This window comes from Mytilus edulis, chromosome 1, assembly GCF_963676685.1.
Source record: "Mytilus edulis chromosome 1, xbMytEdul2.2, whole genome shotgun sequence".
NCBI lineage: Eukaryota > Metazoa > Mollusca > Bivalvia > Mytilida > Mytilidae > Mytilus > Mytilus edulis.
In genome coordinates this window covers 75,214,726-75,358,904 of record NC_092344.1, presented here as the reverse complement: position 1 = coordinate 75,358,904, position 144,179 = coordinate 75,214,726, and the positions used below count along the sequence as shown (strand labels likewise).

The following is a 144,179-nucleotide window of genomic DNA, read 5'->3' as shown; positions in this document are numbered from 1 at the left end:
TAGTGAAGTTTTTTGCAGATCTACAACTTTTAAACAACGATGCTAATTGAGCTTAAAAATGTGTTAGATACACATTTGCATTCAATGGTATTTTATGGCTGAAAATGCATGAGTTTTTCTTCGGTAAAAACATCAATACGAGACGTACAGCTAGAGTGACATCCTGTATTGAGTCTAAGAAATCAATTTCTTTCTCGTTTTTTATATAAACTAAATCAAATTATTTGACATTAAATATTAAATCATTTACCGGCTTTATTTCCAATTTCAGATGTTTTTCAAAAGGGTAACAACAACTCGATCAAAGACGAACTGTCAGACTTATCACATCAATATTAATAGGGTCTCATTGGGGTTTAAGCGTGACGCGGGATTGCCGATTTTTTGTAAGCGTGACACGTGAAAGTCAAATTATTGTGTCGTGAAAACGGGAAATGAGGTCTTGCGGGACCCGGGAAATGACAAAAAAATGAGAATTGCTTACATACATAGTGTAAGTGGGATACGGGAATTTGACAAAACAGTAAGCGGGATCCGGGATCGGGACCCCCCAATGAGACCCCCTATTAAAGCATGGAGCCTTGTGAAGGATTAGTCTGACAATTATTTTTACTTCGTATGTGCATCACGCAAAAAACAAATGAGACATCTTACGAACGGATAAGTATGCTTCTTGCATACGATATGCAATGACAGGAACACAACCTCTTACAAACTACAAAGTGTGCTCTCAGCATACAGTATGCCTTGGCAGGGAAACAGTCTCTTACGAACGACAGAGCGAGATCCCTGCATACAGTATGCATTGACAGAGAAACAGTATCTTTAGAACGACAAAGTATTTCCCTATATGCAGTATGCATTGACTGGGAAATACTCTCGTACAAACGATAAAGTGGGATCCCTGCATACAGTATGTATTGACAGAGAAACAGTCTCTTACAAACGACAAAGTGATATGTCTGTATACAGTATGCATTGACAGAGAAACAGTCTCTTACAAACGACAAAGTGAGATGTCTGTATACAGTATGCATTGACAGAGAAACAGTCTCCTACAAACGACAAAGTGAGAGGTCTGTATTCAGTATACATTCACAGAGAAACACTCTCTTACAATCGACAAAGTATGCGTTCTGCATTGAAAGGGAAACAGTCTCTTAAGAACGACGAATTTTTCCCTATATGCAGTATGCATTGACAGAGAAACAGTCTCTTACAAACGACAAAGTGAGATGTCTGTATTCAGTATACATTGACAGAGAAACACTCTCTTACAATTGACAAAGTATTCTCTCTGCATTAAAATGGAAACAGTCTCTTAAGAACGACAAAGTATTTCCCTATATGCAGTATGCATTGACAGAGAAACAGTCTCTTACAAACGACGAAGTGAGATGTCTGTATTCAGTATACATTGACAGAGAAACAGTCTCTTATAAAAGACAACGTGAGCTCCCTGTATACAATATGTATTCCTAGGTAAACAGTATTTACTGTTCAAAATACGATATGCAATGACAGGAACACAACCTCTTACAAACTACAAAGTGTGCTCTCAGCATACAGTATGCCTTGGCAGGGAAACAGTCTCTTACGAACGACAGAGCGAGATCCCTGCATACAGTATGCATTGACAGAGAAACAGTATCTTTAGAACGACAAAGTATTTCCCTATATGCAGTATGCATTGACTGGGAAATACTCTCGTACAAACGATAAAGTGGGATCCCTGCATACAGTATGTATTGACAGAGAAACAGTCTCTTACAAACGACAAAGTGATATGTCTGTATACAGTATGCATTGACAGAGAAACAGTCTCTTACAAACGACAAAGTGAGATGTCTGTATACAGTATGCATTGACAGAGAAACAGTCTCCTACAAACGACAAAGTGAGAGGTCTGTATTCAGTATACATTCACAGAGAAACACTCTCTTACAATCGACAAAGTATGCGTTCTGCATTGAAAGGGAAACAGTCTCTTAAGAACGACGAATTTTTCCCTATATGCAGTATGCATTGACAGAGAAACAGTCTCTTACAAACGACAAAGTGAGATGTCTGTATTCAGTATACATTGACAGAGAAACACTCTCTTACAATTGACAAAGTATTCTCTCTGCATTAAAATGGAAACAGTCTCTTAAGAACGACAAAGTATTTCCCTATATGCAGTATGCATTGACAGAGAAACAGTCTCTTACAAACGACGAAGTGAGATGTCTGTATTCAGTATACATTGACAGAGAAACACTCTCTTACAAACGACAAAGTGAGATGTCTGTATTCAGTATACATTGACAGAGAAACACTCTCTTACAATTGACAAAGTATTCTCTCTGCATTAAAATGGAAACAGTCTCTTAAGAACGACAAAGTATTTCCCTATATGCAGTATGCATTGACAGAGAAACAGTCTCTTACAAACGACGAAGTGAGATGTCTGTATTCAGTATACATTGACAGAGAAACAGTCTCTTATAAAAGACAACGTGAGCTCCCTGTATACAATATGTATTCCTAGGTAAACAGTATTTACTGTTCAAAATTTAAGTGATTTGAAAAAAAAACTATCGGAAAATGAAGGTAAAAAAAGATTTTTGTTTTTATTTTAAATTTTTGAGAGAGAGAAAAAGGTTCCATCGAACACTAAGAAAAAACAAACGTTTTATATTTAATAATTGTGTGAAGAAGATGCATTTACAAAACTTCTACCTCTGATGGTTCTTTCTAATTAAAACGTCAAACGATAGACCCGATGTAATGTTACTTCTGAGGAATGGTAAGTTGAGAATTGCAAAGTTGTTATCGTCACGTGTGTCAGAAATCCGTATGCTAGTTTGACGTAGTCCATCTATGTCTGTATTAAGATAAAGATCCAAATATGAAGCAAGCCTTCTAGTTTTGTTAATTATTTGAATGTTTACTTTTAGCTACCTATAAAACCATTTTTATTCCACCCATTTCTTTAAAACGCCTGTACAAAGTTATGATTATGACAATTGTTTCGTTCTACTGGTTGATACAATAGAGTGTTGGATTCGATCAGGTTTTATGGATTTTCCTCTTTTTTTTAATCTAATTTGGAGTTCGGTTTTTTTGTTAATTCTTTTTAAAAAAAAAATTTTTACTATTAGTAATGCTAGATTTTATAAGCGTTTGGTATTACCATAAATTATCACTTCTGTTATCGTACTATGAACGACAAATTTATTTTCATTTACCTGTGTACATTACTCTCTTTGGCGGCATTTTGTTCAAGGTTATGGGTGTTGTTCCTGAAATTAGTAAGCATCTTACCCCTTAAATGATTGCATATGTTTTGTATTTACATTGTGTCATATATCAAATGTATTCGTTCAGTGTATGTTCTCTTGTGTTAATATGTCTTTTGATTGATAATCTATAATGTGACTTTCTCTGTTGTGATGTTACGCTATTGTTTCGGATAAGGGTGAAGATTGGTAACCATTTCACCTCAGAAACAACAACCCGGCCAAAGAGCAGAAAACAGCTGAAGCCATCAACGGGTTGTCAACAAAGCGGTTAAATCCTGCGCACGAAAGCGTGCTTCAGCTGCTGACTCTTAAGCAAAAGTGTTAAAGTCAAGTAAGAGCATATAGCGTCTGAAAAATGGTAGATTGACTATGATAGAGCCGAAATTGTAACGTTTGTCAGAGATCTTAAGTTTGTTTGACGTCTTCAATAGTTTAAAACATTTTATTTCCTAAACATGTAAAATTGATGACTTACAAGTGATCAAACTTGTGTTTAGAGGTAATTAACTAAATATGAAGAGTACATAATACAGAACTCACTTTAGTACTTCATAATGACAATTAAATATCAATATTATTTAAGGAAATTTTGTTATCTTACGTCATATTGTTCTTTTGAGTCTGCATTTCAAACTGAAAAAAGTTAAATATACTCATCATAGATACAAGGATTGACATTTTTTTGCGCCAGAAAAGCGTTTTGTCTGCAAAAGAATACCTTTGGGAATAAAAACTCCACAAGCACTGGCATCAACCTAGTGGTTGTAAATAATTTCATCATAGATACAAGGGTTGACATTTTATTTTTGCGCCAGACAAGCGTTTCGTCTGCAAAAGAATACCTTTGGGGAATAAAAACTCCACAAGCACTGGCATCAACCTAGTGGTTGTAAATAACTTCATCATAGAACCAAGGATTGACATTTTTTGTTTGCACCAGACAAGCGTTTCGTCTGCAAAAAAATACCTTTGGGGAATAAAAACTCCACATGCAGTGGCATCAACCTAGTGGTTGTAAATAACTTCATCATAGATACCAGGATTGACATATTTTATTTTCGCCAGATGCGTGTTGTAAACAGTAGATTTTTAATTATGACCGTATCAATGATAATTCATACTAATATTCCCTAAACGAATAAATGACAAGAAGACAAAACTGAAATTGAATTCATTAGAAAATATCACAATAATGTAAACTAAGAGGATTATCTTATATAGAATATAAATAACGAAGTAAGAAATGCTAAACTTACAAATACATTAGAATAGACTAGAACTTTTCTTATATGTGTTTTGTGACAATTTGCCTAATAGTGAATTTATTTTCGATTTTCTTTCTGACTCGTTTTATGATGACCTTCCCATTTTTAAGTGTTCTTATGCTCGTTTTATATGTATATGTTATTGTGTTTATTTTTGGTTTTTACATTGCAATCTGATGTCAGCTTTGATAGAATGATTTTCGAGTGATAAGTAGCTATGTAAAGAAAGATTGTTATTTTGTTGTGGGAAAATAATTAGTAACTACTGAATTAGTAGCTGCAGCATTTATAACAAAAGAGCGTAAACACGTGTAGCTCAGATGCAGTTTGAAAAAATCATGCGGTAATCTCGAGCAATCAGTTAACTAAAACGATACAGAAAGTACATGAAAGTGTTTACTGTCAGTATTTGTTTTAAAACGACCATCACTAGCTATGATTTATAGGTTTTGGACTATTAACCGGTCTTTGTACGAGAAAATGTTTGCCTCAAAAAAATAAATAATACATATCAATTTAATGGTTTTTGAACTATTTACCTGAGAGTAGTCTTTTTCAACTAATTCCGTATAATTAATAAATTCATTCGTATATATTTCTTTTGAAAAAAAAACGTACTGAGCCAAAATAAGTTTAGTTTTTTAATTAGATTACGCAAAAAACAGTTGTAAATATTTTATTTTATTGATATCAATTAAAGAATAAATTTAATTTGTTGGATAGTTTGTAAAGAAAAATAATTTAGTCAAAAACCTTTCGCATAATGAAATTATACACGCTTACCATTACACATCATTTAATTTGGTGGCTGGAGCTGGGATCCAAAATATTCATGTCAAAGTTTTTATCCACATTGATTATCTCAAGACTAATATCAAAATTGTCTCAAAGTGACAATTTATTTGCCCATTGGCGAATTGTTTGATTTTGCTCAAATCGTAATTGTAAAATTTAAGGAACGATTTCAAACAAACAGCGAATCACTTACGGAATCAGGTCATCGCCAAACTCGACATTTAATATGGCCGCGTTGGACATAGGCGAATAGGTTCGAAAGGACGAGGTTATTTACGACAGATTATGAATGATCGCGAGTCAGATAGAAAAGAAAACATTAATTATGATGACTTTAAAACGAAAGAGATTTCATTATGGATACAAAAATTGATGAAACTGAAAACCTTTTTGAAACAGTAATAATACATTATTTTCTAGGAAGGATCTATTGTATGTCCCTCTCTGGAATGCTGCGAAAACTTAAGTGTTACGTTTTCCCTTATTGAAACCGTCATTGAGTCTGGGGACCTCGGTGGCTGAGTGGTCTAAGTAGTTACTACTTTAACTACTAGCCAGTCAACACTGAAGTTTTGAGTTCGAACCCCGCTCGTGCGGGTGTACTTGACTCCAATCTTAATTGACTAGGCTTGTCAGTTTTACTATTAAAGGTCCAGCTTCTTCCAACAATAAAGCCTGTCCGTCACGAAATAGCCGAAGAGCGATTCTTAAAAGTGGCGTTAAAACACCAAAAATCAAAATCAAATCATTAAGTCTATTTATACTTAATAATTTCTCTTAAAATAATCAGCTGAAAAATGCTTTTTAATATAGTGACTGACGTGAGTGAAATATATTGACTGGATTATTTGGGTTATGAAGCACCTATGCATTGTATATTGGACAAAATGTCACAAAATGGCAGCATCCTATATCACCAAAGTCATTTGACGTCTTACTTAAATGTATATAAATGGTGGTAAAATATATTTTTATTTGACTGTTGTATAGTTTTTCTTGACATTTTTTCTCTTGAATTGAAGTATGTAAGTACATATTCCCATGTGCAAAAACAAAATATCTCCATGATAAAAAAATGATTAGTCCCCTATTTCATTGGTATCGATTTTTAGAATTAAGTTAATTTGTTAGATAATTTGTAAAGAGTATATAATAAAATCAAAGCCACTTACCATTACATGTAATGTATAATTTGGTGGCTAGCGCTAGGATCCTTGCATTGAGGAAGTTTGTGTCTACTTGATCATCTAACGACATGATATTCAAACTGTCTCAACGTGACAATTTGTCTGCCTATTGGCAAATTGTTTAATTTTGCCCTAATGGTACATGTAAAATTTAAATCAAACCTGTCGTGTCTACATTTAGAAATAAATAAGTTTTTGGCAAAAAGTATTAACATTAGCAGAAGAGATCAACAATCGATAGCACATGTAATACCTTGCTTGATTGAAATTTATAATATTGTCCATGCATGCATAAGCCAAAAACTTTAACGCCATTATGCCTTTCGACGATGAAACAAAAACAAATATGCAAGGTGTTGAAGGGACAATGTGCAGACAAAACCAAGTCGTGTGAACTTAATTATAACAAGAACTTATGGAACAGTCATTATTTATCAGCTGAGGTGTCGGTGTATTTTATTGGTGGTGGGAGTGGGGTCATTACCACTAATATCACACAGCTGCGGGTGCAATCAGAAACTTTATTTTACTGGGGGAGAGGAGGTCATAAAATGAAAGTTTGTATGTCTATCAAGTATATGAATTGTTAACGATATTGGCGTAAGCGTGCAATTTCTGTCATTGTTTAACCTTTGGTATTGCAGCACCAGCTGGATGCCCAATCTCACAAGGATAGTGAATCTGATCACTCATCTCTTATGGTTCATTATCTATAGGATGTGAAAATTTACAACCCGACTTAAAGTGACAAAATCATGATATTTCTGGGGATAGATGTAGGACTATAAAAGCTGTGTATATTCCAAAATCATTTGTAAACAGGTAAAATTCATTTATTAAATTATTACAAAGATATATAGAAAAATAATATTTAATGTTTCAATTAAGGGTTTTCAATTTTGCTGGACAGCATGGCATTCGCACACACAAAACAATACATGGAAGTTTTAATAAAAAAAAAAAAGTTTTGAAACTCAACCCTAGCCTTCCCTTTGTGATATGTAACTTTGTGATTCAATTTCAAAGATATCCATACACTTACACATAAGTTATTGTCCGGAAACTACAAAAATGCTTCTTTTTGGCCCCTTTTTAACAACTAATTATTTAACTGATGGTATCATGACCCCAAAAATTAGTCTTTGTTAGATCTTTAAATATATATTTCTGAAATATTCCTCAAAAAAAAATACAGGTCAAGTTCTACAAAAAAAAACTACACGTCCTCAAATTTCTTATCATTCCAAGATTTGCTAGTCCAACTTAAACACAATATCGTGGTTTTATAACACAAACATGTAAGTTGTAATAATAAAGAATGGTATTGAGATCAACAAGTTAATGATATGTTTCGTGTAATTATCGTATACATGTATATTTCATGTTTCTTCCCATTCGATTTTTATAATCTTTAACGTGAAAAAAACACATTGTTTTATTATTGAATAATAAGTCAAGGCAAACAATGAATAAGACAGCGATCTCATGAAAAGACACGCGGTAAAGAAGTCACGTTTAAATACAAAATGTAATACCTGCTCACACGTCCATTCGTTGTCACGAAAATATATGTCTATAGAAGTTAAATCAAGTCACTTAATTTTTATTGTTTTTATTTTTTTGTGTTTTAACGTTTTATTTTTATAAAAGTCCTGTTTACAAAACTTTGAATTTTTCGAAAAACTAAGGATTTTCTTGTCTCAGGAATAGATTACCTTAGCCGTATTTGGAACAACTTATTGGAGTTTTGGATCCTCAATGCTCTTCATCTTTGTACTTGTTTGGCTTTAAAACTATTTTGATATGAGCGTCACTGATGAGTCTTATGTAGACGAAACGCACGTCTGGCGTACTAAAAAGTAAAATCACAAAAATACTGAACTTAGAGGAAAATCAATTCGGAAAGTCCATAATCACATGGCAAAATCAAATAACAAAACGCATCAAAAACGAATGGAACTGTCATATTCCTGACTTGGTACAGACATACTAAATTATAATTCTGGTACTTTTGATAACTATTAACGCCATTTTGGTTTATTTTCATGCATGTGCTCATAACATAAATTCAAAGATGTTATTTCCTAACTTGTAATTGCTCCCATTTAGATAAAAAAAATATTGGTCAACCTGTTGGTAAATAAATGTCTTGAGTGTGACGTGTGTTTATGTAAAAATGATATAAACCTACATTTAGAGTGAGAGTATTAAATACCATTTCTAGGACAATGCCGTGTTAGTTGCTGTTTTTCAAGTATAACTAGATTTACAGTATCCTTCTAGCCGGTTGAAGTATGTTGTTATGTCAAATACTTGTGATTGTTCCTATAATGTTTTTTTTTTTATTTCCCTAATTCGTTGACAATTTATACCTATCTGCACTCATTGTATAAATAAATTTAATCAACATATGGTAGTCGTCGATCTCAGAACATGATTGGATGAATTTCAGGTTCATAACCTTTATCAGCTAACGGAATGAATCAAATATGATAACGGGTGTTACTGAAATTGACAACTTTGTGAAATATGGAAGGCACTCGAAGGGGATTTTCGTTAAATTAACATTTATTTTTTAATTATTAGAGAAACAGATTCTTGCATAGTTAACGTTAAACTGTGGATTCATTTATTTTCGTTGGTACAAATTTTCGTGGGTTACGAAAAACTTGCCTGTTCGTGGATATCTAATTTCGTGGTTTTGTCGAAGTCTATAAGCCTATAGAACATTTGTTATTCGTTGAACATTTAATTTCGTGGTTCACGTCTAACCACGAAAGCCACGAAAATTGGTATCCAACGAATAATAATGAATCCACAATAACTTGTTTGTTAAATATAGTGAGAGATATTATGGACATGATAGTGCAAATCGTGATACAAGCATGAAATTAAGAAAATAGATTCACTAATTGATAATTAAAAAAATTCAGCTGCTGGTCATAAAAAAAAAATCATTTTTTTCAAAATGGCCACCGCTTATTTGGATATGGCGTCATATCCAATTGGCTACATTTCGTAAATCCTTTTAAAGCTGTTTTATAGGTATAATCCAATGCAAATTATGTTTAAACTTCAATTAAACATGTTAAAGTTCCTAAAGTACGATAAAACATTACATACATGAAGAAAAAAGTGACTTCCGGTTCCAAAATAGCGGCAACAACGTGGAAAATGTCAATTTTAACATTTCTATCAACTTAACATGAGATATCCAAGATATTTGTTCAGTTCAAATGCATATATATTTATACTGATTGCCTGTCTTATAATTATCTGAAAGTTACCAATTCACACACACCTGTACAAAGAAGACCAGAACGGTAGCATTTACAATTACCCACACATCTTTATTTCTTGCAATCGGATTTCAAAAATACGGACACGAGGATGCAACGGCAGCCAATAAAACTGTCATTGTTTTATTTTCTTTCATCCAACTCGAATGTTCATGGTTTGGTATATTGACCTGTCGAATGCATAAATCTTGATAAGCCCAAACATATTAGCTGCTGTACAGGACTTCCTCCAGATCTGACCTATTAAAGATACCGGCATCGTTGTTGGAACCATCAGAGCCGACATCAATTCAAAATAAAATTGTAGTCTGCGTCGATCAGGGTTATAAGAAGACCCAGAACTCCATAGACAGGTGACCGCAATACGCTTGCCTTCAATCATTGAAACACACTATAGAATTTTTATTCAATGACCGCACAATAAATCATATTTAAAATATACAACAAAACACAGACGAAGACAAGAAATGTATACGATGCATGCATGTCAGTTAAAACTGATACTAGTAGTACCATGAAAATTGGACCCAGTTATAGTTCTGATTAATGAAAAATGATCCAGTGACAATTCTGATTAATAAATTTAGCCCCACTTTCTGATAAAGAATCATAGAAATTGGTCCAAGTGACCATGTTGATAGTATAATAGAAATTGACATAGTGACAATCAGTATGACAGCTTCGTTGAAACACCAATAGTACGTGCTAGGAAGCGTGCGCTGTCTGGCCGACAGAACCAAGTTGATTATCTAATCAAGAAAACGAAACGGAATTTATATGAAATTGCTGAAGGCGATTATTTCATTATACCAAGTCATCAGTATGGTCGTGTTTCAACTGATCTTTGAAATATTTCAATTCTTATAATTCAATCTTGAGAAATTTGGTACCGCATTGGAACAGCTATAGGAATTTTGTTAAAGAATATTTGTCTATAAATCAAATTGAACCTCTTTGAATCACATATGTAATCACATTTATAGTTCATGAGTTTCGACTTTTACTATGTGAAGCAGTTAGATAAAGACAGCAGTCAGTTAAAAAGTTTTCAAAAACTGGTGGTCTTTGTCTTTCATGTAAATACGAAAATAACAAAGTATAAAGGCAAACGATGTTGTGCAATTCCCGCAGACATAATTCACTCAAATGCTCAAACAAATGATATAGAACTGTTTTTGTATTGTGTAAATAAGGTTTATTGTATTGTCATTGAAAAACAATAAATATAGAGTGTTGTGTTGTTGTCCATGCGTTTGATGTGTTTTGTCATTTGATTTTGCCATGTAATTAGGGACTTTTCGATTTAAGTTTCCTCGGAGTTCAGTATTTTTGTGATTTTACCTTTTTTTAATGCTTTTTTTTATAAAAAAAAATAATGTACAAATTATGAGTGAATTAAAGTCAAATTTTGAACAAATTTTTATTTGCACAAGTATTTTGTGTACAAATGTCAATTTGTACAGAGAAGAAATACAAATTGCTATTTGTTTAATATTTTTGTACAAGTTTTAATTTGTACAAAATGATAACTTATACACAACATATTTCAAACAATTTCGTATCAAATTAATAAATTTATTCGTATATAATGTTTTAAAAGATACATTTTGTAATACATACTGAGACAAAATAAGTTAAGTTTATTTTTTAATACTTAAAGCAGTTGTACATACTTTATTTCATTGGTATCAATTTGAGAATAAAGATAATTTTGTAAAGAGAACACTTAAATTAGACATGCACAAATTATTATTGTACATAAGAAAATTAAATCCGCTTACCATTACGTGTTATATAATTTGATGGGATCCAAATTGTTAATTTTACACATTCCTTGAGAAAATTTGTTTCCAAGTTGATCATTTCATTACATAATATCCAAACTGTCGCAACGTGACAATTAATCTGCCTATTGGCAAATTGTTTAATTTTGCCCTAATCGTACATGTAGATGCTATATCAATCTTGTTGTGTCATTCAACTTGTTGAGATCAACGATCGATAGCGTTACTTGCAATAACTTGTTTAATTGAAATTTATAATATTGTGCATGCATTAATCAAGAACTAAAATGCAATAAAGCCTTTTGACGATGAAACCAACAGAAATATACAAGGTATTGACAGAATAATGTACAGAAAAAGTATTGAAGGAATAATGTGCCGAAAAAACTTATGTGTGACCAAAAGATCAAGGTACACGTCGGAAAGATATTTTATAACAATAACTGATTCGGGTTTGGGATCAACAGGGCCCTTATTTCCACATATAGAGATAATAAAAAGGTGATTTGCAAACATACTCACCAAAGTGTCAACATTGATTGAGAGAAAGGGTTCAGTTACCTTCAATCGGCATAAATATTTATTTCTATAACGATATGAACACTTATTGTCCTACAATCTGTTGATGTTTATATTTCAACATTGAAGAAGGCCATATTTTATTTTCAAACTGTGTTTCAAATCTTCTCACTAAATCTGTAGGAATAGTTATCAAAGGTACCAGGATTATAATTTTATACGCCAGCCGCGCGTTTCCTCTACATGAGACTCACCAGTGACGCTCAAATAAAAATAGTTATAAAGCAAAACAAGTAAAGTTGAAGAGCATTTATGACCGAAAACTCCCATAAGTTGTGCAAAATACGGCTAATGAAGTGTTATGATAGATATTTTAACTTTGGAAGCCGTGGTTGATTTATTAGTTGAACTAGTTTTCATTAACTAAGAGTATTCTAAGACCGGTACCCCGTGGGTTTGTTATTTGAGATTGTTGTCCGTCACATATTTTCTTCTTCTGTTTATTGTTTATAGCATAACGGTGTCAGATCACTAATTCAAAATCCAAATCTATTCATCAAAATTTTGCAATCTTCACAGCTGTGAAGTTACTATAAGTTTAACTTCATGGAAACTATAACTATGTTTAATCATACATGTATCATCTTTCTACACCTTTTCAACCTATGTTTAGAGTCTTGTAACGCAGTACCACCGTTCGGAAGTTAAGAACTACTAAAGAGACTCTGGTTTTTTGGAAAATTAGTAGACCATGGAGTGTATTAGATCTCATTTTACAATACAAATCCGTATACAAGTTTTAGACAAGGTTCATTTATGGCACAACTTCATCATTTAACACCAAAAGGTCACAATTTGGTTCGTAAATGGGTCTTTTTCAAATACCTTTAGGCCAAATAAATCAGTTCTTTTCATAAAAGTACAAAATATTTTCCAAAGTGTGGACAGTTTGTCAAAATAAGATGATTTTGTGCAATTTTCAGACTTAAAAGCTTAAGGAAAGCCTTGGCCGCCACCTACGAACCAAAGAGTTTTGTTATCAAAAGATTCAAATTTCGATATAGAATTCATTAATATAAAAAAAAAAAATTTTGATCGTAGATGGCAGCCAAGGTTAATTATGCCAAAAACGATTAAAATTTTGGGAAAAAAATATCAAAATTGACCATATAATCCAAAAAAGTTTATTTAAGAGTTATAGCTTCATAAACTTTAAAGGAAGGTGCAAATCAAATATATTTTTGTCTTAATAATATTATAAGTATTTCTATGTGAAATTTGAATTTAAAAAAAAAATATTAACCATCAAATATTTAGGGCCAAATCTAACCCTTCGTGAACCCTCTCCTGTTAAGCCCTGGTCACAACGAACCAACGACACATCTATGCATCGCCACGACACGAAATTTGGTCTAATCGCAGGTCATCTGTGGTCGTCAAACGACAATCGCACGACAGTCGTATGATATTTTGAGCATCATGACGCTGTCGTGTGTCGTGGGACGAAATTTGGACATGCACCTTTTTTGCTCTACGATTTTTTTTTTGTCGTGTCACTGTCTTGTGGCTGTCGTGAAAGTGTCTTACGACCGTCGTGCGACTGTCGTGCGATAAACACATTGTTGTGAGTATCAACATAAACCATTTTAATCAAACAATCGTCGCACGACTGTCGCAAGACACTCGTGATATAGTCGCAAGATTGTCTACCGAATACCAAATTTCGTACGATGCTCGCACCACAACATTGATTGTCTATCGTACGACAGTGGTACGTTCGTCGGCCAACATATTTTCGTTATATTTATGATAATAAAATTCAGCTGGAATGAATGTTTGGAAAAACTTACCGTCTACCGTTAAAGAGAATGGCTGTTCCATCAGAACGATTATGCTTGGTTCTGCTGAATAGGCGCCTTCCCAGATTCCAACAAGAGCAAAATATGGTTCTGTAAGCGTTGATAAGCCATGGATCAATCGGCGCATGATGTTTTGGCAGTATAGTACACTGATGCAAGAGTTGGAGCGGGAATCTGCCGGCGATTTCGTTGGATTTATACAGATGGAGCCTGGTCGTTTAAAGATATTTCTCTGAGAGTCGCATCACAGTTGCACAACAGTCGTACGACAGTGGCAGGACATTCACACGACAGTAACACGACAATAACACGCGCATCCCATAACATGAAAACCTGAACAATAGCCCCAAACAACTCACGATCGTCGTACGATTATCGCACGACTGTCACACGACCGACTTGTGACATACCCACGACAGTACAATTTCAATTCTTTTTTTTCTGTCTTGTACCCATCGTTGAACCATCGTGGACATGTCTTAGCTGATGTGACCACTCGAAATATTTTTTTTACCATTTTGCACGACAGTGCCATGACAACTTTTGGATTATAGCTCTTCATCTTTTATTTAAGCTTTGGATTTTACATATTTTGGCCACGAGCATCACTGAAGAGACATGTATTGTCCAAATGCGCATCTGGTGCAGAAAAATTGGTACCGTTAATGTTATTATAGATCTTCCACGACAAAATATCGTACGATCTGTTGTGACCGGGGCTTTAGTACCAAATGGTATACATATATTTCTCTTTCATCAACAGTTTAATATCTTCAAATATGTGGGTGAATTTGGGTAAACAATGACACCAAAAACACTATTTTTGTTCGAAGGAGGGCTTCTTTTATATATGTTCTCAAATATGAGTGGTTTAATTGGTAGTCTGATCCCTAAAGAAGGCCAATAGTTGCATCTGTTGAATTCTTTCAATAGGGTTTTTTTGGGGCATTTATTTACTATACGAAATGTGTTTTGTCTATTTTTGAACCCCATACGATGACACGCATCGTATGGAAATATAACGGAATTTGATGATACTGTTGTAAAAGTGAGAGCTCTAGCGCTATAAAACCAGGTTCAATCCACCATTTTCTACATTTGAAAATGCCTGCACCAAGTCAGGAATATGACAGTTGTTGTCCATTCGTTTGATGTGTTTTGTCATTTGATTTTGCGATGTGATTAGGGACTTTCCGATTGAATTTTCCTCGGAGTTCATTGTTTTTGTGATTATACTTTTTAAAGTAGTTATATCAACGTCCTTTGGTCTCTGTAGGACAGTTGTATCATTTCGGCAATTTTACCACCTCTCCTTATGTTTATCTCGTTTTATCATCGGTTTTTATTTGTTTTGAAACTTGAAAATATATTGTCTTTGAAGTGAGCACGTCAATCAATCGTATAAATCAAATAATGTGCATTCATTTATTGTCAAGGGTATCAATTTTTCTTGGATTTAGGAATACTTACATTTCCGTGGATATTCGTCATTTAGCCATAGTCTGCTTACAAGCATTTAAAAAATTCGCTTTGTTTAACAATCAAATTCATTGCTCATCTATTTACACGAAAATTGGTATCCCAATAATAATGAATCCACAGTATAATATGATGGATAACTCCAATTCTGATGTACTTTACAACATTAGTAAAATAAGCACAATGTTGTGTTTAATGTAGTAAAACATAAGCTGAAACATTTAATGTTGATCGAAAATGAAATCAAAATCATCTTATGCAGTATGAGTCTCGAAATTGAAAATATATTGAATCAACTACAATATAAATAAAAATATATGAGTGTCGATGAGACAACTCTCCATCAAAGTCACTATATAAAACAATAAACAATTAATGGTCAAAGTACGACCTTCAACACGAACCCTTGCTCACACCGTATAGCAAACTTCTAGGGACCCCGAAATGACTAGTATAAAGCAATTCAAACAGGAAAACAAACTTTTTCAAGCTATATAAAATATGATGACAACTATGAACCACACCAACTAACGACAACCACTGAACAAAAGGCTCGCGACTCAGTAAGAAGAAAAATCTATAATTATCCAGGGTTTTTTTCAATTTAGTTACAAAAGCATAGAAATTTGAGCAAGTATTTTAAGTATGAATTTCATTCTTACAAACAAACGTGAAGCCTGTAGTGATTTCCTCTTGTTGTTGAATTGATTTTAACATTTTTATATTGTCTCTTTTCGTCCCCGAGGGTATCACCAGCCCAATAGTCAACACTTCGGTGTTGACATGAATATTAATAATGTGGTCATTTTTATAAATTTCCTGTTTACAAAACTTTGAATTGTTCGAAAAACTAAGGATTTTCTTATCCCAGGCAAAGATTACCTTAGCCGTATTTGGCACAACTTTTTTGTAATTTTGGATCCTCAATGCTCTTCAACTTTTTACTTGTTCGGCTTTATAAATATTTTGGTATGAGCGTCACTGTTGAGTCTTATGATGACGAAACGCGTCTGGCGTACTAAATTATAATCCTGGTACCTTTGATAACTATATTCAATATTAATTTAAACAATGTTTGTTTTTTACTTTCAGCTCTCAAATCATCAAGAAATTAAAGATTTAATTTATTTAAGATTATGTGCTATGTGTGCCAATAGGACAACTCTCCATCCAAGTCACAATTTGTAAAGGTAAACCATTATGGGCCAAAGTACGGTTTTCAACACGGAGCCTCGAGTCATAGAACAGCAAGATATAAAGGGCGCCAAAAATAGCTAGTGTAAAACCATTCAGACAGAAAAACTTTATCAATTTCAGGGGAGACAATTCTCACAGTAAAATTGTTTATACTAAAATGAATGTGATATTTTCATTTTGTAAGTCAAACGATCGTAATTGAAATTGTTGTTTTTAACTGGAGATTAAAGCAGGATTCCAAAAATATCAAATTGGTATGGTTTAGTTAAGCGATTAGCATGTTTCAATTAAGTGTCTAGTAATTCGTCATGGTTTTGATTAAATTTGTCATGGTTTAGATCCAAATTAATACATATTTGTTTCAGCTTTATATTTAAAGTTTATTTAAAGGCGCGTGTGATAAATATAGATTATAACATGGCATTTTTCGTATCCAACCCCTTATCAGCCCTAGGTCATGATTTCAGCCAGAGAGCCGACAGGCTTGAGGGATGATTTTGACCATGTATCCAATTTTTTGTTTTACACAAAGAAACGTACCAGTGAGGTATATTTTCCGGAATTAGCCGAATGACGTCGATGTCATCCGATAACGTTACAGCAAAGCATGCGATATTTACCGGAGGCAGTTGATATCAAACGGACACATTTGATACAAAACGGAGTCAGTTGATAACAAAAGTCATATCACACAGCTACGGCTACGGCAATTCTTCAAATTTAGTGAATAAATATAATGTTCAAATAAGTTTTATCAAGGGTTACAATTATACCATTATTTATATAAGTATGTGATAAAACGAAGTTACACAATTCACCAATGACAATAATGTATGTGAAGTTAGAAGCCGGTTCCTTATTCGTTATTCGATACTCAATATCGAACCGGCTGCTAGCAGTCGATTGGATATTGAATATCGAATATGTACCGATTATCAGGTTATCTGCATGTTGATATCGTAAAATATCAGCTGCGAGACATAATATGAAGCTTTTTGTCGAGTGAGCGTAGCGAACGAGATCAAAAAGCCTTCATATAATGTCAAGCAGCTGATATTTTACAATATCAATATGCAGATAATCTGATAATCGATTTATCGGGCTATATTTGCGTGTTTCAGAAGTGTTTTTTTTTTTTGTTTCACCAGCACACAAAAGATGACTTGATAAGTTCGGGTCAAAGTTATTAACGTCGGTTCAAACATTATGACGTCGCTGATATGTCCGGGTCAAAGTTATTAAGGCCGGGTCAACGTATTTGACGTCACAAAGACATGATACGGAATAATATTAAGAGCTGAACAGAGTGATATAGACAGTGGGACGACCGATAAAGAATAACGAACCGGCTGCTAACTTCACACACATATGACAATATATGAATATTTTGATTCTTCTTATTTTTTATAATAAGAGAATTTAAACGGAAAACTCAGCATTTTTATGCTTAAAAGGAGCATACTCATGAACGATATAAGTGACATCACCAAATTTTGAATTGATCTGTGTTTTGTGGTAATGCCTTGTGTATAAGTTATAACATTTGGTGTAGGCAGAAAGTAACAGAACGGAAACCAATTTTGGGGACGTACCTATAGACGGGACTGACTTTTTAGACGTACGTACCTGACGGACAAGGGTATCACTTAATGAACCCTCCAACAAAACGGTGGAGGCATAAAAATTAACATTTGTCTTTATAAGATTCGTGATTTTTTAAGTAATTAGTTGGCTTAGAACTTCAAGTAAATGCAAATACTCACCGTTCCGTTCTTTGTGTCTTTATTATATGACTTGGTTATTTTGTTTTGTATCGATCTGATGAATCAAATTCTTTTCAACTGAATTTGTATAGTTCTTTTTGTTTCTGTATATCACATTTTGGGTTTTGGTTATTGTATTGAACATAAATCAGGCCGTTTCATTTTCTCATTCAGATTGTTATACATTCAATTTTGTCGGAGCCTTTTATTACTTACTAATAGTTGAAGGACGTACGGCGACCTAATATGTACGTCATTTGAAATGCATAAATATATTATCTTAGATGTTTCTTTATACATGCGTGTGCCAGAATGATAACTGTTTGTGTTTGTATCGAATTATGTCTGTGTTCGTGTCATTTATAACATTGCATTACCCGACTTCCATTCACTTTATTAAAATGCCATACATGAATATGATAACTGTTTAATCTAAATCGACAGTTTCAACATCTTTGTTCATGTTTCTCTATAACCGATATAATATCAAAACGCTGTTTTTTCACTGCAACGTCACGTGGTGTTTTGTTACTCATACTACATAGTCTTGTGTCAGCGCCATATTTCAGCAATAAATGGACCAAATCTTCATGGCCATTCTCGCAAGCACAGTGAAGCTGAGTGTAAAGCGCCTTTGACTGAATGTTAACGTCTGCTTTGGCAGATAAAAGAGCACGTGCAACATGCAGGTATCCATCGTAGCATACTCTGTGTATACATGCAACACCAAAGTGATCTTTCATGTTCACAAAAGCTCCCTTTTTAATAAGAATAGTTACAATATGATGAAGGCCTTTCTTTGTAGCACAAAATAATGGTGTCCAACCTTGAGTTGTATACTGATTTATATTGGCGCCATATTGTATTAAAAGATTAACTATTTCAATGTTATTTTTTCCACATGCAAGATGCAAAGGCGACCAATTTGTGTTTGATGTCAAACGAAGAGTTTTCTCTCGTTTGATTAGCATTCTTATTATATCATTTCCATTGCCATCAAAAACAACATTTGGCCAGCCAGCAGTGGTGACAACATTGGATTTAGCACCCTTTTGTAAGAGAATAGTTACTAAATCAAGGTCCATGTTCCAACAGGCGTAATGTAAGACAGTACCAAAGTCAGCATCTTCTTTATTAACATCAGCTCCGTGAGAAAGAAGTAAACGTGTAATATCCCTATTTTTCGTAACACATGAGATTAACAAAGGCGTAAACCCCCTGTTATCAGTTGCATTTGTGTTAACCTTTTGATTTTAAACCATATGCACACAATCAATAGATTCACTGTAGCACGCACCATGTAAAACATCATTTGTAGGGTCTTGTTTATCTAACAGGAATTTGAGGAGAATTTTGTTGCCTGTTCTAGCTGCCCAATATTGTACTGACAATCCTTTATCATCAATGCACCTGGTGAACTTTAAATACCTTGATCTAGTTACTGATGAAAGATATGTACACCAAAATGTAGTGAATCCAATATTATGTAAGGATTGGCTTTGAAATGTAGTGTCCAAATGACCCCTAAGAACATCATCAGTTAGTCTTTTCGCAAGCGTTTGAAAGTATGGTTCCCTTACTACAACCATAGTTTCATCATTTCGGACGCCATCGGCCTTGCATGTGGGATAGACAGTAACTCTTTGCTGGATAAAACAGGGAGTTGCATTTTTTTAGCACGAATTCAATATCTTCACCTGCCAAAACAACACCAATCGTTTCAGAAATTGACTCATGTACGAATCTATATAGACCATTGTCATAAACGACATAAATTCCTAGCATATGTTCAATGCCATTTCTAAAATCTTCTATTCGTGTTACTTTTGGTAACTTTCTTATTTGTTTAATGCTTTCGGTAGCTTCATGTATCCTAGTATTGTCTGTTTTATTGCAACAAAGGTATTTCATCCATGGAAGAAATGATGAAATTGCCTTAGACTTCTCATAATAATCACTATGCATTAGATGACAGTTCAAACATCCGTCAAAAAGCATTAACAAAACAAGACCAGCGAAAGCAATGTTGTTTGTCTTTGAAAGAATAATTATTTCGTCTTTCAGTTGATTAATTGGATTTTCAAAAAATGCAGCACCTTGATTCCGAAATTGCTGATCTGAAGCAAACAATCGGCATGATATCGGAAATCGTGGTGTGGAAGTCGTTGATATTAAGGACTCGATATTTATATCAATTTCATAATTTAAATGACTCTTCAAAATCTTGACTCTTTCACTTGGAGTGAAACATCGGCATTGGTATCAACAGAAGGTCCTAACAAAACAAGTTTTGTAATAAGCTCTACGGAGTCCCGATAGATTGGGCGTCGAGTAGTTGCTATAATATGCGTATGCGTTTTGTCGATACAGCCACGTAACAGATCTTGCAATTTTAGCCAGGCTTCAACTTTCTCAGGGACCAATTGCGATTTTCCAAAGCAGTCATCAACGAAAAATATCTGTTTAGATGTTGGGGTACATTTTGATTGCCATTCATGGGATGAATCTCTTAAATGAAACTGGAGCCTATGATTAACGATTTGAGGATAATGTGCCATGCACTGAAGGTTTTTCTTTCTCCTGGATCTCAAACAATTAACACAGATCCGTTACGTAATAGTTGGTTTTCAATATCCAGAAAAGCACGTGTTTCAACAAAACAACGGTCCTCCTTGGCCCTGAACTCAATGATCAGTTTGAGTTGATCTGAAAAGAGAAAACATTTTTTGCTAAAGATATTGAATTAGACTTTTTCCAAACTGTATAACAAGGAAAAGGCTCTATAGTAGTGCTTGATTATTTAAAACAAAAATATAAAGGATGCATGCGTATTCACAATGGATATGTATGTGTTACAGAGGGTAATACGTGACGAACATGTTTACATTCGTAGAGACAAATTAATAAGGAATCAAAGGATGCATCAATTTTCTACTTAAAATGAATTTAATGATATTTTTAGACATAAAATGCTGCTTAAAGTCTCAGTCGACAATTTCCATGAGCCCTCTAGTGTACCTCGATTCAACAATTCATCAATTTAATAGAACAGTAAGACGTAAGAGCCATCGCGGACTAATATTGCTTTATCAGTGACAACAAGAGTGTTTCTTATGTTTAATCTGCGGCGTTAGAATATCATGTGTAATAAAGTAATATACATAATAACGAATTAGAGGACATGTCTTTAGTCTTACATTAGATAATTTACATATTCATAAACAATTGGTATATTTAAATTTTCTCACCCTACTACAAGAACAAGTATTAAAATTTAAACAGCGGTTAGTTGATAGGAAACTAGCAAGGTATGATATAAAGACTTCAGTAACGCCAACCCTATAATCAAGGTTCTACGGAAAGGTATGAAATCATCCCTTGAAATTTTTACGTACACCATCACAAGTTGGATGGTCATTATTGAATATCTGTTACACAGATGACGACGGATACATGTACGTTCTTATTGTCCTTTTTTCTACGACTGTGACCTACCGAATTAGACTTATCATCGGCTTCGTACTTTTATCACCAACAACATTGGTGCAACATGTTGAACAGAATCTGCTTATTCTGAAACCTCAGTCCCACTAGACCATGATCGCACCACGCTCACCGCGATCTAAATTAAATTTATATCGAGGTGAGGTCGCGGTATGAGTGGCGTGAAAATGTAAATTTTCGTTGCTTTCACGATGCTACTACGTCCTCGTTACACTTCAACAACGATCCCGCCACAATTATACCAAGTTATCACCGCGCTTATTTTGCGACCTCACTACGCTTATCAAGATCTTTCTACGCTTTTCACGTTCTTCACACGATTATAGTGACGTTCTTACCAAGATTATACTACGTTCATACTTCAATCTTACTACGTTCTCAGCAATTAATTAGTCAACATCGTGTTCCATATCAATACAGTTCCATTCCTTCTATTTCTGATTAATACGTAGATTTCTCGGAAACAATACAGTCATGCCACCAAAATCTACAAGAACACGTGGGCGTGGTGGTAGGGATAGATGTAGAGGCAGAGGGGTCAAAGTAACGAATCTTAATCAAGCAGAGATGTCGGACCGACCAATCTAACCTAAATTACATGTAGGATAGCAGAGATGACACAGATGTGTCAATAGATCAAGGAAGATGTGGTATGAGTGCCAATGAGACAAATCTCCATTCAAGTAACAATTTATAAAAGTACTCCATTATAGGCCAAGGTACGGGCTGCAACACGGAGTATTGGCTCACAGCACGCTTTAAAGGGCCCAAAATAGTACTAGTGGAAAAACATTTAAACGGGGAAACCAACGGTCTAATCTATATAAAACGAGAAGCATGGTTGAGTCGTTAGAGCAAATGGATAATTACATGCAGACAAACAAAATCTAGGTAGCTTTTTATATATTTTATGTGAAAATTACAATGAGAATGATGGTCGTAGTGTGAACGTAGTCAGGTCGTAAGAAGAGCGTGATGAGGACGGCAAGGGCGTGCTAGAATCGTACTATGGTCGTGAACAGCGTGGTATAGTCGTAGTGGAAGCATAGTTCGGTCGCGGTGTGAACGTGATGGTCGCAGTGAGGTCGTTATAACGTCGCTGTGAGATCAAAGCGCAGTCTCTCCGAATAGAATCACACTTTCGCTACGCTCTCACTACGACGGTACAGCGACCTTCGCGATCTTACCACGACCTTAGTGCGCTCTCACTACTCTTCTACTACGATCTGATTTCGCCACGACCACACCACGATTGTTTTGAGCATGTTCAAAGTTGGCCACGCTCATCACGATCTTGAAGACCTCATCACGACCTTGCTGCAACCTTACTGCAATTAACACGATCGAACTACGACCATCAAAATTAATATTTTTTTCACAGATCGTATTGCGATCGTGGCCTCGTGGGACTACGGTATTATGGGGAATCTGAGATCACTCCCGGTTAATTGTGTGTGTTGTTTCTGTTGCTCAGTCGTTTGTCTTTTATCTTGCGTTGTGTGTTTTGTGGTTTTTCGTTTCGTCGTTGTTTGGTTTTTTTTTGCAATGGCATTGTGAATTTGTATTCGAGGTATGAGTTTGAATATCCCTTTGTAATATTTCATCTCTCTTTTTGCACTTTCCGCCTGAATAATGACACCCGGTTTTTTTATAAAAATATTAAGGTATACACTTACCGGAAACTAGACTAATGTTATATTAGATTCATTCTCTTACAGTTTAATCTTGATACTAATTTTTTTTTACAAAGAAACGCCTTGAAAATGTTTATTATTGGGACAAGAGTTAATCATAATACCATAACTGTATCGAATTTTATATTTTTATATTATACTCCCATGTTTTGTTTTATACCTGATATAGAACATCGGTCTTTTACCTGTATATTTGATTTACCTTCAATAAGTTACGTAACCCAATAAAGTTTTTATACAAATATGAATTCAAAAATTTTGCTGACCACCTTTATTTTCATTATAGAACTGAGACAAATACAAGTATCAACAGCTAACAGGCATGAATAAACAATTTACAAACAAAAGGAACCATTATAATTTGCACTGGACTTATTATTGGCAAAACAGATTGTTTATATATATTTAAATGGCTTAATTGTTATTTTAAAACCAATATTATTTGTTCCATCTATATACAGGGCATATTTTTTTGTTTGTTCTTATTTGCCGTTTCGTATTTCTTGGGAATTACTGTATTTCGAAATGATGAAAAATGTTTAACATGCATCAATGACGTATTTTAATGCGTCCTTGCATGTCAGAACTGACATAGACAAGCTTCCTTGTTCGAGTCTACAAGGACGCTCCTGTTTTACATATCAATTGAGAGGTTACAGAATACATTTTTGTAGACTCGAACAAGGAAGCTTGTCTATGTCAGTTCTTACATGCAAGGACGTATATTTGTTAGAAATACGTCCTTGATGCATGTTAAACATTTTGCCTTTTATACTGCACTCGTTCTATTTGAGCAGTCAAATTACGTTGACTGTATATTTCTATGCCATATACAGTCACTGACCTGATATCACTTTTCCTCATGAATATTTAAATAGAAATTGTCGAAATTATATTTAATTATTCATACGACCTCTTCAACCTGTTCTTGTTTCCAATGTAAACAACGATGCGTTTAACGACTCAAACTTGTTTCTTTTGCAATTTTTGGGAAAACATATTTCACTTATTAATATTTTTTTGTTTGCAACCTATAAATCATTATGTTTTATGCTTATTGTTGATATTTTAGTCTGCAACGAATTCGTTCATCATTGATTGCGGTAATGATGTACATTTCATCGGTAATGATGTACATTTCATCGTGTTTTATATTTCTCCGTCTGTGTGATATGAGGCCTTTTTAAAGGGAGATTTTTCCCAATATTTAAATCAAATAAATAACATTAACACAATAAACAACAATTGAAAATGGTTTTTTTTAGATTGCAGTATAAAGACAATAATAGTGCATTGACTTGACACAGCCTCGCATTTCCCCGTTTCTAAGCCTCATCCTTATATCGTTGATATGTCAAGTCAATGCACTATTATTGTCTATGTATAAATCGCACAGTAGCCAAAAGTTAATCGAATGAACTTTTTATATCCCATAACAATAACTTTCAGTACACAAAAATGTATCAACAGTTAGACAAACAAATATACTTACCTCCTATACATTTCTAGGAACATGATTGATTAAAAGCAATCGCGTGGAAACCGTGTAAATTCCATATTAGGTTAGTAGGTGTTTATATAATTAGTTATGTTTAAACAATGAATTAGATAGTAATCTTATGAAAACACATTTATTTGGCCGGCTTGTTATAATAACATGTGGTAGAATCTTAATAAATCATACGTTGTTTTTTCTATATGTTTAATCGTCGTGATGGCTAATGCATATACAATAACGTCACATGGTAAAGCGGTATGGTAACAACGTTACCATAGCGTAATGTTTGTACTTCGCGTATTTTCCGACATTTTGGGGGCCGACAAAAGTGAAATATGTAACGAAATTTAAAAATATAAATTCACAATATAGATAAATTAATGTCTATCTCAAATAAAATAATCAAATTCCTTAAACTTGACTGAACACAATTACAGTTTATATTTTAGTCCATTCGTGGATGTTTCTTCTGGCACACACGGTTACTTCACTCAGCGGTAATTTTCTTAAGCGTTATAAGTTCCTGTCCTGTATCTATGTGGCTTGTTGACTCCAACAGTTGAGAGAGTGTGTTTGTTCAGGTGGTCTAGGTAGCAAGTTACTTCCTTGGAGAGTTTCCTCAAATTGGTTGATGTACGATCAACTTTGTACGAGCCATTGCGATAGGTTTTCTGGTCTTCTTTTGGCAACGGTCATACCTGAAGTAATATTATCTGGATGGTCATGTTTCCAAGGCAACCTTTCTGAGGAATAGCCTTTCTCGCAGTTTTCAATAGCTGTGTTCTTGTCTGTAATGACGTTTACAAGAACTGTTGACGGCTGGTTGATGTTTCTATTGATCGGTCCTGATAATAGATATCCGATCTTTGACTGAACAGCGGTGGGTCCGTTTCCTCTAATTACTTTGTCCTCGATAATGTCCCAATAGTGGTCGGCGCCTATGAGTAAGTCGATTTCAAAACGTTCTGTACTTTGCACGGAATGTGCAAGTTTAAGTTCTCTTAAGTGTGGCCACCTCCTTGTAGTCTGGCAAATTTTGTTTTTAATTGGGAAGGCAATTTCCGGAACAATGGAGTGTGTTAATACGCACCTTCTCTCCTGTGTCGGTCTGTAGTTGTAGTGTTGCAGTGTCTAAGTTACGAACTGTCTGAGATAAATCTCCGAACGCAGACAGTTGAATGCTGACTATTTCTGTTGGTTTAATTTCTAGTTTATCAGCCAAATTCTGAGTTATGAAAGAACGCTGTGCTCCCTCGTCAAATAATATGTTACATTATATTTTTACGTCGTTATATATAATTGGTGCAGTTGCTGTTTTAGAAGAATGTCGGGACTTACTTGTGATGCATGCAATACACAGTTGTGTCTGTTGTTTTAACCACGTTGATAGCTGTCTGCTGTATTTTCGGCTCCTGCTTCGAACCTGTATTGGCCTCTTTCCCTTTACATATGCTTGTATGATGCATTCCGTTACAATTTTTACACCGTTTGGTAGACTAACATGCGGGCATCCGGTGTGACCCTAAACAGTTAAATCATAACTGTTTCTGTTTTAAGATTTGATTCCTAGCGTTTGCGTCTGTTACTTCAGAGCACTCCGTCAAACTGAACAAAAAAATACATGTATGCGTATTTACCTTCTTCCGTCTTGCCTCAAGTATTTCAATCTGTTTAGTTATTGATTTTCGTAGATTTTGCAATATCAAATTATCTCTCCCGTGTTCTCTTGCAATAGATTTTCTTATGTCAATCGGTAACTTGTCCAAAACTACAGGTACCAAAAGCGAACTATTCATCTCTGGTGTTAGACCAAGTGACTCTAATCCTCGTACGTATGATTCTTATCCGTCTCCGTAAGACCTCAAACTGAAAGCATCATTTGTCGGTGCGGGTAAATTCATGAGTGCTTTCATGTAAGCATGTATCAGTTTGCAAGGTTGTCCGAACCGATCTCTGAGAAGGTTGACTGCGGTTTCGTAGTTACCATTAGTCAAAGCGAATCCCTCTACTGTTTGCGCGGCGCTTCCCTCAAGCTGGGCTTTAAGATAGTTAAACTTTTGGATTGGGGTTAATGTATCGTTGTAGTGTATAGATGACTCGAAACAATCCTAAAATGTTTGCCACTTGAGAATATCTCCATTAAAATAGGGTAAGTCTAACTTTGGAAGCCTATGGTAATTAGTTTTTGAAGATCTCGGTTCTGACGGGACTTGAAACATGACATTCTCTGACGGACGGGTATGCACTGCAGGGGCGTGAATTGAATACTGCTGGTTCATAGAATCTATTGCACATGTGTTCATACCAACTCTAGCGTCGGGTGTGAAATTAAATGCGTCTGGGTTAAGTCTGCGCGTTGAAGACCAACAGTATCATGCGAAATTATAGTATTTGATTCAAAGGATTTAATAAATTTCCGAATTTGTCTAATTTTGCAATCAAGTTCGTACATATACTCATCTGAGTCGGTGATTTTCTGCTCCAGATTTTACTCCGATGTCTGTTCCAAAAGTCTGTTATTCAGGTCAATCAATGTTTTCTGTTTTTGCGTGACGGCATCATCAAGGGCTTTTACTTCGTCAACGTCTGTGTCTGTTTTTTACTTTAACTCGTCGAATTTCACAGTAGCTTCGTGATGACTCCGTTTTGTCTAGCACGAACTGACAAGCTTTGAATCCATATATATTCAAAGGTTACGGCACGCATAAATGTGGTAGAATCTTAATAAATCATACGTTGTGTTTTCTATACGTTTAATCGTCGTGATGGCTAATGCATGTACAAAAACGTCACACAGTAAAGCGTTATGGTGACAACGTTACCATAGCGTAATGTTTGTACTTCGCGTATTTTCCGACATAACATGCGGTAATAGAGTCCCGTTTAAAGAAAACAAACAAACAAAAACTACCTTGCTCATCAGGTATGGCCATAGATGTCACAATGTTAGGGATGTTTGCAACTGATTCTAGAAAGAAAACATAACTTATATTTGTATTCACTCGTTATGTTTTTATACAAAAACATGATGCATTTATCTATCCTGAAAATGTTTTCTATAGAAATGACTTAAGCATCGTTTTATATATATATATATACATATAATGACTGAATAAATAGTCAACGATCAATCTTACAGGGCGGGCGATGGATCATGTCAAATGAATCTGTACACTACAAAATATAATATATAACAATTACAAGTCAAATAGGGTACAACATCACCATTAAATATCTATAAAATGAACAAATATTAGATATTTCGGATAACAGATATCCTTCTTCAATAATAGCACGATGTCAAATGAATCATGTCAAAATATTCAAACTGAGAAACTTTTTCTAAATCTCGAAATTTATACAATTTCAACGAACACCGCAGACGCTGATACAATTTTAAAATTTCCAAACACGGCGCAAAGATTACAAAGATATGCCAAATGAAAATAGTTATTTTCGATGTGAACTGGCACAACTCTAAATTTCCAAAGGTTGTGACAATTTAGATGTTATAACTGCATTGAGGTCAGTCCTCAAACAAAAAAATCAAAAATGTCCTAGCCGATCCAAGTTTGTATAATATTTCAAATTGACAACGGTAGGACAATTGCAACAGAAACTACATATTTAAGCCTCTCAAACAAATAGCAGTTTAATAATGATTAGAACAATAAGTTTGATCTAATGAGGTAAAATAATTGAACGTGGCTACGTACTTATACATCCATCCCGAATGAATGAAGCCCTGTAATTTAAACTGGTATTTTAAAAAGAATTTCTAACTGTAAAGCCAGTACTAAAGCCGGAGTTACTGGAAACAAGTGATGACAGGAAAATGAGGGACTCATTCTATGTTTTTTTCATTTATGCCCTCTGGGGAAACTGTCCGTAACTTTCTTATCCAAAATCTTTCCCGAGCGACTCTGTCGACCTTCGACCAACCCTCGTTGTGGTCTATGATTGTGATGATAAGGTTTTTGAGATCAGCTTGTGTGTGCCCAGGTGATCTCAAATGACGACTTACGGGTAGGTCGGGCTTGCAAGTGCAGTCACTTCGATGACCATTCATGCGTTTGTTGAATGGCTTCTGTCTCACCAACCTACTGCATGCCACATCGACACTGAAGCAGGTATACAACATTCTGGGTTTTGCAAGTAACATTGCAAAATATAGTGTACACAGACCCAGTCGAGTGGCAAGTAAATGTTTGAGTATTTAGTATTTGTTGACAAGTCAGACAACGTCTGTTACCACATGACTTGCACCATCCTGCAATAGAACAGCTTTTATTTGAGGAGACGTCAGCTCTAACAAATAAGTCTTTGAGACTTGCTGGTCTCCGAAAAACTAAGACAGGAGGATTGGGAAAGATCTTGGAAATTTAGGGTGTTTGGCAATAGTTGCCAATTGTCACGGATCAAACGTGAAAGGTTAGTAAAGGCTGGATTATATGTTAGAACAAACGGGACTATTTTGCTGCGCCTCTTCCGTTTGTACTGTAAGAGGTCATTGCAGTTGTTATTGTTAGCACGCGCAAAACCCTTATCTTTGTCCAATTTCTTATAACCTCGTTTTGTCAAAAATCCGCAAAGTTCCTGTAACCGTTTCGTGACAGCCTCCTCAGAGGAGCAAATCCGCTTGACTCTGAGAGCTTGACTGTACGGGATAATTTTTGTACAGTGTTTGGGGTGACAGCTTTGGGGAGAAAGGTACTGATGTTTATCTGTGGGTTTACAGTAGAGGTCTGTTGATATGACACCGTCCTTTATAGATGTGGTTGTGTCTAAGAATATCTTACAGTCGGAAATTTCATACGTAAATTTAATTGAATGGTGGGCGTTGTTAGCATGTCTGATGAAATCATCCAGTTTTTGTTGGGATTCAATCCATTTCATGTCAACTTCATCAATGAAACGGAACAAAGACAAAGGTTTGGATAAAGATGCTGCAATAATTTTTTTTTCTAATTTGCCCATGAAAATATTGGCGTAAGATGATGCCATTTTCGTCCCCATCGCTGTCCCGTTTATTTGAAGGTAATAATCACCATTAAAGGTAAAATTGTTGCATTTCAGGACCAGAGTAAGCAGCTGGACTAAACATTCAGTAGGTGGTTCTAAAATGTTGCACGAGTCCCATATTTCCCTACAAGATTGTATGCCGTCATTGTGAGGTATGTTGGTATACAATGAGGTGACATCTAAAGTGACAAAGAGGGTTTCCGGAGGAAGAGGGTTCGTGGATTCCATTTTACGAAGATAATCTGTAGTGTCTTGAATGTGGGAATGAAGATTTTTTCTACATGAGATCTTAAATGAAAATCGACGAATTCCGAGATTTTCTCAGTCGGATGGCCGTTTGCGGATACAAGGGGTCTACCAGGGTTGTTAACCTTGTGTATTTTGGGAAGAAGATACAATCCACCAGGCTTGGCTTTGTCTGGTTTTAAATAACCAATTGTATCCTCATCCATGTGACCGTCATTGTACATGGTTTGTAACGCAGTGATAATTTTGGAGCTAAACTCGAAAGTAGGGAGATAGTCTAGTTTCTTATAAAATCTCCCATCAGAGAGCTGACGCACTGCTTCCGCGATGTAGTTAGCTTTGTCCTTTATCACAACGGTACTGCCCTTGTCTGCTGGTTTTATCACAATATCATCTCGGTTTTCTCAGCGATTGTATGGATTTTTTCTCGTCAGGAGAGGTGTTATAAAATGACGAGTACTTGTTGCTAGCTAGATGAACAACATCCGATTTGATTTTGTCGAAAACATCTTCAAGTGTAGCAGATTTACTAGGTTTTGGAATCCATGAACTCTTCTTTTTTAAATGCGGAATTATGATTTCTTCCTCCGAGTCAGACGTGTCTGAGTCTTCCTCATTATCAACCTCTTTATCCTTGTTACCAAAATATTCTTTGATTCTGAGGGTTCTGGCAAAGTTATCAAGGTCATCTCCCAATTTCATATTATCTATGTTATTGGTAGTAGGGCAAAAATTCAAACCCTTAGACAAGCCTCAGATAAAGAGACTGAGGATAAATTGACAACCGTGTTGTTGGGATTGGTCGGAACTCGAATTTTTCTTTTAAATCTACGATTTCGAGGCTTTTTATTAGATTTTTTAGAGGGTCTGATTAAAGGGTGGTTAATTTGCACACCATCACGTTTAAATTTGTTAATCTGTTTGACGTGGAGCTTATGTGATTCAATATGGTTGATATCACCAAGACGTACTTGAATTTCTTCAAGTTCAGGATCAGACAATTGTTCACTAGATCGGCAGTGCAAATTATCACGTAGTTTAAATAAATAATTTACTTGATGAATTGCTTCTTGACGTATTAGATCCATCAGACTAAAAGAACTGTGGTATAGAATGTTATTCTATCTGTGAAAAAATCTGTTTTACTTTTCTCCTGTTGTAAGTGGGGACGCTTTTAAAACTAATCCTTTCGGAATAATTCCTTGATCAATGTAGGTTTCTAAATTTGAAATGTGATGTTCTGTTTTGATAATTTTGATAGTAGAAGATCTTAATTTCTTAAAATAAAATTGCAAATGCATGATGGAATATGCAGTAAGAAAATCGGATCGGGTGAACACACTCGATGCAGACTACCAAAGAAGTAAAAATATATAAAATGACTGAATAAATAGTCAACGATCAATCTTACAGGGCGATGGATCATGTAAAATGATTCTGTACACTACAAAATATAATATATAACAAGTCAAAAAGGGTACCACATCACCATTAAATAATTATAAAATGAACAAATATTAGATATTTCGGATAACAGATATCCTTCTTCAATAATAGCACGATGTCAAATGAATCATGTCAAAATATTCGAACTGAGAAACTTTTTCTAAATCTCGAAATTTATACAATTTAAGCGAACACCGCAGACGCTGATACAATTTTAAAATTTCCAAACACGGCGCAAAGATTACAAAGATATGCCAAATGAAAATAGTTATTTTCGATGTGAACTGGCACAACTCTACATTTCCAAAGGTTTAGATGTTATATAAACTGCATTCAGGTCAGTCCTCAAACAAAAAAATCAAAAAATCAAATTCAAATTCGAAATATTATACAAACTTGGATCGGTTAGGACATTTTTGATTTTTTAGTTTGAGGACTGACCTCAATGCAATGACATATTTGTTCATTTTATAGTTATTTAATAGTGATGTTGTACCCTTTTTGACTTGTTATATATATAAATGTATATTAAAGTTGCATTTAAACTGCGAGTTACCATTTTCTACATAAGAAAATGCCTGTACCAAGTCATAAATATGAGTTATTATCCACTCGTTTGATGTGTTTGAGCTTTCGAATTTGCCATTTCAGTTTTGTTTTTAAATTTCCTAAGAGTAAGGTATTTTTACTTTTCATTTCTACGTGGCTTTAAGTTTCATATTGAAAAATACAATTGATAATTCACAAAAAGTAATAAACAATCTGAAATATATTACCTTCTACAGCGTCTAGTCGTTTGAACCGTCCGACACCCAATCCGAAAATCTCCTCGTATAGTCTTCATCACTTTCGGGGTCCAATGACACATACCAGTTACCTCATATGTAAAAATAGTTTTGATGGCCAATTGGTAAAATGTGTACTTGTATAGCAGGTAATGAAAGATAGGTGATAATTCAAAATGAGGTTTCCCTTCTTTATGGAACTGTAACTTACAATTCAAAATCTGTTTAAAGTAAATAGAAACAATCAACATATTTTTTTTATAATGAGTTGAGACTTTTTCAACTGATTTTATATAATTTTTTTCTGATGTTGGGGTGTTTTTCAATGTTCTAGGTAATAGGTTTGAGAGCTCGCAAACATGTTTTGATCCGCCACATTATGTATGCACCTGTCCCAGATAAGGATCCTGTAAGTTAGTAGTTGTCGTTGGTTCCTGTCTGTCATATATGTTTTTGGTAAAATAAGCCGTTAATTTTCTCAATTGAATTGTTTTATATTTGTTATGTAGTGGCCTTTTATTGCCGACTACATCATATGGTATGAGTTTTTTTTATTATCTACATCCACTTCATTGGTGGATAGTTGTCTTATAGACTAGCTCTCATACTTCATCTCCTTCATCTTCTTATTTTTTATCAAGAGTTGTCCCCTTTATTTAACCAGATGTTCCACAAGGCGCAGCTTTATACGACCGCAGAGGTCGAACCCTGAACAGTTGGGCAAGTATGGACACAACATTTAAGCTTGATACATCTCTTCATTTGGATTGTGATTAAATAGTTGATACAACATAGGTTTCTGACACAGAATGAATATGGTCCAATATCCAAAATCTAAATACATGGTTAGGTTCGGCATATCATAGAACCCCAAGAATTCAATTTTTGATGAAATCAAATAATGTTCAATTTTAGACCCTTTAGACCTCAATGTGGATTAATTTGATAACCGGTCCCAAATATTAAAAATGTAAATACATGGTTAGATTCAACATATCGAAGAACCCCATATATTCAATTTTTGTTGAAATCAAACGAAGTTTAATTTTGGAACCTGATATGGACCAACTAGAAAACTGGGCCCAGAATAAAAAATCTAAGTTCATGTTTAGATACAGCATAATAAAGAACCCCAAGAATTCAACTTTTAAAAAAAAAGTTTTATTAACATATTACATTTGTTAATAGATAAATCAAATACCGGTACCTTATCCTGTTCTCGTTGTCATTAGTATAGAACATCTATTATGGTTAATTATGTTAGTACACACATTTTCATTAATCCGGAATGATTTCTATTTACTTGTACTAAAGTTATAATGCGAAAAACAAATGTCTTCGAACGAAGACGACGACAACGCCAACGTCATATTAATATACAACCAAAAAATTTTCAATGTTTGCAGATAAAAAGTGTTACTAAGACCAATCACTAGGACAGGATCGATATCGTTCCTGTTAGACTGTTTGTTTCCAAGGATATCATCGTAGAAGTCCGTAGTTCGGTACTGACATAATTCATAACACATTTTTTTCTGAATGATCCTGCTGCTAAAATAAACCAGATGCTTCGCAGGGCGCAGCTTTATACGACCGCAGAGGTTGAACCCTGAATGTTGGGGCAAGTATGGACACAACATTCAAGCTGGATTCAGCTCTAAATTTGGATTGTGATTAAATAGGTTTCTGACACAGAATGACTGTGGTCTAATGAACTTAAAATATTTTTTTTGCCTTTGAGCAATTCACTATGCTGTTGAATATTAATCCTCTCAAAAAAATGTTTGAAGAAATTTTCCTTTTCTTTATGAAATCTGAAATAAGAAAAATTTAACCCCCCCCCCCCCTATCTTTTTTTCACATCCCCCTTTCCCTTTTTCCAAAACTGATCTCAATTCAAATTTCTAATGGAGTTTGCAACAATAACTACTCATTTAAATACATCATAAAATATTAAAATGTAAAATAAAGTGCTTGTTATCACTGAATGGTAAAGATTGTTTTAATTTATCAGTTGGTAGTAAAAGTGAATATACATTGTATATTGTATAAAACAATGATTTAAGTTGTTTCAACTACTATTCTGGACAAAGAAAGATAACTCCAATTAAAAATTTCTTGCTATTGCAAAATGTTGTGCAATTAGATATTGCTTGCTATTGCGCAATACTGTGCAATTGAAAATTTCTTGCTATTGCACAATACTATCGTGTTTCTTGTGGTTAGTACTTCGCTTTAGGGTTAGTAATGAAAGGCGTTGTGTTCATATCAAATTGTATTCAAGTTATGAGACGTTGCGCACAAGGCAACGTTACGTAAACAATAGGCAACGTAAACAATAGGTAACGTTAGTGACGTTAGTAACTTAGTAAATTTACAGCGGCTAATACTTGACACTGGGGGCGCCGAAAAGTGAAAATTAATCTAAAATTATGAAAAAGAAATTAACATACAAAGTGTGAAATGATAATTAACTATTTAAAGTCCATGTAAATAAATAGAAATTGTTAAACTCTCTATTCACTATGATCATTATCAAAATTACGGCGCACTTGATACCAGTAAGTATATTGTCATGAAAGTATTAAGTCCATGTTTGAATCTTTAGCTTGGCTTCAGTTTTACTCGGTGCTCTGTCTCCATGGATTTTCATCATTCCTGGTTCCTTGCTAAATGTGTGAATCCTACCATTGTTCTTCATTGTGTTGCTTTTTGAATGATACGTCTCAAAATAGTCTTTGTTAAATTTCATTGAATTGTCAGATACTTCTCCCATTGATTCGATTTTCCAAAAACGTTTCAAATCGACTTCTTCTGTCTTGTGTTGTAACATGAAAGATGAGGATGTGGGTCCAGCTGAGTCTTTCATTGGTCCAGAAAGTAGGTATCCAAGTTTTGATTCAACTGCGGTCGGGCCTGGTCCACGGATAACTGTGTCTTCTACGATATCCCAATAGTAATCAGTACCTATTAAAAATGAAATCCTGAATTTATCCATGTCGCTTACAGGGTGCGCTAATCTAAGTCCACTGAGGTAAGGCAGATTAGCAGCATTGTATGGCATGCGATTGTGTAACGGGGCTGCGATAGTAGGGACAATGAATACTTCCATTGGTATTTTCTTCCCATTCTGAGTTTGTAAATCTATTACGGCAATGTCCAAATTGCGTATATTTCTGTTTTCATCTCCAAATGCTGCTAGGCTAACTGTCGAGGTTTCATTCGGTTTTAATTGCAATTCAGGGGCTAATTCCTCGCTAATAAACGACTTCTGAGATCCTTCATCTAAAAGAATATTAGCGGTAGCTGACCTGTCATCTACCCAAACTGGTGAGATGGCTGTCTTTAACAAAACGTCTGTCTTTGGTTTAATTTTCGATGTCGACGTGTAACATGTTAATTCATCATTTTCGCTCTCTACTGTACTTACTATGGTATTTTGCGTTAAAGGTTTTGCTGTACTTACGCTTTCTTTTTCTTGATTATTATTACTGTCACAAAGACTAGTGTGGTGCTTGTTATCACATTTTCTGCATCTAAAACGCGAGCGGCATTCTGAAACTTTATGACTTCCAAAGCAACTGTAACATACTTTTTTCTGTTCAATGATAGCTAAGCGGCTCTCTCTGTCTACAACACTGGTACATTCGACTGACGAATGCGATTGTTTGCAATAAATACAGGTTTTGGGTTTGAACTGATTTATTACATATTGAGGTCTTGCAGTGATTTTGGGTTCAACTGTTGTGTGAAATGACGCTGTGGGTGTGAAACTGTCTAATTTATCTGAATTACCAGTTTCCTGTACGTACATCTCTTTGCCGATTGCTTCTCTAAGGGACCTTATATCCCAATTCCGTTTTCCGTGTTCTCTGGTCATGAGTTTTTTCATTTCGTCGGGCAACTTTCCAAATATGATTGGTACTAAAAGTGATCCGAATGTGTCTTGCGATTGTCCGAGCGACTCTAATCCCCTTATGCACGATTCCATTTTATCGTAAAATACTCTTATGCTGTGCGGCGTAAGTGACGGATGCGTAAGTTCAAGTAGATTCTGCATGTATGCGTTTATAATGGTTTGTGTCTGTCCATACCTCTCCTTTAACAATATGATTGCGTGTTCATAGTTTGCGTTTGATAGAGATAAACCGGATATGCATTGTGCGGCTTCACTGTGAACCTGAGATTTGAGATAGCTGAGCTTTTGTATATTTGTCAAAGAGGGATTGTGATGAATGGTTGTCTCAAACGATTCCCAAAATGTCTGCCATGTTAATATATCTCCCGTAAAACTCGGTAAATCAAGCTTAGGTAGTTTGTGGTAGAAGTTTGTTGCTGTTGTTGGGTTTGCATTCGTATAAACGGAGTTGTTATCTACGGAAAATACATTTTCTGAATGGTTTGAATTATGATTTGCAATACTTGTTGACGGAAAATTTGATGAATCAAGTGTATTGGCTATTGGAACATAAGTTGTTTCACTCACCGTTTGCTGAAATGGGGTTGTTTTGTTTCCAGAAACTATGTCCTTGAATCGGCGAATGGCGACTTCCATATTCATTGCATAATCGTCCGCGTCAAGAATTTCTTGTTCCATGTCTTCTAATTCGGTTCCATCTAAGATCTGTGAGTCTAAAGATTCAAGCAGGTTCCTCTTCTTTGTAAGGTTGTCTGCGGCAGCCGAAAGTTCTTCATGTCCAATATCATCTTGCGAAATTCTTTCCTTTGTTCTATTAATTAATCTTGTAACTGCACTACGGTGACCACCACGAATTGCTTTTAATTTCTCCATGGGTCACGGCACCAATATCGTGTATCGTGTTTCTTGTGGTTAGTACTTCGCTTTAGGGTTAGTAATGAAAGGCGTTGTGTTCATATCAAATTGTATTCAAGTTATGAGACGTTGCGCACAAGGCAACGTTACGTAAACAATAGGCAACGTAAACAATAGGTAACGTTAGTGACGTTAGTAACTTAGTAAATTTACAGCGGCTAATACTTGACAAATACTGTGCAATTAATGATTTTTTGGTATTCCTGAATAATGTGCAATTGAAAATTTCTTGCTATTGCACAATACTTAATATAATAATTTTGGATCCTGATTTGAACCAACTTGAAAACTGGGCCCATAATCAAAAATCTAAGTACATGTTTGGATTCAGCATATCAAAGAAGCCCAAGAATTCATTTTTTGTTAAAATCAAACTTAGTTTAATTTTGGACCCTTTGGACTTTAATGTAGACCAATTTGAAAACGGGACCAAAAATTAAGAATCTACATACACAGTTAGATTTGGCATATCAAAGAATCCCAATTATTCAATTTTTGATGAAATCAAACAAAGTTTATTATTTGGACCCCGATTTTGACCAACTTGAAAACTGGGCCAATAATAAAAAATCTAAGTACATTTTTAGATTCAGCATTTTCAAAGAACCCCAAGGATTCATTTTTTGTTTAAAATCAAACTTAGTCTAATTTTGGACCCTTTGGATCTTAATGTAGACCAATTTGAAAACGGGACCAGAAATTAAGAATCTACATACACAAGTTAGATTCGGCATATCAAAGAACCCCAATTTTTCAATTTTTGATGGAATCAAACAAAGTTCAATTTTGGACCCTTTGGGCCCCTTATTCCTAAACTGTTGGGACCAAAACTCCAAAAATCAAACCCAACCTTCCTTTTATAGTCATAAACCTTGTGTTTAAATTTCATAGATTTCTATTAATTTATACTAAAGTTATGGTGTGAAAACCAAGAATAATGCTTATTTGGGCCCTGTTTTGGCCCCTAATTCCTAAACTGTTGGAACCCAAACTCCCAAAATCAATCCTAACCTTCCTTTTGTGGTCATAAACTTTGTGTCAAAATTTCATAGATTTCTATTTACTTAAACTAAAGTTATAGTGCGAAAACCAAGAAAATACTTATGTGGGCCCTTTTTGGCCCCTTATTCCTAAACTTACGTTTGTGGTCATAAACCTTGTGTTAAAATTTCATAGATTTCTATTCACTTTTACTAAAGTTAGAGTGCGAAAACTAAAAGTATTCGGACGACGACAACGCAGACGACGACGCCAACGTGATACCAACTGAATATAAAACCAAAAATTTTTCAATTTTTGAGGTCGTATAATAAATTACTCAAGGAAGTTCCCACTTTTTCAGGCAAAGTTGACCTCAGCTGAATTTTGCTCATCGATTTTTGTAAGTTCCTTTTGATTACACAAGTATATCCCATTACGTTTCAACATATTTATACATCCTTGACGTTCAAAAGTTTACGTTGTTATTTTTATTTACTAACACTGGGTCAATGCCTCTGCTGGTGCACTGTAAGTTACCAAGGTGATAATCAGCTCAGAGGTTTGTGTTTCGGTACTGACATGATTAATTACATTTTTTCTTAAATTCTCCGTTGTTTAAATAAAGGAATTACCTAAGAAGGTAAAGTTCCAATTTCCTCATGGAAAGTTGAACTTAGCTTAATGTTGCACTTCTTTGTGTCCATTTTGTTAATATACATTTGTCCTCAGGACTGGTCTGCAGCAGTAAAAAAAAACAGAAATGAGGTGAGGTCTGCTAGGAATAAAGTTAACTTACAGGTCTGCTAAAATGTTCCTAAGTTAACCTATAGAGCAGTCGAAAGGACTGCTTTAAGTTAACTTGTGAACAGGTTAGACTGCGTCCATCTGTAGAGCTTACATTTCTATTAATTCATCCATGGATTACAAACCTCATATTCTTACTAATATTATCCGGTGATTTCAATCAAAATGGTACTTTATATTCTTTTATCTATTTGTAATCCCCCCTCTCCAATAAAAATCAAAGAGCACAATGCTCTGAGGGATACGATTGCCATAGTTTTCATTGACAAATGTATAGCAGTTCTGCTAACTTTTCATTAAGCAAATGCGTTAGATTTGGCGAAAATTGAAAAGATCAAAGAGAGGGGGGAATAGATCCAAGGATACTGCCGCAAAAAGCATGAACATGCGCGAGTCTCACGCATTTTTGGCAGCCCTGGTACAGCTGGATAGTATTATTTTCAAAACTACTTCAACTGCCCATGCAAAATGTTATAATCTGAATAGTCACTCAACTTTAATCAAAGCGCTGTAAGCGCTGAAGGCAGTTAACCAAAAACCAAGGCAGCCATAATTATGAAAACTGTGGCAATGTTGCCTCAACATTAAACATTCATATATAGTACATTCATGTTTATCTAATGATTTCTTTATTAAGGCAAATTATTAATATGTTATCAAGGTTTCAAAAGCAATGCATATATCAATGTATATTTTTTTATGGTGAGTCTGCAGTGGTACAAGTTCCCAATGATTGCAGTTGTTCTACTTGGTAGTTAACCTTGGTTTTATTTGACTGCTAGAAGTTCAAGTTGACTTAGTATGAACATGTAATAGTATGAATGGACTGGTTTCCCTGGAAATAGACTGAATTTGTGTTCTATAGTACAAAAGTTACGAGACCTGAATCAGACAAATGTTCACTACAACAGGGATCAAAAGTGAGGTCTGACTGACCTGCCCATAGTAAATGTAAATGATTTGTTATTTTGTCCCATACATATGAATATATATGATTTAGGGGTGGGGATCTCAACGGTTTTCAAGTTCTCAAACAGGTTGGGGTAGGCAGAGGATTTAGGGGGCAGGAGGCCCCCCCCCCCTTTGTGGGAAAAAAATTGGTTGCTTATATAGGGAATCACTGAAGCGTGACTGGACAAGGCCCCCTTAGGTCAGTCAGCGGGCCCCACTTATGAAAATTTCTGGATCCGCCACTGGGGGTAGGGTGACCCTAGGGACTTCCCCTACATTTCATTTTATTTGTTATATTGTCCCATACATGAATATATATGGTTTAGGGGTGGGGATCTCATTGGTTTCCAAGTTCTCAAACAGGAGTAGTAGGGTGACCCCAGGGACCCCTTATATTGCATTTAATTAGTTATATTGGCCCATACATGAATATATATTGTTTTGGTGTGGGGATCTCAACCGTTACCAAGTTCTCAAACAGGAGGGTTGGGGTGACTACAAGGACTTCCCCTATATTTTATTTGATTTGTTATATTGTCCCATAGCTTTATTTTTTCACCTGCTTTGGTTTATTTTGTAATTGATCGCCAAACCCGGAATTATCCTTATCCGCTTCCGGAATCGGATCCGATATTGTAAAATTTTGTCTTCACGGCCGCCATTGTTATGTGTTTACAAAGTTGTTTTAGTCAATCAGATACGATTTTACTCGAATTTATACAATATTTGTCGGCGATTTTCTGTAAAAAGCTAGCGGTTGAACAAAATGAACTTCGATGTCATGAATAATAATGATAAAAATAAGATTTTAGCTCGTTTAATTGGAGACTTTGGTGACTTGCATGGAAGGTTTGCAAAGAAATTTCTTATTTTCTTTCAAGTGGAAGGTGACTACGTCGGGCGTAGCTGGAAACCAACTATCCTAGTCGAAATTCTGCTTGCAAAAGTGGAAGGTCGCGGACCTCGGACCACCGCTAATTTGCACACCTGCCTCCAAATTGAAAAGCTACGAAAATTTCTTTTTCTAATTTGAAATTGCCGCCAACAAAATGAACAGTTGAACTTATAATATAACAGACTACTGACGTAGTTGCTACGTATTGATGACAAACAATATCCCTACGACTTTTGTCATTTGGGAAATCTAAACTACTTGTCTTAAGAGATTTTCGGCGATTAAATATTTCATACAATTGTTCTTTGACATCCATCTTAGCTAAAAGCACAAGTTATAATGAACTACACAAGGATTCTTAATAAGCACTACTTCCTATGTGTAACTTCAAAACTTTTGGATAAATCGACGATCATTTAAGGTTTTTCTAGTCATATTTTTTGTAATCCAGAATAAAAAGTATTAAAAAAGTGTTCAATTAGTTATATATAACATAGTAGCGAGCTAGATAACAACAATGGCAAGTATTTCAGCATTTATTGGGTAGAACACAAAACTAGGGTGCCTCCATAATGCAGCTTAACTGCATAAAAATAGCCAATCCCGCATACAAATGTATGAGCAATGTACTTATTGTGTTTTATTTTTGTACTATCAATTCCAAGTTTACTTTCCACAGCAGTCACTGAGAGTGAGAGAAGGTATTTCACTTCGTATCTTATCACCGTTAATCTGTATCTGTATTTCCCACTTGTGTAATTAGGATGGGTACGTCACAGATTCCTTTCGGCTATTATGTGACGGGTTGGTCTGCGCACAATTAGTCGCGCTTGCTGAGGAGTGCTGATTTAAACTCCTCGGTAGTAGTGGCGCACACTACTGAGTCTTCCAGATGGTTCCAGTTTATTGCAGTGCGCACAAAAATAGAGTTCTTGTATTGTTCTGTCTTACTGGTTGGAACTATGACCGCACGTTTGTTGTTACGGACTTGGTGGTCTATAATGTTTTTTGTTACAAAGTTATTATATGTTGTTGCTTTGATTTGTCTCTTTGGTCTATGAAATTGGATTAAATCGTCGGGAGGAAGCGCTGGTATCTTCCCCTCAACCACTTTGAAAAAGAAGATCAGTCGTTGTTGTTGGCGTCTTGATTGTAATGACGGGAGGTGAAGTTCTTTTAGCATTTTTGTCATACATCCTTCCTCTCTTGATTTGTAGTCTTTGGTAATGAATCTAGCACCTCTCTTTTGTATGGATTCTAGTTTGTCAATGTCTTTTTGGGTATATGGGTCCCAAATGATTGATCCATACTCCATTATTGATCGTATGAGAGCTATATATACTGTTTTACGGCATTCCATAGGACAGTGTTGTAGGTTCCTTCTAAGGAAGCCTAGGGTAGAACTGGCTTTGTTACACGTATTTGTTATTTGTTCTTTCCATTTAAGATCTTCTTGTATTTGGAGTCCTAGGTATGGGTTGGATGACACTTGTTCAAGCGTGTGGTTGTTAAGGTTGTAAAAACGCTGACTTTTACTTTTCAGGCTAAGCATATAACATTTTTTGGCGTTGAAGCGCATACCCCAGTCGTCGGCCCATTTTTCTAGTGATTTGAGATCCTCTTGTAGTTTGTTATGGTCATTTTGGGTTTTGATTTCCCGGTAGAGCAAACAGTCGTCTGCAAATAGTCGTACTGATGAGTTTACTGCATCTGGGAGATCATTTATATGACACAGGAAGAGGATGGGTCCTAGTACCGTTCCTTGGGGGACTCCGGATTCAACTGAAGCATTTCTTGAGTTTTCTCCATCAAGTTGTACTCGCATTTTTCTTTCGGTTAGGAATGAAGTTAGCCATTTGTGGATATTTCCTCTAATTCCATATTGGTCTATTTTGTGCAAGAGTCTATCATGAGGTACTGTGTCGAACGCTTTTGAAAAATCCAGAATCGCAATATCTACTTGGTTTCCTTTATCGTAGGATTGTAGAATATCATGGATTGTAATGGCAAGTTGGGTCTCACAGGAATATCCAGATCTAAAGCCGTGGTTTAGTGATGTTTATACATTATGCTTTTCCAGATGTTTAAGTATATGACGGCATATGATGTGCTCAAGAAGTTTACATGGTACTCATGTCAATGAGACTGGCCTGTAGTTTTCGGCCGCGTGTCGGTCTGCTTTCTTAAATATGCTAGAGATGTTTGCATTTCTCCAATCCTCTGGTAGTGTACCACTGTCTAGTGAGAGCTGGAATATGAGTGTTATTATTGGTGCCAGATGTTCGGAGCATTGTTTTAGTACTCTGTTTGGTATGTTGTCAGGACCAGATGCTTTGGATGGGTTTACTCTCTGTAGCAGCTTTTTTACTCCTGATCTGATGGTAATTTGATGTATGGAGTCTTTTACCCTGATGTTTGTTTTGGGTAGTGTTTTAGTTGTTCCTTTTGTGAAGACAGACGCAAATTGCTCCAGTAGAATTTGTGCCTTCTCCTTACTGTCGTTTATGAGCTGTCCATGTTTCTTTAGTGGTGCAACCCCTATATTGTCCTGTTTCCTTGACTTAACATACTTCCAGAAAGGTTTTGTGTTGTTCTTATTCATTCCTTCAATTATAGCGTTGTTAATATAATTGTTTTCTGCTTTCCTAATTTCTCTTTTGCATGTTTTTTTGGAAATGGCGGTAGTTTGTCCATGATTTTGTTCTTTTGGCCTGGTTATACAAGTTTTGTTTTTTCTTCAGCATCATGGTAGTCTGTTGTTGGACTTGACTATTTTTGATGGTATGTTTTTATCAAGGCTGGCAAATAGGTGTTTCTTGAACATCAGCCATGCTTCGTTGACATTTTGGTTGTTTTGGATACTGTTACTAATCTGTGATAATAGTGAATCTAGATCTTTGTTCACTTCATCCCAGTTGGCTCTTGCCCAGGTGTAGACTTTTACGAGGATTAGATTTGTAGTAGAAAGGTTTGATGTCTTTATCAGTTATGATGATTGCATGGTCAGAAATACATGGTATGTTTGTTGATGTTTTCATAAGTGACGGGTTTGTTGTGAATACAAGGTCCAGTAGGTTGTTTTCCCTTGTTGGTTCTTCGTGGAATTGTGTAAGGCCAAATTGAGTTGTGATGTTTACGAGCTGTTTTTGAACTTCTGGATCTTGAGCATCTTTCCTAATGGTGAGGTTGTCCCACATTATGTCTAGGCAGTTGAAATCGCCTGCAAGTATGATGTTACTGCTTTTGTTCTCCTGTGTGATTTTTTCCAGAGATTTTTCTAGTTCTTCTAGTTGGGCTTTGTTTCTATGTGGCATGTAGAATGAGCCGATGATTAGGTCTTGGGCTGTTTTTAGTTTGAGCTTTACCCATTCAATTTCACATTTTGTTATGTATTGTGGTTGTTCAGTACTAATCATGCTGTTGTGGACTAAGATGAATACTCCTCCTCCTAAGGTACCCCTGTCATTCCTGAATGATGTATAATTATCAGGGAATACTTCAGCTGATTTTATAGCATCTTTGGTTGGATTCTTTCCGGGTTTTACCCCTTTTAGCCAAGATTCTGTGCCAATAATAATATCTGGCTTTGTGTATTGTATTGTTGTTTTGAATTCTGATGTTTTATTTTTGATGCTTCTGCAGTTTACCGTCATGATTCTGAGGTTTCTTTTATTGATGATGTTAAAGGGTGGTGGTGTTGTGTCCTTTACGCTGTTTCTTGTACTGTTTGTAACTGACCGATTTTTGGTTATTGATTTCTAGGAGGAACCCCATTTCTAACTCTTTAAATATTAATTTTCTTTTGGTTCGTGGGAATGACTCCTTTCCGTACACACTCCTCTGATCGTTCTTAATATAATACGACGTTTATCGACATCTAACGAGTATTTCGACTTTCGATTTTGACTGAAAATACTTCCGGAAGGGAGACAACTCGAAACGATAATATGGAAGACTCCATTTTGGCTGAAAGGGTGTTATAGGTAAACACTACATTTATTTTAATTTAAATGATGCATATGATTTAAAATTATGCAACAACAATAACCCTCAATATCAGACAGACATATAAAGAATCCCATGAGTTTCAAATTTATCAATGAAGTGGGGAATCCAGAGCAACCACTCAATCTGATACCCCTTGAAATCAAGAAAACTATACCAATGCGCATTAATACATAAACAAACCCGCGACTTGCGATTTGGAACAAGAACCTTTATTAAATGATATCATGAATGGTTCTCCATTTCTTTATGAGAGTACAGTATCAAATATCAGTTTCATAACGGTAAAATACGGAAAAACTCCACTTAAGATCTTATATGACAGAAATAGAATTATCGGAATCCAGAGAACTCTCGCATTTATCAAAACTGGGGAATTCCCTCTGACGTGTTTCTAAATTTATAAAAACACTAAATATAAATACTGCTTAATTCTGATTTTCCGTGTTGTTAAAAAAACACATATAGGTCAAGGGAAATATCAAACATGAAGATTATGAGAAGAACATTACAGGAAAGTTGTTTATGTTACCTTTTAAAGAAAGACAATCATAAGAATCTGAGATGTTGCTGAATGTTTAGAATAAAACGATTGACGTGAGGGAATGCAGCATGAGTCAACGGTAAAAGTCTACAGATTGCTTGAAAGCAATCGTATCCCAAAAACCCAGGAAACTTGACAAAACACAAGGAAATTGATTGTTTATTTTTAATGCTTTGTATTCTTGACTTGCTGCCCCAATAATCTTTATCTCCCCATCTTCCTCTGTTCACATTTAAATAAATTTACAATTTTCTTCATCGACTTGTTTCAATTTAGGCCGAAATATTAAAGAATAAAAACTGGCATATCTAAAAAAAAAATATATAATATTTCACAAACTCTAAAACAAAAAGATTTTATTTTTCTCACAAATTACATTTAACAATTGTGTATAGTATGATGGTAATACATGTTTACTCTATACAAGGTCAAATAAATACATTCCATAATGACCTTGACCAGGACACAATAACCTTGAATACAGCTGTCAAGGTCATTCACTTATCTTGACCATTTGAAGTCAAAATGTATTTCTATATATATGTTTATATATATATTATATGATATATACAAATGAGCAATCAATTGAAGCACAAATGAATTTGGCTTTTATGGCACAAATTAAATCTAAAACTTAGGAATAAACTAAAACTTGAGTAAAACAAATGTGAATAGCTTTTTGTTAAATATAAAAAAAAAAGCATACATTGAAGTTGATTATATCTGATTTGAATTGAGAATCAAAAATATATATACAGTAGTATCTGTGTATAAATATTTATCTTTTGTGCGACTATCATAATCCTTTGAATACAAGGTATGGCCAATAACCCCTTATTTTTTTATACACCAGGGTCTCCCAAAATTGTTTTCAATCTTTATTCAAATTTACAGTATCACAGATTTATGTGTTTACTTACAAAGTATGATAAATATTATATAGTTTTCATATTTCTGAACATTTCCAATTTTTACTGCCTTAATGACTAAAAAAAATTGATAAAGTGATACTGCTTTGGTCAAAACAAAAACCTAAAAAGATAGAAAGAAATTTATTGTCTTTCAAATATTAAAGTTTTAAAAACTTGGAAAAACAATTTTCCTCATAAAATTAAATCCAGAAACATCCAGGTTTTTTTTTTTGTGGTGTTTTAAATTGCATCCAAATTGTTTAGTGCTCAATAACAATTAAAAGTTATTGGCAAAATCAGGAAATCTTTCAATGTATGTTATTGACACTAAAATTCCAAGTAACTCTAGGTACTATGAACTTTCTGATTCTGAACCAACCATTGAAATAAATACAGGGGAAATTGGCCATACCACTTCAATATTTCATTACATGTTACATATACATATATTTCTATTCTAATCTATTCTTAATCTGTATCATCCACAAAATGTATCCCCATTTGATTAAAAAATACATGTTTAGTTGCAGATTGTATTCTGATATCTAGAAGTCTTGAGTTATCTCCTAAGTGTGTACTACAACCAGTTTATTCATATCTAATATATATTTTCCTTTTGTAAAATCTTATCTTTACTTTAGGATTTATAGTGATCTAAATTCATTTTGAAAATCTTTATTATGAAATAAAGGAAAATGATATAAAATTAATTGAAAATTGTATGTGTTTTAACTTTGCAAATATGTTTTGAAAAAAGATATTTGAAAGTGAACTCATGTTTTCTTTTTTTGAACAAATTTTAAACAACTAATCAGTCATAACATTAGCTAAGTGAAAGTGTTAGTACTTAAATTAGTCTACAAAAAAATGATATCATTACAAATGCAACATGAGGTGACGATTTATCTACAATGATGATAATAATATATATTGAAGAGGCACACACTGTTGGCTATCTGTTTTTTCTGACGGCTAATACATTACAATAAATGGGAGAGGATAGGAAGGGACTTCAAACAAAAAACCTTGTGATCTTGCCAACATCAGATGGACTCACAACCACACAAGACCCATGCCCTGTTTCTAAAATATAGGATTTCCATTACTATCCATCCACATTCATTTTAATAGACTGTTTCCTATGAATATTCAAGTTCAAGTTGAAAGCTAATAGCTTATTTCTAAGTTCGAATCAGCATTTTATAACAAGTAATTGCACAAATGAAAATTAAACAATATATTGAAACCACTAAATAGCTTGACAATTTAATACAAATTGTTGTGTTCTCAAGAGGTTGTTTCCCTTTCGTTATATTGACTGCAATTAATTGTGAGACCCTCATTATATACAATATTATATAAACCTTTATTAGAAAACACAGTGGCACATTGTCATCAAATTTACATTTCTGTGAACAGACAAGAAAAAATTGTCAAAGTTCAATTGTGTATCCATGACATATTGATAATTATGCAATTTCTTATTTTTTTTTACAGAAATAAAATATATATTTGTGAACAATGTTTTTATATAAAGGCTAGTAAATATTTAAAGTAAGCATACAAAAAATACCACTTTTTGTTAAATAGACTTTGTTTAACCCTTTTCTCTATGTACCATAAGTGTGTTAAAGGTGTTATGAATGTTTTTCATACTTTTTTGTTAGAAATGGGAAAATGAATCTTGTAACCTAATGAGATCATGTTAAAGGGAGAATTAGAACACCTAATGGAAACAAATTAGTTAATACTACAATATATAATTTATGATGTATGCCTTCTTCTAGTTAAGACAATTAAAATAAACAATAAAATGTCTTTATCACATATATACGAACAATAAAATAAAGGAACTTTGTGATTACACCGGGCTTTGGTATCCTATTGTTAGAGGAAATTCATACAAGAAATAGAAGTTATCTTGAAATTTGTTCAATTTTAACTTATACCTTAAAATACAATTACTACATCAGCCATTTTAAATGTTTTCAAAAAATAATATGCTGAAAAAACTTATTTATTCAAATTAGTTGAAAATTGTGCTTTTTTAATTAACTTCCTATTATATACTGTTAATAAAATCCTCTGTACATTTTTTTTTAAATGAACTTTATTTTCAATAATTCAAGTTTTTTTTTATATTGCTGACATTTAAAAAGGCTTTACAAATATAAAAAAACTTTGTTTTTGAAATTATAAAAAAATGTTTAGTAGTATTCAAAATAGATGGCCTACTTTCATGACTTTTAGAACATACAATTTTTTCCCCCATTTATAATATAAATCTAAATAAGAAATTCATTAACTTCAGTGATAAGAATGCAAGTAATAAATGTAAAAGATGAATATATATATATATGAATGTATGTATGAAAATATGTTTCAGCAATCGTTATTGGAAATCTCCTGAGAGGGGTACCTGATTAACTTTAATAAAGCTTAAACTTGAAAAAAAACATTTGATTTTACAATAATGATAATAGACCTCATTAAAGCTGCACCAAATCATGCAGAACTTATTTTTAAAACATAACTGGGATCTACTCATGCTAATGCAACATTATTCAAATAATTTAGAAATTTACATACATTTTTAACTTAATAAAATTCATTGACTGGTCTTTTCTTTTAAATCTAATATTAGATAGTTATTTGTGGTATTCCAAATCTCATTTTACAGATTGTGGGATTGAGAGAGAGAGAGAGAGAGAGAGAGAGAGATGTTAGTCAGGGATGTTTTATTTTCTATAATCTTAAAACTTGTAATACAATGTAAAAAAAAATATTTTTAAATGTTATTATTGTTTTTATTTCTGATTCTCAAGATTTAAGGCCTAAATAAAACATGTTGTGTTTCAGGTTTTCATTTAAATCCACTTATTTTATCCTGAAATTAGTTTTTCTTTTACCAACCATAAAGTTGATCTTTTCAATAATTCTAAAATGGCATCTTACTTTTGTTAATACAACTTCTTGCTTTAAATTACAAATTTTCTGTAAGAAATTGAAATCAAATCTTTTAAAACCTCTTACTAGATTTTTTTCTCTGTCTGATATTTGATTAACAGAATTAAAAACATTACCTAGATAGCTTAAATTTAGTTTCCATGATTTCAATAAATTCAATTTTTACATTAATTCTTAAAACTTCAATTATTTCAGTATACATACATTACGTCCAGTTAATCATATATGTTTGACCAAACCTGGATCCTAGCTGCCAACAAAAAATGGCCTCTCACATTTGTCCTTCCCACAATCCCTTTCTAGCTGACATGAAATTGCTATTTACAATTGTGTTATATACTTAAATTCTATTTTACACTCCAATAATTATATATTTTGTATATACTCATAACATTTAATTTATCTAATATTTTCTTGAAAAATATTTAAATATCACAGAAATAGTTCAGATTAAAAGAACACCATGCCTCTATAATGTATAATGAATAAGTTGAAAAAGAGTAAAAGTAAAGCAAAGGAAATCTGTGCAAGTATATTAAGACTCAATTTTTAAAATCTCTGCATTAAAAACTTTATAACGTAGTATCCCTCTTTCAATAAAAAAGAAGGAAAAAAAGAAAATATATGTCTTTAGAAAAATAACAAGCAAATTATTTGTGTACCAATGGTGATGTCTAGATCCTGAAACGAAAATTCAAACTAGGTGGATCTGGATGGGGGGTAATAGAGGATATAGAACTTCTGTGAAAATTTGGTAGTAAGATAATGAATACAGAAATGTACAGAAATTAAGAAACCATGAAATAACGAAAATATCTAATAGTTAACTGATGCTCATGATAATTTTAGAGAATAAGCATTGATTTTAAAGATAAAGAAGAACAATTAAAAAATTTTTTTTTTTTTAAATATTGAAGAATCCCCCATCCAGACCCCCATTAAGTGACTCACAGTCCACTGAGTTATAATATATTGATGTTGGAACACATTTGAACAGATAACAAGCACTAAAACAAAGTTAAAAAACAGTTCTTTAGATTCTATTCACAATATAACGTTTTAACCTTTTTTTACCTATATATACATTTACAGCATTCATGCAAGAAAAACAAACATTGCACTAACAATTCAAACTTTTTTATAAACAAATACACTTGTTATTCAACACACTAATTTCATCATTAGTACACAGCAACATTATTTCATATTAATATATTACAATTATATTTCTATATAAATCTGTATATTTAGGTAAAACATTCTTTAACAAATGATGGATGTAACGCATAACAAAAAGATCGTTCTTATGTGAATTGTAAAATTGTCATTTTAACATAAAACTGCTAGAACTGTAAAAATAATTCATGCCCTAGTAGTATAATTATCATGATCTGGTAATAATATGGGAGCGTAAATAAAGTGAAATTTAAATAAATTAAATATTTCTAACCCCACTTCATGCATTGTCATATTAAAGGGAGACAAATCTTGAAACCTTCAAGTTTAGTCCTCTGTGAGGCAAAAACAGATTTAGACTTATTTATCTCTGAGCTCTGACTGTATAATAATGAAACTTTTTTTATTAAAATTTGGTCAAACTCTGTCATGAAAATATAAAGAACTGCAATTTTTTTTAAAATTACCACAAAATGTAAAATCTTGCATATTCTGAAATTAGTTCACGACATCATGCAAAATATTGAATCAAAATTCATCTAAATTCAATAACACAAAATGAAGGACAGCAAGTATTGCTAATTTGTCTGTAAAATAACAATTTTACAATAAATAACAATTTTACAATACACATAAAAATCAATACAATTAGAAATATCATCATAAATATTACTTAGGCACTGAGGTGATACAGTATGAATACACAACTGAGAAAAAAAAATCAAAACAGAGGATAAACGGAAGTAATATTGTGTTTTGTCTCCTCAGGCAATAACATCTGTTAGGTAGAAAGAAATGTTGGTTATAATAAGAGTTTTCAAATAAAAATCTGCAATATTGCCGCTCGAAAATAATGTCAATAGAAATGAGGTCCATATTGTGGTATGGGAACCCCTAAAAAACATTCAGACCAAAATTTTAAATTGCAGCTGTACATCTTGATGTCCACTAGGCATAGAAGAGTTAAAGCAAATTTAGTTGAATTGTATAAAAGATATAAGAAGATGTGGTATGAGTGCCAATGAGACAGCTCTTCATCCAAGTAACAATTTATAAAAGTAAACTATTATAAAGCTGTTTTCACTGACTAACTGATTAAGAAACCCAACATGACACTGATGACCACTACACAAGATGACAAAAGAATGTACAATGTGTCAATTCAGCTTTCAGAGGATACAGTGATTTTCAATAAGTTAAAAAATTCTATAAAAATAACATTACTGCAAGTACTATACACCTTATCGATAAGGTAACATAATGTATTTTGTTGATTTATAAGCTTAATAAATGATATGATATATTTCAATAAGATTGTTAATTAAATACTTTATAATCCAGAAATGACTAAGCCTTGACTACAGGTGTCCGGCTATTCATACAACCTTTAGACTGACCAGCAGTAGTAACATGCATATGATTTCAGGACAACAACTGTTTGAGTCAAAAGTCATACTCATAAGTAAACCTGGAAGTGGTTCTAAGAATGAAAATTTAACATAACAACAACAGTCCACGGAACACAGTCCATATCTGTTGTGTTACTGATGCAATTTGATCATAGGACACACCCTTAACCAATGTTCAGTTTTTACTATTATTCATCAGTGGTATTTACAGAGAGATATATATATATGAGATCGCTGCAAAATATTTCTACAATGTCATTATCTATAAAACTGCCCTTAAACTGTTAATCAACCCATTTTTCTGTAATTTTGTAGCTGTTAAACAAACATAAGTGACAGTGACCTATTTACAAATGTTATATGAATTTAGGTGACAGTGATTATCTTTTTTCTTTACTTTACAAATGTTTGGTTAACAAAGTTACACTGTATTGTACATTAAATGTCGTCCTTAAACATTGTTTATAAAGTTAACACATTACAGACACACAAACAATGTTAATTCAATAAGCCCACCTTTCAAAAGTGTGCTAAGTACAGTTTTTGTGTCAAATTATAGCACTATAATAATGCACTTATTGTATTCCTCCTTGAAAACTCCCTGTTTTCACATTATACTGTTGCTGAATATCCATCTAACATTTCATATAGAATCTAAATTGTTTTAATATAGTACAAAGTTCTACGCACTTCATAATTGCGTAGACAAAATTATAGCACTAGTTTCTAATAAATATATCATATTCACTGCATTAAGCCAGTTCACTCTCCTGAAATACTTCTTTGTGTAACTCTGGAAACAAGCTTATTGTTTCAGGAGAGTTCATTTTCATATTGTTCAACATCTTAGCATGTTTTGCATTGATTCCCCTGAATATTGGGATCCTTTTCATCAGCTCTATAAATAAACTGTCATAATCTGAAAACAGAGGAAAACAAAAGTTTATATTTTAGTTTGTGACATGCAGCAATATTTAAAATTATATAGATATAGGAGGATGTGGTATAAGTAGCAATGAGACAACTCTCCATATAGTATATTACTCAATGGGATGAAATAAACTGATATTTAGAATGGAATTTTTTTATTTTTTTTTGGTTATTTTTAATGCATAGAATTTGTGTTTTTAGCCAGTTTTACCATGTCAAAATAAACAAAGGATTGTAAAGATTTTAAGAAGTGTGTAAAAGCAATATTGTAAAAATAAATTGCGAGTAGGAGAGGTTATTACATGTATAGGCATATAATTAATACTGACATTGCCAAAAAATAAAATATATTTCTTGTGGCAACAATCGGTTAATATCATGAATTTATTACAATTGAACTTTACAAGTTGTTTTACATTTCAATTAGCGAATAGCATTTTTTTAATAAAATCCAAAATATTCGAGATATATCTAATACAGAAACAAGAACTCCTACCCCTTTTTGGCAATAATTTACTAAACTTATCTGCATAAACAACTTAGTTGAACCCTGCCACAATCTTTGTGTTACTGTTCCAAGTTAGGTTGACCTTGGTTCATGTCTGTCGTATTTTTTTTATTTCTGAACATTTTTTGTAATAAATTAAAACATTTGTTTCTCAATTGAATGGTCTCATATTTTTCATGTCTAGCCTTTTATAGCCTAATATAGGTTATAGGTTTTCTTACTGTTGAAGGCCATACAGTTACCTATAATTGCTTACATCCACTTCATTTGAACTGTAATGAATAGTTGTCTCATTGGCAATCACACCACATCTCCTTATTTTTATGTAGTGTTCCATTATTAGTGTTAATACATGTACTACATTAACACAGTTTTCAGCTTTAATCAAGAATTCCGGTGAAACCACAGTAGAATTTTCAAATACACATTTCAACATTTAATATATGTACATTCTTGTATTAAAAACTAAACTAGAGGGTCTCAAGAGCCTGTATCGCTCACCTGACTCTACTTGGGTTTTTGAAATCATATAAAAAAAGATAAAATTTGGCTACAGTTACAAAACTTGGTCAGCACCTCATAAGGAACATTCATGCTATGTTGGGTTTCATTCCATTTGGTGGTTCTCTAAAAGACGACTTTTGTATGCATTTCCCATAGGGTCCTATGTTAAACTGAACCCCCGCTGGTGGCCATCTTGGATGATAGATCGGCTACAAAGTAACAACACTTGGTCAGCATCTCATAAGAAACATTCATGCTATGTTTTATTTCATTCCATTTAGTGGTTCTCTTAAAGGAGAAATTTGAATGTATTTCCCATAGGGTCCTTTGTTAAACTAAGTCCCCCCACTGGCGACCATCTTGGGTGTTTGATCGGCAACAAAGTAACAACACTTGGTCAGCATCTCATAAGAAACATTCATGCTATGTTTTATTTCATTCTATTCAGTGGTTCTCTAAAAGAAGTCATTTGTATGTATTTCCTATAGGGTCCTATGTTAAACTAAGTCCCCCCACTGGCAGCCATCTTGGATGATGGATTTGCTACAAAGTAACAACACTTGGTCAGCACCTCATAAGAGACATTCATGCCATGTTTGGTTTCATTCCATTCAACGGTTCACTTAAAGATGTCATTTGTATGAATTTCCCATATGGTCCTATGTTAAACTAAGTCCCCTGCTGGCAGCCATCTTGGATGATGGATCGGCTACAAAGTAACAACACTTGGTCAGCACCTCATAAGGAACATTCATACCATGTTTGGTTTCATTCCATTCAGTGGTTCTCTATAAGAAGTTCAAAATATTAAATGTTAACGACGACGACGGACGCCAAGTGATGAGAAAAGCTCACTTGGGCCTTTGGGCCAGGTGCGCTAAAAAGCATTAAACGTCCTCACAATCAAAGTAAATTAGTATAATTTCTGTTTGAATTCACTTACCACTATGATTTTTCTTGATCAGTACATACAAAGCCTGCATTAACAGCAACTGTAACTTCATTATAGCTACAGAGTTTATAATACTTTTTCGATCTACAAATAAACAATATATGTAAGTATATACTTTTTCTAGGATGGGTCAAATATGGTAACCATTTACAACTAAGATTTCTAGGTTAACATTATTATCTTATAACACATTGGGAATTATTTTGAGTTTTTCCCAACCAAAGTTATCAATAAATTTTAGAATTATCTCCCTTATACTACAAAATTATATTTTTCAAAATGTGTAAAATATAAATTTATGCATTTTTCATTTACATGTATCTGACATTTATTTTTTATGCAAAAGAAGGATACGAACTTTATTCTATTTTTACTTCTTTCTTTTAATATTTACAAAAAAATATAAGAATTTATCAAGAAAACGTTATTTTTCTTAAAACCAATTCTAGGTTACAATATATATTAGATTCATAAAACAATATGAAGTTCTGTATTTTGTGTTACCTGGACAAATGATAAGTGTCGCTGTGAAGATCCCTATTTCTCCATCTGTTAACTGTAAAGGATTGAAGGCTTTGGCTACTTTAAAGAACTCCACCAGAAATGTCCCCATTGGCATTCCAAGAACAACTGCCCTGTAACCAAAAAATTAGTACATAGTAAAAGGTTACAATACTGTATATATATTCATTATTCAGCACAAATTCTTTTTAATTACATTATAATACAAAGAAACCAAAAAATAAGCCACTTTCAAATATGGTGTTTTCTACAACTAAGGGAAACCATTGACTTTCAATATCCATGTATCAGAATATACTCTTGTGAAAGGATTTTTAGTACTTCCAACCATTTCTTTTTTTAAATCAATTTTAATGTACATTTTTAGTGGGTTTTTTTTTGGTATATATATATCTGTCAGTTCGGTCAACCAATCAATTCATGTCATTTAAAGTATTTCGATGCCTTAGTTTTACAAAATGTCAGCAAGCTACTACTTTATGTCAATTTCAGATGGATTCCATTTTACTTTTACTGTCATGGTCAGCTGTGAGTAATTGATTTGTTGCTTTATATGTCCACTGACTGGACATGTTGGGCAGCATATTTGAATTCACAATTGTTGTTGTCTTTGTTAGATTTATTTGTTTGCTTGTTTCCAATTGTTAATTAGTTGTGATTTACACATATCTATGGTTGACCAAACCAGCTGTTGAAAGCCAAAGACCAAACCAGCTGTTGAAAGCCAAAGACTATACCAGCTGCTGAAACCCAAAGACTATACCAGCTGTTGAAACCCAAAGACTATACCAGCTGCTAAACCCAAAGACTATACCAGCTGCTGAAACCCAAAGACTATACCAGCTGCTGAAACCCAAAGACTATACCAGCTGCTAAACCCAAATATTGTCACATTTACCTGCTAATTGTCTGTTTTGGTTGCTCACCTTATTTTGTCAATATAATAGAACTATAAACAAATGTGATAAAAGTGCGAGATTTATATAGCTATACAACTGGCTATAATAAATAAAAATATAAAAAAATAAAAAACAGGGAAAATTCAAATGGAAAGTCCCTTATCATGTGGTAAAATCAAAAGATCAAAGACATCAAATGAATGGAAAACAACATTTATGTACCAACAGGTTCTATGAAAAATGTCTATACCAAATCAGGAAGTTGTTTTTTACTCGTTCTGTTGATTGATTACGTTTGATAAAGACACTTTACGGACTTCCCATTTTTGCATTTACTAACGAGTTTGGTGTTTTTGTTATACTTTTGTATAGAAATTAATAAATAAAAAATATTAATCAATCTTGGTATTGAAATCCAAACAGCACTAATCATGCTAATTACAATACTATTATAATTAGTGGTGGCATATCATTTTACATGTTCAGTGGACCGTGAAATTGGGGTCAATACTTTAATTTAGCATTAAAATAAGAAAGATCATATTATGGGGAACATGTGTACTAAGTTTCAAGTTGATCGGAATTCAACTTCATGAAAAACTACCTAAACCAAAAACTTTGAAGCGGGACGAACGGACGCACAGACGAACAAATGGATGGATGAACGGACGCACAGACCAGAAAACATAATGCCCTATACTATTGTAGGTGGGGCATAATTATAACTGAGAGAAAACATGACTGCCATAATTTGAGAAATGAACGTCATACTGAGATAAGTTTTGTGGGAGGATATTTATATGTGGCAGGAATTTGATAAATGACAAAGATATCTTATTTCTTAATAGAAAAATATTGATCTGCATCTAAATACATTGGATTTTGCGTTTTCATCAAGGTTTCTTGGAAGTAAATATTACTTGCTTAATATCAACTATTGATAATATAACCTAATATGCACCAAATGCTATACATCTAAATTATTGGGTCATATATATGTGTCAACATGATATTTTGTGCAGTGTCTTTTTTATGGTGGTATTATCATTTTGTTCAATTTGTAAATTTTCATTTTCAACAAATATCAATATCATTTACAACCAAGCTATCAACTTCAATAAAATAAACACTTTATTTTTCACTTAATAATTAATAAATCCCTTGTTAAAAAATGTACTAAAACAAATTAACATTTAATACAAGTACATCCTTTGCATTAATGGTTATATGAACTTATATTTGGATGAACATTTAACATTGTATTACAATGAGTGTAGTAAATTTTCAATAAAAACCATAAATAGAAGGAGATGTGGGTTTATAAATTACTGTGACATCAACCAATCAACCCATACATTATAAGCCATCTAGAGATGAACATGTTTATTTTAATTTTGGTTCCTTTATGTTTTGGTGTTAAGTGTGACATCCATTTTGGCTAAACTAGTTTACTTTTTTTAAAGGGGCCAGCTGAAGCCCACCTCTGGGATTGAGTTTTCTCGTTGTGTTGAAGACCCATTGGTAATCTTTGGCTATATTTTTGCAATTTGGTATGGTTGTTGTCTCTTTGACATACACAATCGTCATTTCGATACTCAATTTTAATCTTATACTAGCATGACTAGAGACAATTGTCGTTACAATATTTCAAAAAGCTGTTACGAGCTACTATCATTTTTTGACGACTTCTTTCAAACTTTCTGAGTTTTTTTATTTTTTATTTTAAAACCATTGGCAAATTGGAACAAAATTGGTATACAATTCTTGTTTCCCTTTCATTATTTAGAAAATATATCCTTATATATGTTTTTTGTGCAAAAAATTTCAAATGATTCTTTTCAACAAGTTATAAGCATGGTCTAATATATTAACACATACTTACTATACGAGGGCTCAGATCATGTTGGAAAATGGACAAAAATCAATTATATAGCAATTTTAGGAAATAGTATTCTCAATCAAAGTGATTGTAAACACTGAAGGGTAAAGAATGCTCCAATCTATCAGTTATTAGATATTGCATTGGTAACATAGTTGATTTAACAGCAATTCTAAACAAAGGATGATAACTTTACTTTTTTAAAGATGACTTTAACAATGACATCATTTATATATTTAGAGCAATAGCTTTGATTCCTGCATCTTGCAAAAGTTATGTAATTTTCTTGACAAGTGTAACATCATTTTGTACCTTAAATATCTGAGCATATAAATTTCTGGAAATGTTTATGGATAGGATACATAGAATGTTTTCATCAATGCACTATATTTTTTTGTTTCAAAGAGGTAGTGATAAGACTTTGAAGAATTAGATATCAAGTCAGTCCCATAAGGTTTTGATTGCATTTCATGCAATTTTTACCTAAAAATACTACCAATTTCAATAAATGGGAGTATCTATTATTGCAAAACCTATCCCAATTTCAAACTATAAAGTTCTCCTTTTCCATTTACATACTTTGGACATTTCATTTTCATATCTGGATCGAACATCTCCTCTTTCTCTGTGTCCACTAAGTTACACATTCTGACCAGCATCACCTCAAATGACCCTTGCTTTATCAAATTAATCTGGTCCTCCTGACAGATCTCATTGAAACCTGCAAAATACAAAACACAGTGAATCTAAACCGTCCAAAACAAAACAAGAGGCTCCATTGAGTACTAATCTGAAATATATATTTGCAATATTGGTATTCACATAAAAATTAAGATAGAAAATTAGTTTTTAAAAGCATTGATGTTCCTTCCACTAAACTCCTTTGTAACCAGTTTTGGTTTTGTAGTTAAACCAGAAAATGATAAGTACTGCAATTTATATTCATAAAAGCAGTGATTAGGTCTTTATTAATATTTGATGATACAAAAAAAAAAAGGCTGCAATTGTCGGTTTCATTTAAAATCTTTAACTATGAAACATGAAGTGTTACTGCATCTGTAAAATCTAGAATAACGATTTTGATACTATTCCTGCTCTTTTTCAGTAAATATGTTTTTTTAGAACAAGAGTCAAGATAAAATGATTATGTAAATACAAATACTTCTATAGATGCTACAGATGCTAATAACATATACAAGTGATATAGTCGTCTCATATCTGGGTGGGCTTAAAACTGACCATTTGTTCAAGTCAGACGGAAGCCTTTAGCAAAAAAACATTTAAAAGGTGATAATTTCCATTTTTCTAGGAACCTTAAACTTTAATCTAAAATGAACTGTTTCACCCTTTTGTCTTTTACTAGTTCACTTGATAGTCCCATTTTACATATATGTAATGTATTTGACGTAATGGCCTCTTCCATGACCTTTAGGAGACATTTTTTCAATCTACACCTGCCCACACAGCCTTGGAGAGCTGAACAAAACATCACAAGATTCCTGTCCACTAATTAATCATATCTCACAGTGTTGCTGTATAGAAATGGTTATTGATTTCTATCACAGGTATTGTTTCTCATTATTTACACATTATGGTGTTAATATTAAGTACTCAGCATGTTCAAGTCTATAGTAATAAAAGGTCATAATAAAAAAAACTTCATGCCAAGGCAACTGAGAAACATCTGTTCATTTCAAGGGTAACTCATAATGGAATATGTGTAAAGTCGAGGGTTTATGAGGGACCTATATGTAAAGTCAAGGGTATCTGAGGAATATATGAAGAGTAACTGAGCAATATATATGCAAAGTCTAAGGTAACTGGGCAATTTATTTGTAAAGTCAAAGGTAACTGAGCAATATGTAAAGTCCAGGGTTAATTTTAGGAACATATGTAAAGTCAAGTCTTAGAGTAACTGAGGAATATATAAGTTAAGTATGAAAAGGAAATCAATGAATAAATCTTAATTCATATGTAACTCCATGTTATCAAAAAAATACATAAACAACCAGGTGCTCCACAGGGCGCAGCTTTATACGACCACAGAGGTCGAACCCTGAACAGTTGGGGCAAGTATGGACAAAACATTCAAGCGTGATACAGCTCTGAATTTGGATTGTGATCAAATTTTTGACATTACATGGTTTTTTTTACACAAAACAAATGTCAAGATTTTACAATTCAATTAAAGATTTCTTCTTCAAACTTATTTAAATCTAAAATTAAATAGTTGACACAGCATTATACTAAGGTTTCTGACACAGAATGAATGTGGTCTAATGAACTTAAAAAATTTTTTTTTTTGCCTTTGAGCTACTATGCTGTTGAATATTTATCCTCTCAAGATATTTTCTATTTATTTATGAAATCTGAAATGAGAAAAATTTAACCCCCCCCCCCCCCCCCCCCCCCATTTTTTTTTTCACATCCCTGTTTCCCTTTTTCCAAAACTGATATCAATTCAAATTTCTAATGGAGTTTGCAACAAATAAACTACTCTTTTAAATACATCATAAAATATTAAAATGTAAAATAAAGTGCTTGTTATCACTGAATGGTAAAGATTGGTTGGTAGTAAAAGTGAATATACATTGTTTATTGTATAAAACAATAAAAAAAACTTCATCAGCAACATTTTATATTGGCAAATTTCCAACATATATTATCAACTACTATTCTATACAAAGAAAGATAACTCCAATTGAAAATTAATTGCTATTGCACAATATTGTGCAATTAGATATTTCTTGCTATTGTGCAATACTGTGCAATTGAAAATTTCTTGCTATTGCACAATACTTGATATGGAATCCTGATTTGGACCAACTTGAAAACTGGGCCCATAATCAAAAATCAAAGTACATGTTTAGATAAAGCATATCAAATAAGCCCAAGAATTTAATTTTTGTTAAAATGAAACTTAGTTTAATTTTGGACCCTTTGGACCTTAATGTAGACCAATTTGAAAACTGGACCAAAAATTCAGAATCTACATACACAGTTAGATTTGGCATATCAAAGAACCCATTTATTCAATTTTTGATGAAATCAAACAAAGTTTAATTTTGGACCCCCATTTGGACCAACTTGAAAACTAGGCCAATAACTAAAAATCTAAGTACATTTTTAAATTCAGCATATCGAAGAACCCCAAGGATTCAATTTTTGTTAAAATCAAACTAAGTTTAATTTTGGACCCTTTGGACCTTAATGTAGACCAATTTTAAAACGGGACCAAAAATTAAGAATCTACATACATAGTTAGATTCGGCATATCAAAGAACCGCAATTATTCAATTTTTGATGAAATCACACAAAGTTCAATTTTGGACCCTTTGGGCCCCTTATTCCTAAACTGTTGGGACTAAAACTCCCAAAATCAAACCCAACCTTCCTTTTATGGTCATAAACATTGTGTTTAAATTTCATAGATTTCTATTTACTTATACTAAAGTTATGGTGCAAAAACCAAAAATAATGCTTATTTGGGCCCCTTTTTGGCCCCTAATTTATAAACTGTTGTGACCTCAACTCCAAAAATCAATCCCAACCTTCCTTTTGTGGTCATAAACCTTGTGTTTAAATTTCATTGATTTCTATTTACTTATACTAAAGTTATTGTGCGAAAACCAAGAATAATGCTTATTTGGGCCCTTTTTTGGCCCTTAATTCCTAAACTGTTGGAACCAAAACTCCCAAAATCATTCCCAATCGTCCTTTTGTGGTCATAAACCTTGTGTCAAAATTTCATAGATTTCTATTCAGTTAAACTAAAGTTATAGTGCGAAAACCAAGAAAATGCTTATTTAGGCCCTTTTTGGCCCCTAATTCCTTAAATCATGGGACCAAAACTCCCAAAATCAATCCCAACCTTCCTTTTGTGGTCATAAACCTTGTGTTAAAATTTCATTAATTTCTATTCACTTTTACTAAAGTTAGAGTGCGAAAACTAAAAGTATTCGGACGACGACGACGCCAACGTGATAGCAATAAACGACCAAAAAATTTTTGCGGTCGTATAAAAAGGTAACTGAGGAATATACCTAAACTCAAAGGTAACTGTAGCACATATGTCAAATTAAAGGAACTGAAGAAAATATGTGATGTCAAAGGTTACCTAAAAGTATTAATTGAACACATGTAATCAAAGGTAATAATGGAACATATATGCCAACCTAAAGGTCACTCTAGACATATGAAAAGTTAAAATAATCCCTTTCAATTTGACACTAACATTAGAGGTGATGTAGTCCAGAGGACTACCAAGAAAAATTTTTGGGTAGTCCTGGTAGTCCACCTCTATCACCGGTGAGGGCCGCAACGCGGCCCAAACTAGCTAGGGGGGTTTGGGGGCATGCCCCCCCTTGAAAATTTTTCAAAATAAGATGCAATTTCCTGCCATCTGAGCACCTGAAATGCACACAAATGTTCATTTGAGTTTTGAAAATATTTTGGTTTTTTGTTCAGATAAATTAAAGTTGACATTCAGTGAATTAATTTTATTACTCCTGAACTTTTACCGTCAGAAAATTTTGAAAAATGAATGCAAAATCTGCAATCTGAGACAATTTCTAAGGCCTTGTTAGGTGGAGTTATTTGACCTTTTATTCCAGGATTATTTAAAAAAAAAGGATAAAAATAAGTCAAAGTTTTCATTAATTCTTCAAACAGTTTATAAGATTTTTCTTGTAGCGATACAATGTCTTTGTTTGTGAACTAGAGGTCAACTTCATCATCACTGTTGAAAGCAATTCAGTGGATATGTTGCTATTATTTTATAATGGTTATATTCTCCCACTGATAGATTATTGTTGTATTATTTGGAGTGGTTGTGCTAAAAATGAGCTAGTCAGAATAATAAAATTGCAGAAAAGGGCTGCAAGACTTATTTTAGATGCTGATCGACTTTCATCATCAGCTCCACTGTTTAAACAGCTTGGATGGATGACAGTAGAGAGCAGAATCTCAAACCACAAATCAGTTTTGATGCATAAATGCCTTAAGAATGAAGCCCCTCAGGCCTGTATATCTCCCTGAAAAGTTTAAAGAAATGCCAGAAATAAACCAATATTGTTTGAGAAATGCCTCTTGCAAAAATTTACAAGTTCCAAAAGCCAAAACAGAGCTTTATAAGAAATCTTTTATATATTCAGGATCTATTTTATGGAATAACTTACCAATATCCCTGAAAAAATCAACCTCAAGTACAAGCTCATTAAAAAAAGATTTAAAAAAATTACTTGATGGAACATTAAGAAGCTGTGCATTTTTTATATGCATAATAATTTTCACACATTTACTCAAACTTATGATATTGTTGATGCCAATACTATACATGTCATATATGAATTTGTAACTTTTACCTATTTTGAATATTTAATAGTTCATGTATGTGTGTCTGTTTGATATTTTGTAATTGTTTGTTATATTTCATTGTATTTCATGAGGGCCTCAGGGAAGATTAGCTTTACAGTTAACTGTGTAACCCTCTTTAAATAAAGAATTATTATTATTATCATTATTATTAAAACAAAATGCCTTTAATACCATTTTGAATGACATGCATATATGGGTTTTTTTAATAAGAAAGCCACCAAAAAATATTGTTGGCTTTTTTTTCAAACTACCTCTTCCTGTTTCTTTATTTAGGGGTAATAATTTTCTTTTCCAAATTTGGGAAGTATTTTTTTTTTTAACTCTGACACCTACGTTTTTATTGCTGACCTTTGCTGTCTAATCTGCAGTTTCTTCACATTTTGGTTATCAGACATTTTCATTTTACATTGAAAATCCCATGTGTTACAAACACTGTGAAGATTCTGATCAGAAATCTGGATCTTAAAAGTGCTTTCATAATAATAATATAAAATTTACGTTCTTCCAAATGCCATCACTGTCTTTGAAAAATGTAAACATAATTGGGAGGACTTTTATGCCAATTTTTAGCATTGAAATAGCCAGACCATATACAAATTTCCAGGTGGTCCACAGGACTACTGATTAACCATGTTTTGGTAGTCCTCCTAGATTTTAGGGGGGCACCGGACTACCGGACTACCGTTAGTGTCGAACCCGTCACTTATGGTGTATGTATTTTGCACAATGCCTCATATAGTTCATCAGCTGTTGAAAATTCTGATTAAAAATGACCTTTTCTGTAGAGGTCATTGCAACAGTTTAACTAATGAAATTATTTTAGATCCAATGTTTTGAGGAAAATGAATGTTCAAGACATAAATACATGAATGTTGATAGAAAATGATAGTTTATATATTTGTCTTTGATCATAGTAGAACATGGTCATGTATTCTTTTTGTCATGTCTATTTCTGTTTGTATCTGTCAACATCTGTCAACAGACACAGAAAAAAAAGTTGATTGAAAATAGGTTTATCATTCAATAAACATGACATATTAATTTTGAAAGTCTCAATTTCCTGTTTTAGTATTTTTGCGTGGTAAGTGCAATTGAACTTGAAGCAATGTCAAAGGTCAACTGAAAGTCCTGAAATGCTTGCTGACTTGGAAACAACTCCTTCCCACAAAAACACATCATACTGGTAGTTTACAATTCACTTTTAAAGTTATATTAATTGCACTTGACAACATTGTATAAAACATAAATATATGCAGCTGTTTGTAAACATAGCTATCCAACTTAGGCAACCTCTAAAGCCCTCGTCACAACGAACTACCGACACATCTTTACAGCTCCACGACATGAAATTTTGTCAAATTGAGGGTCATCTGTACGATTGTCGTACAACAGTCGCACGATATTTTGAGCATCGTGGCGCTGTCGTGTGTCGAAAATTGGACATGCACCTTTTTTGCTCTCCCATTTTTTGTTGTGTCACTGTCTTGTGGCTGTCGTAAGAGTGTCTTACCATAGTCGTGGGACTGTCGTGTAATAAACACATTGTTGTAGGTACCAACATAAACCATTTTAATGAAAAATAATCGAACGACTGTTGCATGACGGTCGTAAGACAATCTCACGACTGTCGCAAGACACTTGTGATACAGTCCCACGATTGTCTCAAAATACTAAATTTTGTACAATGCTCGCACAACATAGATTGTCTGTCGTATGACAGTGGTACATTCCTTGTGCAACATATTTTCGTTTTATTTAGAAGAATACATTTCGGCAGGAATAAATGTTTGAAAAAAACATACAGTCTGCGAGTGATCCAAGACTGTTGTGAGACAGTTGTACGACAGTGGCATGACAGTGACGTGACAGTAACACACGCATCCCATGACATGAAAACCTAAAAACATAGCCCCAAACAACTCACTCTTGTCGTACGATTGTCGCACAACCGACTTGGGACAAACCATCAACTGTACAATTACAATTTTTTTTTCTGTCGTGTACCCATCGTTGAAATGTTGTAGCTGATGTGACCACTCAAATTTGCTTTTGGACATTTTGCACGACAACTATTTAATAGATCTTCAAACTCATAAGTCGAGTTATACTGACAATACCAAGGATATTTAAAAGAAAAAGACAAACAGCAGTACACAAAACACAAAAATGAAAATAATATACCGAGCAACACGATTATAAATTTACTTACTGTGCTTTTAAGTTTTTGAGATACCCCTGGCCATATCATTAAATAGGAAACACTAAGTTAGAAATTTCATGTTTGGGAAGCTCTTTTCTGGGTTTATTTTCTTCAGAAATGCTCAAAGACTAATATTTAAAACCAAAAGGTGTATAAGAACTGAAACAGTTGAAGAGCTATAACATGATAAAACCAAACAGAACAAAACATATAGGGTAAAATCAAACTTAGGTCATGGCTGAGGGAGTACTATTAGTTGAAACCTTATAAAAGTTTGCTTAATTTTGGACCCATGACTACATTATACAGATATTCTAAATTCCCATTGCGAAAATTTTTACACTTGACCATCACAACTGTCCCACTTGCATAACTATATATTTATTGAACAATATTTGAAAAAAAGTTATCTTACCAACTTAACTGTTATAAATATTACCATGGCTAAATTAATACCTACCTGGTATCTTTTTACAAAACTTGACAACCATAGTTATTTCTGGTACCATGTTCTGTACAAACTGTTCCCACATCTTTGATGGGTCAATCTTCATTTTACTGAAGTCAGGCTGCAATGAAAGAAGAACAACCAAATTACTCTGATGTTGTTATGAGATGAAACAAATATTATATAACCAGTCAGAGCTCAGACATAAATAAGTCTGAATCTGCTTTTGACTCATAGAGGTCTAAATTTGTAAGTTTTAGGATTTGTCTCCCTTTAATACAAGACAAAATACGACTTTAATAAGTCAAATATTGTTAAGCAAGGAATGATTGACCAAAATCAAAAAGTTGCAAATATCGACTTGTACAAGTCGATAAGTTACCAAAATTGGTTAACTTCAAGACCCACGCATATTTATAAAAAGGTCATGCATCTAAATCAAATAATGACAACATTGAAAGCCAATGCTTTGTCTTCTAAAGAAAAATATGAATGAGAGGCTAAAAAATGGGGGAATCATGTTAATTAACCTTACAATGCAACCACCTGGATCCACACCTAATGAGGTAAAACATCTGTGTTTAGTAAGGATGTTCAATTAGATAATTAAATATAGATAGCTCAAGTCCTTGTGAACTCTCAGACAGGTTTTTGCTGTCATAGGTGGTGTACTTTGGCCACCAAGTCAAGTTAAGTTTTTTCATCAACATAAATAGACCTAAACAAGTCTGTCATTTTCTGACTTAGATAAGTCTAAAATTGAAAACACATTTTTATAATAAATACATGTTTTGACTTCTTTAAGTCAAAAACAGAAATCGACTTGTTTATGTCTGAGCTCTGACTGATAACGGGTTTCAACAAAACATGAAAAAATGCTGAATTTTATTCAAATATCTTCATCAAACATTGTCAAAGGGCAACAGCTCGTAAGAAGAAATCCCAAATTGAAATGCAATGATTGTCTACCAAAACTAGAGGCTCTTAAGAGCCTGTGTCGCTCACCTTGGTCTATGTGCATATTAAACAAAGGACACAGATGGATTAATGACAAAATTGTGTTTTGGTGATGGTGATGTGTTTGTAGATCTTACTTTACTGAACACTCTTGCTTCTTACAATTATCTCAATTTTTAATGAACTTGGCCCATTAGTTACAGAGGAAAATATTTTATTAAAATTTACAAAATTATTAAAAATTGACTATAAAGTGCAATAACTTTAAGGGGTCAACTGACCTTTTTGGTCATGCTGACTTATTTGTTGATCTTACTTTGCTGGATATTATTGCTGTGTACAGTTTACCTCTATCTATAATAATATTCAAGATAATAACCAAAAACAGCAAAATTTCCTTAAAAATTACCAATTCAGGGGCAGCAACCCAACAACCAGTTGTTGGATTCATCTGAAAATTTCAGGACAGATAGATCTTGACTTGCAAAGCAATTTAATCCCATGTCTGAATTGCTCTTAACGCTTTGGTTTCAGAGTTCTATTTTTAGCCATGGCAGCCATCTTGGTTGGTTAGCAGGGTCACCGCACACATTTTTTAAAACTAGATACATCAATGATGATTATGGCCAAGTATGGTTAAATTTGGACCAGTAGGTTTTAGAGGAGAAGATTTTTCTAAAAGATTACAAAAAATTACGAAAAATTGGTAAAAAATGACTATAAAGGGCAATAACTCCTTAAGGGGTCAACTGACCATTTTAGTTATTTTCAACTTATTTGTAGATCTTACTTTGCTGAACATTATTGCTGTTTACAGTTTATCTCTATCTATAATAATATTCAAGATAATGGCCAAAAAACGGTATAATTTCCTTAAAATTGCCAATTCAGGGGCAGCAACCCAACAACTGGTTGTCCGATTCGTCTGAAAATTTCAGGGCAGATAGATCTTGACCTGATAAACAATTTTACCCCCCCCCCCCCCCCACCCCCCATGTCAGATTTGCTCTAAATGCTTTGGTTTCAGAGTTATAAGCCAAAATCTACATTTTACCCCTATGTTCTATTCTTAGTTGGTTGGCTGGGTCACGCCACACATTTTTTAAACTAGATACCCCAATAATGGTTTAACTTGGCCCATTAGTTTCAGAGAAGATTTTTGTAAAAGTTAACGATGACGACGATGCCGGACGACGACGCCGGACGACGACGTGAAGGTTTTGAGCCATTCAGTCATTGACATATATATATTATAAGTAAGTATCCTGTGGATTGTTTAAGATCAATAAGTAGACATATTAAAATAAGTAGAAATAGTATGATTGTCAAGGAGAGAATATACACCTGAGATCAACAAAGATGTAAACAACTATAGGTCATTGAATGACCTTAATTAACAAAGAGCAAAACCCATACCTCATAGCAATCCAAATATATATTATAAGGCACACACATAATAAAATGGCAAACATTTCAAAAGAGAAAACATACAGCCTAATTTTGGTGATCTGGGAAAGTTACTGATTACCATAAATGTAGATGGGATATCTTTGTAAAAATAATTCAAATCTGTCTCAAAGTGGAGAGTTCACATCTTTATGATCTTAAAACTTTTGCAAAAAAAAGTTTGAATATAAATAAATGTCAAAGAAAATAAGATGACTATGATTGTCAACAGCACTCTGTATTACGTAAGCTTGTTAGCCATTCACATAACATATTATTGATCTCACAGACAGTGCATACAAACTTTCAAGTATTCCGAGCACTAACCCTCTTGTACTAATTATATAGATAACAACTTTTATTACAACCTATGATCTAATTGATGTGGTAAAGATGAGGTTTTTTATTATGATAAAAACATTTTTCTAATGACTTTAGAACATGGAAAAAGTCAATATTTGAAGTAAAGTAATTGTTAGAATCTCGTAAGCATTTTTTTATGGGCTATAAATTATGGGAAAAAGAAATGATACTACACATAATTTTTGGAAAGTGTTCAATAATTTATATAGAACATTCTTAAAATAAACTAAGAACCTTCCCTAAGCATGCTGTGGAATTTCTGTTATCCAATGCAAGTACTTTTTTGAGAAATTCCTAAATACCCAGGACCATGAGAACCTTTCCTGTAAAATTGCCTACAACCCAGTATGTTTCATGAGAAATTTCTTCAAAACCCTGTACCTTCCAGAGAAATCACTACAAAACCCAGTAACATTCTTGAGAAATTTCTTCAAAACCCAGTACCTCTCCTAATAAATTTCTTCAAAACCCAGTACCTTTTTTGAGAAATTTCTTTCAAAACCCAGTACCTTTTTTTGAGAAATTTCTTTCAAAACCCAGTACCTTTTATGAGAAATTTCTTCAAAACCTTTCCTGAGAAATTTCTTTCATTTGCAAAATAAAAATGTCATACCATGATTACAAACATAATATTAAAGTTTCAAACAGTACAACAATTAACAAAAGCAACTATTGTACTTTAAATGAAATAGACATCAAAAGATGTTTATGAATGATCTTTCAGGTGCCAAATAAACAATAGAAAAATGAAAAGGTGAAGGTTATTTGTTATGAAAAGTCTATTTAAAGAAAACAAACATGATTGTATGGAGGCCATACATCTTCAAGGTTGTAAATGTATAAATAATCCAAAGGGAAAATAATCTTCTTATCGTTTCTCTCAGTGCAATCAAGGCATTTAATAGGAAATGAAAATTTGAAACGAAAAAAAAATTGTAAGTTCAATAAAAGAGTGATTACATTTTTTGTTTGTAACATTTTGAATCAAGCTGCAATCAATAGAAAACTAATCAGGTATCATATAATTTTGCAATCTCTAATGGATTATCAACAGTTTTTACTGTTATTCATGTAAAATGATGAAAAATACAAATTAATTTCAATCTTTGAACTAATCTTATGATTATAAATCAATTAATGTAACTTGTAAGGATTAGATCAGTTAAAATTAACCAAATACTTCACAAAAAGTAGTTACAAACATAGAATGTGTCCATGGGTCATAGAAGGCAGATTATGCCCCCGCTGGAATTGCATACAAAGTAATAAAGGGCATTTACCCTCAGCCATTGAAAAGTTAAAAAAAATTTAACATACAATTGAAAATCTTAAATTGACCAGCTCATAAATTTTAATATTTTTTTTTTTTTAGTTATTGAAACCTGCCTATTGCGATTCAATAAAAATCTTAACTTGTAGGGTTTTTTTTATCTTTCAACTAACTTGATTTTATATATTCAAATGATAGTTGATAGAATATTGTATCTCACTGCTGCAGCAAGATTGTGACAAGTCAGCAATGTTAAAAGTGCAAGTGTAAAAATGTAAATGACTTGCCTAACGAGTATGGAAGGTCTCTAACTATGAATTGTATCAGGTGGGACATTGATGGTAGTGTGATTATAGTAATTGTTATTCTTATTTATCCTGCAATTGGGTGTCCTACTATACAGATAAAGCCCTACAGATATCGCTATGCTGTATCTGTATACTATACAGATATCGCTTTAAAGCTCCGCCCACTGCCGGACTGAGTATTGTTTGAACCTGTGTGACCTCAGAATGTGTATTCCAGTTGCATTCCAATGACGATGACAATTGTCGATTTCAAAACTTGAATGTGTATGATTGTGTTACAAAATCAAACATGTCAATTTCGGCATGCATGTTTAGTGAATGTCAAGTCTGAAGCGTAGGACAACTGACGTACACTTCTGTTTCAAATTTGACAATGTTTTGTTAATTGTTTTTACTGTTGAAATTAGTTGCTATGTTAAAATAGATAATTATTCACCTTGAGCGATGTATTATTGTTGACCATTCGAGATTCTTTTTTGCGAACCCGTCTTCAGAGTATGTGGGATTTTGATATTACTACGCGGGCCTCAAGGGATTACAAATCGCAAATAAATGCTTAATACGTTAGTTTTTGTGTCTTTCAAAACACAAACAATATACATAATTAATTGCAGGATAAAGACAATAACTGTTTAGTGTCTTTAAATATCAGTTGTATTTGTACTCGGCTCAAAACAGGTGTAGTAGCTCGCTAAAAGCTCGCATACACCTTGTTTCCTAGCCTCGTACAAATACAGCTGATATTTAAAGACACTAAACAGTTATTGTCTATATAATTCAGACAACTCAATATCAATAGTAAGTGCACAACTTCAGTACTGAACAAAATCTCTTTATATTTTTTAAAACTGTGGGAGGTGTTGATCACACAAAATTGGTACTCTTTTTGTCAATTTTGCTGAAAATTATAATAAATATTCAAAGTATGGAAAAAATGAAAAAATGCAAGTTGTCATTGTATCAATACTAAAAAAAAAAAAGGAAAGTCCCATTACACTGTAAAAATTGTCAAAACAACATGGAAGTACAATATGGTCATTGACATATGTTGGCAAATAATTTTATTTAATGGATGAGAGCTTTGGTTTCATGAAGAAGTTGAGTTCAAAATGAGTGATTGTGGTACAATATGGTAAAAGTTCCATAACTCTTTTAAAATGGTCAAATCAAACTGACTGCATGCTGCTGTTAATACAACACCTATAGCTATTAATGGTAACTAATTAAGAAATAGGTCAAACATTTTGGTGTCAAAACTCAGAAATTCTAGAACCCTTCTTTTACAAATATAGAATCATTTGTTAAACAGCACTAGCATACAGAATGCCTCATGTCAATGCATGTGCAAGTATGCACGGAGAGGGCTATGTTTACAAGTAAGTACTACCTAATGACTTACCAGCATATTCTGTGCCTTCAACTTTTCTAGCCTCATGTTGGCCTCTCGTACATTTTGGTATGTTGGTTTACATGTTTTAAAGTGTGCATTGACCACTTCTTCTGTAACTTGATCCAGTAGGTTTTTTCGAATATCAGATGGTCTCTTGACCACCTCAGCCATGATTTTATTTATATCAATTGAGAATGTATTGTCGTCATACATTTCCTCTACGTGCGTAGGACTGTCCATTCCTTCGTCTCTTTGTTCTGTATACATAATCGGATGCTCACTGATAATATGCTGGTCTGGACTGAATCGGTCAACATAATCATTTTCGAATCTTGATTCCTGTATATCAGGCAAACTATTTTGATTAAAAACATCAACATCTAAATCTTGAGGGCAAAAGTCCATGACCGGGTTATGGGATCCTGATTTCGCACAAGACCTTATTTCATCTGTTGGCTCCGCCTTAATTTCCACAGGAGAATAATTAGCAGAATGAGGAATGCGCATGCCCATCAAAAGAGGGTCTATATTCAACGATGTTTTACAGTCTTCCATGATATTTTCACCATCAATTAACTGGTGTTGATTATCCTGAGGAGGCGATGAACTTTTATTACTTGACGGACTACTTAGACTGGAATACCCAGAATCGTTACCTTGTCTTTGTCCTGGTACCTTAACTGTACCGTTACTTGTATTGTTTTGGTTGTTATGATTTCTCTGATGCTCTCTAAAGCTTACTTGTGCCGCACTCAAGAAAGCTTCCATCATCTCTGGCTTAAGTGAGCCACTCTGTTGTAAAATTCCCTGCAGTTCAGCCATGCGTAGCTTATTTAAGTCTTGAGAGGAGGGATATGGAGCAATCGGTAAATTTGTAGTAGGCTTGGAGTCACGACTTCCTGGATCCTTCATTCTCTTTGGCCTTCTACCAAGTCTTGAAGCTGAAAAAAGTAAGAAAAATTAAGACTTGGATTTTGTAATATTTGTATGAGGAATTAGAATGGAATAATGAAAATCAACATTTAACAAACTAAACAAACCGAATATTATGTTGAAACTAAAATTGGCCTAAAATTAATCTTCAAGGAAAATAACTCCTATAAAGAGTCAATTGGTAGTTTCAATCACATAAACATTTTTGTCCTCTTGATTTCTATAGTTCATGTAGTTTCTGTCTATAAATTAATATACATCTTTTATTGTTTTCAAGTAACTATAGACAAGTACGCAAAATTTGGTAAAATAGTGTTCATTAAGAGCAATAATATTGGTACATGTGTAGAAATGTAGAGTTTGTAGATCTTTGCTATGTATGTATTACCAGAGACATATATACAAATGTATATATGTCTCTGGTATTACATGTATTATTGTTTTTTAAGGTATTCATCATTTATGAACATTTTATCCTTATCTGTAGGTCATGGTGGCCTACTTTTCATGTCAGATATGCCACAGTATTATGCACAAACTGTAATCTAAACATCTAAAGCAATGTAAATATAGGAACAGATGTGGTATGATTGCCAATGAGGGCCATATGAAATTGAACAGAGAAGGTTGATAAAGCTCACTCACTTAGTATTTGTTTTTTTATGTTTTATGTTGGCATCAAAAGTCTACACTTCCATCATCTTCAAAAAATTATGTGTACCGGTATGCTGATGAGTTTTTTTTAACCCTAACAATGTGAACTTAATTGTGATTGATCTCTATACAATGATGGAGAATAGTAGAAGTTCTATTCAAAATATCACACACACACATTTTCTTATTCTTAGACTTTTAAACAAGGTTTACACATGAAGTTTTGAAATGGATGTCTAAATATGCATGTTTAAACTTGTTGTATAAATTGTCCTTTAGTGTATGTTGTATCACAAATGAAAGAACTGAGTTACCTCACAATGCCACAGTCAAAGGGAGAAAATGTCAACCTTATAACATAATTATATCAAGATAAAATGGGCTATGAACGAAGCTCAATGATATATAAAAAAACAGATGGGAATCTAAACAATAATAAGCAGCTAGGATGAACAAAAAAGCATTGTGAACAAAATGATGATATTTATAAACTAATTCATCACTTATGATTACAATCTGGCATGAAAACTTGAATATGTCATGTACTTTTACATAGGATATTGTTAAAAGATACCAGTTGAGATAATTCTTTAATTGATTTAAAAATGTATTTGGATTAAAACTGAAAGTAATCTAAAACTATTTTCAGTAACATCTATTTAATATGTTTTTCATGTTTTAGTGTAAATAGTCCTTTATAATGACATAATACAGTATACATATATAATTGTGTACATGGTTATTCAGCCATTCAATAATCTATAAATGAAAAGTCACTACGACACTATTACTAAGCTTTTTCTACCAATAAATTTTCCGTTTTTTTTAAAGATTTTATTCAAGACTATAGTGAATCATAGAATATTACAACATTTTATAAATTATCAAACTTTTTTTCTAAATATTCAATACAGGTGCTTTGTTAATATTCAGTTTTAATAATTTATGATTCGGATAAATAAAAAAAAGACTTGGTATTTAACTGTTTAAGATATTTAGAATTTCTTTGTCAGGAATATCATATTGATTATTGAGGTGTTTTGTACAACAGGAAGCACATAAATAATATGATATTTTTAAACTTCAAAGCTGCTTAAATATGAGTTCTTTAAAGGACTGATTCCTGCTGTTTAAAAGCATTATTTGTTTACATAGCTTAGTACATGGCAATTTTAGAGAAGTAGTTTTAACAAGGGTCAACATCAATAACATCACAATTACAATTCTCCAATTAGTACTTGACAAAACCTATAGTTATGTTTGAGGAGACTCTTGGGTACTAATAGTAATCATTATGTGAAATCATGTAACTAGCAGATGACAGCTTAATGATATAGACAATTTCCGTACATGACATATGTGCAAAAATATCTTTACATTACAAATATATGACCCCAAATCTTTCAATTAATATTTCCACATATTTGTGCAAAAATATCTTGACATTACAAATATATGACCCCAAATCTTTCAATACATGCAATTACTGTGACCTTAACCTTAACCTTCAAAACATTATCTTCAGTATAGATTATGACACCATGTACATGTACACATATCAATTAAAAATATTTTATTTTTGAAATTGTAAATTGTCCTGTACCGTAATATAAATCATGCGCTACAGCTGATTTATATTGTATAAATTGTAAGTTTGTTTATAAGTTTTGAAGACCATTTCAATTGCTCAATTCAATACAAACTATGCAACAAACGAAAGAAATTTCTTAGATTTTAAAACAATATTCATTGGTCAGGTCTATAAGGCTTTTATATATATCTGAACAAAACTTATAATAACAGCCCATTAGTTATCTCTATTTAATTTTTTCATATTTTCCATGTCTGGGCCTATAATATAGCCCACTATAAGGTATCAAATTTTATCATTGTTGAAGGCTGTATGGTTACATATATAATTGCTTTAATCCACTTCATTTGAACTATGGTAGATAGTTGTCTCATTAGCAATTATAATCCATCTCCTTCTTGTTTTATCATACTATTTACATATTGAATATATATTGATACAGTTGAATGGTCTATAAAAATTAAGGCTGTAAATGTGTAAAGCATAATAATAAACAAGGTATTTGCAGAATATCATTTTCTTATGTTAACTAGAGACACGCATCGACTTTTATTTCAAATTTTAATGAAATGATTTTCTTTAACATTTTATACTAATCCTTATGTGTAATTTATTTTCCTGAGCACATATTGTCATTCTAAATTACTCTTTGTCAATGACCTGTTACATAAGGTAAGATATATGTCATGAATCGGATCAGGTTACTCATATATCCAGTCATTTTCACCTAGCAGTAAATGACTTCTCTGCACCAACTTTAGGGTGAAGAGCAACCACTACATGATTACATACTTGTATCAGGTAATATATACAACAGTAACTTTCAAAAGGGTCATACTCCAAGATCAAAACTGCCCAAAAGAGTAGATATAGACCTGCAATTTTATTTAACTGAGAAGAAGATTTAAGAGGGAGGAGGGGGTTCTGGAGGCCTTGGCCACAATCTTATGGAGCTACATATATAAATGCATATACTTTTTACTAGCAACAGGGCAAATGTTGGCCAACTAGGGACCCCACCCTTTTTTTCAAAACCTGTAGCCATAGATTGGTCCCTCAAACACTTGGTTCATATCTAGTCCTTCTGGCTCTCATTGTTTCTCACAGCTATAGCTTATTTCAAACATCTATGGAAAGTATTTGTTGTTTAATAGATAAAAAAGGTTTAATTTTACCCCATAGTTCCAGAAAAGATTGGGAAATAAGTGTTCAGATCACTGAGGCCCTGAAGAAAGAAAATAGATAGAGAAAATTGAGCTCAATGACAGATAACAAAATTTGGTGTATTTCATTAAATTAATTTACACCAAGATATTATTGTAAATGCAAAAGGATAGATTTCAATCATTTAGAAGAGGGGTCTAGTGTCAATTGACCTTATATTTTGAAAAAACAAGATAAATCACAGGATAGCCAATTACAGTTAATGATCAACATCTCAGAGTAATTCAAAATGTTTCACCAGTACAAAATGGCACCTTGCCATGAGGGTTAAAGTTCTGAAATGATAAATACTAATCCTTAAATTCTTTTGACTAAAATAATCCCTACGTTTCTATCTTTAACTTTAATGATAGGTTTCAAGAGACATTACTGTAACAATAATTCAAATTTTTATTTGCCTCTTTTTACCTAACAACCCTGTCTATTATGTAATAATTGCATCCCCGGGGAGTCTAGTAACTATTCTGTCTACAATCATGGGTCCTGTGTCTTTCTGATATCCTCAATTGAACCATTATAAGAAATTAAAATTTTAAGAATACAATAAACTTCTTTCATTCGTCATGTGAATATTTTTTGAAAGAATATCAATTTCACATGTACATGCCATCTAAAATGCAACATAGGATGATAAATTCTACCCTTCCTATTATCAAACAAATTTCCTCAAGGCTAAAACATGTGACCTAACTACCATACCATTACTATTCATAAGCTATTACAATCTGCACTGTAATGTAAACATATGCATAAAACTAAGGTCAGCTCACCTAGTTTTCAACCAATCAGATTCAAGCTCACCTAGTTTCCAACGAATCAACTTCTGCTTATATATTTAGACTAATGTTCCTAGTACAGGGCATTCTCCTTGTTGATATTTTAATAAACAAAAACAATATTTGACAGTAGTTAAATTATTTTTTTTTCCTTCTGTATAATATTTAGTTACACAAATTTAAAATTGTCCAACTTCAAAATTTTATTTCATAATGAAAGAATTGTACTTTTATTGGTAAATACATTCTATTTTAGGCAGTGTATATCTTATTAATTAATCTAGTCTACAATATCAGATAAAGTATCAATAAAATTGATCTACAGTATATTCAGGGTAAATGAGATTTTCTGTATTTACAGATAATCGCACGGAGATAATTATACTGTCAATATTCATCATGGGTTAAATGGAGTGGTTTATTCAGATACAAGTCCTTCTTTCTTTCTTTCATTAGTTTTGCACTACTACTAGAAGGTCCAAGCTAACCAGCAATGGATTAAGAGGGGGCACTTTATGGAGCTATGGTTAATGCCATTAAGACATCCCACTTCAAATGATGCCTAGTGTTAGGTGAAAAAGTGGTGTATTCAGACATGTCAAGACCTTCTTTCCTACTTTTATTAGTATTCCACTCCTCTCTATGAGGTCCCAGCTACACAGGGATGGACTTAGATGGGGGTGTCTTATGGAGATATGGTTAATGCATAGACTTTTTACACGTCCCACTCCAAATGTTGCCTAGTTTTAGGGGGAAAAGTGGTATTCAGACACATTAAGTGCTTCTATCCGATCGGATATCCTCCTTTCATTAAATTTCCACTCCTCTTCCTCTTTATAAGCCCCAAGCTACACAGAAATAGATTTAGAGGAGTGCCTTATAGGGCTACATATACGGTTAATAAATAAAACTTTTTACTGGTCCAACTCCAAATGTTGCCTAGTTTAGGGGTACCCTCTTTCATTGAAAAGCCTGGATCCGCATCTGCTACATATCTTTGTCTCAATCAGATCTGATCATCAGATGATAAGATTTGTGAGAAGTAATCCTCTATATTATTACCAATACACCTGAGTCACCTGCCATTTTAATCAATATAATAATGTAATGTGGTATGATGATAATTAGCAGATGTGGTATGATTTCAAAAACCAAAAATGTTTACAATAACAGGTCACAGTCCCATATATATTGACAGTACTACAAAATATGAATTTTGTAACATTTTGAACAGATATGTCAGGTTGAGGAGGGGCATTTTAAAAACCCCTCCTGAACATTATGTGTATTTAATTACACAGACTATCAAAAAGCATAGTTAGGAGTCATGATCAGGAGCCGGTAGCCCAGTGGTTGTTGTTTGTTCGTGTCTGTCATATTTGTTTTTTGGAAATTTTATTGTTATAAAGTAAGCCATGTTTTCAATTGCTTCATATGTCACTGGGGTATTTTATAGCCTACTAGATGCAGTATGGATTTTTCTCATTGTTGAAGGCCTCACTGTTGCCTAAAATTGCTTTCATCCACTTCATTTGAACTTTGGTGGATAGCTTTGTCATTGGCAATCATATCACATCTCTTAATTTTTATATGGTTAATTTATTATTCTTTATATTATCTATCGATAAGTTAGCTAAACAGCTGGTTTTTATTCATCTCATAAATAATCAATATAGTTTCCCTAAAAGGTTAAAGGTATATGTTTTGGCAAATTTCACTGTGAAGAGGTTATAAAAGGCATATCCATGTACATGTACCCCAGTGATTAAAAACACATCAAAATTCATCTGATAAAAGCAAAATACAGGACGAATACACAAGCTATAAACTAATCAAAATATTTTATCAAATTTGACATTTGGTCAGAATTTATCTTTCAGTCTGGATCTGCATGTTATATTTGCATCAACATATTTTATAAGTTTTATCATACTAAACAAGGGTTTTAGTATACCTTATAATGATGGACTTTTGTGTGATTGAATATCTAAAACATGCAACACTATTGCTTTTAATAACTACCAGGATCTGCAATCATACAGCTATACAACCTGTTAAGCTTGTTTAAAACCCACCAGGATAACATGAGATCAATCTGACCATGCACTAAAACATTTTGTAAATCCAAAGAAAAGGGAACTGGTTACATTTTACCTAGTCTATATTTTTCTACATTGAACTTAAATCATTTAAAATATAATACAGAATACAAAAGCTTACTTCTCAAACAAATCAATACCTTTATTATTTAGGTTATATCTGCTATTCATATTTCAATAATACTTTTCAAGGTAACATGGAGTTTAATATTGTTTTTATTGTTCCTGGGGTCATAAAGAAGTTTTTTTTTTCTTCTTTCTAAATACCTAAATTGAGTTCAATCCTGGTCACATCAATAAAACATTTCATTACTGCAAAACAAGGTTCATTTTATGTACAAAATAAAATAAATGGGGAATGTGTCCTTGGGACACAGATGATGCCCCCACTTGCATAAAACGTCATAAAGGAACATAATCAAGATCTGTAAAAATGACGCTTCCCAAATTTGTTCCTGATTGACCTTTGTGGTAATAAGCATTTTGTATAAGTTTCATAACATTTGGTTGAGGATAAGCTTAAGTTAGAGAATGAAAACAAAAACATTCAACAATTTTTCATTTTATAAAGGGGCATAACATTACGGCAGAGGCATAATAATAATTTCAACTACAGGCAAAGAGAATCTATACAACAAAGTATTCACAAAAATACCAAACTCCAAAGTAATTTCAAAAAGGGGAGAGTACATTAAACCTGATAATTCAAATGTTAAACTTTATCAACCAATAGAACGAATGGAAATTAAAACAACTTACATATTCCTGACTGGGTAAAGGCACTTTTTGAGGATATCAAACTAAACCTGGTTTTATAGCTAGCTAAACCTCCCACTGACTTGTATGACAATTTTTGAAGGATTATGTTAGGCTTGTGGCTTTATCTTAAAGACTAGGTTAAGGGGATGTCAGTATCAATTAATATCTGCAATACGACATACGACATAATAAGACACTGCTTAATTACACTTTGACCAGCTTACAAAAAAACACTTTTTAGGTAGAAAATACTAGGCACTATTCTTTGTGAACAGTAAAATACACTTCTTACCTTCCCTTGACATGCCAACAGCAAAACATTTTTTGAGTCGACAATACTGACAGCTATTGCGTGTAAATGGTGTAATTTCACACTTTTCCTCATTTGAGCATTTGTGTGTCATTCCTTGGGTTATACATCTTCTGAAGAATCCCTACAATTACATCAAATAATAACAAAATCAAGACAAGATATTTATTTTAAGTTTTCTCATTTGAATTGTTTTACAGTTGTTATTTCCTGGCTTTTTAAAGTGGACTATGCGGTATCGGCTTTTCCAACTGTTGAAGGCAGTGACTGGTGACCTACAGATGTTAATTTCAGTGTCATTTGGTTTCTTGTGGAGAGTTGTCTTATTGGCAATCATACCACATCTTTTATAGGTTATGATATTCTTTAGAAATTATCATTTGTTATAATATTTAGGTGTACCAATTTGTGAAGAAAAACATGTACAAATACAAAGCTTGTAATATTTTGATACAATTATGTCATTTTTCAATATTGACTGATAACAAGGTATATATCATATCTGTATGAAGACTGAACTTGACCCTTATATGTACACTGTTAAGTGTCAAGTATTATGACTTCCAAAATATTAAGTACATGCAGTTTCTGTCAGAACAACTAAGGCAGGCTTAAATATTTTTTTCATTTCAGGGCCCTTTTCAAGCCAACTTTACAGTACTGGTATGCATTTTCTCATTGTTGAAGGTCATACTGTTACCTATAGTTGATTACATCCACTTCCTTTGAACATTAGTGGATAGTTGTCTCATTGGCAGTCACATCACATCTTCTTATTTTTATATATGTTTTATATATTTATCAAAAACATCAAGGGATAAAAGGGAACTTTATTGCTTAATTTGAAACTGGCATTATTTGGAAAATAATCAAAGCACAATCTGGCATAATCTACTCAAAACCATACCTCTACTGCAAATATAAATTTATGATTGTAAGTCTTCCAATATTGGTAAGCAAAAATTTAAGATCTGGAAATATGGACCTTTCACTTTAGCTAGAAATACCTTCTATAAATTTCTATCATATTTTTTAGTTTAATATGTCATGTATGTGATTTTCAATAATCTAAATCATAATGATGTTCAAAAATGCTATCTCTGAAGCATTGTATCAAGAAATCCTTTCTAATCATTCACAACTTTTTTTTAATCTTGGCATTTTCGAACTTCATCTAATGAGTTAAGGCACTGTCTCCCTGGCACTGAGTTTTTATTAAAGACTATGTTGACCCATTGTATCAAGAAATCATTTATAATTTGTTCACATTTTTTTTTTAATCTTTGCATTTGGCATTTTCGAACTTATTCTAACGAGTTGAGGCACAGTCCCCCACTTACATGCCTTTTTTTTCAAAACTGCATGTGGACATGAAATAAAAAAGACAATTATCACCAATTACTGCACTTTAACCTGATATGTCTCTGTTTGGCTTTCACCATAGGGCATTCTCTGAGTGGAATTATAATAACACTTAATCATGGCGAGTTCATCATAAAACCAAATCATCATAAACATGCATGAAATATTTGCCACTGGACATTAATCTATTAACAATCAATCAAGGATAAACCTTAAGGGGTTCTAATAAAATTCACTAAACTATATTAAGATCAAAGTTTCATTCAAATTTACATATCCTTTGGTCATGTATGAGCATGACGAGTTGATGACCATATCATATTTGATTCCATCTAGAGTGATGACTTTGGTTTTCAAACATAAAACATCAATTTTTAATTCTCCACTTATTTTAAGGTTAAGTTATGCATTTCTTTTAATGGCCCTTAAGTGCTAGTTTTATTCATAAACATACAATAAATGACAATATCCATTACTCTCATCCTAGCTGAACTTAAGTTGTTGTAATAAAACTCACTAATTATTTTTTCCCCAACAGGATATTTACAAGTAGCTTAAATGTGAAAACAATTCTTCCTATGAAAGAATATAATATTTCTATGTTTTATTTTCTTGTCATTAAATCTTTTGTTTTTTACCTTTTGGACATTTTCGAAAATGATTAATGAACAATAAACATATAAAACTGAAGTCAATCAGAAATTTGCTTTTCAATTTATTCCCACTGAAAACTGGCTTTGGATAGTAACAAGTACTGGTAGCTGTATAACTTAACTTGCTGAACATACTCTTACTTATTATTTAAGTATCTTCAAACAGGAAGAAGTGTCTGATAGGTCAGTGCTCACATGTATAAAACATACAGTCAAGCTTCTAGCCAAATATAAAGTCAGTCTGTAGTACTGGAGAAATATGTGGTAAAAACAATGTTCTTTAAAGTTCATTCAACATGAAGAAAACATTCAAATTATTGTATGACATGAAATAGGTGTCTGATCTAAGCTTACATTTCTGACATACACTTAAGTTTCTGATATGAGCTTAATTCTTTTCACATAAGCTCAAATTTCTCACAACTCACAACTCATCATGCCAAGATGCATACCAAATATAAAGTTAATCTGTTGGGTAGAACCTGAGAAAAGTTTGATAAAAATATGTGTTGGAACAAAGTAGGGACAGAGGGTCAAAAAGGTGATAGACATAAGCAGGATGTTGATAAAATTGTGAAGATATTTCCAACATACCAACAAAAATACAGACAATTTATAGTTTCATAGAATAATTTGTATAATGCATTTTATGAAAAGATGTTTTTTGGTGGGTTTTTTTCAACAATTGTAATAAATGAACAAAAGCATATTTGTGATCATGTGGAATTTGTTGTTTGTATACAAGGCTACCAATTCTTACCTTGCATCCTTCACATGAATCCACTCCATAGTGGAATCCAGAGGATTCGTCTCCACACACTTTACAATGTGGCGATTTGGCCCCATTTTTACCGGTGAACATTGCAGATATAGTTGTATTTGTTGATGACAGGGCCTTAGTTGGGGACTTTACCGAGTTGATTGTCAGCGCTGATACTTGAGAAGTACATGATAAAGGCTGCTGGTTTATATATGATGGACAGGTCAGATCAGCGTCCGAGGGTGATTGTTCTTCTCTTAGACCATTCAGATCAGCACATGGAGACAAGTCACTGTAATGACAGAAAACATATACATCAATTTACATCAGAAATCAGCAACGTTATTTAAAGGTTTCATCATTGTCTTGTCTTCAATGTACTTCAAAGAAAATCAATAGAATGTTTCTAAAAGTATATTTTTATATATGTAAAACTAATTATCATGATGTTCAAATGTAATTAAATGTTACTTATATATATGACATTTCTATAAATTTTAGTATTAAAATAATGATTAACTATAGTATAGACAATAGGATTAACTTCAAATAAATATCATTTAATACATTTCATCAAGAACATTTGTACAATAGCAAATTTAGCATACCAATTCATCTTGCTGAAGGTGTAGTAATATTTATCGCTATTTTGTGCATTTTTCTTTTGATCTTTTTTGTGATAATTTTCATATCATGCTTCTTGCTTGAGATGGAAAAATTATCGCTAGAAACTAAGGAGGCCACGTGGCGTTGTTAACAAAATTGACATGAAATTGACAACGTCGTCATAGGTAAAATAGCGATAAACAGATTATCATTGGTCATCTCAACTCGATTGCTTTTCTCACTTTCGCTGTACCAGCTCAAGCGAGAAAATCAATCTCGTTGAGATGATCTACGATAATCTATAAATATCTGGATAATACATGTACATGTATGTCTTATTCAAACTCATTAGCACTCATATCACATCTTCTTATATCTATTATCTCCATCCAAAATGATCTTGACCATTAAATGTTAAATTTCATTTAAACTGAAGATTGGCATTCAATTACAAATTTATATAATTGGTATTTCGTTTGATATTCATATTGTCCTCAGCTACTTTCATTCTTTGATTTATCATGTTTATAGTCAATACAAAGAAGAAGAATTGTTGTGAGCTATATACTACTCATCACTTACATGACTTACAAACATCCTCTCTCTTAACATACTCAATTTTGACTGGGGCAGAATTTTTTTTTTTATGTCCCCTCCCACTTCCAGGAAACAAAAATTCTTTTAAAAGACTATCAAAGTGAGGATTCAGATTGAAGTAATCAACTATTAAAGATTTAAGACCCAAATAACCTTCCCCAGAGACATCATGGCTACTGTCATGACAGGATTATTGTGTAATATAATATATTTTAGCTGAGATCAATGCAACACCTTAGCATTGTGTTTGGAGGACATAAATGAAGTTAGACCCCCCCCTTTTTTTTGATGATCAATGCATTTGAAAAGGGACATATATGACTCTTTATCCTGAATTGGGAACCTCCCTTTTTTAAAATGGCTGGTCCCCCTGGGATCTTAAATTGTACAATATATGACATGTATGTATGATATTGTTTTCAAGCTGGTATTCTGCAGCTCTGCATGCAGTACAAATGATTTTGAAGTTATCACTAATTACTTAGAACTGAGACAATGCAATACAATTGTTATACTTATATGTGAAATACAAATAAAGAAAACATATGTTTTGTAGCTTACAGGGAGTAGATGATGGAGATATATAAGAAAATAAGTGACAGAGCTACATGTAGAACAATACAGCTTTATGAATACCAAATTGTTATGACCTTCTGAGAAAAATGTGAAGAAAATGTCCCTTGTGGATTATATATATGTAAATGTCAAAATCTGTCACAAGGTGATCAAGATTATCAAAAAAACAAGCAACAATGATGTAGCAAAAATCTGTAAGTTAGGTCAACAATATCACACAAATATATTAAAATATGTGACAGACAGCTGACTAACAAAAAAAAAGGATATTTAGATATATTTGAAACAAACATAAACAAGAATGTGTCCATTAGTACACGGATGCCCCACTCGCACTTTCATTTTTCATGTTCAATGGACCGTGAAATTGGGTAAAAAATCTAATTTGGCATTAAAATTATAAAGATCATATCATATGGAACATGTGTACTAAGTTTCAAGTTGATTGGACTTCAACTTCATTAAAAACTACCTTGACCAAAAACTTTAACCTGAAACTCCCATTTTCATTTATTATGTTCAGTGGACCGTGAAATTGGGGTCAAAAGTCTAATTTGGATTTAAAATTAGAAAGAAAATATCATAAGCAACAAGTGTACTAAGTTTCAAGTTATTTGGACTTCAGCTTCATCAAAAACTACCTTGACCAAAAACTTTAACCTGAAACTCCCACTTTCATATTCTATGTTCAGTGGACCGTGAAATTGGGGTCAAAAGTCTAATTTGGCTTTAAAATTAGAAAGATCATATCATAAGCAACAAGTGTACTAAGTTTCAAGTTGATTGGACTTCAGCTTCATCAAAAACTACCTTGACCAAAAACTTTAACCTGAATGGACGGACGGACGCACAGACAGACGCACAGACGAACGGAGGCACAGACCAGAAAACATAATGCCTCTCTACTATCGTAGGTGGGGCATAAAAAGAATGTGTCCCCAGTATGTGGATGTCCCATTTTCTGTGTTCAGTGGACCTTGAAAATTGGAGGAAATCTCTAATTTGGCATTGAAATTAGAAAGATCATATCATAGGGAACATATGTTTCAAGTAGATTGGACTTCAACTTCATTAAAAACTACCTTGACCAAAAACTCTAACCTGAAGCGGGACAGACTGATGGACGCACAGACGGACGCACAGACGGACGCACAGACCAGAAAACATAATGCCCATAAATGGGCCATAAAAAGATTAAACTTTGGATCCCCAAGTGGCAGCCAATGTTTTCTCAAGCTTTTAGGTACAAAATATGCACAAAATCATTGTGTGTTGACACATCTCCAGAAGAGACATTAGGAGCAATTATGTACACAATGTACTTCTAGATGTAGAGCTTTGACATAGGCTGATCCAGGGGGGCCTTGGGGGGCCCAGGCCCCCCCCCCTTTCGTGGGAAAAATTTGGTTGATTATATAGGGAATCACTGAAGCATGACTGGAGCGGGCCCCCCCTTAGGTCAGTCAGCGGGCCCTCCCTTAGGCAAAGTTCTGGATCCGGCACTGTTTGAAACAAAACCAGTTTAGCACCAAAGACTGGCTTTTAGATAAAGTTGAAATACAAGGCAAACTTTGTAAAAGTGAACCTTGTCTTTTGTATTTTTTTGTTTTGATCTGACAGGAATAAAATGTCCCAAAACATTTTTCAACAGTTCTAAAATTTGGTTGAAAAATTGTATTTGTTTCAAACACACAAAATTTCAGAAGTATAAAATATAAAAAATAACAAGAATGTGTCCTCAGTACACGAATGCCCCACTCGCACTATCATTTTCCATGTTCAGTGGACCGTGAAATTGGGGTAAAAACTCTAATTTGGCATTAAAATTAGAAAGATCATATCATAGGGGACATGTGTATTAAGTTTCAAGTTGATTGGACTTCAACTTCATCAAAAACTACCTTGACCAAAAACTTTAACCTGAAGCGGGACAGACGGACGGACGAACGGACGGACGGACGAACGAACAGACGGACGGACGGACGGACGCACAGACCAGAAAACATAATGCCCCTCTACTATCGTAGGTGGGGCATAAAAATCAGTACCCTGTGGCACATTTTTTATCATCTTGATTCTCTTTTCAGGTGAAAAGATGAAGGTACACCAATTACTCCATTAAACAGTCAGAGCTCAGACATAAACAAGTCGATTTCTGTTTTTGACTTAAAGAAGTCAAAACATGTATTTATTATAAAAATGTGTTTTCAATTTTAGACTTATCTAAGTCACAAAATGACAGACTTGTTTAGGTCTATTTATGTTGATGAAAAAACTTAACTTGACTTGGTGGCCAAAGTACACCACCTATGACAGCAAAAACCTGTCTAAATGTTCACAAGGACTTGAGCTATCTATATTTAATTATCTAATTGAACATCCTTACTAAACACAGATGTTTTACCTCATTAAGTGTGGATCCAGGTGGTTGCATTGTAAGGTTAATTAACATGATTCCCCCATTTTTTAGACTCTCATTCATATTTTTCTTTAGAAGACAAAGCATTGGCTTTCAATGTTGTCATTATTTGATTTAGATGCATGACCTTTTTATAAATATGCCTGGGTCTTGAAGTTAACCAATTTTGGTAACTTATCGACTTGTAGGAGTCGATATTTGCAACTTTTTGATTCTGGTCAATCATTTCTTGCTTAACAATATTTGACTTATTAAAGTCGTATTTTGTCTTGCATTAAAGGGAGACAAATCCTAAAACTTACAAATTTAGACCTCTATGAGTCAAAAGCAGATTCAGACTTATTTATGTCTGAGCTCTGACTGTTAAAGCCTATTTAATGTCTTCTGTCATAGCTTTGGTATGAACATAGGAAGAAACATCCTTTCATCACAAAAGCAACTTAGAAATAAAAATGTCGGCACATATTATCATTAAATGTATTTTACAACTACATACCAGTACATTTATTATGTCACATATATTATGTCACCGTATGTTATGTGTAGTCTACCATAATAACAATATTAAGATACACATCTATGACCCATAGCTCTTTGATATTTAAAGTTTATCAGCTTCATCTCCAGAAGAGACATTAGGAGCAATTATGTACACAATGTACTTCTAGATGTAGAGCTTTGACATAGGCTGATCCAGGGGGGCCTTGGGGGGCCCAGGCCCCCCCCCCCTTTCGTGGGAAAAATTTGGTTGATTATAAAGGGAATCACTGAAGCATGACTGGAGCGGGCTCCCCCTTAGGTCAGTCAGCGGGCCCTCCCTTAGGCAAAGTTCTGGATCCGGCACTGTTTGAAACCAAAACCAGTTTAACACCAAAGACTGGCTTTTAGATAAAGTTGAAATACAAGGCAAACTTTGTAAAAGTGAACCTTGTCTTTTGTATTTTTTTGTTTTGATCTGACAGGAATAAAATGTCCCAAAACATTTTTCAACAGTTCTAAAATTTGGTTGAAAAATTGTATTTGTTTCAAACACACAAAATTTCAGAAGTATAAAATATAAAAAATAACAAGAATGTGTCCTCAGTACACGAATGCCCCACTCGCACTATCATTTTCCATGTTCAGTGGACCGTGAAATTGGGGTAAAAACTCTAATTTGGCATTAAAATTAGAAAGATCATATCATAGGGGACATGTGTATTAATGTTGAAGTTGATTGGACTTAAACTTCATCAAAAACTACCTTGACCAAAAACTTTAACCTGAAGCGGGACAGACGGACGGACGAACGGACGGACGGACGAACGGACGGACGGACGAACGAACAGACGGACGCACAGACCAGAAAACATAATGCCCCTCTACTATCGTAGGTGGGGCATAAAAATCAGTACCCTGTGGCACATTTTTTATCATCTTGATTCTCTTTTCAGGTGAAAAGATGAAGGTACACCAATTACTCCATTAAAGCCTATTTAATGTCTTCTGTCATAGCTTTGGTATGAACATAGGAAGAAACATCCTTTCATCACAAAAGCAACTTAGAAATAAAAATGTCGGCACATATTATCATTAAATGTATTTTACAACTACATACTGGTACATTTATTATGTCACATATATTATGTCACCGTATGTTATGTGTAGTCTACCATAATAACAATATTAAGATACACATCTATGACCCATAGCTCTTTGATATTTAAAGTTTATGTCAAGGTTAAATCCTACTTCAAGTCACACTGTTAGTATAAAAACATTTCCCCAACAATTTTAACTTTTTATCAGGCTGAGTAGGCCACATCAAGTTAATCTATTCAATAAACAGAATGAGTCAGCCATTTTTAAAAGGGGGTTCAAACCCAGAAAAAAAGGGGAAATTGTATATAAACAAGTGATAAAAATAGAGCACTAGTACTGTTAGGTTTTCAAGAGGCTTACAGGAAATCATCTCAGAAGTTGATAACATAATCATGATAATTTATATATAAATCATTTAATATTCAAATCAGCTCTTTACTTAAATCAATAATATAAAAAAGAAGGAGATATGATATGATTGCCAATGAGACAACTATCCACCAGAGTGTAAAAGAAGTGGATGTAAGCAATTATAGGAAACTGTACGGCCTTGAACAATGACAAAAACCCATACTTCAAAGTCAGCTTTAAGAGGAGACAGCTTGACTCTCTTCTAGTTGCTTATACTACCTCTCATTTCATTTTGGATGTACTTTTAAGCACAAGAATATTTTTTTCCATTTTAGTTTTTAACTGTTAACATGTACAAGAGGCTGTCAGAGCGACAGCAAACCGGATTTATTAACATTTATTTGTGTTCTGGCATTTTTCAATATCACCAGAACCATAACTGATGAACGATGAAAGTGAAAATCCTCAATATCAATTTTGACCACCATTTTGTCATAAGTAACAACATATTAAAATTTTAAAAGCTTTGGTTGAACGGTTCATGAGTAAATGCACGGACACAACTGAAAATGCAATTTTTCAATCTTTCAAGAACCATAACTCCTGAACGGTAAAAGTCAAAATTGTCATTATTGAACTTGATGTCCATTTTGTTGTCAGTAACAACATATTAAAATTTTAAAAGCTTTGGTTTGAATGGTTCATGAGTACATGCATGGACATGACTGGAAACACCATTTTTCAATCTTTCAAGAACCATAACTTCTGAACGGTAAAATTCAAAACCGCCCGGCTACCCAACTGCCTGCCTTACATCCCCAAATCAAATTGAGAATTGTTAAATCCTGTTAGGTACTTATTTGCTGAAAATTTTTTTAAAGCATTAGCAATAAACTAGGAGCTTATAGACAGGAAATGAAAAAGATCATTATTTGACAAATTGCAGTGTGAGGAAAGTAATGTGAATGACAAAAAGTGGCAAGAATTACAACTTCTCTATATATTCTTTGAAACCAAAAATTAAAGGGAGATAAACAGCTACATTTTCGAACATATCACTGTTTGCACTGGTTCATTTAGTCAACTGACTGGTACATGTATCATTAAGTATTATGTATTAACTGCATATATATATTTAGTACTTACACATTCTTATTACTAACATACATTGTTAAACCAAAATATTGCTCAATTTTGTATTAAATTATCAAATTGATGAAAATCTAAAACATGAATTTATCATAAATGAAATTTAAATGTGAATCAAATTCCTGCAGTCTTTAAAAATTTTGCTATTTGTTTTTGGTTACTTTGATTACAAGTATTACATCATAACTATTTAAAAATTTGGACCTCAGATTTTCTCATGATTAATCCTGAAAAGCACTTCCAATACACTGAGGGATCAAACTGTGTAGGAGTATAGTATATACATGTACAATATACACCAATACACAACTTTTAAAAGGCACATAAAACATCTTTATTTTAATGTTTAAATTTCATTGAGTGTAAAGTTTTATTTCATTTTTGAAAAGTAATTTACCCTTTCAAACACTCAAACCTATGTACCTAAAAAATTGTTCTTTAGTTTTTAATGGCCTAATATGTATGTAAAAACAGAAAGTTAAAATGGCATTTATTGTGGGGTTTTAAATGCACTTCGATGTAATCAATTCAATACTATAACAAAACAAACATGACATGTAAAAAATTATTTGTTTATGTCAAATCATATTAATTACAACTGAATTATTTATAGTTTTCCCTGTAGGACTTTCACTTCCTTAAGTTTGATTTGGTAAAAAATACGATATTTAACCTTTAAATCTGGATTTCTTAAACTCTAAGAGTCCGCTCAAAAAACTGATAACACATGCATCTAGTAAAGGCATGATCAGTTCATTAATATCGCTGGAAAAAATGATATGGAGGTTCTGTTATTTTCCGCTAACGCTTGGTATTAAGATATTAACAAATATAATGCTTACCCATGTTAAAATGAGCATAGAGAATGGCAGGAAAGAATTATTTCTTAATTAGGCAATAAGATAAGATTCCTTAAAAACAACCAGTCTCAGGTATGTTAGGCAAGAGGGGGAGGGGGTTAACATGTAATGACTAAGGAAAAAAAGTCTTATTATCTACATTTTTCGTTCCAAATACTTTTATCTATGAGCACTTAACAAAAAGAAGAAGTTTAAAAGCTATGTTAATTTGAAATTCTGGTATCTTACGGGGATCTAGGTGTCAAATTTCTTAAAGGCAAGGTACAAAGAATACAAGCTTTTTATTTTCAATAATTATGGCTGCATTATGGTTATATTAAGTAGGTATTTAAATGCTACCATAAATTGAAAGGGGGGGGGGCAATTTTCAATGGAAAGAGTTGTCAATTTCCCATGGCACCAAAAAAAGTCTTGTGTTCATATTTGCTCAGCTGACTCATAGAGTGCCTGATAAACATGATTTAGATCATTGCAAACTAGCAATACGAAGTTCAATGTCGTAAATGGCCAGTGCAACATACATGTACATATATATATATTTAGCAGTAAATATTGATTTTTGGCTATAGTAAATACCTCAGGGGTGACTGGTCACTGGATAAATCCATAACAGTGAAACAATTCAGTATCTCTCTAGATACCTGAAATGAAAATTAATACAAATTATATATAAATATTATAATTTCATCAGTTTTTTTTTACTACATTTGACTTAAAACTTTCATTCATACCATGAATACATAACAGGTATGTCAAAATTGTACATGTCTCAAATAAGCCCTTTTGGAGAGTTATCTCATTAGCACAGTCTTCACGATGAACTGCTAAATCTACAGGCCCGGAGCTCAATTTTTGATTTTTTTTTAGTTAGATTCTGTTGGCCCGTAGATATAATTTTTTCAGGTTCGAGAGCAATTTTACAAGCCTGGGCTGCCAATGCAGCGTGAAGACTGTTAGCAATCATACCACATCTTCTTTTTTATATCTATCTGGACCAAAGCATATACTGGTACTGGTAGCTAGTGTTCACTATAAACAATTCAATTTCTCTGGCAATTAATGACATCACTATACATGTTATGTACAAATAAGAAGATGTGGAAGGATTGCCAATGACAAGAATGAGACAACTATCCACAAGAGACCAAAGGATGAAGATGCAAACAACTTCAGTTCCAAAAAGGCTTTCAACAATGAGCAAAACCAATATCATTTATAGTAATATCGAAATAAGGAGATATAGTATATGTAGTATGATTGCCAATGTACAACTATTTCTAACTATAGCATGCTATATAGACATGAACATTTACAGGTAACATGATGACCTGCAACAATGAGCAACAATGAGCAAAAGCCATATTCTATAGAAAGTTATAAAAGACCATGGTATGATAAAATATGAAACATTTTTTATGAAAACAAAAAATTATATATTATATAAAAATATTAGATGGATGCTTTATAGCCAATAAAACAAATCTCCACCAAAGTTCAAATGAAGTGGCTGTTAGCAATTATAGGCAGCTCTACAACTTCAACAATACTTATATTATACTCATGCTACTTTTTGCAATCTCTGACGTAACGAGACTAAGAGGAATGTACATCAAAAAAAAGTTCACATTAATTTTAAGAATAGCTAGACATTCTCAAAATGTTTGCTGAATTAAGTAATGAATTAAGTCTTAAATGAATTTATTCCCTTATGTAGGAAATACAGTAATTTACACTAAGTATCATGACTATTTACAATGTCAGAATAAGTGCTCAAACATAGTTTTAGATATTACTATGTGTAATTCAGGCATTCAGACAGATTTCAATGATAACTGAAATGTTGGATTTTTTTACATATATTTTTCATTGAAATACACATTTATCATAAACATGATAAAAACCAAAGAAAAATGTATAACAGCATGGATAAAATGCACTTTTTTTAACATCTTGTTTTCAAAGAATAACACCCACTAGCTCTCCTTATATCATTTTTTTTTTAGAATTGATATTATGTGGAGATATATGCATACATGTACATATATCATGTGTATATCAAATTTACATTTTTCACAAAAATTAAGAACAGCTGGTGAATGGAATCTAGCTATTAATTGAACCACAACAACAGCAGCATTTGAAAAATATGATCTCGTGATCAAAGATGCCCAAGTCACTTCAACTCAAATCATTAAAGAAAGGATCTGGATGCCATATAAGGGTCAAATCTAGCCAATGTTTTCCACAATTTACTCATTTTGTATTCTAAAGTTCTCAAAACAAGAATATGAAGAAGTTAAGGTTCCATTGTACCAAAACAGATAGATATTGATTAAAAAAAAATATCACTATTTAATAATACATCTGATGACAAATACAAAGGTTTTAGTCAATTATCACACAAATATAGAGAAGAACAAAAATTTTTTTTACCACAATGCAAATGTTTGCCAGTATGAAGAATACCTCTCATGAAAATATGTACAAATAAAAGGTATTAGCTTGTTATTGTTTATAAACATAGTGTGACATCAATTTCACACATTCTTATCAATTTTAGAAAACACATCTATTTTTGACTTATAACACTTTTAGCTTTTACAATTAAAAGCAATAATAATTCTCATCATAATCATACTTAAAGTCAATCTAAGAACTATGGTCTGGAAAAAAAATAGGTAATCGGTCAGCAAACAGCTACTTTCATTATTACATATATTTTAACTAGAGGCTCTGAAGAGCCTATGTCGCTCACCCTGGTCTATGTGCATATTAAACAATGGACACAGATAAATGCATAACAAAACTGTGTTTTGATGATGGTGATGTGTTTATAGATCTTACTTTACCGAACATTATTGTTGCTACAATTATTTCTATCTATAATGAACTTGCCCCAGTAATTACAGTGGAAAATATTTTCTAAAAATCTACAAAAATTTATGAAAAATGTAAAAAATTTACTATAAAGGGCAATAACTCATAAAGGGGTCAACTGACCATATTGGTCGTGTTGACTTATTTGTAAATCTTACTTTACTACACATTATTGCTGTTCACTGTTAATCTCTATGTATAATATTATTCAAGATTATAACCAAAAACAGCAAAATTTCCTTAAAATTACCAATTCAGAGGCAGCAACCCAACAATTGGTTGTTCGATTCATCTCCAATTTTCAGGGCAGATAGATCTTGACCTCATAAACAATTGAACCCCATACAGATTTTCTCTAAATGCTTTAATTTTTTAGTTATAAGCCAAAAACTGCAATTTACCCCTATTATCTATTTTTAGCCATGGCGGCCATCTTGATTGGTTGACCGGGTCACCAGACACAATTTTTAAACTAGATACCCCAATGATGATTGTGGCCAAGTTTGGTTTAATTTGGCCCAGTAGTTTCAGAGGATTACTCAGATTTACAAAAAATGGTTAAAAATTGACTATAAAGGGCAATAACTCCTAAAGGGGTCAACTGACTATTTCGGTAGTATAGACTTATTTGTAAATCTTATTTTGCTGAACATTATTGCTGTTTACAGTTTATCTCTATCTAGAATATTATTCAAGATAATAACCAACAAGGGGAAAAAAGTTTTCTATATATATTCAACCAGGGACCTACAGGTTGCACTTTGTAAATACAGCTGTTTCTCAAAACACGCCTCTTTTGGGGAGTAATTGAATATTCATAGAAAATTGATTTTGTTTACATACTGGTTCCCAGTTATGCTCTCTGTGTTCCATATCGCAGAGACAGAACTTGGGAATGTTACCAGTAAATAAACATGTGCATATTGTTTACATTGAAATCTGTGGTAACCTTTCATTCGAGGTAGGGGTCGTTAAGAAAATTAGTGTAAGTTTAAACTCTGAGAAGTTCAGGGCATATAAACGTTGAAAATATGCCGCACAGCCCTATATTTTGACCTTTGAAAAAAATTGTGGTGCATATGAACTTTCAATTCTAGGATAAGATTTTTTTCAAAACTTCATAGTAAAAGTGGTACAGTTTTAGCCATAAAAGGAGTTCCTATGGGAAATTGCATTGTCAATATTTACAGAAATGCAACCTATATAAGTCCTTGATTCAACCAATTCAAGGTATCAATTTGAATAAAACTTTGCAGTCTCCTTTTTATATTCAGAATCAAGATAATAAAAACTAGAGGCTCTAAAGAGCCTGTGTCGCTCACCTTGGTCTAGGTGAATATTAAAGGAAGCAGATGGATTCATGACAAAATTGTGTTTTGGTGATGGTGATGTGTTTGTACATCTTACTTTACTGAACATTCTTGCTGCTTAAAATTATCTCTATCTATAATGAACTTGGCCCATTAGTTTCAGTGGAAAATGTTAGTAAAAATTTACAAATTTTATGAAAATTGTTAAAAATTGACTATAAAGAACAATAACTCCTAAGGGGGTCAATTGACCATTTCGGTCATGTTGACTTATTAGTAAATCTTACTTTGCTGAACATTATTGTTGTTTACAGTTTATCTCTATCAATAATAATATTCAAGATAATGACCAAAAACAGCAAAATTTCCTTAAAACTAACAATTCAGGGTCAGCAACCCAACAACGGGTTGTCCGATTCATCTAAAAATTTCAGAGCAGATAAATGTTGACCTGATAAACAATTTTACCCCTGTCAGATTTGCTCTAAATGCTTTGGGTTTTGAGTTATAAGCCAAAAACTGCATTTTACCCCATGTTCTATTTTTAGCCATGGTGGCCATTTTGTTTGGATGGCCGGGTCACCGGACACATTTTTCAAATTACTAACCCAAAAGATGATTGTGGCCAAGTTTGGATTAATTTGGCCAAGTAGTTTCAGAGGAGAAGATTTTTGTAAAAGATTAGTAAGATTTACGAAAAATGGTTAAAAATTGACTATAAAGGGCAATAACTCCTAAAGGGGTCAACTGACCATTTTGCTCACGTTGACTTATTTGTAAATCTTACTTTGCTGAACATTATTGGTGTTTATAGTTTATCTCTATCTATAATAATATTCAAGATAATAACCAAAAACATCAAAATTTCCTTAAAATTACTAATTCAGGGCCAGCAACCCCACAACGGGTTGTCCAATTCATCTGAAAATTTCAGGGCAGATAGATCTTGAACTGATAAACAATTTTACCCCTGTCAGATTTGCTCTAAATGCTTTGGGTTTTGAGTTATAAGCCAAAAACTGCATTTTACCCCATGTTCTATTTTTAGCCATGGCGGCCATCTTGTTTGGATGGCCGGGTCACCGGACACATTTTTCAAACTACTAACCCTAAAGATGATTGTGGCCAAGTTTGGATTAATTTGGCCCAGTAGTTTCAGAGGAGAAGATTTTTGTAAAATATTACTAAGATTTACGAACTAGAGGCTCTAAAGAGCCTGTGTCGCTCACCTTGGTCTATGTGCATATTAAACAAAGGACACAAATGGATTCATGACAAAATTCTATTTTGGTGATGGTGATGTGTTTGAAGTTCTTACTTTACTGAACGATTTTGCTTCTTACAATTATATCTATAATGAACTTTGCCCATTAGTAACAGAGAACTATATTTGGTAAAAATTTACATAAATTTACCAAATTAATGAAAATTGTTAAAAATTGACTATAAAGGACAATAACTCCTTAAGGGGTCAATTGACCATTTAGGTCATGTTGACTTATTTGTAGATCTTACTTTGCTGAACATTATTGCTGTTTACAGTTTATCGCTATCTATAATAGTATTCAAGATAACCAAAAACGGCAAAATTTCTTTAAAAATTACCAATTGGAGGGCAGCAACCCAACAACCAGTTGTCCAATTCATCTGAAAAATTCAGGGCAGATAGATATTGACTTGATTAACAATTTAACTTCTTGTCAGATTTGCTCTAGATGCTTTGGTTTCATAGTTATAAGCCAAAAACTGCATTTTACCCCTATGTTCTATTTTTAGCCGTGGCGGCCATCTTGGTTGAATGGCCAGGTCATCGGACACATTTTTCAAACTAGATACCCCAAAGATGATTGTGGCCTAGTAGTTTCAGTGGAGATTTTGTAAAAGATTACTTAGATTTATGAAAAATGGTTAAAGATTGACTATAAAGGGCAATAACTCCTAAAGGGGTCAACTGACCATTTTGGTCATGTTGACTTATTTGTAGATCTTACTTTGCTGAACATTATTGCTGTTTACAATTTATCTCTATCTATAATAATATTCAAGATAATAACCAAAAACAGCAAAATTTCCTCAAAATTACCAATTCAGGGGCAGCAACCCAACAACCGATTGACCGATTCATCTGAAAATTTCAGGGCAGATAGATCTTGACCTGATAAACATTTTTATCCCATGTCAGATTTCCTCAAAATGCTTTGGTTTTTGAGTTATAAGCCAAAAACTGCATTTTACCCCTATGTTCTATTTTTAGCGGTGGTGGCCATCTTGGTTGGTTGACCAGGTCACGCCACACATTATTTAAACTAGATACCCCAAAGATGATTGTGGCCAAGTTTGGATTAATTTGGCCCAGTAGTTTCAGAGGAGAAGATTTTTGTAAAAGATTACTTTAATTTACGAAAAATGGTTAAAAATTGACTATAAAGGGCAATAACTCCTAAACGGGTCAACTGACCATTTTGGTCATGTTGACTTATTTGTAGATCTTACTTTGCTGAACATTATTGCTGTTTACAATTTATCTCTATCTATAATAATATTCAAGATAATAACCAAAAACACCAAAATTTCCTCAAAATTACCAATTCAGGGGCAGCAACCCAACAACCGATTGACCGATTCATCTAAAAATTTCAGGGCAGATAGATCTTGACCTGATAAACATTTTTATCCCCATGTCAGATTTCCTCAAAATGCTTTGGTTTTTGAGTTATAAGCCAAAAACTGCATTTTACCCCTTTGTTCTATTTTTAGCCGTGGCGGCCATCTTGGTTGGTTGACCAGGTCACGCCACACATTTTTTAAACTAGCTACCCCAAAGATGATTGTGGCCAAGTTTGGATTAATTTGGCCCAGTAGTTTCAGAGGAGAAGATTTTTGTAAAAGATTACTTTAATTAACGAAAAATGGTTAAAAATTGACTATAAAGGGCAATAACTCTTAAACGGGTCAACTGACCATTTTGGTCATGTTGACTTATTTGTAGATCTTACTTTGCTGAACATTATTGCTGTTTACAGTTTATCTCTATCTATAATAATATTCAAGATAATAACCAAAAACAGCAAAATTTCCTCAAAATTACCAATTCAGGGGCAGCAACCCAACAACCGATTGACCGATTCATCTGAAAATTTCAAGGCAGATAGATCTTGACCTGATAAACATATTTACCCCATGTCAGATTTGCTCTAAATGCTTTGGTTTTTTAGTTATAAGCCAAAAACTGCATTTTACCCCTATGTTCTATTTTTAGCCGTGGCGGCCATCTTGGTTGGTTGACCGGGTCACGCCACACATTTTTTAAACTAGATACCCCAATGATGATTGTGGCCAAGTTTGGTTTGATTTGGGCCAGTAGTTTCAGAGGAGAAGATTTTTGTAAAAGTTAACGACGACGGACGACGACGACGGACGACGGACGACGGACGACGGACGACGGACGACGGACGACGGACGCCAAGTGATGAGAAAAGCTCACTTGGCCCTTCGGGCCAGGTGAGCTAAAAATGGTTAAAAATTGACTATAAAGAGCAATAACTCCTAAAGGGGTCAACTGACCATTTCAGTCATGTTGACTTATTTGTAAATCTTACTTTGCTGAACATTATTGCTGTTTACTGTTTATCTCTATCTATAATAATATTCAAGATAATAACCAACCAGGTGCTCCGCAGGGCGCAGCTTTATACGACCGCAGAGGTCGAACCCTGAACAGTTGGGGCAAGTATGGACAAAACATTCAAGCATGATACAGCTCTGAATTTGGATTGTGATCAAATTTTTGACATTACATGGTTTTTTTTTACACAAAACAAATGCCAAGATTTTACAAATCAATTAAAGATTTCTTCTTCAAACTTTTTAAATCTAAAATTAAATAGTTGACACAGCATAGGTTTCTGACACAGAATGAATGTGGTCTAATGAATTTAAAAGGTTTTTTTTGCCTTTGAGCAAATCACTATGCTGTTGAATATTAATCCTCTCAAAAAAATGTTTGAAGAAATTTTCTTTTTATTTATGAAATCTGAAATGAGAAAAATTTACCCCCCCCCCCTTTTTTTTTCACATCCCCGTTTCCCTTTTTCAAAACTGATATCAATTCAAATTTCTAATGGAGTTTGCAACAATAACTACTCATTTAAATACATCATAAAATATTAAGATGTAAAAAAACTGCTTGTTATCACTGAATGGTAAAGATTATTTAAATTTATCAGTTGGTAGTAAAAAGTGTATATACATTGTATATTGTATATAACAAAGATTTAAGTTGATTCTGGACAAAGAAAGATAACTCCAATTAAAAAAAAATCTTGCTATTGCACAAATAGGATATTTCTTGCTTACTTTTCTGGACAAAGAAAGATAACTCTAATTAAAAAAAAAATTGCTATTTCACAATATTGTGCAATTAGATATTTCTTGCCATTGCACAATACTGTGCAATTGAAAAGACTTGCTATTGCACAATACTTAATATAATAATTTTAGATCCTGATTTGGACCAACTTGAAAACTGGGCCCATATTCAAAAATCTAAGTACATGTTTAGATTCAGCATATCAAAGAGGCCCAAGAATTCAATTTTTGTTAAAATCAAACTTAGTTTAATTTTGGACCCTTTGGACTTTAATGTAGAATTTGAAATTTGAAAACAGGACCAAAAATGAAGAATCTACATACACAGTTAGATTTGGCATATCAAAGAACCCCAAGGATTCAATTTTTGATGAAATCAAACAAAGTTTAATTTTGGACCCTTTGGACCTTAATGTAGACCAATTTGAAAACTGGACCAAAAAAACTTCAATAATCAAGAATCTAAGTACATTTTTAGATTCAACATATCAAAGAACCCAACCGATTCATTTTTTGTCAAAATCAAACCAAGTTTAATTTTGGACCCTTTGGACTTTAATGTAGACCAATTTGAAAACGGGACCAAAAGTTGAGAATCTACATATACAGTTAGATTCGGCATATCAAAGAACCCCAATTATTCAATTTTGATGAAATCAAACAAAGTTTAATTTTGGACCCTTTGGGCCCCTTTTTCCTAAACTGTTGGGACCAAAACTTCCAAAATCAATACCAACCTTCCTTTTATGGTCATAAGCCTTGTGTTTAAATTTCATAGATTTGTATTTACTTATACTAACATTATAGTGCGAAAACCAAGAAAAATGCTTACTTGGGTCCCTTTTTGGCCCCTAATTCCTAATCTGTTGGGTCCTAAACTCCCAAAATCAATACCAACCTTCCTTTTGTGGTCATAAACATTGTGTTTAAATTTCATAGATTTCCATTTACTTAACCTAAGGTTATTGTGCAAAAACCAAGAAAAATGCTTATTTGGGCCCTTTATTGGCCCCTTATTCCTAAACTATTGTAACCAAAACTCCCAAAATCAATCCCAATCTTTCTTTTGTGGTCATAAACCTTGTGTCAAAATTTCATAGATTTCTATTAACTTAAACTAAAGTTATGGTGCGAAAACCAAGAAAATGCTTATTTGGGCCCTTTTTGGCCCCTTATTCCTAAAATGTTGGGACCAAAACTCCCAAAATCAATACCAACCTTCCTTTTATGGTCATAAACCTTGTGTTAAAATTTCATAGATTTCTATTCACTTTTACTAAAGTTAGAGTGCGAAAACTAAAAGTATTCGGACGCCGGACGACGACGACGACGACGACGACGACGACGACGACGACGACGACGACGCCAACATGATAGCAATATACGACGAAAATTTTTTCAAAATTTGCGGTCGTATAAAAACAGCAAAATGTCCTTAAAATTACTAATTCAGGGGCAGCAACCCAACAACGGGTTATCCGATTCATCTGAAAATTTCAGGGCAGATAGATCTTCACCTGTTTAACAATTCTACTCATGTCAGATTTGCTCTAAATGCTTTGGTTTTTGAGTTATGAGCCAAAAACTGCATTTTACCCCTATGTTCTATTTTTAGCCATGGTGGCCATCTTGGATGGTTGGCCGGGTCACCGGACACATTTTTTTAACTAGATACCCCAATGATGATTGTGGCCAAGTTTGGTTTAATTTGGCCCAGTAGTTTCAGAGAAGAAGATTTTTGTAAAAATTAACGACGACGACGGACGACGGACAACGACGGACGCCAAGTGATGAGAAAAGCTCACTTGGCCTTTTAGGCCAGGTGAGCTAAAAAGTGTTATACTGACTGTAAAAAATCTGAGTTCATCAGTCTTTATAAAAACAAATGATGCCCCCACTTGCATATATATATATAAGTTATAAACGGACATAACTAAAGAACTGAAAAAGTGACGCTACCCAAACTTGTACTTGATCTGAGTTTTGCAGTAGTCAGCATTGTGTATAAGCATGATAAGTATCATAAAAATTCAACATCTTTTACATTTGTAAAGGGGCATAACTCTAGAAAATAAAAAGTGACGCCACACAAATTCAAACTTGATCTATGTTTTTAATATGGTAATGAGCAGTGTTAATTAGATTCAGGACATTTGGTTAAGGCAAACTAAAGTAAGAGAACAGAAATCAATTTCTGAACTTATGAACGGACAAACAGATTGACAAGGGTAAACTTTAATGCCCCCCACCCCTTCTGTTACAGTGGGGAACTCCATAATTTCTTTAAAAAAATCAGGAGCTGTTTAACCTTAAACCAAGGTACAAAACTCTTTCTTGTGTTAGATTTGTTCCCTTTAATGGAAATTTCAATCAATTTAGTACAGCAATCATTTTCTGTTCCGATCAAAAAACAAACAGTGGAGCATGTGCATATATATAAACCCCAAACTCAATATCAGGGGTATCAGAATCTGATCGGAATGAAATCAAAGGAAAATCTGGCAACCTACAGCAGGGACAATAATAAAAATAACATTCTTTATACATATTATAAGTTTGTATATATATAGGTTATAAAAAGGTAAATGGTCTTATTCAAGTTTCTTGGCAGAACACATTGATATGTATGGACACAATTAACTCCACTCTTAGGTAAAATATCAAACTGATCCAGATAAAAGACAAATTTATATGAAATCAATGTAATTTAAACATAAATATTACACTATGTACTCTTGCTATCTGTATGCAAGCAAGATAAAAATAAAAGCAGCCAAATTATAAACATAACCTTGTATCCAAGTCTCAGAAAACATCTGTTTATCTTTATAGCTATATATATACTTTATAAGGTGAATGACCTCTTGATATTTTTTTTCACCTGAGTGTATATATATGTATGAACCTTCCCACACTATCATATAAATGAAAGTTTGCAGAGGTTTTAAAGCAATATAAGTCCCATTAAATAAAGAATTGCCAGGTGCAAGAATTGGTCGCATTGAATAAAACTGCATAAAATTCATAGTAGAGTGCATTTCAGTTAAATAAGGACCAAAAATATGTTTTTGTCATTCAATGATGTCAGACATAATTCATTGTAATTTGTGTACACAAAAGTCATGAAAAAAATGGTTTTCCTTCCTACCAATCTGATAGTCAAGTCCTTTCAAAATATTTTTAAAGCTTGTTCTATGCTGTGTTATAAAGATATTGTCCAATATTAGGGGAGGGTTGAGCGATCAAAAACATAATTAATAATTCTGCATAAATGTACCTGCCCTAATTAGCCAAGATTAAATCGAGTAGTTTTCACTAGTTGCTGTCTGTTTGTTGTTCAATCTTTTGATATTGTGGGCCTTGCAGAAAATTGTCTTTTTGAAAATCATATAATATCTAGACTTACATGACTAAATTAAATCTAGTAACATAATATAATTAATAAAAAAAGAAAAGATTTGTAAATTTCAATTGGATTGTTTATCATACATGTCAAGTGACATGATATTTGCGTGTAATACACGCTTTTTCAACGGTTTACATGCGAGGATTTTGTCACATACGTGTACACGCTTTTTACCACTTTACACGCAATTACACGCTTTTTCGTTCCTTTCATTTTTTGGTCGTTAGTGATATCGCTATTCTCAGGTTTTTTCCTTATTCGGCGATAAATACAGAAAAAATCGAAGTAATTGTTTGGCTGTCATATTGTTTATTTTTCTATATGGACAAACAATAAAAGGTAAGTAGTTTGTGATTAGTTTTAACGATTTTGTGACTTTCTTTCAAATTCACTTTAATGGGGAAATGTGCACAGAAAGAGGTCACTTTCAGGGCCTGTACCGTCGTCTAAAGTGCCGATTGTTAAGCTAAAACGATGTGTACGGCAAGATTCAAGATTTATAAATTATATTTTGGAGTTCGAGTTTAAATGATCGAGTGACAAGTAACGCATAATTTGTGCATTCTATGTTGCAATGATAAAAAAAAAAAAAAACCAATACATGTGAGAGGAGAAATACAATGTAGCAATTTGAATAAGCATTTAACATGTTTATCTAATGGAAATCAAATTTATAAAACATTTTTCTTTTTCAATTTCTGTTTCAAATCTAGCCATTACACAACAGATTTCTACAGGCCATGGAGATAAAAAATATCACAGAACTGTTGGATCAGCTCTCATAGTACCAGCTTTCTTCTGATGAACTACCCAGCTTTAACCAGGCAATAGCAATGGGAGCAATGGCAGAGATGATAGATGACATTTTACATTGCCAAAAAAAACCAACATAATGACATTCTTTCAAATCTTGATGAAGCTGATTCAGTCAAATATCAATTCCTACTGTGGGAGAGCCTTTTCAATTATAAAGAAATTGACACTGAATTCTGATCAGAACTTGACTATGTTACATTTGTATTGTGTGCTGTTATCAAATAAATGTAACTAAACTTGAAACTGGCAGTTGTTTTGAATATGTGCCTAGTGGTGGTGCTTTAAAAGCAACATAACAGACCACTGTTTAATACAATAAAAGTTCACAGTAGAATATATATATTGTTTTTTTATCATGTTTATATTCACAAATTTGTATGAAATTATGAACATTACCACATTCATATTAACAAGACCGCATCTATGTCACGCGTTTTCACACATGCTTTTTGACATATCATGTCATGTCATGACATGATTTCCCATTGTCAGAGGTTGACATGTATGTTGTTTATTGAATTAGATGCTTACAGTTTCAACATTATTGTTTACAAAATAATAGTTAAAAGTCTTTGACTTCATTATTGCATGCATGTTTATTCAATTCAATTACTTTACAATATTTGCAAAGGCATTATTGTCCCATTTTCTCAGCAACTCAAAATCATAGTTTTTTGAAAAATTATTAATGAGTACCAAACTCAGCACTTGGTTATAAGCTAAACACTTTGACAAAGTTTATATAAAATTAAATTATTGTTTTGAAAAAAATTCCCAATTTTTTTTTTAATTTGTATTAATTGACAGAACAACCAAATGATATCTAATCTTGTAATAAATAGAAAGAACATTATCGTTGTGCAGGTTATTGAATAAAATCTGATATAATTTGCCTACTAATGTACATAATGTGTAATAAAATGCTCCGCAGGGCACAGCTTGATACGACTGAAGAGGGCGAACCCTGAACAGTTGGGGCAAGTATTGACACAATATTCAAGCTTGATACAGCTCTGAATTTATTTGGATTGTGATTAAATATTTGACACAGTATAGGTTTCTGACACAGAATGAATGTGGTCTAAGAACTTAAAAAAAAATTTAATTGGACATTTACCTATTATATGGTCCAATATCCAAAATCTAAATACATGGTTAGATTCAGCATATCAAAGAACCCCAAGAATTCCATTTTTGATGGGATCAAACAAAAAGTTAAATTTTTTGGACCCTTTTGACCTCAAAGTGAACCAATTTGATAACAGTCCCACAAATCATAAATCTAAATACATGGTTAGATTCAGCATATCAAAGAACCCCTTACATTCATTTTTTTTTAAATCAAACAATCAAACAAAGTTTTATTTTGGACACTGATTTGGACCAACTTGAAAGCTGGGCCCATAATCAAAAATCTAAATACATGTTAAGATTCAGCATATAAAAAAAAAAAAAAAAAATTCAATTTTGTAAAAATCAAACAAAACGTTTAATTTTGGCCCCTTTGGATCTCAATGTGAACCAATTTAAAAACAGGATCCAAATCCAAAAACTTAATACTCTGTTAGATTCAGCATATCAAAGAACCCCATATATTCAATATATTCTACTTTTTGGTATATAATTATCATTTTGCAAAGATTTGTCAATATTTCTTTGTCTTGTTTTTTTAAATCAACCATGTAAAAAAGTTAATTTTGGATGCTGATTTGGACCAACTTGAAAGCTGGGCCCATAATCAAAAATCTAAATACATGTTAAGATTCAGCATAAAAAAAAAACAAAAAAAAACAGGATTTCAATTTTGTAAAAATCAAACAAAAAGTTTAATTTTGGCCCCTTTGGATCTCAATGTGAACCAATTTAAAAACAGGATCCAAATCCAAAAACTAAATACTGTTAGATTCAGCATATCAAAGAACCCCAAATATTCAATATATTCTACTTTTTGGTATATAATTATCATTTTGCAAAGATTTGTCAATATTTCTTTGTCTTGTTTTTTTTAATCAACCATGTAAAAAAGTTAATTTTGGATGCTGATTTGGACCAACTTGAAAGCTGGGCCCATAATCAAAAATCTAAATACATGTTAAGATTCAGCATATAAAAAAAAAAAAAACAAACAAAAAAACAAGAATTCAATTATGTTAAAATCAAACAAAAAGTTTAATTTTGGCCCCTTTGGATCTCAATGTGAACCAATTTAAAAACAGGATCCAAATCCAAAAACTTAATACTCTGTTAGATTCAGCATATCAAAGAACCCCATATATTCAGTTTTTGATGAAATCAAACAAAGTTTAATTTTGGACCCTGATTTGGACCAACTTGAAAACTAGGCCCATAATCAAAAATATATAAATACATGTTTTGATACAGCATATCAAAGTACCCCAAGAATTCATTTTTTGTTGAAATCAAACAAAGTTTAAAATTTTAGATCCTTTGGACTGTAATGTTGACTAATATGAAAACGGAACCAAAAATAAACCAGATGCTCCGCAGTGCACAGCTTTATACGACCGCAGAGGTTGAACCCTGAACGTTTGGGGCAAGTATGGACACAACATTCAAGCTGGATACAGCTCTAAATTTGGATTGTAATTAAATAGTTGACACAGCATAGGTTTCTGACACAGAATGAATGTGGTCTAATGAACTTAAATTTTTTTTTTTATGCCTTTGAGCAATTAGATATTTCTGGCTATTGCACAATACTGTGCAATTGAAAATATTTGCTATTGCACAATACTGTGCAATTGAAGATTTCTTGCTATTGCGCAATACTGAGCAATTGAAAATTTCTTGCTATTGCACAATACTATGCAATTGAAGATTTCTTGCTATTGCTGAATACTGTGCAATTGAAAATTTCTTGCTATTGCACAATACTTAATATAATAATTTTGGATCCTGATTTGAACCAACTTAAAAACTGGGCCCATCAACAAAAATCTAAGTACATGTTTAGATTCAGCATATCAAAAAAGCCCAAGAATTCAATTTTTGTTAAAACCAAATTTAGTTTAATTTTGGACCCTTTGGACTTTAATGTAGACCAACTTGAAAACGGGACCAATAATTAAGAATCTACATACACAGTTAAGATACGGCATATCAAAGAACCCCAATTATTCAATTTTTGATGAAATCAAACAAAGTTTAATTTTGGACCCCGATTTGGACCAACTTGAAAACTGGACCAATAATTAAAAATCTAAGTACATTTTTAGATTCAAAATATTAAAGAACCCCAAGGATTCAATTTTTGTTAAAATCAAACTAAGTTTAAATTTGGACCCTTTGAACCTTAATGTAGACCAATTTGAAAACGGGACCAAAAATTAAGAATCTACATAAACAGCTAGATTTAGAATATCAAAGAACCCCAATTATTCAATTTTTGATGAAATCAAACAAAGTTCAATTTTGGACCCTTTGGGCCCCTTATTCCTAAACAGTTTGGACCAAAACTCCCAAAATCAAACCCAACCTTCCTTTTATGGTCATAAACCTTGTGATTAAATTTCATAGATTTCTATTTATTTATACTTAAGCTATGGTGCGAAAACCAAGAATATTGCTTATTTGGGCCCCTTTTTGGCACCTAATTCCTAAACTGTTGGGACCTCAACTCCCAAAATCAATCCAACCTTCTTTTGTGGTCATAAACCTTGAGTTTAAATTTCACTGATTTCTATTTACTTTTATATACTAAAGTTATTGTGTGAAAACCAAGAATAATGCTTATTTGGGCCCTTTTTTGGCCCCTAATTCCTAAACTGTTGGAACCAAAACTCCCAAAATCAATACCGACCTTCCTTTTGTGGTCATAAACCTTGTGTCAAAATTTCATAGATTTCTTTTCACTTAAACTACAGTTGTAGTGCGAAAACCAAGAAAATGCTTATTTGGGCCCTTTTTGGCCCCTAATTCCTAAAATGTTGGGACCAAAACTCCCAAAATCAATCCCAACCTTCCTTTTGTGGTAATAAACCTTGTATCAAAATTTCATAGATTTCTATTCACTTTTACTAAAGTTAGAGTGCGAACTAAAAGTATTCGGACGACGACGACGCCAACATGATAGCAATATACGACGAAAAATAAAAAATTTTGCGTTAGTATGAAAATCTAAATACACGGTGAGATTCAGCATATCAAAGAACCCCAAAAATTAAATTTGAATGAAATTAAACAAAGTTTAATTTTGGACCCTTTGAACCTCAATGTGGACTAATTTAAAAACGGGGCCCAAAATAAAAAATCTTAATACACTGTTAGATTCAACATATTAAAGAATACTAAGAATTCAAGATTAAAACCCCATTGAAATTTGTCAAGAAATAAGCAATATAGAATATTGTTTTTGGCCCCTTTTTTCTAAACAGTTAGGGCCATGACCCCCAAAATCTATCAAAACCTTCCTTTTTTTGGTATGGAACCTTATGGTACAATTTCAAAAAGATCCATACACTTACACACAAGTTAAATTGTCTGGAAACTAGAAAAATGCTTATTTGGACCCCTTATTCCTTAACAGCAGGGACTATAACCATCAAAATCAATCCCAACCTTCCTTTAGTGGTTATAAACCTTGTGTTAAAATTTTATTGATTTTTATTTACCTATACTCAAGTTATTATCCGGAAACCATCTGTTATCCGGCGATGCTGATGACTACGAAGTGATACCAATATATGACCAAATTTTTTTTTATTTTTTCGGTCATATAAAAATCCTTAGAGCAACAGATCCAACAAGTCAACTGTCATTATCCTTAGAGAAACAGGTTCAACAACTGTCATGACCGCATTTCTTGTGATACAATATTTTCCCACCCTCTACAATTAAATTTAATTTTCATAAAAATAACTGTCTGGAGAGAACAAATACTGCATCACACTAAATGCAGCTGTTAAAAATCTATTTTCAAATTCTTGCCCGATTTATACTTTTCGCAATTGATTGATTCTTTTTTAAATCAACATGTACATGATGTATGTACATTTGATCTGAGTTCTTCATTTCTTCCAGTCATGTTAGCAGAAATACAAATATGACATTAAATAATAGGTTGATTTTCTAAGCACTTTATATATATATATTATATTGAATTCCAATTGAATATTCTATGAATCTATTCTATTAAAAACTTCTACTTTTTGGTATATAATTATCATTTTGCAAAGATTTGTCAATATTTCTTTGTCTTGTTTTTGTTAATCAACCATGTAAAAACAAAATTCTAATCAAGTCAGTTATCAATATTCATCACCAAAATCATCAAAATCACGAAGATCTGTTATCAAGTCGTTTTTTACATCACCAATCTATGTATTCATACGACTATCGTGTTTATAGGATGACTTAATCACTGCCGTCTTTAATTTCATTAAAATCACAATTACCCTATCTTATGTCATACAACTAATTATATATTTGCTATTTTCCCACACAATGAGCAGTCATAAAGACATAACAGCAAATTGATTATTGATTCCCGCCTAACAGAGATATCTGATCTGAAATGACAGGAAAATGCTAGTCTCAATGGCCATTTAAATAGGTTGTGTAAATTCTTATATAACTTCTCTGGTCAAAAGAATAAAAATAATTCTTTCTTGAAACAAAACCAATGTCAGAAGCCAGATAAAGACAAAATCACTGTATCTCAACAGATAGTGAGGATAGATTTCTTAAAATTACATACATGAACAAATTTAAATCAAAGCCTAAATGAATGAAAAAATCACATAAGTTCCAATGAAGATACAGAAGGGACAATTAGGGAGAAGTATAACAGATTATAAAGTTCAGATGTACTAGTATATAAACCTGAGAAAGTTCAGGAGTATAACCTAATGCCTAAAGCCTTAAAAGGTTCATGTGTATAACCTGAAAAAGTAAACGAGTATAACCTTAGAAAGTTCAGAGGAGTGAGTATAACCTAAAGAATTTCAGGGGGAAAACCTGTTAAAGTTCAGTATAACCTAACATGCCTAAGGAAACTCAGGAGTTAAACCTGAGGAATTTCAGGAGTATCACCCTATAAAATTCAGGAGTATAACCTGATGAAGTTCAGAAGTATATAATACGGAAGTTCAGGAGTATAACCTGAGGAAGTTCAGGAGTACATGTATAACCTAAGGAAGTTCAGTAGTATAACGTAAGGAAGTTCAGAAGTATAACCTAAAGAAGTTCAGGAGTGTAACCTAAGAAAGTTCAGTAGTATAACAAAACTTGAAAGGAAGTTCAGGAGTATAACCTCAGGAAGTTCAGGAGTATAACCTAAAGAAGTTCAGGAGTATAACCTGAAGAAGTTCAGGAATATAACCTAAAGAAGTTCAGGAGTATAACCTGAGGAAGTTCAGGAATATAACCTAAGGAAGTTCAGTAGTATAACCAGAGGAAGTTCAGGAGTACATGGAGTATAAAATAAGAAGGTTCAGTAGTACATATATAACCTGAGCAAGTTCAGGGGTAAAACCTAAGGACAAGTTCAGGAGTATAACCCTAGAGAACTCAGAAGTATAACCTAAAGAAGTTCAGGAGTATATAACCTAAATAAAGTTCTGGAGTATAAACTTAGAAGGTTCAGGAGGAAGTTCAGGAGTATAACCTAAGGAGAAGTTCTGGAATAAAATTTAAACCTAAGGCAGTTCAGAAGAATAAAATAAGGAAGTTCAGGAGAATAACCAGAGTTTGTTCAGGAGTATAAAGTAAGATGGTTCAGTAGTATAAGCTAAGGAAGTTCAGGAGTCTAGCCCTATATATATAGCTAGTAAGTTTAGGAGTATATAACCAGAGCAATTTCAGGAGTATAAACTAAGAAGGTTCAGTAGTACATGTATAACCTGAGGAAGTTCAGGGTTAAAACCTAAGGAAGTTCAGGAATATAACCTGAGGAAGTTCAGGAGTATAACCTTAGGAAGTTCAGATATAAAACCTGAGGAAGTTCAGGAATATAACCTGAGGAAGTTCAGGAGTATAACCTTAGGAAGTTCAGATATAAAACCTGAGAAAGTTCAGGAATATAACCTGAGGAAGTTCAGGAGTATAACCTTAGGAAGTTCAGATATAAAACCTGAGGAAGTTCAGGAATATAACCTGAGGAAGTTCAGGAGTATAACCTTAGGAAGTTCAGATATAAAACCTGAGGAAGTTCAGGAATATAACCTGAGGAAGATCAGGAGTATAACCAGAGGAAGTTCAGGAGTATAACCAGAGCAATTTCAGGGGTATAACTGATGGACAAGTTCAGGAGCGTAACCTGAGGAAGTTTAGGAATAAAACCTAAGGAAGTTTAGGAATATAACCTGAGGAAGTTTAGGAGTATAACCTGAGGAAGTTAAGGAGTATACCCTAAGGAAGTTCAGGAATATTACATGAGGAAGTTACATGAGTATAACCTAAGGAAGTTCAGGAGTAAAAACCTAAGGAAGTTAAGGAGTATAACCTGAGGAAGTTCATGAGTAAAACCAGAGGAGTTCATGAGTACAACCTGAGGAAGTTCAGGAGAAAAACTTAGGAAGTTAAGAAGTATAAAACCTTCAGAAAGTTCATGAGTACAATGTTTAACCTAAGGAAGTCCAGGGAAGATTAGTTATAAAGCTAACTCTGTAATCCTCTTACAGTGACTTGACTGTTAGTGTTGCTCTCCACCAATTGCAACTCATTCAAAATTTTGACCCAATTGCAATTTGTTTTATTAAACCAAATTGTTCAACTGGTCAGGTCAAGTCACTGTAAAAAGAAATATTGTTTGTGTTGTTGATCAACTAACATGACTAAGAGGGGTGTAATTCAATATTAGGAGAGGAGAAATCTACCTCATATCACATGTACCTCAAGTTATTTTCATTCTGTACAAAATTCTGTGCTATACTTGACTTTTAACCTGTCAAAGTAAAAGTAAAAGTCTGATTATTGAGTGTTAAACAACATGTACTGTACACATAAGTTGATTAAATGTAAAATCTCTGGTGCTGGTGTTAATTTATGATGCACAAGAATAATAACTAATGACCAATGATCACCTGCCAATTCCAAATATAAACCAGATGCTCCGCAGGGCGCAGCTTTATACGACCGCAGAGGTTGAACCCTGAACGGTTGGGGCAAGTATGGACACAACATTCAAGGATTCAGCTCTAAATTTGGATTGTGATTAAATAGTTGACACAGCATAGGTTTCTGACACAGAATGAATGTGGTCTAATGAACTTAAAAAAAATATGTTTGCCTTTGAACAATTCACTATGCTGTTGAATATTAATCCTCTCAAAAAAATGTTTGAAGAAATTTTCTTTTTATTTATGAAATCTGAAATGAAAAAAATTGACCCCCCAATTTTTTTTTCACATCCCCCTTTCCCTTATTTCAAAACTGATCTCAATTCAAATTTCTAATGAAGTTTGCAACAATAACTACTCATTTAAATACATCATAAAATATTAAAATGTAAAAAAAGTGCTTGTTATTACAGAATGGTAAAGATTGTTTTAATCTATCAGTTGGTAGTAAAAGTGAATATACATTGTATATTGTATAAAACAATGATTTAAGTTGATTCAACTACTATTCTGGACAAAGAAAGATAACTCCAATTGAAATCCAATTGGAATTTCTTGCTATTGCACAATATTGTGCAATTAGATATTTCTTGCTATTGTGCAATACTGTGCAATTGAAAATATTTGCTATTGCACAATACTGTGCAATTGAAGATTTCTTGCTATTGCACAATACTGTGCAATTGAAGATTTCTTGCTATCGCTGAATACTGTGCAATTGAAAATTTCTTGCTATTGCACAATACTTAATATAATAATTTTGGATCCTGATTTGGACCAACTTGAAAACTGGGTCCATAATCAAAAATCTAAGTACATGTTTAGATTCAGCATATCAAAGAGGCCCAAGAATTCAATTTTTGTTAAAATCAAAATTAGTTTAATTTTGGACCCTTTGGACTTTAATGTAGACCAATTTTAAAACGGGACCAAAAATTAAGAATCTACATACACAGTTAGATTTGGCATATCAAAAAACCCCAATTATTCAATTTTTGATGAAATCAAACAAAGTTTAATTTTGGACCCCGATTTGGACCAACTTGAAAACTGGGCCAATAATAAAAAATCTAAGTACATTTTTAGATTCAGCATATCAAAGAACCCCAAGGATTCAATTTTTGTTAAAATCAAACTAAGTTTAATTTTGGACCCTTTGGACCTTAATGTAGACCAATTTAAAACGGAACCAAAAATTAAGAATCTACATACACAGTTAGATTCGGCATATCAAAGAACCCCAATTATTCAATTTTTGATGAAATCAAACAAAGTTTAATTACCCTTTGGGCCCTTTATTCCTAAACTGTTGGGACCAAAACTCCCAAAATCAATACCAACCTTCCTTTTGTGGTCGTAAACATTGTGTTTAAATTTCATTGATTTCTATTTACTTAAACTAAAGTTATTGTGCAAAAACCAAGAATAATGCTTATTTGGGCCCTTTTTTGGCCCCTAATTCCTAAACTGTTGGAACCAAAACTCCCAAAATCAATCCCAACCTTTCTTTTGTGGTCATAAACCTTGTGTCAAAATTTCATAGATTTCTATTAACTTCAACTAAAGTTATAGTGCGAAAACCAAGAAAATGCTTATTTGGGCCCTTTTTGGCCCCTAATTCCTAAAATGTTGGGACCAAAACTCCCAAAATCAATCCCAACCTTCCTTTTGTGGTCATAAACCTTGTGTTAAAATTTCATAGATTTCTATTCACTTTTACTAAAGTTAGAGCGCGAAAACTAAAAGTATTCGGACGACGGACGACGACGCCGACGCCAACGTGATAGCAATATACGACGAAAATTTTTTCAAATTTTGCGGTCGTATAATAATGACGTGTTGAAACTTGAAATATAAAAAAGAAGATGTGGTATGATTGCCAATGAGACAACTGTCCACAAAAGACCAAAATGACACAGACATTAACAACTATAGGTCACCGCACAGCCTTCAACAATGAGCAAAGCCCATACCCCATCGTCAGCTATAAAAGGCCCCGAAAAGACAATGTAAAACAATTCAAACGAGAAAACTAATGAAAGGCTATTTTAAAGAAAGAACAAAAAGAAAGTAGCCTTTTAGGCAGATAATAAAAGCATCACTGTCAATCTATAAAGACACAACCAAACCAACCTCCAAACATTCATGTTAATAGTAAAATTTACTTTCGGTTTCTTCTGTCTTAAGGCTAGACGAGTCGGAACAATGTGAATGGCCAGGCTCCAAAATAAAGTTTGAAGCCATTTTTAAGAGCTGAAATTTGAGAGTGAAAGTCTGTGAAACTTTTTTCAAAATCCAAAGCCTGTTGTTTTAGCAAAAATCACTCAGCAGTGCAAAACCAAACACAAATTTGGTCTTAACTCAAAATAGACTCCCATTCTAAATATCTGCTCAATAAACATTTTGTATATATGTATAAAAAAAAATCATCTGTATAATTGGTATTCTCTTTCGGTCCAGAAAAATTTGATGGTCATATAATTAAACTTAAGATTAAATCCTATTATCAATTATGGATCAGTTTTGTAAAATCAATTAACTCCATCCTAGTTTTTATACGCCCGTCAAAATTTTGACGGGACGTATTATCATGATTATGGTATATATATATACAAATGTCCGACGGCCGTCTGTCTGTCTGGCGTCCACGTCGCACCGTGACTTGAGAACCGCTTATCCAAATTTCGTGAAACTGAACAAAGTTGTTTTTTATGATGGTCAAAAGATATGTTTACTTTTTGGTGAAAATAGGAATTTACACTTTTTGAGTTACAGGACTTTATAACTATAACAGGGGTGTTTTTTTTTCAACATGTCCCGCTGTATCTCAAAAACAATTTATGATTATTGCTAAAAACTTTATACACACTTTTAAATTATATTAATCTTAAGATCTGCATATTTTTTGGTGATGATTCAAAATTTTATTTTTTGTTTTTTGTAAAACAAAGGGGGGTTTTCACATGTCGCGCCGTATCTCAGAAACTATTTATGATAATGGAATAAAACTTCTCTCCAAAAGACAAAGGTGTATCATGCGCTCATGGGGCATCTGTTTATTAATGTATGTTATACTAGTACATGTATAAGTTTTAGATGGTTTGGTTAAATACCATTGTATGTTTAAATTTTGGTCTGTCATGTCTGTATAAACTGGGTAGCAAATTTTAAAATATAATAAATTACTGTTCCAGCCAGAAATTGAACCTTGGGGCCCTGAAATAGTAAGACACCTCTCTACCATTTGAGCAAAATGAGTATTCCACTATCAAAGATAATGGAGATTGGTTGTAAATCTATTAGATATTGGGAATCACAACTATACTTTCCCCTCCTCAAGAGTCACTACTGTAATGATGATATCTTCCCGACTACCTCAAGTACCTCATACATCGTCATGTAATGTAGGTATCATTTTTTCTTACTGTGAGTTTTTTGTTGGGCGCCAATTTTGTAATCAGAGAGCATGATATGCCTTCCAAAATTAATCATTGTATAATGTACATGTACCAGCTGGAATTAGAACAAAGGACCACTGGTATACACATTGTTAAGCCACCACTCTACATGCACAAACTAAAAAAAGGAATATTCTACTAGTGCAGCTAATGAAGAACAGTAATAAATCTACTATTTTTAGGCCACGATTTTTTAATTTGTTGGTTTACGGATCCGCCCGACCCTACAACGTATTTTGCCGATTTCCAGAATAAAAATAAAATTGACTTTTCATGCTTTTTTATTCCCACCGACCCTAACAAATGCATTATCCCTGAAAAATAATTAAAATATTCTTTTTTTTATGAAATGAAATGCATTAATCACTAACAAAATTGATAACACTTTCTGCATGTTCTGTAGTGAAAAAATAAAACTTAGTTTTCTAAAAATAGATAAATCAATTATAACCATGATAACTGACCTTGAAATGTCGTTTGCGCAAATAATTTTGCGAAACGTAAACCTGTGTTTAAAACCAATTACACAATAAGTTTGTTTCCCGTATTTGTCATCAGTCCGTAAGATGCAGCATCTAGTAGAAATAGACTTGTCCAAATGTGGACAGGTGGAAGACATCAAGTTAAAGTACTGAATATTAAATAATCATTTGGAATTTTCTTGTTTCATTGATAATAAAAAAATATCCTCCATTTGGATAAAAAACGTGAATGCATGACAGCAGATTAACCCGATATTCTCGTTTTTCCAGTGAACGAGTCTATTATGTTTTTGACAAGTGTGTTGAAACTTATTTTTGTACGACATTTTTACATTTTTTTTCTTTATCAGTTTTCGTGCTTGAAGATCATAATTCATAAAGTTTTCTGGAATTGATTAAGAGCTACGCGAATTTGTTTTTCTTGTTTGTGAAATGACATTTAATTTTTTTTACAGGAAATTATTAGAATGTCATGCCATGTTTATGACAGCTGAGCAATAAAATTTCATCAAACTAAAATCTAAGAAATGATGACAAAGTAGCTTAACAAATATTTTGTTAGAAAGGTGAAATATATATTTATTTTGCATATTTTTCTGTCTTGAAAGATATTTTTTTTCTTTTTTTTCCCCGACCGACCGACCCGACTTTTCATAGGGTAAATACATAAACCAACAAATTAAAAAACCCTGGCCTTAGGGAAGCATAGTAAGTGGTCTCTGCATTGTTAATTCATTTGTATGCTTTTACATGTTTAATTAAATCTAAGTCTCATGCATTATACTACATGTACAATGTAGCAGGACTAGTAATACATGTAGCAATCCATAGTTTTGTAAGTTCCTGTGGCAAAAACCATTATAAGTTCCTCTGAGTTCTATCTCTAGACATTGTCAAGCTCATTCAACCATTCTATATCAGATATGACAGTTACAATGTATGTCATGTCTGTTTAACTACTGTGTGAATGGTCAAAAATACTTTTGTTCAATGCTATCAGGGATTTTTACACCGTCTTGTTTTTTTTAAAGTTTATTTTTATTTACTTGATTGCAATACTTGGCATCTTCATGAAGCTTTGTCCTTTCATGAGCAACTACATGGTGTGCTCTAGACTATCTAATATTGTTGCAAACAGTTATTTATAGATATTTGATTTTGTTATTAATATTATCTTGCCATTGTCAATTGATATTAAAAAGCATCAATGCATATTGGGCATAAAATCTTGTTTTTCTCTTTATACATGTTATTATATAGTTAAAAAAAACCATTTAATTTACATATATATGTCCTTTTTTAATGAGATACTATCTTTCAGGTTCTTTTTTCACTTCATCTGTTCATCATGTTCATTATTGTATTTTTTTTATTTCTATAATCTTTGAACAGTGGGTTTATCATGTTTATGCTCATCACTTTAAAAGCAATGGGCCATGTACATGTACTGAGGGTAGGAATGCTCTTTACTGTCAGACGTCAAACGGTCATTTTTGGCTACTGCTAGCGTCAACTTGTTTAAGATTTTACCGTTATTTGTCCAAATACCCTTATCATGATTCATCAGATGTATCAATTAATTTCTTATACGTTATTTTAATAGAAAAAATAATGTGAATCTCTTTAAAACCAGTCAATTTTTTATTGTTTAAAAAAGTGTACATTTTATCGTTTTACATCAAAAGTTACTGTTAACATTATTTGGCAAAATTTTTTACTGTTATTTGCCATGAACAGATGAAGGTACCCCCACTAGGTACGGAGGTTGTTTTAATGACTAGGATATATCTGGTAAATAAAATAACTTAATTTTTAGCTTCATGTACATGTTTGCTACAAAAGTTTTTTTCAGTGCTTGCCAGTTCCAGAACATACTTAATATCTTAGCTATTGAATAATATACTCTTCATTGTGTGAATGTGAATCAGGGCTAACAGAATCCTGATTCCAAAATTACCATGAGAACTGTATGTTGGTATGTAATTTTCTTCATCATAGATTACAGATTTGAATTAAATTAACCTACTTATCTGCTTATCGACTTAAGGCTCAAATCTTCAGGGTACATCATCACATGGAAGTGGACATTCATATCATACTACATGTACATGTATGACATGTGTATTTATAAACAATAATAATAAACATGATAAACTGTTCGAAGTTGACATGGGGTAGAATATAATGAGATTAATTGAAATTCTTACCCCGTGAATATAATATTGAAATAGCAGTCATTAAAAAGAAATAATTAAACAGCTTAAGATGAAATAGTTATACAAAAAAATAGATAAATCAACTGTGAAAATCGTCAAGTTGAAAAACAACAACGTGTTGCAGTGCTTATTTTGTGTGATACACAACAACTAGATGTACATTCGATGTGAAACCTACATCATCTTAAGCAGAATTACTCAATGTTACTGAATGTCAGAGGATCTTTTGTTGTCAGTACAAGCTGTTTGAGATATATTGTGTAATTTTACCTGCAAACTTTGATGTCATACCATTTTGTGCCTTACATCCGGGCAACATGTTTTCGTGACCTGAAACAAGGTCACGGTCAATACACAATGCACAGCGTGATTGTAGCGAATGTCACCACTGAATATTCTGTTCTTAACTTAAAATTATTCCGATTATTTCACACTAGCATTCCACTTGTCGAAATCAGTTCATTGAATATCAATCTGAAACTGATACAACTCACATTCCATAAATTTTACAAGATTGTAGAGCGATCACTGTGTTTGTAGTCATTACAGAATTGTCGTTCGTTATTAATAATCTAATCTTGCCGTTGGGCCAATTTAGTTCTTCGTGTTCTTCGAGTTTCACAGACATATATATAAATAGGAGTTGAAAAAAATATACAATTACAGCTGGGAACAGTATATATATTCCCGATTACAGTAACTAATTAAGATAGCATTAAAACTTAATTGGATATCTTTATCTTAAACTGTTTTAATGAATTTACCACAATTTAAGGGGCACTATAGCTACGAGTTAATATAAAACATCCATGTAAAGTAATGATATTTTTTTTGGTTCAATCATAATTTGATGAAAGTGAAATAGTGAAATAATAATTAACTTTTAGCAGCCAGTATGGTTTAATTTTGTCTAATTAAGCTAAGACAAAATTGTGATAAATTATTCACTTGCAAGTAAATAATTCAACATCATTGAATCCGTACTCATGTGACACAGGCACTCGTCTCATAAAAAATATCCTGTATACCTTTATATCAATGTTATATAAAGGTATACAGGGGGGCGGGGAATTCTGTACAGGAACCTTTCTTTGATGCTTTCAAGGGATACAATGTATAAGACATATGTCTTAAAAACCCTTACTTCCGGTTATATTCAAAAAGGCGGACATAGAAATATAATTTTTTTTTCATTTTGATATTCAACTTCTTTTTAAAATTTAAAGAAAGTGGGTTTTTTTTTGTGGTGGTCATTACATTTTAAGCTTTTAGTTATCCTCTAAACCACTAATTATATTCTGTAGTTGATATTTAAATACAAAGATAACACTTCCGGTAAAAAAAAAAAAACAATATGGCGAAAATGTCAAAGATGAGTCCACAATCCATATCTTCGATATAGAGTTTTGGATAGATTGACTAAAACAAATTAAAATCACTTAAGTACTAAAACATTTCAAAAATTACCACTATTTGGCAAAAAAAAACATGTGAATTCCCAATCACCACCATATGCACACGACGCAGGGCACGGGAGACTTGATTTTCCACTTTAACAACAACCGCGGCAACCTTTCTTACATCCACAATGTGCAAGCTTCTGACAAAATGATGAGGCCTCAGCAAGAGTTTTTTAAAAGTGATCCTCTTTGTCCCTTCGTCATACATTAGCGCCTGGACTGGGTAGCATCAGAGCCAATTTCAAGCTCGTTCCCTTAACACGTGTCTTAGTGTATTGTACGTTTTGCATGCTGGAAAAGACTAGACTAAGCTGAGGGAATAGTCTTAATTAGCCTTCCCTTTTGCGTAAATAGTTATTTCTTGCTTTGTTAACCATGCTAACCCCATCTGATAAGTTGGTGCGATCTTACAGTGAACACCGGTGATATAGCCGGATCAATTATCATTCTCTATTTTAAAGTCACATCTTCAAATGCCATCAATGTCTCCCACGCAGTCTTTTTTTTTTTTCCTTTTCAAGCAAACAGAGAACGGTATCACAACTGGTATATACATGGATCACAATATGTGTGCGTGATCAGTCATCGCTAGTGCATTTGAAAGGTCATTGATAGATTTTTATCCAAAGCTTTCCCCCTTCTAAACACAATCCATAGTTTTTCTACCCATATGTCACTGAATAGCGAAACAGTAATGACAGCATCATCAGTAACGAATGTTCGAATAAAGACTCGTCTAAGTTCGTGTTTCACTGCATCAGACACATGCACCATGATTCTAGTGTCAGCATTTTAATGTGAATATGGTGCTTAACCTGAAATACATCACGTGGTGGTTAAGATAGAATATCCTGAACATGTGTTGCTACAACTACCATATGCATCGGAGGTATTCGGAGGTCAACTCGGTAGCCAAGTAGATAGGGTCAAGACTAGAATTCACTTGAAACGAAGCTACATATTATCAAACCCATGCCCTCACAGTAAATTGTACTTTATATAATTTGGATAAATGTTTTACGTTGTTATAAATCAAATATGAGAATTTGAGTCAAATCGGTGAACATGAATTTTACAGCTAGTGCCCCTTTAGTTGTGTGTTAAATAAGATATCTTACTAAAAAGGTTATTAGATATCCTACCAAACTTTTATCTCATTTACTTGTTAAATAGATATGTTGTTTATTAGAAAAGATATCTTATTAACTACATATCAGATAAATTATTTATTATATGTATTTATTATGAAGATATTTCATGAACTTCATAAGATATCTGTTCAACTTAATAAAATATCATGAAATTGAGAAGAAAAAAAATATAAGCGGCTTACCATACATAAATGGTGACATTGGGGGTGTTCAGAATGGGGTGTTGCTAAACGGTGGAAACGGAATGCGGAACGGAAACGGAAAACGGAAACGGAAAACGGAAACGGAAAGAAGCGGTTTTTTGGTGGAATATCAGGGGGAATATGATGAGAACTGGCGAAATCAATAGAGAGTGATATAACAAAAGCACACAACAAATATGTCGAAAATATGACAGCAGATAATACAGAAAGTAGCACCTGTTTTGGAAATACATAACTTGCAGCTTTGAAAAAAAAAATACTTCCACTACAAATAGCCCTTGCAGAAAATGACCTTTAAAAAGCAGAAGCACTGAATGAACAATTAGCATCTATCACTTGGAAACTTTTTCAAAAATAAAAATCAGAGTAACTATAACTTATAAATTTCAACATGATAGTTCAATTCATTTTTGTCTCATCTTCATGCCAAGTCATTTTTTTTAGTTCTTACCGGGTTGAAGTAATAATTATTTTTTTAATATTCCTGCCCCTTACCGTGAAAATCAAATAGTTGGCCCATTTTTTTTAGCTCCCCTTATGATGTTTTTCTGAAGGAACAAATCCCACCAGATCTACCGTAATACCCAATCATAATCGTCATTGTTTGAAGTTTTGAACTTTACAGTAAATCAATTTATTTTGTCATCAACAATTCTTAAAATCTTTTGATGACGATTATTGCAACAGATATGAGACTTGATTGACGTATTGATCAATGTTAACAGTTGATCCGTTTGAAGTCAGGTCAGTGTAGCGTGAAGCATTTAAAAACGAAGTGGCGTTTCTTTTTGGGCTCATATTGTATCTACTCGTCAAGCAAAATCATGTGGGAAGAAGAATTTGCCAAGTTTCTACAGAGGTATGCTTAAATGTGTAAATATAAATGAAATAGAGTGACGTCATATGCAGGGGCGGGTCCAGGTAAGGGCGTAATGGGCGTACGCCCCCCCTTTAAAAAAAAAAAAAAAAAAAAAAAAAAAAAAAAAAAACTATCGTTATAATCTGCTAGTATTGTATTGAATGATGGCAATTTATCATATTCATTAATTAAACACATACTCTGATTTCTTTTTATACTGATTCCCCAATTTGATGGGTCATCTGCTCTACTTACCTTATCTTGATGAGCTAATTCAGCAACTTGATATGCGTTTTGGTCAAGAGGCTGTCTCTGTTGTTCGTGCCTTGTCAATTTTGCCTTTCCGAGTTCACCTCATCTCCGAAGAGATGGAGAAGGATGTTTATGATTATTACAATACTGATATGCCTTCGCCTGAAACATTCAGGCAAGAGAAGAGACTCTGGAAGTCGTTTTGGGAAAATCAATCGGACAAACCAGAGTCAATAACATCAACCTTAACTGATGTAAGGGCATGCTCGACTTTATTTCCAAACATCATGAAAGTTCTCTTCTTACTTGCTTTGACGAGCGTCACGTCAAGCTCCACCGAAAGAGCTAACTCATCCCTTAAGTTGATCAAGAATGATTTGAGAAGCACCATGAAGGAGGATCGCCTAAATGCTCTGCTTCTTTTATATATTCACAGAGACATTAAACTTGATTTTGATAAAATTATTGACGATTACGCCATGAGAAATCCACGTAAAATGGTTCTTATGAATCCACTCTAGTAATTGAAAATGAGAGTCCGTCAGTATTTTTCTGTGTTCATTTTAGGTTTTGCGTCAAGGTACATGTATACTAGAAATATGTATATTTCCACATTAAAGCAATACTCAGAACGAAAGAACTTTATTCTTCAGTGTTTATTTGTCTTGTATCATGTGTGTCGTTCAACGAAACCCGAACTTAATCAAAAATAGAGGGATTACTTCATAATTTGATGCTAAATTGTTGAGCTTCTGAGCTTCCCCATGGACCCTCAACCGTAATCACACCTCTCGTTCATAAAATCCTGGCCTAGGTATTGAAATGTTAAGTTACTCCTTATACCCTTGAGTTTGGAATTTCTCGTTATTGGTCTACTGCTGTTAAGATCCATCCAATCATTTTAATATACCATAGACAATTAATGGAGAAAACTCGGCATAAAAAATGTCACACCCTGACACTTTAACTATAAAATATACATGCTCCAAGTCAGGAACCGTTACATTAGTCCAATTCTCTATTATTTTATGTTTTTTAAGCCAAAAAAGGTCCAAAAAAAATTTCGCCTCGCTTCGCTCGGCGAAATATTTTATTCTACGCCCCCCTTTCAAATATCCTGGACACGCCCCTGATATACACATACAATAGTACATATTATTATCATTCCGTTTCCTTTATAACTTTCTCTTTTCGTAGTGCGGGTTAAGATAAGATTTAGATAAGATAAGACTTTATTGGTTTAAAATCCAATTTTTTTTTTTTATTAATCATGGAACCAGTCCGAACATCCTTACCTTGGTCTATTTAGGTCACAGAGAGATAAATACTAAGCGTGGATAAAATTTTCAATTGAAACAGGAAAATATGATGCACAAAGAAATACAGTACTCATTTGCATACTTGGAAACAATCAAACAAGAATTCGACGACATACACTTCATTGCAGTACCAGGACTTTGTCAGTGTGTTCGATCAGAGATGGGTCCGATTACTTTCAATGTAATTGATTAAATTACAATTACTTTGTCATTTGTACGATTGAATTAAATTAATGATTACATCATTTCTGAAAGTATCTGATTAAATTAATGATTACATTGGCAAAGTAATCATGATTACATCTGATTACAATGAATTTAAAAACAAAACATTTTGAATGATGTGAATGAATAAACGTTCAATATAACTATAGCATTTTTGAGAAAGTATTTTATTTGGTTCAATTATAAAATGATAACTTCAAATTAAACTTCATCTATTTAAGGGGGTAGACCTTGGTTCAGGGAGATAACTCTTTAAATCAATTAAGCGTTTGTAAAAGTCAAGTTCATCAATGTATTTTAAGCATTTACCTGAAACAGATTGAAAATAATCTATTTTACCTAGAAGCTTAGAATATGTTTTTTGAAAATGGTTGACACAAACGTACTGATGATTTTAAGAGTTATTTCCCTTCACCTAGGTCTACCTTCTTAAATAAATACCAAATTTCACTACATACATATACATTACACTTTCTCACCAATGATCTCTGAATTATTTTGAATTAAATTTAATAAAGATATATCATAATCAAGTGTTTTTTTGTTTGTCTTCTGACCTCTTTCATAATTTATATGTATTCCAAGTTGCAGTTTATGGAAGTTTAGATATGGATGAAATAAAGTTACCAGTTAAAACTATGTTAAATGTTAATAAAAATGTTTAATCAAATTGTAAACAATATGTAACATGTGTAAGTACTAAAAATCATTGCATTTTACATGTCCAGTCCAAATACAAAAAAATTTTAAACACCATATTTGTCCAACTTTTAAATTTAGTTTGTGCTAATTAGATAAATTTTCATGTCTGATTTATCTTTTATCATATATCCCTACAGCTATACTCAATTGGTAATTGCAATAAAAACAAACCTTAATTAGTCTCCAACCTGTCAATTCAAAGTTGACAAAAATCACAAAAATTAACAAAAGATTATAATTCAGGGTTAAAGAAAAGTATTACTTGAATATATAACAGTTATTATCAAATAGTAATATGAATATTATTATAAAACGATGAATATACATGTATGTACAATATCTTTTACCAAGATAAAAGGTTTATGATTATATTATATGTCTCTGCTTAGGCTAATGATGACTTTTCAATACTGTAACAGTTTATTTGTTAACTGAAGTAGACATGCTTAAAGTAACCAAACCATTTTAGTATGTTAAAAATTTATCAAATATGAATAACAAAGAGGTTCATTTAATGACCAAAACTCAATTTTAGATTTTTTTCATTGTAATCAGAATGTAATCAAAAAGTAATCATGATTACAGGGTATTTTGAAAAGTAATTGATTAAATTAAATTACATGTAATCAGATTTTTGGCTGATTAATGATTACACTGATTACTTGAAAAATTGTAATCAATTACAGCTGATTAACGATTACAATTACAATTACCCCAAGTTTGTGTTCGATACGCAATGATTATAAATTTTACGGGTTTCATTTCTTAATTTTTGCGTCAAACTTATCTGGAATACTGCCAAATTTGTGGAAAATATCTCCCCAAAAAAAGTTATCTCTGAAAAAAAAGTAGTTGTGGAGTAATAATTTTTTTCATTTTTTACTAATCAAGTCAGTCTTTTTAGTCAAAATTCCAGGTTAAGAAAAAGTTTAATTCAAGAAAATTTATGGCTTTTCTGAGGTGTACATCCTTAAATGAGCTGATGGGTTAAGCCTTTTTCAACTGATTTTTATAGTTCGGTCTTATGTTATTATGATCTGTTATGTTACACTACTGTCCAAGATTAGGGGGTTGTTGGGATCCCGCCTACATGTTTAACCACGCCACATTTTGTATGTATGTGCCTGTCCCAGGTCAGGAGCCTGTACTTGTATTTCAATGAATGCCGTTTGTCAATGTGTTACAATGTGTTTTTCGTTCAAATGTTGCCGTTAGTTTTCTCGTTTGAATTGTTTTACATTTGTCATTTCGGGTCCTTTTCATAGCTGACTTTGAGGTATAGGCTTCGCTCATTGTTGAAGGTTAACCTACAGTTGTTAATTTCTGTGTCATTTTGTCGTTTGTCGAGAGTTGTTTAATAGGTAATAAAACCCCATCTGTCTGTTATATTCAAATCAACAACATGATCCGGGGTCAATGGGAGGTGGTTAAAGATGGTGGGACGAAGGACATACGTAACAATGTAATACAACACCATAAGCCGCTTTTTTAATGCCATTTTTGACGAAAAAAAATAATTTTTTGTTGCCATGGAAACCAAACTACATGATACAATGACGTCAAAATCACTTGAAATGGATGGTAAGTGCTTTATGCTGCATGTATAGGTGTCAGCACTCGTGACTGGTTAACTTTAAGTGCCGACCGTCAGCATTTTCTTTCATGTGTAAATCTAGTCCAAATAATTATGACGTCTTAAAAGGCTATTATAATTTTTTTCTTTGACGCCTTTTTTTTCTTCGGTCGAATTAAGGCGTCAAAGAAAAAAATTATAATAGCCTTTTAAGACGTCATAATTATTTTGACTAGTGTAAATCCCTTAAAGAGGCATGGTACACAGTAAGAGCCAATACTGGCATTTCCCTCATTTAAAATCAGTTATCAAATAGGAATTTGTTTTAAAAATGTTTTCTCTTTTCTTACCATTAACTACAATTGTTGTTTTGTTACTTCGGTAACAAGTAATGGTCAGTTTTTTTATCGACCATTTAGTCGGTGCAGTATACTATTTAGTCTTCCTCTAGTTCTATAAGGTTGGCGAAAAAAGAACTGAATTATGCATGTAGAAACTCTAATATACATTTTATTTAAGGGGAGACCAGGAAACCGTGGAAACATCTTCATCATTCGGGTCTGGGGATGAAAGAGAGAGAGGGCTTATTTGTGCAGATTCAGATTTAATTCTGATTTCGACAGATTCGGAGGGAAAAAAGCATGAAACTGAAAATTTAAGCAACCGTTCATACATTGATTCTGATTCCTCTTCTTTACCGTCATTGGACATTATTACTGATCCTATTAATGTTTGTACCATGGAAAAAAGTAACAGTGATGATGATTCTGTCGAAAAAAATCCCCAACCAGTGATCAATATATCTAGCAGCACTGATCTCAGCAATGATAGTGCTCAGCGATTCATTAACAATCAGGTAAACTTTTTAAAAAAATATGCAGAATATAGTTTACATTTAAAAACAGCACGACATCAACCTAACAAGTCGACATTTATATTATTGCTAAAATATTGACGTGAATCCTATCTATTGAAAATGCATCGCAAATTATTTAAAAATTCCAAACTCGCGAGGGCCATCTCCTTTCGAACCCTTCTCTTTGGGAAGAAGTATAATCTAGGTCAAATCTGTTAAATCGAGAACTCGAACAGAAACTGCAGGCTAGGTCGCATATGAAAAAATTAAGAAAATTTTGTAAGAATTAAAAAAAAAAAAAAAAAGGAAACGTATTTATGTTGGAACTAGAATCGAAAACAAAATTTCGAGCTTTTGGCTACCCCTTTTTAACCGGATTTTTGTGACAAAAATGTCGGTTATTGAATTGGGGATGTACGGCGGGCGGGCGGGCGGGCGGCAATCAAATGTTGTCCGTGCATTAACTCATGAACCGTTCAACCAAAGCTTTTAAAATTTTAATATGTTGTTACTGACAACTAAATGAAGGTCAATTTCAATAATGGCGATTTTGTCTTTTACCGTTCAGGAGTTATGGTTCTTGAAAGATTGAAAAATGGAGTTTCCAGTCGTGTCCGTGCATTTACGCATGAACTGTTCTACCAAAGCTTCACTAATTTTAATATGTTGTTACTGATGACAAAATAGAGGTCAAGTTCAATAATGACGATTTTGACTTTTACATTTCAGGAGTTATGGTTCTTGAAAGATTGAAAAATGGTGTTTCCAGTCGTGTCCGTGCATTTTCTCATGAACTATTCAACCAAAGCTTTTAAAATTTTTATATGTTGTTACTGATGACAAAATAGAGGTCAAGTTCAATAATGACAATTTTCACTTTCACCATTCATCAGTAATGGTTCTTGTGATATTTCCAGGACACAAATAAATGTTAATAAATCCGGTCGTTGTGACAGCCTCTTGTTATCTAGGTAAAACAGTAACAATCTTTAAAACAAAACATACATTTTTCCACTAGCAATTTCATAAATACTGTATTTAAACTCTACGAGAACAAAGATCCAAATTTGACAGCTACCCATGTACAATCTGCGAACACTTGCGATATTTTTGGCACATTCTTGTCCGATGTTATATTGGCTTAGGCCAGACCTTCATTAGCTGAATCCAATAGTGTTATTGGGTAGACGCACATGAACAAAATCAATAAAATAGGCTCAACTTCGAAATAAGTTTGTGATACCATCAACATATTACTGAAAGTTAAAAAAAGAAAATATGATATGTTTGCTATTGAGACCATCCTCCACCAGCGACAATATAACATATAACATATATAGGATAGTGTTTGACCTTTAACAACGAGCAAAACCCTTACCGCATAATAATCTATAAAAGACCCCGAAATAACGAATGTAAAGCAAACGAAACGAAAAATAATAACTCCTTGATTTGTGAATTAAAACGAAAAACAAATATGACATTCAAAACAAACGACAACCACTAAATACATGATTCTGATTTGGGACAGTGTTATAACAGTATAACATAAAGAAAACTATCAAAAATATCTGTTGTAAATGGGCTTAACTTGTCATACGAAGACCAATTAGACCTTTATAAAGATGCATTTTATTGAGGATACCAAGAGCATTCAAAATGTCATACGGTAGTTCATTCTTTAGCTTTGGGTTTGTGCAGTGATTTAGCTATATAAAGTTAAACTTATGTAGGTTTTTATGCTTCATCATGACTTATATAGTTATTGCACGTTTTAGGGAAAAGGAAGACATGGAGCAATTTGCTAAACAGTTAACCGTGAAAGAGGCTTGTAAACTTATACTAAAAGGAGACAAAGAAGATTGTTTAACTGACACTGACTTCGAAAATAAATTGTTGGAATTGAAGCCAATTTGGAACTTGAGAGAATGTGAATCGAGAAAAAACGACGGAGCCAGCGTTTTATACATGGTTTTTGAAGTATAAAAAAACTAGTGCAAAACTTCTTATTACTTCCATTAAGAATTAGTTGTGGTTTCGGTTTTTCGCATTACACAACAAATGCGAACGAAAGTTTGAATAACAGATTAAAACAAAAGACGGATTACCAAGAAAACGAAGTTACCGTATTCTGCACCAAAATGCGAGAACTTGCTGACGAGCAGAAAAAGGACACAGAGAAGGCAATTATTGGTATGGGACCCTATCAGATCCGTACCGAGTACATAGAACACGTGCAGCCAAGTCATGCTTGGTTTAAACTTTCCGAGTCGTCCCGCAGCAAGCATATAACAGCCTTCCTAAAGGCGCCACTTAAACCGTCGCAATTTAGGTCATCAATACGGATTTCCGTTGGTGAACAGCATGGAACTTCAGGAACATCTCTTGACCCACAACCACATATCATAAAAGTTTATCTATTTCACTAGAAGATACTCATCTTGATCCCACAATTCATGAGCCGATTAGGAAAAAAGCAGAGTCGCTTGTTAATTCTGGTTTGGTAAATAAAGCGCCTGGTGTCCAAAACAGGTTGATGGTTGCTAGTACCTCTTGAAAAGATCCACATTTTTACGTCTTTTAGAAAGCGGGAAGGGCACTTGCAATTGTGAAAATTTCAAACTTTTAAGCATATGCTCACATGTATTGGCGGCCTCTGAATGTGGAAGAAAGCTGCAAAAACTTATAAAATATCTTCGGAAAACTCAGTCGGCACCTAATCTTCAAGAGTTATCAAGGTCAATATGCCAAAACACCCACAAAGAAAACCGAATCAAAAACCCAGGTCAAATAAAAGAAAACCTACTAGAGACTTTGGTTCAAAGCATAGCACAGTGAAACAAGCATCCATGGAAGACGATAATGATAACGATGGATATTACTTAAAATACTTGATTGGTACTCAGATTCGTTCATGCTATGGTTGTGGGCAGCCAATTAGATTGCCTCCACATGTTCCATTGCGACCGTATGACATTGTTATTTGCCAAAAGGAGTACAGAACCTTTAACATGGACGGACAGCTAAAACTCACACTGCAGCCACAGAATGTGCATTATCACTGCAGAATCCAGTGTATATTAAAAAAAACACGATGACTTCAACAAAAAAGTGAGATCTCCAAAGTCAGTCACACCAAATCTAACGATCGTTCGTATCTTGATGCAAACTTTATTATGGATTACAGGTTTTGAGTTCGTTATTTACTGACTTCAGGAGTGTTATGTTTTTTTTTTTGTTCAGTAAAGAATCGGAGTCTTTAATACGTTATTATTTTGTATTGTATTCCCGTCTTGCCCGATATCATGTATGGTGATCCAGACAAAGAGTACTGCTCTTCCGACATTAATAACACCAAAGTAAATATGTATTGTAATTCGAAGATAAATGCATTTTATATACAATTTCTATGTCTAGTTACCAGGTTTCATATCTGTGGTTATCCATACTTGATTGTCTCATCGGGTTTATTTTACGTTTTCTTTCCATTATACAAGAACAGTTAACAGAAAAAAAGGAGACTGGAGAGTTGTCTCATTGACAATCATACCAATTTACAATACCATTGAATTAATTCTTCAAACACAAAAATAAATTGATATGACAGACATATGAGACTATATCCTACCACCAAAGCTAATTAAAAGCTTTACAAAAACATTTAAACAAACAGAAATAACTCGATCAACAAATATAATACTTAAGGACACGGCAGTAGATATTTGTGTGTTGTTTGGTTGCTGTCTATTTGACGTTTATCCCACATCTTTTTAATCATTTAATTGTTGTTTAGAAAATCCCAAAAATCAAACAGGCTTAAAAACATACAGTAGACTTAATATCTCATTTAGAATGAAATTCAAAACAGTGTGGCTGTGGCCATTGATTGACACATTAAAATCATCCATTGACTGGGACAATTTAGGTGAACGTTTGAATGTAACGACCCCTGCTCACTATGTACTTTTTAAAGACACTTAAACTATGGGGTCACTAAAGGTTCTCAACACCTTAATAAAGTAATTCGAAAAATTAATCAGAAATAACACGATGTTTTGATTTATATCAATTATATAAATCAAAACATAAAGGTTATTCCTGATTAATTTTTCGAATTATTTTTTTAATTAAAGGCGTTAAGAAACCTTTGGTGACCCTACAGTTTAAATGTCTATCGTAGGTACGTCGTGAACAGTGGTCGTTACAGACAAACGTTCACGTAAATTGTCCCAGTCAATGGATGAATTGAATGTGTTAATCAATGGCCACAGCCACACTGTTTTGAATTTCATTCTATTTATTTATTTATTTCATTCAATTATCATTTTATTTTAAGCTAACCTAGCTCAAAGGGCCAAGTGAGCTTTTCTCATCACTTGGCGTCCGTCGTCCGTCGTCGTTAACTTTTACACGAAAAATCTTCTCCTCTGAAACTACTGGGCCAAATTTAACCAACTTGGCCACAATCATCAATTGGGTATCTAGTTTTAAAAATGTGTCCAATAACCCTGCCAACCAACCAAGATGGCCGCCATGGTTAGAAATAGAACAGAGGGGTTAAATGTAATGTAGATTTGGCTTATATCTCCGAAACCAAACCATTTAGAGCGAATCTGACATGAGGTAAAATTGTTTATCAGGTCAAGATCTATCTGCCCTGAAATTTTTAGATGAATCGGAAAACCCGTTGTTGGGTCGCTGTCCCTGAATTGGTAATTTTGAGAAAATTTTGCCGTTTTTCATTATTATCTTGAATATTATTATAGATAGAGATATACTGTGAACAGCAATAATGTTTAGCAAAGTAAGATCTACAAAAAACTCAACATGACCTACATGTTCAATTCACCCCTTAAGGAGGTGTTGCCCTTTATAGTCAATTTAACAATTTTTCGTAAATTTTTGGAATCTTTAACTAAATAATCTTCTCCTGAAACTATTAAAACAAATTTAACCAAACTTGTCCACAATCATCATTAGGGTTTCTAGTTGAAAAAATGTGCCCGATTACCCTGCCTACGAACCAATATGGCCAACATGGCTAAAATAGTACATGCAGTTTTTGGCTCAAATCTCAGAAACCAAAGCATGGAGAACAAATTTGACGGGAATGAATTTGTTTATTAGGTCAAGGTCAATCTGCCCTGAAATTTTCAGACCAATCAGGCAAGTTGCAACCCGTTGTTTGTAAGTCAGCATGATCAAAATGGTCAATTGACCCCTTAAGGAATTATTGCCCTTTATAGTCATTTTTTAACAATTCTCATAAATTTTGTAAATTTTTACAAAATATTTTAACTACTGGACCAAGTTCATTATAGATAGAGATAATTGTAAGCAGCAAGAATATTCAGTAAAGTCAGATATACAAACACATTACCATCACCAAAACACAATTTGTTCATGAATCCCTCTGTGTCCTTCGTTTATGATGTACACATAGACCAAGGTGAAGAACACGGGCTCTTTAGAGCCTCTATTATTTTCTCAAACTTGTTCCTTGTCCAAAAAACATTTCTTTCCGTTTCCGTTTTCCGTTCCGCATTCCGTTTCCGCCGTTTAGCAACACCCGTTCAGAATGTTAGTAATACACTGTTTTTGATTTTTTTTTCCTCATTATCAACACTAGAGTTAACTCAAATAATAACAGCGCCCCCTTACGATCATTGTCCTCTATTCCGTAAACCATTAATTACAAAAAAAATAACGAATCTATATATAGTGTGAACCTAACAAAGTGTAACATTTAAAAAAAAAAAGGGAATTTGAAAAACTTTCACTATAAAATTTGTCAACACTGATGTTGCTGCGCATTGGTCATGTACAATGTACCTTAATACTTTTTTCATTTTTCTTTAGTTATATGAGGGGGGGGGGGGATTATTGAAACTAATATTCAGGCGCATTGTAAAATATTAAATCATAATTGATTTTTTTCCTAAGCTTTGTTATTTTTAAAACAAAAATGACAAAATTTATTTTGATGCAATTAAATATTTATTCAATTTAGTTAACTTTTTTACCCGGGAGCAAGTAGTTTAATCTAAAGAACAAACCTGCTTCTGCTGTTGCGGGTTTCCTTAGGAATTATACAACTGACTGGAGAGATGAAGCGGAAGGTCACTTTTATACTTCCTATTTCATAGCTTCAAAATACGTCATATTGTAATTAAAGTAAGAAAGCGAAGGGCTTGTAAAAAGGTGTAATCCAAAACGACAATCTGAAGTTCAGTTTTATAGTTCAGCACTATATACACCTAAAAAAAATCAAAGGAACATATGAAATTAAGGAATCTGATGTTCAGTAGTTGTTTTTTTTTTTTTAACTTTTCTTTTTTTTATTTCCAACAATTGCAACATATACATGACATACATACAATATAATACATATATAAGGTAATTGTATTCAATGTCATTATTATAGATACATTTTAATTGGAAATATTTTACATTAAGATAAAAAGATAAAGAAAAATAGACATTAGCTGGTATTCAATAAAAGTTTTTCAAAAACATACATTGTGAAATTCAGTTATCTTTTTATTTTTTACAACTATCATACTCTCTCATTTATACCAGAGACATGTCTCTGTTTATACATCTCTTTCAGCTTTATTAAAATGACTTGCAATGAGAGATTCTTTTTAAAACATCTAGAATTATACACATATTGTATAATTTAAAGAAAAATCATGTTGTATTGGTTGTTGGGGAATATCTCCAAAAGAAAGTTTAATTTGGTCATCGGGTTCCTCAGCTGCATACGGGATAATGTTGCATTCTGTTTTTGCCTTTGTCTTCTTCAGTAGCTCAATGATCTCGTAGATGTTTGGATGGGCGTGTTTGAGTCGCTTCTTAAGTTTGTTGTGCCATCCTTCCAGGTGATTTGTACAATCCTTCCAGGTGATTTGTGCATGGTGCGGGGACCTTCTGTGTAATAGTGGTTCCATAAAAAGCGGTAGTTTTCAACCCAAATCTCTGTCACGTAATCTGTAAATGAAGTTGTAGCGGGTATGTTTTCAGCTTCTCCAGTGTCTTCTAAAGTGTTTAGCCAAACATCGTCAACAAGGTGGGATGGAACAAGAGGTACTGCGGCTCGTTGTATCAGTTAAGTAATGTATTTTCTTTATAAAAGGACTGTAGTCCATATTGCTGTGCCTTTCGCCATACACACGGGGTGAAGTGGAAGAAGCAGCCTTTCACGGTTGGATTTTTTTAAGTGATCAATGTTTAATATTCCGCGTCTGGCAAGTTTTTCTAAATGTCTCCAAGTTTGAAGCCGTTAACGATAATATTAATGTTAATACTCAGTTTTATGAGTGCAAATCGGCTGATCTTCAGTTGGCTCAATAACTCAAATGTCAACAGTCAATGAATAGAGGCATATCATCAAGACAGATAATAATTGAAAGATACATGCGCGTATGGCATATTTCTTCGTCTTTTGTGCAATAGGAAGCATTTTCGACGAACAGATTATAATTGTCCCTTTGTGTATCCTCTAACTTCCGGTAAGTGGAAGTTATTGGTACGGGGCGCCGAATGGGACTCTTGTGGTTTTGTACAAAATTCAATTCTGTCATAACAAAATCATTTTTGTCTTACAAAACTATTTGCTACAGACTTGTTTTGTGAGAACTTCAATTTTGTGATGACAAAATTCATTTGTGTAGACAAAATTAATTTTTGTCATGACAAAATTCAATTTTGTCTAAAAGGTATGCAAATAATTGACTTTTGTTACCTGATATGGAAATTAAATCACAAAAGTCAATTGTGTGAGGTAAGATTCAATTTTGTGAGACAAAATTGACTTTTGTGAGACAAAATTAACTTTTGTGAGACAAAATTGACTTTTGTGAGACAAAATTCAATTTTGTCAATTTTGTTGAGACAAAAGTCAATTTTGTTAATTTTGTTGAGACAAAAGTCAATTCTGTCAATTTTGTTGAGACAAAAGTCAATTCTGTTGAGACAAAAGTCAATTTTGTTAATTTTGTTGAGACAAAAGTCAATTTTGTTAATTTTGTTGAGACAAAAGTCAATTTTGTCAATTTTGTTGAGACAAAAGTCAATTTTGTGACGACAAAATTCATTTTTGTGACGACAAATTTCAATTTTGTAACAACAAAATTGACTTTTATGAGACAAAATTGACTTTCGTGAGACAAAATTGACTTTCGTGAGACAAAAATCAATTTTGTTGAGACAAAATTCAATTTTGTCAATTTTGTTGAGACAAAAGTCAATTTTGTCAATTTTGTTGAGACAAAGGTCAATTTTGTCAATTTTGTTGAGACAAAAGTCAATTTTGTCAATTTTGTTGAGACAAAATTCATTTTTGTCAATTTTGTGTAACAAAAGTCGATTTTGTATGCAAATTAGTTCACAGAAACCAAACTAAACTAATTTGAATACAAAATTGACTTTTGTCGCCCAATTTTCAAATTAGGTAACAAAATTCAAGTCTGTGTAACAAAAATGAATTTTGTCATGACAAAAGTGACTTTTGTCCGCTGATAGATAATTTTGTATGACAAAATTTTAAATTTGTAGTATGATACAAATTTTGTTAAACTGAACTTATTTTTGTTGAACAAAAGTCACGTTTGTCCGTACAAAATTGAATTTTGAGTACAAAACCACAAGAGTCCCATTCGGCGCCCCGTAATTGTACGGTACAGGCTGATTCCGCCCTTTAAACATTTTTACGATTTATAGAACAGCTATTTTCATATGCAAACACATAGAACCTTGACACACACATTCAAATAGATATTAACTTTGCTGGCTTTAGCTGTCACATTAATATTTACCAATTTGACTCAAATTGTCATATTTGATTTATAACATTCAGTTACGATATTACGTAGATATAAGAAGATGTGGATTGAGTGCTAATGAGACAACTCTCCATCCTAGTTACAATTTGTAAATGTTAAATATTATAGGTCCAAGAACGGCCGTCAACACGTAGCCTTGGCTCACACCGATTTACAAGATACAAAGTTGCCGAAAATGTCTATGTTTAACCATTCAAACGGCAGCAAAAACCAATGGTCTAATCTATTATATAGAAAACGGTAACGAGAAACACTTATGAACCTCATCAACAAACGACAACCACTGAACATCCGGTTCCTGACTTAGGTCAAGCGCAAAGCAGCGGGTTTAAACGTTTCCATAGGCGTCAACCTTCAACCATCTTGAAAAATAGTTTAACATCACTTCATAGAAAGACAAACTATAAAATGTCAATTAAAATGGCTTAACTCAAACTCATAAGACATATTAACAAAAACAAGTGAACATACTAAAAGAATAAATTTGATCTATGACACAATCTAAATACAAAATTAATAAAACAAGGAGTTTAGATGCAATACAATATCAGAAAGACAGCCATAAACTTAGGCAACATACCGCCAAAGAAAATAACGTACACAGTAAACAAAAATAATTTTGTAGTAAGGTATACAATTGAGTACGGAAATATATATATATGTCGTGTACAAGTTGCGATTTTGTACAGGTTATAACATGTACAAAAATATTGTACATGTTATAACTTGTATAATGCAAAAATACAAGTTATAACATGTACAAAAGTACCTCATACATGTTATAACCTGTACAAAATATTGCTTAAAAATGGTTTTAACTTGTACAAAATCGAAAAATAAGGATATTTTTCTATTATCGCAACATGCAGATGATATTGACCTCAATAACATTTTCATAACTTTTGTATTATGCCTTCATGTTAGTGTGTTTTGTCCTTCTTTGATACAGTTAATGTCCAGGGGTCGGTATTACGAAGCATTCCTAAGACCTGTCATAAGATATATATCTTAGGACATGTCTTATGATCCTCTTAAATGACTATCTATGGACATATTTTTATTTGATGAATTATAATTGTGAGTGTCCACTTTAAAGGCAATAGTAAACAACTTTCTTTCTAGTTGACACTAAAAGACATAAGAGGATAGCCAGGATAGATGTGTCTACAAATAAAATTGGGAATTCAAATGGGGTATGTGTCTAAAAGACAACAACCCGCCCATGGAGCAGACAACATCCAAAGGCCACAAATACATATTTCAAAGTAGAGGATATATTTAAAACATCAAAACGACATTCGCCTCATTCAATGATCTTATAGTTTATAAACAAAAATTGAGTTATAAATTTACATAAGTCATGCTGAAGGCCAAAAATGTTGAAGAGTAGATCAAAAGATATTGATAATGAAGCATGGTCCAATGGAAACTATTTCAGCTCTCTCTTGCTTTTACAGAGTAAGCATATAAGATATTGTTTTAGTCAATGCATGCTATAAAAACAAGAGGGAGGAGTATTTCCCAAAATTATTAGACATTTTTGCATTATACAAGTTATAACATGTACAATATTTTTGTACAGGTTATAACATGTATGAGGTACTTTTGTACATGTTATAACTTGTATTTTTGCATTATACAAGTTATAACATGTACAATATTTTTGTACATGTTACAACCTGTACAAAATCGCAACTTGTACAAGACATATATATTACAAAATAAATGATTTTGTTGTTTAAAGTAAGAAAACAGAAGTGAAAAATTATCTTCATACCAAACATTAATGGATTACTACAATGTAAATAAGTAAACAGTAAATTCCAATGAGCAAAACCACCGCATAGTCAGCTATAAAAGATGAACGAAAGATACCAGAGGGAGAGTCCTCGAAATGACAGCTGTTTAACAATTTAATTCAAACAAGTAAAAATAACGGTTTTAAGAATGTACAAACAAAGACCGAAAAACGAATATGTAACTCAGCAACAAATGACAACCCCTGAAATACAGGCTCCTGACCGCTATGCGACAATAACGACACTCAACCTTATAGTTTTCACTTTTTGAAGCGATAGGAATTTCAAAATGGTGGTCAGTAAAGGTAAAGTTTGTAGCGTAAACAAATTCATCTTTTTTTTCTTTCTGAACACTATATGCAATGAAGCTGAATTAAAGTTATTCGCTTGCACTTCAGACTTGCACATACTAGAACTGTATTTATAATCAAGTCAAATGAGACACAGTTGAACAAGGGAGCAATTCAAGCTCCATGGAGCCTCTCGTTATGTTTGTCATGTACAGATTTGTGTAAATTATGTCCTGCATTCAGAACTTAATGTAAATTATGTTTTATTTATGCGAATAATGCGACTGATTGAGTGTGGCAGAAAAAAAGAACTGTCTCGTTTTCTTCCATTCGTCCCAATGCTTGATTTTTGTCAGTTTTTATGCACCTACAAATGTACTCATTTTGACTTAAACTCCGTGTTCGGTATTTTTATCTGATATCTTATACATATGTGTGTATGTAGATTTTTTCTAAAATTGCTATTATTAATCTCCTTTGTTTGTTATTCATCTAAAAATCGATATGATAAACGTACGCAATAATTTCTGAATTAACAGTTTTGAGAGGGGGAAAAAACAGGACAGAGGAGACAGTATCCTTAACTCTAATAAGCCACTAACACTAAAATAGAGTAAATGAACATTATAAAAAAGAAGATGTGGTATGATTGCCAATGAGACAACTATCCACAAAAGACCAAAATGACACAGACATTAACAACTATAGGTCACCGTACGGCCTTCAACAATGAGCAAAGCCCATACCGCATAGTCAGCTATAAAAGGCCCCAATAAGACAATGTTAAACAATTCAAACAAGAAAACAAGAAAACTAACGGCCTTATTTAAACATTTGCTCTAACGGCTCAACCATGCTTCTCGTTTTTATATAGATTATACCGTTGGTTTTTCCCGTTTAAATGGTTTAACATTAGTATTTTTTGGGGCCCTTTATAGCGTGCTGTTCGGTGTGAGCCAAGGCTTATTATTGAAGGCCGTACCTTGGCCTATAATGGTTTACTATTATAGATGTTTACGTTGATGGAGAGTTGTCTCATTAGCACTCATACCACATCTTCCTACATATATTGACACATCTGTGTCATCTCTGCTATCGTTCACTAAAATATCGTCATTTGAGCTTTATGGACCAGCAATAGGTTGTAATTTAGGTTTGATTGGTCGTTTCGACATCTCTTGATGACAAGTATTATACTACTTGTGTGTATAGTATCAGTTTAATTGAAGTCTGGAGCTGGCATGTCAGTTAACTGCTAGTAGTCTGTTGTTATTTATGTATTATTGTCATTTTGTTTATTTTCTTTAGTCACATCTTCTGACATCAGACTCGGACTTCTATTTAACTGAATTTTAATGTCGTATTGTTATGCGTTTACTTTTCTGCATTGGCTAGAGGTATAGGGGGAGGGTTGTGATATCACAAACATGTTTAACCCCACTATTTTTGCGCCTGTCCCAAGTCAGGAGCCTCTGGCTTTTGTTAGTCTTGTACTATTTTTAAATTTAGTTTCTTGTGTACGATTTGGAGTTTAGTATGGCGTTCATACTTTGCTCCCTCTGCCTCTACGTCAACCCCGACCACCACGCCCACGTGTTCTAGTAGATTTTGGTGGCATGGCTGTATTGTTTCCGAGAAATCTCCGTTTTAATCAGAAATAGAAGGAATGGAACTATATTGATATGAAACACGATATTGACGGTATTGCTGAGAACGTAGTAAGATCGTGGTATGAACGTAGTATAATCGTGGTAAGAACGTGCTATAATCGCAGTAAGATCGTGTTGCAATCGGATAACTAGTGGTATGGTCGTGATGAGAACGTGAAGAGCGTAGAAAGATCTTTATTAGCGTAGTAAGGTCGCAGAATAAGCGCGGCGAGAACGTGGTTTAATCGTAGCGGGATCGTTGTAGAAGCGTAATTAGGACGTAGTAGCATCGTGAAAACAACGAAAATTAGCATTTTCATGCCGCTCATACGGCGACCTCACCACGATCTAAATTTATTTTTAGATCGCGGTGAGCGTGGTGCGATCGTGGTCTAGTGGGACTGGGGCTTTATGGAATATTTACGTTTATACCATTACGTACCTCATGGACAATTTATATGTATAACATCTCGTGACGTATCCATGGGTGACTGTAATCACATTAACTCTCATCCTCCAATAGAACCTGATAAAATTTAAGGTTTCGCCTTTCAAGTGCACCTAAATAATCTTTAGGTGTTACCTTTTATCGATATATATAATCACTTCAGGCTAAAACTTTTATTGTCACTTATTATCACATCTGGGTAATCCTGTCGCTTCCTTACGAGATACACATTGATGCGTTATTGGAACTGGAGCAGTCCTATACCAGAAGTAGAGAGGATGTAAATGTGTCATCAGCTATGTCATTGTCTCATTGCAATCATACCACATCTTTTTTTCTTTTTTGTTATAGTTTGAACAAGACAGAAATGAACTTTCCGCTACATAAGAGGGAATCCCTTGCATTGTAATGGGCCATCTGTGATAAGTTCAAGGACTATATTTACGGCTACCAGTTCACAGTTATTACTGACAACAATCCAGTAACCTATATTTTAGCCACCGCATAGTTGAACGAAACAGGACATCGCTGGTTGGCAGCACTTACACCATTCAATTTTGGCATACGATATATACCAGGACGAAACAATGAAGCTGCTCTTAGTCGTCTACCTATTAGCATCGAAGCGGTTCAAGCCATCTGTAGTTCCAAGTCTCAAAGTTCCACATTGAAAACCTGATGCTCAACCCAGAGTTAGCATTAGATGAATATGACCCAAGAGGAACAGCTACCTGAAATCTTGTTGACTGGAAAAAGATTCAAAATTTAGATCCTTTCGTTTTTTACTTGAGGAAAGAAAACACGTTCGATGACACCATTTTGTCTTTATCATAAACCTCTCTTCTCATATTTGATTTCAAAACTCTATCTCATAGATTCCTGTCTTTTCACAAACAAGTGGGTTTTTTCTTCAAGAATAATCTTTGCAAATTTGAACAAATTTTCATGACTTGAAATAGCATGGTGAACATGGTTATTATTATATTTTTGAAAAACATCATGGTTAAATCTACATTTTGGCAAAGTATAAGACAATTTTACCTGAGGAAATCTATACCGATGATTCACCTAAAAGATCCGAAGCAGCTATGATAATAAATATTTTTGTTCAAGTTGTTAATGAAATATTTGAATTTACTTTATTATTCATTGTATTTTTCAAAGTGATAAGTTGTGAAAATAACATACACATGTATTTCATTAATTTAGACTGACAAATTATTCCATGGCTTAGACGTGGGAGCAGTACATGTGCGCTTAGTAGAAACGCTGTCAGAACGATTTCTATTTTGTGTTAGATTAACATAGCAGTAATGCATTGGCGGTCAGCTTGAAAAAATAAATATTTTAAGCTAAAACAAAATGTGTTTTTTAACATTTTAACCAGCTGTATATCAAATAAGCATGGTTAAAATGGTTAAAAATTCATACCACGTATTCTTTTTATATGTTTAGATAATCGAAAATATATCTATGTAGTATTGTGATGTCACTAACTCACTGGGGTAAAGCTGATGACCGTAACTGCATTTACGGTCATCCCAAGATGTCGGACGAAAAATTAGGTCAGTATTTGTTTTGTCTGTTGAAGTGTTTCTATATCATTTTCTTAACAAAGCATACATTGGTACGATATAAATACATAAAAGATTCACACGGAAATCGCAAATAACTACCGAGAAATGTGTATGAAACTGGAATTTGGATTTTTAAAAATCGCTAAGATGACCGTAAATCGTGATTAAAATATTTTCAAGATGACCGTAACATATAACAAGGATGACCGTGATTGGTAAATAGATGACCGTAATTAATAAATGATGACCGTGACATTTAAAGGATGGATATCAATTCTAAGAAATGTCCGTATTTGTATTACCTTTTTTGTATCAAATAGTAAATCGTGTTGGTATAAAACGTATTTATAAGACTGCATTATCCTATAGGTAGAAGAAAAAAATACATAGTTCACCACATATAGCCTCAAGGTGCAAGCCAAAAGATTTGTTTATTTCTTGGAATCCTATGAATATCATATAATACATACACTTTTTAAAAAATGCCAATGCATGTACACCCATTTTAGTTTCAATGACCATTTCAAAATAATGTACTTTATTTCAGATAGGTACATGTCTTATCACTATACCACCTAGCTGCAAATTCACGTCATTTAATGTATACAGCATTTTGATACACACTTTAGGCAATCATGTTTGTCCACAAACATTAAGTTTTAGATATAAAGTTTTCGATGAAAACACTGGTCATTCTGCATATCGGTCAGTGCATTTCGGAGTAAAATAATGCAAGGAAAAGGTTACAAGCCATATATAAATTTAGAAAACAAACTATATCATATTTAAAAGTCAGTGGCAATTATGTAAAAGAAGGGTGTCAAACGGAATTAAAAATGGAACTTTATTAGGTCGTAAGTTTTCTCGTTTGAATTGTTTAACATTGTTATTTAGGGGCCTTTTATATATAGCTGATAATGCGGTATGGACTTTGCTCATTGTTGAAGGCCGTACGGTGACCTATAGGTGTTAATTTCTGTGACATTTTGGTCTCTTGCAGAGTTGTCTCATTGGCAATCATACCACATCTTCTTTTTTCATTTTATGGCAGATGTTGCAATGATATTAGTTAACAAGGGATTTTATGGTGGTAATTAGTAAGCATGCAGGTAAAAATGTGTGCTTAATTTGGATTTGTCAATCTTCAAGCATCAATGTGATATGATAATGAATATGAAAAATGAAATATGATATGAAAAGATATAAGAAGATGTGGTATGAGTGCCAATGAGACAACTCTCCATCCGAGTCGCAATTTATATAAAAGTAAACTATGATAGGTCAAAGTACATGCTTCAACACGGAGCCTTGGCTGACACCGAACAGCAAGGTATAAAGGACCTCAAACAATTCTAGTGTAAAACAAAACAAACGGAAACACCAATGGTCTAATCTATATAAAAAACTAGAAACGAGAAACACTTATGAACCACACCAACAAACGACAAATACTGAACATCAGTATAACTTAGAAAAGAATAACAGTAGTAAACACAAGAAATATTTCAAGTGATGACACTAGAGTCGGTGCAACCATCATCTACACAGAAAAGGGAACAAGACGATTACAGTGTATCACTCACTGATAGAGAATATTTACGATCCATTTTACAGTATACATAGCAAAACATTTCACAGCAATGCATTATATCAAATTGAGCATAGTTAACCTAATAACATAGCACTATTCAACTCAAATTGGTTTGTATAACTTGCTAATCGTTCGACTAAAAAGCTTACCTTTGCTTTGTTATACCAAAATATGACAGCTTACTTCTTACGAATAAAAAATAAGTGCACAATCACTTGCTATTGAAACGGGGTGATAGACAGTTTACATAAAGGAGGGGGATAGGACCTTTTTCAGGACTCCGGGATCGGGATTTTGGGACTTCAGGTTTTTAAGCCCGGGATTTCGGGATCAGGACCCCTCCTAGCCTCCCTCATAAAGCACTAGCAACTGAAAGTTTCTGTAAATTTTGCGGAGATAACGCAGAATATTGTGCGCATTTCCTTTTATATTGTCCCCAATATAAAAAAACCTTCGGGAGAATTTATTTTTGAGTTTTCAAAAATTGGTTAAATTAAATGTTGTCAAATCAGTATCATATTTAACTACTCAAAATAAAATGGCTGATGCCAACCAAATTTGTAAATATATGAGACAAGCATTTGAATATAAAAAAGGAGATGTCAGATGTGGTATGATTGGCAATAAGACAACTATCAACCAAAGTTCAAATGAAGTGGGTATAAGTACATTGTAACTACAGGCAAACCGTACGGTCATTAAATTAACAATGAGAAAACCACAATTTAAAGTTCTAAACAATGCTTAGTGTCAGTTAGTCTACCATAAATAAATGAAGAACTATACACAAAATAGACTTGTAGTTAAAGATACAGCATATAATAAATCTTCTCTTATTTTGCATTATGTTTTATTTACATTATTAGTCATGTTTGTTGAAGTACACTTGGAATACGCAATGCCATCTTTTTTTTATATGTGCTTTATCCAATGAAATATTTGATTTGATCTAAGATGACCAACCGAAAATAAGTTAATCTGACTTGGAATTTTGTAAAGTATAGTGCTGTTTTGCAAAAACTGAAAGTTTTCTTCAAAACACTGCAAAGTGCTTGA

At 33.1% G+C, this 144,179-nt stretch overlaps 5 protein-coding genes and 1 long non-coding RNA gene across 9 annotated transcripts in view; 2 read left to right on the top strand and 4 right to left on the bottom strand.

Moving 5' to 3' along the window:
• LOC139490505 (NXPE family member 1-like) overlaps positions 1–3,913 on the bottom strand; it is a 12,577-nt gene extending 8,664 nt beyond the window's left edge. Inside the window, exon 1 of the mRNA XM_071277285.1 lies at positions 3,886–3,913. Coding sequence (XP_071133386.1) covers positions 3,886–3,911 — 26 coding nt within the window. The 5' untranslated portion in view covers positions 3,912–3,913. The remainder of the gene's footprint in view (positions 1–3,885) is intronic.
• Positions 3,914–18,877: 14,964 nt separating this feature from the next.
• On the bottom strand, positions 18,878–19,516 carry LOC139483460 (26S proteasome non-ATPase regulatory subunit 10-like). The gene has a single exon (XM_071267509.1). The coding sequence runs from the start codon at positions 19,514–19,516 to the stop codon at positions 18,878–18,880; it is 639 nt and encodes a 212-aa protein (XP_071123610.1).
• A 15,694-nt stretch (positions 19,517–35,210) lies between these two features.
• Positions 35,211–37,418, bottom strand: LOC139483377 (uncharacterized). The gene has a single exon (XM_071267431.1). It carries the CDS (start codon positions 37,416–37,418, stop codon positions 35,211–35,213), a length of 2,208 nt encoding a protein of 735 aa, XP_071123532.1.
• Positions 37,419–45,978: 8,560 nt separating this feature from the next.
• LOC139490085 (uncharacterized) lies at positions 45,979–50,139 on the top strand. The gene is made up of 2 exons (XR_011656249.1): positions 45,979–49,313; positions 49,411–50,139. It is a non-coding gene; the product is annotated as an uncharacterized lncRNA (long non-coding RNA).
• LOC139490062 (nuclear receptor ROR-beta-like) lies at positions 47,330–118,895 on the bottom strand. Of its 4 annotated transcripts, XM_071276921.1 has the most exons (11): positions 118,597–118,705; positions 111,944–111,995; positions 91,892–91,956; positions 83,177–83,468; positions 80,384–80,525; positions 72,065–72,996; positions 66,334–66,442; positions 58,877–59,018; positions 55,502–55,632; positions 54,989–55,081; positions 47,330–53,022 (listed from the first exon to the last, which is right to left on the bottom strand). In XM_071276921.1, exons 3-11 carry the CDS (start codon positions 91,921–91,923, stop codon positions 52,856–52,858), a joined length of 2,040 nt encoding a protein of 679 aa, XP_071133022.1. In that variant the 5' UTR covers positions 91,924–91,956; positions 111,944–111,995; positions 118,597–118,705; the 3' UTR covers positions 47,330–52,855. The 4 variants fall into 4 exon arrangements, 3 of the variants coding, with proteins under 3 accessions (XP_071133022.1, XP_071133015.1, XP_071133029.1); XM_071276914.1 differs by lacking the exon at positions 111,944–111,995 and having other exon boundaries at positions 118,597–118,895; XM_071276928.1 differs by lacking the exon at positions 111,944–111,995 and having other exon boundaries at positions 118,505–118,649.
• A 3,472-nt stretch (positions 118,896–122,367) lies between these two features.
• LOC139483109 (52 kDa repressor of the inhibitor of the protein kinase-like) lies at positions 122,368–122,772 on the top strand. Its single transcript, XM_071267170.1, has one exon. It carries the CDS (start codon positions 122,368–122,370, stop codon positions 122,770–122,772), a length of 405 nt encoding a protein of 134 aa, XP_071123271.1.
• Positions 122,773–144,179: the final 21,407 nt, after the last annotated feature.

Coding starts and splice junctions, on each gene's coding strand:
- LOC139483460 (XM_071267509.1), bottom strand. CDS start 19,516: ATGGACCTTGATTTAGTAACTATTCTCTTACAAAAGGGTGCTAAATCC.
- LOC139483377 (XM_071267431.1), bottom strand. CDS start 37,418: ATGGAGAAATTAAAAGCAATTCGTGGTGGTCACCGTAGTGCAGTTACA.
- LOC139490062 (XM_071276914.1), bottom strand. CDS start 91,923: ATGGATTTATCCAGTGACCAGTCACCCCTGAG. Junction 80,526..83,176: donor ATTCATGTGAAGGATGCAAG/GTAAGAATTGGT, acceptor ATGTAATTGTAG/GGATTCTTCAGAAGATGTAT. Junction 72,997..80,383: donor TGTTGGCATGTCAAGGGAAG/GTAAGAAGTGTA, acceptor TACTTTTTTCAG/CTTCAAGACTTGGTAGAAGG.
- LOC139483109 (XM_071267170.1), top strand. CDS start 122,368: ATGGAGAAGGATGTTTATGATTATTACAATACTGATATGCCTTCGCCT.